This window comes from Diprion similis, chromosome 6, assembly GCF_021155765.1.
Source record: "Diprion similis isolate iyDipSimi1 chromosome 6, iyDipSimi1.1, whole genome shotgun sequence".
Classification (NCBI taxonomy): Eukaryota; Metazoa; Arthropoda; class Insecta; order Hymenoptera; family Diprionidae; genus Diprion; species Diprion similis.
The window spans coordinates 1,789,040-1,907,262 of record NC_060110.1 but is presented as its reverse complement, the minus strand read 5'-3'; the positions used below and the strand labels follow the sequence as shown (position 1 = coordinate 1,907,262).

Below are 118,223 nucleotides of genomic sequence, written 5' to 3'. Positions count from 1 at the left end.
AACCCAATTTGTAACGATACCCACTTTACCATGATTTCGTATCGATTACAGCAAAATGAATTTACTCCGAGAGAATACACAACAATGAAGCAAGCAAACTTGATTCCGAGTATCCGAATCAGGATTTCCAGTTTTCGAAAACATCTTCAAACATCCTCATCGTGTTATCTCAAATCCCGATACTAATTGCAATATACCAAAACAAGGTTGGCCCGGATGGAATCGGCACGGAATGGTCCATATGTACCTACAGGTAGGTAGGCGGGGTGCATGCATATTTTGCGGTATCAGTCGGAAAGTGAGCGCGGATAGAGGCGCGCGGAGAGCGGAGAGCGGAGAGCGGAAAGCGGAAGGAGGAAAGAGGGCCGAGGAGGCCCGTGGCGCGACGCATCGATCCCTCCTCCGTCTCTCTCGCTCTCCCTGCCGCAACGAGGGAGGCTAAACTGCACGTATAGAAGCCGAGCAGGGTGGCCGTGGACGAGCACGTGAAAGTATGGCGCTCACGCATGGAAGCGACGCGTGTGTATTCGTGAAGAAAAACCTACACGTGTGCGCACATCCCAGCCGCGGTGCGATATACACGAGGGTTGCCTCTGCGCGTCGGGGGCGCGGCCGACGCCGTTTTAATGAAGATGTAATTACGCGGCGTTTTGGTCCCCGCGCCGACGCGGAGGAAAACCGGAACGAGGACGCCGCGTCGCGACGCCTCGCGTCGCTAGGCAAACCGGGGCGGAAGTAGGTGGAGGTGTCGGCGGGAAGCCGCGGCGATTGGCAACCGAAATTGCGAGATCGAGAGCTGCCAATTAACCGGATACCCGTCAGGCGACTGGGAATTTTGCGCGGTTCGTAATCGAGGCACGCTTATACTCGCCAGGCGCGTTCAGACACTCAAGGCCTCATGTCTATGGCACTCGGGGCATATAGGGATATACCGGTGCATGACTCTTTGTGCGACAGGGATGGTCAGGAGAGGAAAAATAATGCCGCCTTTGATGTTCGCAACAGTTTTTAATCCACCGGTGGTACTACCGTGTGAAATTTTTGTGGAATTTCAAGATGCGTGGGAGATTGACGAAGGACAATCTTATAATCAAAATCACATTGAGATACATCCATCGTATCAGTATGAACGTAGTTCATTCTTGACACGATCTTCGTTTGTACTGATAATAAAATGCCATTTCCATTCAGGCCAAAATTCAATAATGAAAATATACAAATGACTCACAATCATCAAAATGTTCGTCAAGACGTCATTTGAATTGAGCGAAACGGTGACGGAATGACAGAATTCGATGGTTAACCGTTGGAATAATAGATGCTGCTCCTTGTTTTCAGTTTAAGATGCAAAAAGATTTATTGAGTTGTGTTCAGTGGCTCTTGAGGTAGACAGCGGAATGCGACGCTGGGTGTAATAATGTCTGTCTGCAGAACTGCACTGCACTCTGTAACGGATTCAGAGGCCAAAGTCATTGCATAAATTCAATGGAAGTCTGGTATACGAGCGAAAGATTTGATAAAAATCAAAACCATAGTTTGAAAAAGCGTGATGTGAAATGGAAAAACAATATTGGTAATTGAGCATTAGTAATGAATACGAATTTCTTGGTTTGGTATACAATGAATAATAACACCAATATGGACCAGATGCTTGTAGGTCATGACATAAAATTCTTTCTGAACAAATTTATGCCGATGATTAGCCTGAAACTCTACAAATGCTCAACCAATTCGCGAAGAGAAATATTGTTGTAGCGAATCAATTTCAGACGACGACAAAACCTACCACTGAAATCGTACATTCAAAAATGTTGCTGCAAGAAAGTCTTCACTTTTTTTTTAAGTTCTCTACTTGAAATATTAATTTATGCGAATAGAAGTGCAACCAGATTTTACTAGGCAACGATTCTCAGTTTTGCGAACGTAGTTGATTGTGAGCTGCATAATCTCCTCTCTCGAGAAACCAGAAAATCTCTGAATACCCTCAATTAAAAGCAAAACTTCATTTCTGAGCCTCTTTCGGTCAAATGAGTTACACAATTGATATGAGAAGCTATAATGTAGACGTGATTTCTTATTCTTAAATATTTTAGCCTCTTCAGAGATTCGGACATGCTACTGTAAGATTTCCACATCAATACCTACCACGTGACTGCTGTACTATAAATCCAAGTTCGTCTTGTCAGATTAGATGGTGTTAAACGCGGTTATGTTGGACCGTCACGAATGCCTCAAATTCAAGTAAGCGTTCTCTGGCAATAAGTGACTACATAATTTAGTTCCTTGGGAACCCCGAATCTCGGGCTGCCACCATTCAAGCACCGCAAATGTCGTAATTGCCCGTAATATCGCGGGTTAACTGTAAGCGGGCTTAAAACCGTATATATTCTATAGTTTATATTTTAAAGATATTTGTTGCACAACAACCACTAATTTTTATAGCCAGTCATTGCAGAAGCGATGTATGTAGCACGTCAAGGAATCCCGTAAAATATTATTTTTGTAGATACTCGTCATTGGCGTGTTAACAACGGTATTTACGTACAACACGCATGTAACAGATAAATTGTCGGTTTTGAATAAACATGGCTCTCTTGTTTCCACCGAACAACAGTGAAATAGAGTAAAAAACGAGAGAAAAGTGTTGTTGGTGTCCCGGGACAGACCCTCGAGTCATCGGTGGCTAACCCATGCGATAAAGAGTACTAGGATCTTATCAGAAGCATAATGATCCGAAATCTAAATGAGGAAATTTATACACCCTAGGCGTTAAAGGACACGAGTGGATTAACGGTGAAGCGAGTAGGGCTCAACATAACTGGAATTTAAAAATTGAGGTATAGAAGCTGTGCTGTTTAGTTTCTAAGGCAACGGTTCAAAACCGTTAAACCTTGCTTCTAACTGAGCACGAGATTGAGTCGTTCTAAGATTAGCCAAAGCAATTTTACGAGTGGTTTTCCGTCCTTGTCACGCCCTTCCAGGTTCTTCAGGAGTTTCGATCTCTCTTCCGCGAAATTTTTCACCGTCGGTAGGTCATCTTGAAGAGCGCCTCAAGTATCGTAAAAAGTAAGATAATCAAAGCCCTCCAGTATCCTTGGAGTACTGTTTGACACAGGTGCTTAAAATGCAGCGTATTCGAATGAAGAAGGATTTGAAATGAGAAGGATTTATGATTTGAATAGGTACTGCAGTAGGATGGAAATAAATCTGTTGCATGAAACTACACGTAACAGGCTCTCTACTTGATGTGCGCGAAATTGTCAGTTTCTTACCCACTTCTTGCGAATTCTAAATAAAATTTATCATCTATCGAATCTTTAATTAGTAAATGACAGTCGTCATCTTGACAAGTCTAATACTGCTCGGGTATGTATATTACATTAAGAATTTGGATCTAGTCTTCATATACATCTTATTGTCAAGGGGGGAACCTGCTTTAGAAAGCTTAGAAGAAGTGTGATTTGTTTTTTTTCTTCTTTTAACGAAACAAAACGAATCTTTCTCAAACTGTTGGGGTATGTTTTATTAAATATCTTAACATCACAAAACATTGTTTTTAATACAAAAATCTTGAATTTTCATGCGAAATCTCCCCTTAATGTTACGAGCATACATCAGTGATGCTTTTCAAGTGAAAAAGACGAGACACATCAGGGTGTGACGATGCTCCAATGGGCCTCTGCCATCACAATCGAACGGAAATCGGCCCGGCCCATGCGGGTACCATTAGGCCCACGGGCCTCGGGCCCTTGCTAGTATTACGCCATTGGCGTACAACATCGAGGAGTGAGCGAAGTCCGATCATGCAGCGCGCTTCCACACCTACAGACACACGCACGAAGCCCGCACACCGAGAGTCGGGTAACCCGGTATTAAATTCCTCGATCACTACACCGACAGACTCAGGCGGCGATGTATACAGGCAACCTCGTCGATAACCCGTACGCGGAAGCGGCGAGGCGTGCGGAGGTGGGGACGATGTACATAGGAAGGGGTGGAGGGACGCGCGCCATCCGCCACCCCATATAAAACGCGTAAAGCCTCAGCACCCCCTTCGACCTCCCCGACCCCCTCTCACGCTCTCGACACCGCTTTGCATTCGACCTTGCACGCCCAGGACGAAGACCCGTCTCTACACATTTTTCTCGTCAACGGTTGATGGTGTTGACTGTTGAGAAACTCCCGAAATCGGTAAGATTTCTTTAGCATTTTGTATTAATAGATTTATATACCGTACACCTTGGTTTGCAGGGTTGTTTTGTTCGAGTTCGTGATTAAGGAAAATTCGCGATCTCGGTACATCAGATTGAACTTTAATTACTCTATTAATACGAGAAATTCCGATCGCACAAAGATTCGCACGTCAATTGGTGCACTTCTTTTGCAAGAACCGTGATAGATCCACAACATCTCTGCATGACTTTCTCTCGAACCCGATCTACGTGTCGGAATCGCCTTGGGCTCTAAACCTCTAGTGCCATACGTCGTTGAAAAATTTCCAAAAGGAGCATCGCACGCAACGTGTCTTCCCCATTCCATTTTCGCAAGGAAGCTGGGACAGCCAGGACTCGAAGAGGAGACCCTTTTGATGAAACTTTCAATAGAAACCAAAGCCCCCCTCAGACTTTTCGGACCTCGCACCCTTATACGCGGGCTACGTCTTGGGGCTCAGCACCCCTAAACTCCTCGATTGCACTGGTCCAGTGATCCAGCAGGAGCAGCATCCGGTTCCGAGGCGCTGTGTGCTCCTTCTGATACTATGGCGCAGTAAAATATGCAACATATTCAAGAACCCCGTTTGCTGGGGGGGGGGGGGGGGGGCACGGGGTTACCAACGAACGTCCGCAGCCGTTATCAATTTTTGCTCTTCCATCCCCGTCGTTGTCAAGCTTTAAAGGAGAAGGAATCAGGTATCTTATTATTGGACGCTATCACCTAACGGTCAAACAGCATCCACTTGTTTTATACGTTATAATCCGTTGGACCACCAGCAGGTAAGTTTACACATCCTGCACATCCTGGATGACTTTATATATTTAGAGGCCACTTATTGCGAAAGCAATGCAAGGTCGTATAAATATCTGTTAAAGTATAAGCAGTGGGTCCTGAGAATATATTACCAGCACCGAATATTTTATGCCATGCGTGTGGTATGAATATATTATATTGTATGTGCATTGCACCTGATGCTGCCAAGACATTGATTAATATCCATATGAAAAGTGGGTCGGACATGATCGGATTTTGGGTAAAAGATTCAACAATATATCGGCAAAATATGGTGTTCCTTTAAGTCTAACGGTCGTTAAAGTTTAATTATCAAAACAGGTCTACTTCTTGAATAGATAATCAGATACCACGAAAATCACGATGTTTGAAATCATACTTTATTGGTGAGAGCGTTTCACGATTTAGAAAAACATGACACTCCTTTCTCAAATCCATTGAAAAATACCGATTTTCACAAAGGACTTCGCTGTAATACCCGTTTCCATGTTTTATATATTTCCTGAAATCTGTAATCTTCAATTTTGACCCTCGTTAAATCCATGTCTGCTATTATTGTTAATAATGGTACAATGATCTCGTTTCTTGCTTATATATCATGCTCATTCGTAGTAAATCTAACCCATCTATGCACAGTTGGAATCAGAAATCTTCGAATCCCATTCTACTTACAATTTGATGTTGAATTGAAAAATACTTCGGACTTAATGAAAATTCGTTCATTCAAACTTCGAAGATTTTTATCCAACTCACCGCCACAGCATCGATTTTATTTCAACGCAATGTTGAATAAACCCGTTTAATTCAACTGTGAATGAAACAACTAATTCGAAGCAATTTTCTGTTCATATTCTATCCATCTATACCGATATACATGTACATGTATATGTATAGCGACTCCGACCGACAACTTTGTACCGGGATGAGGCTGTCGGGAACAGGGTTCGATCCGAGCGGATTAGAGCAGGGAAGAGAATCCCGTTCACACATCCCTTTGCGCTATCGGGGCAGCCGTCAAGAATATCCCGAGGGAAAACTCCGACGCGGCTCTTTTCATTGGTAACTTTTATTTATTCAACTAATTGCGACGAGCCAGCCGGGAGTGCCGGAATGGGACGGTACGGTGGAAATATTTGCGTGGAACGTAGGTATGACGTAGGTATAAGCACATGTATGTACGTGTATAATCTATAGCGAGATCATCGAACTGGTGTGAATTGAGCGCAAACAGTACCGAGACGGTAAGGCAGAACTAGAAAGCTGCGGGAGCAGCGTGCTACTGTAGAAACAGACAGAGGATAGCTAATATTCTTTCCTCGCATATTTTCTTTCGAGAGGGTTGGTCACCCTGTCGCGTTTGGTTTTCAAATTAACTCTGAATACCGATTATTGATAGGGAAAGTTTCGGTCTAATGACCAACGATCGTACGGCTAAAAGATATAGTTTTATCTATACTTCGAGTTCGAAATTTCAAAAATGGCGTGTAACTGTTTAACTTCGAAAACAACGTTTCTCAACAGTTGCCACAAGATAACCTTCAAGCCGTGAGTAAGATTTTAATGAAATTGGGTACACAGTATATATCCTGGTACGTTGTTTTCGTCAGAGCTAGAATCATTCGTGTCCGGACCAAAGTTTGTGACTTACAGATTAAAAATGAGCTCGAATTCATTAAAATTACGAAAATTGTAGTGAATTTTATTACGTTAGCACATCTTTTGGAATCAATAGTAGCTATTCAAAGTTGATAAAAAAATTAAACGGAAAATGTGACCTGGACCTGGAAAGATGATCAGATTAGAGCTCGGCAACGAAAGAGCTGCCTTTTAACGAGCGGCCTGATAACACGATGCAAGGTTCGTTCCGGGGTAGCTTTATACCTGGGTCAAAATCAATCAGCTCTCAAACTTCCCCATCGTCGTCGTCGTCGTCGTCGTCGTCGTCGTCGTCGAATAATAATTGGCGAGGAAATGCGCTCGGTGGGGCTTGAATCGCTCACGATCAGCGGTAACGGACCGCACCGACGGGCGCCGCGATGGGGTGACTTGAAAACGTTAGGAAAAATCGATATAATCGTCCATCTGCTAATAATAGAGGCTTAGCTTCGTCCGTTCCGCCGTCCCGCCGTCCGGCGGTCCGTTCTTGCAGCTCTGCGATTCCGCTTCGCTCGCTGGTAGCGATCCGCAGCCGTGTTTGCGTTAAACTCGTAGCGAGAGCGCAACGCACCGTATTCCGTGCCATATTCATCCATCACATTACCCTTTCCCGCATCCACAGACGGCGGGAAGGGAGAAAGGAGAGAAAAAAAAGTGAAGGAGAGAAACGCGGCACACCAAGCTCACATGTAGGTACTCACTGATGCAGGGATCCCTTGTACACTTATACACGGTGTCTCGTAACTTGCGGTGTGAGGAATTAGAATGGCGAAATATAAGTGAAATTTCTCTATCACGCATATATTAACGAAATTAAGATGTGGCGATTTATTTGAAACATAGCTTTTTCTTTTTACCCGCTTAGACTTAGGCAAGATTTAGATGTCAGGGGTTTAAAGACGTTGATTGTGGATTTGAACTCTAGATTCGAAAATTCTTAAGAGCGGATCGAATAAGGTGGTCGAAAATTTATATTATTTAATCGCGACGAAACTCGGTATCCGGAGATCTGTGAGGACGATGATTACGTGTCTGAAGTCGAAATTAAAGAATTAAAAATAGTGGGTTCGGAGAGTCAGCTATTCTGAATTTATGAATTATGACATCAAATTCGTAGACAGCGATCTCAGAAACTTCCGGCTCAGTAGTTTCATCCATGTCAAATAACTCCTGGCATTTTCATCGGCTATGTTGGATCCACCATTTCGAATTCCCAAATTTTGAGTTTAAAAACTCCAATATTCGCATTAAAATGTATGCTCCATTATGGGTAAATAGACAGCATTGTTACATCATACGCTATAAACAATAGTAAAGCCGAAATTTACCAAAATCAGGCTACTGTAAAACAATTTTTGTGGTCTTTTCACATATTCAACATCACGTGGACCTGAAGTTGCGATCGATTAATCTTGATCAAAGATTCAAACAGCCATCAATACTGATTGTGTGTTTCAACCGTAGCTCCGGAAATAGAGGAACAGATCATTATGCCGAAGTTCGCCATTTCCATACCCACCAGATTTCAATGACCCCTTAAATACTGATTATAAAAACTCGGTATCAGTGATAATTTGAATTTTCGATCAAACTTGACGGATCGAAGAATCTGGTACATAACACCAGATAGTGTCAGATTAACACCAGATTATAATTTATAGAATAGTCCTTCAGACCGCATTATTCTTACAGTGTAGTTTCGTGAGTAGTTCCAGTAATCAAATTTCACTTATACCTTACTATTCTAATTTTTCATGGACAGCACCGTAACTGGCTTTCCATCCGCAAGTTAAGACATACCCTGCGTATGGTGTGGCTAATGTTTGCCTCCTATGGTGGGGTATTATTTTACCTTGGTAACTTGGTGGTAACCCATAAATATGTTTCTTTTAATTACTAATAGAGAGGATTTGATTGAACTACTATCACCTTATTGAACTTAGCGCTTAGAATTTTTAAATAAGAAGTTAAGACTCTCTCTTAAACTTGTTTTTAAACAATTCCTCACAATTTTTCATCCCAAAGTTACACAGATGGGAAAGAGAAACGATTTCATCTCACTTGTTGTTTAAGCCCGTGAGTAGTTCTTCCTTGCACGGCACATTTTTAGAAGGTTCAATCCCACGCGAACATTCACGATTGGTGGTCGTAGTACGCTGATTTAAAAATATCCAAAATAGTATCGTTAGAATTTCAATTTATCAGAAAATGACAGAATGAAAAATATCTACAACCGGATTCGTGTTTGTTAGTCAGACTCCAATACATCATTTAACCGTAAAAATTTACAATGGTGAAAACAATCGTTCTTATTCGCAGATATAATCGGCTTATGTTCAAAAAACGTTCTCTGAAGCATTAATCGCGTTCTATAATTTGCTTAGATTTGACGATATGATTGGTACGAAACGACGATCAGTGACCAGTTTCGGTAAATCATTCGGAGTCAAGTTCCATCGGCAGTAATAGCGAGGGGAATAAGTTTCGGCTTTAGTTTCGTCGAAAGGGCCTGCAGCGTTCGATCCGGGCTAGGACGAGGCCTGGCTTCGAAGGCCGGGTAGCGCGAATTAATTCAGGTTGTGCGGGGACTCGCGAGGGTCGGAGAACCGCGGAGGGACAGAGGGACGAGCCTTTGGCCTCCCGGGGAGGGCGGGAACCTGCAGAAGCGATGGGGTGGCGCCGAGGATAGGCATCGCGTATACGATGGGCACACACAGGCGCGAAGCACATACATACGAAAATGCCTGCGTGTAGAGAATCATGAACGAGCGCGAAGCAGAAGGAAATAGGAAACCCTGGGTGAACGAGAGGAGAGGAGAGGAGAGAGGAGCAGAGAGTGAGAGACGGAGAGACGGAGCTGCGTTAACGGTCCCCTCGCGTGCAGGTGTACCAGAAAGAGAAGCGCTACTTGGCGCTCCACACGGGCGCCAGTAGGCACTCCGAAGTTATTACCGGGGCTGTTTGGTACTGGTCGAGTGACCGGAGCGAGCGAGATAGAAAATCATCGACGTCGCGGTAGGTTGTGCTCTTCCCGCTCCTTGTTTGCTTTGATTTTTCTTTTTACTTTCTCTTTGAGTGGGGCCAGCAAGCAGAAGCGATATCCTTCGTTGATCGAAAACATGGAGTAGACGGAGAGATATCTTGAGAATAAAATCGGGTCCGCGGATATTGTCGTGAGTGTGGAACCGCTCTTGCTACCTAGAGAAATTGGCTGACTAACTAAATATGTGTCTAAGTGTTAGGCAGATCTATTTCTTGTCTACCTGCATTGATGAATTTTATGAATTTGGTTCTACTCATGTGACCCTTTAAAATATAAGGCAATTGAAATTTGCCTGAAACAACATATCCCTCGTTCAGTAACACGGGAGATTCGTTTCCTGCTTGATAGATGATAATCCGGAAGCTGGGCTGTTTCGACGATGAACCAAAGCGGGTCGTCGTAGCATTGACATCGCCGTACTTCTTCTACACATTATTCGAGTGCTCTAGGCGCCGAGCATCCGAAGTGCCAGCCATACAGTTTCTTCGATTCGATTTGCCCACTTAACGCGCATCGTTCTTCCCGCCCTCTCACTCTTGCCCTTCTAGTCGAGAGCCGCTGCTTAGTTCGTGACCAACAGACTCACACACAGACACACGCATTATACGAACACACGGAACGAAGCGCCGACACGCAAACACGTGCGCGTGCTTCATCCGCTTACACTCGAGGAAGCATTTCCACCCTCGCGAACGACAGAGAGACGGGGGTGGGGTGGCTCTGGCTCTGGTTCTGGCTCTGGCTCTGGCTCTGGCGCTGGCAGCGGCACTGGTGGGAGGCGTAGGCTCCCTTAACAAGCAACAAGGGTGGAGAATTAATGAGAGAGGGCGCTCGGGCGGACACTTGTGGCTACCGCCGCTGCCACCCCGGTTCGGCCTCGACCTCGCGCAACCCTCACCCAAGATACGCACCGTGGACCCCGTTCTCTCTTGGTCCTGATCCAGCCGTCTATAACACCGCGCCCGCTGGGTCCCAGCCCTTTCCTCTCTTCTCCGACTTCTCGAGAGTCGGTCGGGACAAACCATAAGCCAGGTAAACTTTTCTCCTACGTTTCTACGTTCGATTCTTCACCTATATACCTACATCGTCGCCATCTCTATCCGTTCGATGCAGTTGTAGAATCGAGAGTTTGACCTTAGATTTTATACCGCGGTTTGGTACAGTGGGTGGATCAAAAAAAAAGGAGGAATACAGGTAAGTACGTGCGTATACCGTCCATAGGAAGGCACCACTGCACCCTTCGTATTCCCATAACCTTACACGCCTACCACTGGCGCGATGACTCGATGACAATAGCCGGAGGTCGGAGTCTGGCGGGACGGCGCCGTAGCAACGACCAGCGGACGCGCGTTCCGTCGCCTAGCGTGAATTTTAATTAAAGCAATTAAGAACGCGTCTGTCGCGTGTGTTAATTTGTAATGTATTCATGGCTGCAGGACAGTTCGAGTGCGGCGAGGCTGCGATGTGTCACACAATCTTCGGGGTGCGGGGGAAGGCAGGCCGTGTCCCGTGCGGGGGAGAAACATTTGTGCATCTGTCCCTCCGGGTATATTGGCCGCCCTGCAGCCGCCCGCGTTATGGCTCCTCGTCATCATCCCCCTGCAGCGGCGCATCGCTTCGTTGACTGGCGTCACTACTTTTTTAATTAACAGCTCCGGGATTAGTCACCCCAAGCCTGGAGCTCGGATGGTTGACGAGGGATGGATTGGCGGGTAGACGCCCCCGCTAAAACACTTTTTGACGGTAACCACCGGGCTGTAAGTACCGGTTAGCAAACGGGGTGAAATACCGGAGGCAGGGAGGTTTTAAGGGTGTGAAGGTGAAGCCGTCTTCGTACCATTGCCGCATGAGTACGGTTTCCACATCGCTTATATGACGCTGTACACACGCGAACGATAGCTGTTGAAATCGTGAGGATTTCTCACATCATATGAATACGTGCGGGTTTAAGTCGCTGCCATGACATACATACGACCTTCTTTGCATTGGTATATTGGTACAGGTATTGCAGGAATACTGGGTAGGAGCTCCCGGCTGACAACTTAAACAACAAATATACACAGGCCGATAGAACGATCTTCACCTCAGCAGGTATACCTATGGCGATGCTGTACTGTACTGCATGAAACGAACGGCAGCTGAAACGCGGTTTTCCAATACGTACCACTACAGGTACGTGCGGCTCAACGGTCTACCTCCATTCTTGATACCTACAGGACGGATTATCGATCCGCATTGAAATGAATTTAAAATTTCAGCTACTACAGTTTAACAGAAAAAGGATAGTGTCATTAGAGTACAATTTATATCATATAACATTATAGTTTCTTATGGAAATAAGATCATCGTTATGACATCGACTAAGAGTATATTGTATCAACGGAATCGTTCATTATGTTCGAACATCACAACTGTAAAATCTGCATACGTTTATAATTGTTTTTAATCGCTAGACGAAGATTTTACAAAGCATGTTGAGATAATTTTCAGATGTGAGGAATCCCACAGCCTCACTTCCGATCTCATCCATTCCATGATTTGAAAAAAAATTCTATAATTCTATTTATCAAGAAACGCATTGATTGGAAAATGCCGTGATTGTAACTCCACCAAAAGTGAAATTTTATGCATCTGGTCATTCTTGTGCTAATTCTATGCTGTGATAATGATACTATGTATACGCTCTCTGACTAGACGTCGATGAAGTTCGGCGATACCTTTGGTAAAAAACTGACATGATACGGAGCAGTAAGAAAAAGAAACGAAATTGAAACGTCCCATCCGCATTTTAAACTCTGGCGAGTTATTTTTGCCCCGACTATGAATTGATAATTTACGAAGTGAAAGTTTAGGTTCCAATGCAAGCTTGCACGTCTACTCGACAAAGTAGATTGACCAGGAAAAGTCTGTGATCTATTGATGAATGACATCAAAGACTAAGATGTGAAAGCAAGAAGCCACGGTTTCATTATCGTCGTTTTGACAAAGGTCGATAAAAACTGCATTTGGCCCTTTGTACCCGTAACCATGAGGCGAGGTGTTAACTAGTTGGAGAAACGTGGCATGGCGGAGAGTTTAGAGGCAGTTTTCAGTGGTCTCAAAACCATGGAAAAAAAACGAAGTAGAGAAAAGAGAAAAAGGAGGTCAGCGGCACATGCAAATAACACTACGAGGGTTACGGGTAAGAGTTCGGCAGCCAGGGTCGCCGGATCTAACAAGGTTGCCGGGTCCCATTGGTCAACAGGCAAGAGTTGATTCTCACGTTTCTTGACTTTCATGTTTACAAAATACTTGGGCACCTACAGCTAACGACGTTACAGGTAAGGGTTGATACCCGTGCATATTGATGTGCGCAGCCTCAGAACGCACGCTCCCGTGCTAGCTACACGAATATATAAAACCGCTGGGTACTTGGAACCGTAGAACAATTGAACACCGACTTCCTGTTTCCACACGTACTCTTGTCGCCTCGTGGCTGCTCGACGGTTCGAGGGTGGAACCGTGGATCGTGAAAGTGTTGCCTCGAACTAAACTTTTCACGCCTCCATGGTTTCCTAAATTTGTCTGGCGTCCGCACAAAATTCGCAAGGAACGTGAACTAAATATTTTTTACCCCAAATGCGGTGAATTAGATTCAAGTCGAGCTTCGATGCGTACGGCGTTACTAAAAGTACCGTCAAATTTCAGTATAACAACGCTTCGTCTGAAATATACTTTTCTATTATGGAACAGGATTAGATTTCGGACTAGACATTTTGAAAAAAAATACTGCACCCGATTCCATTATTACATATTCTAGATTGCTCTCTGTCTAGAATATCTAAACTTTGAAGTGTAAAAATTATACAAATGTAACTCAGGTTATAATTTTATATTAAATAACTACAATAAAATGCGACTAGTTAGCATGGGCATGGTCTGCCTGTAGTATTCAACCCAGACCGTAGTTGAAATCCCGCTGCAGGACTATTTAATTCTCAACAAAGGACGCGCGATATAGCTATAAAATGTGCATGTGATGTCCTTCCGGACCAGAATGCATCAGGGCATCCGTTGGTCACGACATTCCGAACATTTTTATGATGTACGAGTAATGGGCTTGCACTATTATACTCCGATCATAGTGCTCGTTGCGTGATACTTTGCTATATAAGGATTGCTGCTAAGCGTAATAATATCGTGAAAGAAGAAACGCAGTGATCTTCGAAAGTTGGAAATCAGCCAGAGCCCATTCACGGGTTGTGTCTGGATGGTTGTCAACTCACTAATTTCCTCAATCCACTATCCACCCACTTGAATGTATAGGTATATGCACATGTCTTGTCAGGTTCAAAAAATCCAATCAAGTACAAAGTCTTATAGTCACTGTTTCCCTGCTTCTATCTTTTGTTATCCTTTCGCACAAATTTACAGTGATTTTGACAAAAATGCAATTTCCCCTGGAATCCTTGCGCAAACGTAAATACATTCTGCGTCTAGACCACTCCAACAATTGACAGTGGAAACAGTGTACTCATACCAATGAAGGTTAGCCAACCAAATTATAATTATGTTGGAGATTCTGATTCATTTGTCTACAGTTGATCTGTGCGATATCAATCTCGTTCATTAAAATCAAATGAATACAAGTGTTTGGATTCGTTTCGAATTAAACGTGAATTAATTAACCCTTAGCGGCATAGTGGCAATCCAGAAAGCCACCTGTTTTAAAACACGTTTTTACGATTTTAGAGTAGTTTTATTCGATTTAACCGGGTTTTTTTTGTAATTCTATGATTTTGATATGTTAGAGGATCAAAGTTTATGTTTAAATTGTTTTTATGTTTCGTTAATTTGTTTATATAAATTACCAAATTCTGAAAAATAGCACTTTTTTTTAGAAAAAATGTATTATTGAAGATAGTTTTAAGAGTATCCTCACGATTTTTGGTAGGCGGAGGTTTTTAGGGTCGCTGATTACGAACCCGTTTTCAGATTTGCAAAATTCAAAATGGCGGACACAATATGGCGGCTGTACACTTCAAATGACGGATTTCATGACCGCAAAACGATTGCAATTGATTTGAAAGTATGGAAAAGATCTTGGGTTTTATGATTTGCGAAGGTCAAACGACTTTTTGGGTTTTAGTCCGCCATATTGGATCCACCATCTTAAATTTCCAAATTTTGAGTGCAGATTCGTAATCAGCGACCCCAAAAACCCTCGAGTACAAAATTTCAAGTCGATAATAAGTAAGGAAAAATATGTGCCGCTAAGGGTTAAGCAGTTCAGTCTTGTCTATTCGGTTTGTCAAAGGTGAAATGAAGCATCACGGGTAATTTCAAATTATCAATGTGATACTGAAAACATTAGTCTTGATTCTCTTGTTATTACACCGCCATTTTTGGTACAGATCTTCCCGTGATTTTGAAACTTAGTCATAAAATTAAATTTATGAGCGAAATATATGTATGCATATCAAAAATCAGTTTTGTATAGCATCCAACTCTATATTTATCCACATTCAAAATTTAAAACAACTGTTCTTTATCGGAACGCAATTTGATTTAATCCCTTCTTCATTCTCATACACAACTATCAGAAACGATATGCTTACTTTGAGTGATCTATACACTGAGCATGATCCCTTGCAATTCTTTCCTGCGACAAATTTTGGCATTTCCATACACCAATATGAATATCACTGATTTTATCGCTAGTTTAATTACACCATCAAACGATTATCTCAAAATAGTGAAATTATAATTTTGCCACTTGTCAAAGTAAATTAATATCGGTTCCCTTGAATAGTGAGCTAGAGTACTTTACTTTTATTTTCGTTAAGTTTTTCTTGTTTTTTATAGCCAATTAAGTGTCGGAGATTCTATCGAGATAAAAAAAATTAAATAAACTGATAAATGATAAATCAAAGGTCCATACACTTTCACAACGTTGTTTTCAATTTCATTAAGCTAATCGACAGATTAGCGACACCTCTAGTTTTGGCGGGTAACATAAAGCTCGCAATCCAAAGAGAAGCCCGCTCACGTTTCCCGTGTTCCCGAATTCGTAGCGCCCTCTGACACGAAATAAGTGTTTCGAACTAATTTTCGAGATTGCATGGTCGGTAAATGCATGTCGGTTACCGATCAATACTCGGCCAGATTTCACATCACGGAGCCAATGAATTGTCATTTGTTTGGCTTCGACTACTGATCTCCATAAACTGCATTCCTGATGCTAAATACGGCAGCGTATCGGTCAGTTACCGACATGCGCTTCCCGATAATGCACTCCGAAAATTAATCCCAATAACCTATTTCGTGTCAAAGGGCGGTATGAAATCGAAAACACGAGCGTGTGAGTTCTATCAGGCATCGCTCTGTGCAATCATCATTTTCTGAATTGGTTGTCAGTAAAATAGATTTTAGGTAGAGAGTGCATCGATCAAATCACGTGATTCGTGACCATTACTCAATGGGGTTACGTCACAAATCACAATCTGAAAGCCCAAACAAATCATTCGACTTACGTGATTTGGGTAGAAACTAATGGGAATTCGACTTGAAGAAAAGTGTGCCTCGAGTATAGAATCCCTAGTTTTTAACCAATGGAAAGACAGGAAAACTAGGGAGATTACACTGAATGCGCATTGAGTGCACACTTTTGCTGTAAGTCAAATTTGCCATAACCTGTTGCATTGGAAATCTGAAAATGAATTAAATTTAAGAAAATTTGTATCCGATGTTGATCATCGCACGATTATAAGGATAAATCGTCAGGTCGAGCAGTTGATTCCAAACACAATAGCTTTAAAAAATATACTTTGCATCTATTTTTGAGATGCATGCAATGTGTTAATCAGTTATTTATATCACTTGTGTGCCGTATCTTTCGCTGGTTATTTTCTGGCTTGAGCCTCCTCAGCTTCAAACGCGATTCTTGATCTCGACAATGTTTTGAATTAAAATCAGAATTTTACTCGATATTAACAATGGACGAAATTCGTTTTCGACTATCTAATCAACTCGAGACACTACAGGTATTTGTTCCGTTCGAATTTTCATTGATCATTCATTTAAAGCGTCAGTTATGAAATAGAAACGCATACAATGACACTTTACATATCTTCCTACCATTTCTGCCCACAATTTATTATGTTTTTCTAAATTTCTTTCGATCATTCAGTCATAGGTATAACCTGCCATAATTCCAATAATATAGTAAGAGAAGCAGTATAAGTTACAGATTTCAATCAAGTCATATTTATTTATAACTTTGCCAAGCACGGGTATACAAATACATCCATTTAGAATAAATTCCAATCCTAATCAAGCAAAATCTTGATTTCATCAATTTCCTCTACATGTTTGAAGGAAACGAAAAACATTTTTTCACATATTTTACCTAAGAAAGTCTCACGTCGAACATTCTTCCAACAAAAAAATCTTATATTTCCACAAAATCTGATTTTCGCAGGTTCAAGCATCAGTGATAGTACAGCAAGGTCAACAAGTGCTTGCGAGATGGATAACACAGGTTCGACAACTGCTGGAGGAATTTTACCAGGGAGAATATGGCCAACGACTAAAAGACTTTGGCCAACAACTGTTGACCTGGGCTCATACCGGGTGGGAACAACTCCAGTTTCAGTATTATTCACTGCAATTCAACCCGCGTGAATTTTATCAACAACTAGCCAACTTGTTTACTGGTGGAGGTATTCTTCCAGGTGTGCATTATCCAACTCTTCCAATAATCAACCTGGTCCTGAGAATCTGCATCTTTATAGTGCGATGCACTCACAGACCGTACGCTTCCCAATTTAGGCTAATGTAATATCATTCTGATCTCTCTTTTGCATATAATCATAATTGAATTTCAACTTATCATTCACATGTCTTTGTTCGAATGCTAGCATTGTTTCAGACTCCTGAAACTTGTGACCAAAGCTTATTCTGCAAAATTGACGAGGCTTATTTAGATGCAAGAACAGTGGGATGATTCAAAGCTGTGTATTTCTAAAAAGTGCCCATTGACATGATTAATGTACCAACCCATTTTTATCTATTCTCTTAATTTCATATGTTCTCAAACTTTTAATTCGCCATTATAGTGATAAAACACTGTACGATTTGGGTTGTTTTGTAACAAGATAAGCAACAGTAATAAATAAGCATAAACTTTTCTGTTCCAGTCCCTGTTTTTTTAATGCAGGTTTGTTATATTTCAGTGTCAAGACGAGAACTAGCCTTTTGTGTTATTGGTCTAACTGCTGGAGGTCTTATAGGGTTTACCACTGGCTTAACTTGTCACCATCCACCACGGCACATGCATCACATGAAAGCCATTATATGTCATCATTATATTGGTATTGAGGTTTGTATTATGAGTACCATTTGGCAAATTTCCAAATTACATTTGGTATGTAATGGTGTCAGAGGTTCTGGTTTAAATGAAAGAAAAGTGATCAAACTTATATTTAGTATTTCGACCAGTAGAAAAATGAAGTAGGTCAAGCATGCGTAAACGGTAGTAGATTGTTACATATCTGGGTTTTCATTTTATGACATGTTTCTCATGCCAATACTTAATTATTATAAAATGACGTTGGAGTCTGGTAAGTCAGAAAGTGAAATCTTGCAACCCCGTACATACTTTTGGTTTTACAATGTTTCTTACATTCTTATGGTTCAACAGGGTGTCACTACGATAGATGACGTGGAAATGCCAGCTATTCAAAAACCTGACGATTTATTAATCCAAGTAAAATCTGCATCTGTGAATGTCGTAGATGCAAAAATATGTTCCGGCTATGCAAGGACGTACAGACAGCATCTTAACTCTGGTGTAAATATACGAGCACTTAACACTGATTTGCATTGTTCAATAAATATGTATTTACAAACTCATTAGAGAATCACAAAAAGACCATTGTTTATCCCATTACTCCGTTGCAGAAACAGAGAGATTTGCCAGTGATAATAGGAAGAGATTGTGCCGGAATAGTGGTTGATATTGGTCCAAGTGTCATAGATTTTGACATTGGTGACGAGGTGTATCTGGCCGTTCCTTCATGGGCGCAAGGTACCATGGCAGAATATTTGGTAGTTTCAGAAACTGTAGTAGCCAGAAGGCCAAAACTTGTAAACTTTGATGCAGCAGCCAGCTTACCGTACAGTGGATGTTTGGCGTGGGATGCCATTGTCAATGAATCTGTGATCGACGAAGGCAATGCTCGAGGAAAGAGGTAATTCTTCAAGGATTTAGTGCAAAAACAAAGTCGAACTATTGTGGAATTTTGAATTTGTCGCTAAAGATAGATAAATGTTAATAACAAAACCGTAATATTATATAAATAAAAACTACCAAACAACTGCTAAATGTGAAGTAACTTGCTGTATTGTTGTAATCGATATAAACATTTCCACAGAATTCTAGTGTATGGTGGGACGACCCCAGTTGGCTGTGTTCTAATTCAGCTAACTAAACTGTGGGGTGGTTACGTTGTTGCGGCTTGTAAACAGCAAGCAATACCTGTTGCTAAAGCTCTGGGAGCCGACGAAGTTATCCCCTTTAACGAATCGAATATAGAAAAGGAATTAGAACTACAAGATAAGTGAGTAAATATGTTATCTTTCAGGCACATTGTCCAGATTCCATGTAAATATGTTGCATAGAATGTTTTGAAAAAGTAACTATTTCAAGAAAATATTATACATTAATAGTTTTTTGAGAGAAAGAAACGCTGACGTGTTTTGTTCAATCTCTATTCGAAAAGTGATTTGTTTCCAGCTTTGGCTGGAAGAAGCAAGCGAAATCAAGAAAAAATTAATCCTTCACTCAGTTCTTCATTTTAAATTCATTATTGCAGATTCGATGCAATCTTTTACACCGGTGGTCCAGAAATTGAAGACTGTATACTGAGAAATCATTTACTACCGCATGGTTCTTACGTATCCACAGTACCAGAACATTTGACATCCGATACGTTAGGATTTGTTTTTGGAAGTATATTTTCCGGATATATCAGAATCAATCTGTTGATACGAGTATGTATTTTATTTATAATATATTCTGCTCTCACGATACATAATACTTCGTGTAATTTGATAGTATTGACAGTGAATAAAATCAAAATATTATTACAAGTGCAGACTAACATAACTTTTTACTGTATGATTACAGTACTTGTTTGGTTTGAAACCAAACCAATGGAACGATGGTTCAAAAATAAACACTGCCAATCTGGATGCATTGCGTCAACTTGTCGATGCAGATCAACTGCAGGCCGTCGTTCATAAAGCTTATGCACCACACAATATTGAACAAGCCTTACATGAAGCATTGAATCCGAACGCTGTCGGTAGCACTATAATTAGATTTCACTGACGCTTACATTATTTACAGGATATACTAATTCATGCCTAGGTGATCCGATAATGGTGTTAAAACTATTGCATACCTTGATAATACAAATATTTTAATGAATTGCCAAACCAGACATTTATAAATTGGACACTATAGAATTCAGGTAATATTTTAATTACCAAGAATCGACGTGGGCGCTGCAAAGCAAATGTTTGGTTTCAGTCCGTCCAATTTTCATTTCAAATTTGCGAGTGTGTCTTCCACGTGACTTCAAAATTGCAATAAACTCCACTTGTAACTAGCTCAATAATGAAAACGGAACTGTTACTGATAACTTTTTTTTATCCTTAACAAAGTTTTTTCTCACAATTACAACACCCAACTGAAATCACTTCATTCAATTACATCTCATTATTATTAACAACGCTCATCTGCCATCACTATTGCGTGATTACGCGGTTCTTCATAATTCGCCAATCATAATGAAAGTAAAAATCAAGCATCAGTGACAATAATATTTCGCAGAAATAATGTTGTGTTATGAAAGTAATAACTGATTATCCCGATCAAATTAAGGACATATTTACAAAAAATGGCTCCTGAAATTCAGGATATAAAAACGGGGGACTGTAATACAAAGTTAAGTTTGTAAATGTTTATAGCATGTTTTATTATGAAATATTTATACATATAAGTAGATATGAAGGAAAGTTTAAGAACTAATCATGAGTCGCCTTAACAAATTATAAACTGTGAATTATTTGAAATTTTGTGCAAACAAAATATATATACATAATGTTTAATATGAAAATATGATGAATTTTTATTTAATTGAAGTTATAGCGGCAGATTTACTGAAATTTTTCGGCACAACATAAATGGCCAACAGCAAACGTACAGACTTCATAATAAATCAAAGGATTCAATTCAGCTAGTAATTCATATCTATAACGGATCATTGTGCATTAGAAAAACTTGTTACTTGGCATAATTATAGTTCGAAATTTAACTTGAATTAGTTTTTCGTGAAAATTGAGAAACACAGGACACGAGTCTTAACAGAGGAATTTATAGTCCTTCTCAGCTGCACGACAAAATTTTGAGATAATGTTCAATTTATTTGGCTTTTCCTCGAAATTTACCTCTTCCAGCAGGTTTGCCTTTTTTTGCTGGCGTCTTTTTGTCATCGGCCTGTTGTGTTAAACAAAAAATGAATCAATTAATACGTCATGTTAAATCTGAATGTTAGATTCTTAAATAAGGAAAGGCAGTATAATCTCGTTAGTGTCAACTCCTAGGGAAAAATGTTGATGCGGTTAATAGTTCCACATCAAACATGAGACGAACGAATCATCAAACATCTAATAAAAATGACTTGTCTTTGTTTATTCAAAAAATTTAACAAACGTTACGAAATTAATATGAAAATTTTGCATAACTTTTATTACATTTTTCATTCTCTAAAGTCTTTCGAAAATAATGTCTCAAGTTTTTTGGCACTAGGATAATATTAACCGCTCTCAAAAGATGGGACGAGAATTTCTCAACGTTATTTTTATTGGTCTCAAATTTCGACTTGTCTTGAAAATTGTGTGACATGAAAGTGTTCGTTTGTTGCGAACCGTACCATAATCTAATAGTTTCCAACTATAATCATTATTTTCATCAAGCTATAAAGATGCATCATATGAAGAACTACTGCAACCCGAAATTTGATTCTTCAGTGATATTTCAGCAAGATAGTTTCCTACTGAAGTATTATTCGTTGGACTGGCATTATCTGGTTGGTCAACTATACTGAGTTGCTTCTGTGCTTTTCACACACAAGAATCACGCATGGAATTCCACGAAGTGGTAATTACATGAACAGCAGTCTAGAAATGTGAGTTTTTCTATAAAATAAATAGTACTGGATGCTCCTATCTTGAAGGAACGATCTTTACAAGACAGACTTTTTTTGAGGCCAGTGTACGCCTTCAATTACATGATGACTCATTAGTTGCAATAGAGTTACATCATTTCGTGGTAGATGCATTACTTCAAAATTGATGTTCAATGCACACTGTGACGTCACACATCAATTTCAAACTGCTATATCTTTGCTAATAAACATCGAATTGAAAAAAGAAAAAATACGTGTCAGTTATTTTTCGACGTTTTATCTGACGGACCTAATGGAATTTTTTATTCAACGACTTAATTATACAAAGTTAGTATGATGTTGACTTGATACATGAAATTCCAAACTTTATACAAATGTTATCCACTTTTACTTGTGCCTGTATCTGTTCTTGTGTATGAAATGACGAGCAATCAAGAGTTTTTTCTGCACCCACCCAAAATTTCAACAGTGAGGAAATGAAGTTACAGTTGAGCAGTAAAATCTGCAAAATGTTCCCGTATTGTTTTTCCTGTCACAAATAATTGCCAGCTCACTACAGAAAACTGTCATGTGCCTGTGCTGTTGAATTGTCACTTTCCACAGACCGAATCAGCCACAGTAGGAAAGCAGATTTGTCCAAACAAGAGTGATGGAATATTTGTTGACACTAAGGTGGTTTTACCGTGTTATGGAAATCCAAGAGATACGTAACAGATTAATGTCTTACCTTTCGCTTGACTGGAGTTGTACTAGGCAATACTTTGAAGAACGAGTCAAGCCGAACCTGAGTAGAAGTACCACGAGCTTTCAATAATTTTTTTGAACCAGATCGAACTCTGTCTTCATTAAACTGCTTATCACCACACAAAAACTTGACCAAGCCTTCCTCGTCTGGGTCTGACCACTTCAGCTGCAAAATAAACAAGTTTTAATCAAGACTTGAAAATTTGTCAGAACCCAAAACTAATTTATAATTTTTCCTACATCTAATTATCTGAAGATTATTGCATAACATAACTACCACTACATACCTCAATATCATTTGCATCCGTAACTTCAGGTTCTTGAAATAATATTCTGGCTTGTTTATAGTTCCAATCAGTTGGTACATGATACTTATTGGTGTCTAAGTTTTCCAAAATCTTCTCAAGAGATCTGTGCGTTTTAATTAGCTCGATAGCTCTCTTTGGACCAATACCTCTGATGCTGTCAGTATAATCACAGCCCAACATTATGCATAGATCAATGAACTGTAAATAACATTTGAAATGGAATTGTCAGGTTGAGATAAACTATATTGCTGTATACACAGCGGTAAGTACCAATCACTGATACTAGCGACATTGTAAATGGCCCTTTCTTCATAGAAAACTGTGTCACCAGAAGAATTGAATTTTCAATTTGTTCTTTTCATGTCAGTCTTATAGTTACCTCGTCTTTATTCAATTCCAGACCCTCCAATACCTTATCATAATAAATCTCTTGTATAGGCATTTTTCTGGCCTCGCTAAACGTCATACGCCGAAGTAGTACATTACATCCAAATGTCAATGCATCCATATCCTCTGTTGCTGTGGCAAAAACTTTACCAGATTTAACCAGAGCGGCACACTGAGCCTCAGCTTCACACGGAGCCTGTATCAATTTGATTATTAATTTCTAAGGTTTAAGACAAATATACATATATACGTTTGTTATTATGTAGTGCCAAAAGCAAAGAAAATACCAAATTTTTTTAGGTAATTCTTACTGCGATACTTAAATTCTACTGCTATCGATTCGTCATGATTTTCTGTAATTAGTGTGATGGAATGTTTTGTACAACACCACTGATGCATACTACTAAAAACGTGAAAATCTTTAAAAACCATAATACTCATAGTAACTTTGAACTTTACACGGCTCTTGAGAAGTATAAAAGTTGCCAAACCCCTCTTTAAAAATTGAATGATTTCTGAGATTGTTATATTTGTGAGAATCTTACATCAATATATGGAACACCCATCAGCGTTAAGAGTTGTTTAGCTTCTTCGGCATGTTGCTTTGTAACTTTAACCAGCCTTCTGTTAAATTTTTGGATGTCCTCGGCATTTCCTAAATGAAAAGATGAATGACATGAGATATGGCAGCCTAGTATACAAATAAATCATTTTTTAAAGCACAGAAAACGTCAAAGGATCGAATCTATTCAGATTACCCGCTGCCTCTGCAACTTCTAAGGCTTTCTGCGCCTCATCTCTCTTTTCCGCACGTTTCGCCAATTCTCCACCTTTTAAGTTTGGTGGTTTACCATCAAATACATAAATGGGCTTTATACCCTGTTCTATAAAGCGCAACGTTCTGTAGAATGTACCCATCAAGTGACTGTAAATACCGTTTAAATTGTTTAATTAATGTTGTTGGACTACATGCTCAAGTTTAAAAGTACTTTAATAATTAATATACAATATTAATTTTCAGTAGCTACGAACATTAGCCAATTAGCTGAATTTTTATCCTGCAATAGTAATTCAAATAACAATATTTCTAATGAAGATAACATTGCAACTATTGTGTCGATAATAATTACAAATATCTACTTCAACAAAAAGTAGCGGGTCCAGAATTTGTGACTGTAGTTTCAATAAGTTTGACCTGATATATACCATTGTTACAGTTTTTTCATAAATTATTGTATTTTACTTCTATCCAAAATCACAACGTACGTATGATTAACGAGCCAAATTGCCAGTATCTATTGCCTTACAAGAATCATGGAAAAAGACATAGAATGAGAGATGAAAAGAAAGACTGAAAAATATATGGAGTAGTGCAAAACAATATGGTCTTCAAAAGACATTGTTAAATGAAATCTAAATACAAACATTTATATATAAATTATGAAAAAAACCTAGTTTGGTATTAATGTATGTATGGAACGAAGTTCCCATTGACAAAATCACTATTTTTGTGAAGGTTTACGGTATTTTAAGTCTTCTGTAAAAATAAAATCCAGCACTTCTAGTCTACCTTGTAGTTTCGCCATCAATAGACGTAAGCTGAGCCCCTTCGCTGCGCACCGCAATGAGAAACTGATAAAGACACATTGATGCATCGATGGCAATCTTACGACCTGCAAAAGTATATGAATAATAGTTAAAAACACACTTGCAACTTGGACCATTCAACAAATTTAAGTGATAATATCAAAAGCTGTAAACGATACACCAAAACTGGTTTTAAAAGAGAATTTCGTATGAGTATAACAATAGGATTCAAAGTTGATTGAAGATATATTTCTGAAACAAGGTGAACTTTGTTATTAATATTAATATTAATATCACATACCAAAATAGTGCTTTATATCTTTTTCCTTCACAGCCGACGGTGCGACGTCTGCGATTAGTTTAGATAATCCCAAAATACCCATGGCTATTGACAATATTGATTCAACTTCAAGAAAGTTGAATATTCTAAAGCAAACGCTAAATTAAACGGACAGAACTCCACAATCAGGTGGCTCTAAACAACATCTGATTATTCACACAATATACACAATATATTCTTCAATTCACGACACAGTGCAAGTAACCGATCACGGCTTCGCTAACCACACTAGCTAACCATTTACCCGCCATTTCAGAAGTCAAGGCTACCAACCGCGCAGCTGTGCATATACAAATTACCTCCCAGTACTGTCAACAATCTTTTATCTCTTTTGCGCTGCTGAGTTTGTCACTAGCACTACCTGTACTCCATCTGTACTCTAGGAAGTTTTGAGGGCTACTAGGTATTTTCGGAACGCGCTTAGAGGATACAGATTCCATCTTGGACACTTATTAAGAATTTGATATATAGGGTGAGTTCCGAAATTAGCTAGCAGCACTAAAATTCCCTAGGACAGAGACAGAGCTAGTCACGAACTGGCTGGCGCAAAAGAGATACGAGATTGTTCACAGCACTGGGAGCTATATATTGTCGGAACGGACTCTCTGTATTCCTACCATATTCCTACTTATAAGTTTCCATAGCCACTGTAAAACGCGTGTGCGGTATCATAACCAAAAAACGTCACCAGCATTGTTTAAGAATACGATACATTCAAAGCATGTGTAGAGTTGCTAAAACGTTAATATTTGAATGAAAAAATTTCAAAAATGGCAAAAGACTACGATTTGATAAAAACGATCGTAGACGATCAAGAGGTTCCCGATTTTTCGGACAAATCGGACGAAGAAGAAGACGTAAGTTGAAAATGCTTTTCGCTATAACCTGATCTCGCACATGATATTAGCAAAACTAAATTTGATTTACTGATATGGTTACATTTTATATACCTATTTCTTTATTACAACAGTTTCTAACCATTATTTCACAAAATAATTTTCCTCGCCGGATTATAATAATGTTTTCGTTATTCGCACTACGGAGTGAACCTGTACAGGTCCCTGTACATGCCTAATGTTTACGTATACCAAATTTTGAGAACTATTATATCGCCACTGGCATTTTCATGAAGTACTGTAGACTTTTGATATTCGAAACCACACAAACACATGAGGTAGGAATCGCGCTGTTGGTATTTGGCTTCATTAAAAGGCTAGAAATGAAACTCTGTTAAAGTGTAGGTAATTTTTTCCCAATCCATGCTTATTTGGGTAGTTTTGGAATGCACCCACTGGTGCTACGACCCTACGCAGATCATGTAAAATCATACAATATTTCAACAAAGTTGCCATTTACAGGTATTCTGTAACCCTGTGACGCCATTAGACAATGGTAACGTAGTTTGTACTTCGTGTGTGTATGCAATATCGTGGGTCGTATGAACTCATAATTCATGTCAAAGATCAGTGAGACGCAAGTATTTGCAGTGCCTGAAGTGATGGATCTAAGTTGACTCTGTGGTATGAATAGCATACCGTTGTGATAAACACTCTTTATTACTAATTCATATTCTGCAGTATCAACCACGTAAGCAAAAGAAACAGGAGAAGAAAGATTTTGACAGTGATTTCCAGTTCATCAGCAATGCCTCTGAATATAATCAAGACACTTGGGATGATCTTAGCAAATACATCAAGCGAAAGGCAAAGACAAAACTTGATGATAAAATACAGAAAGTACGAAAAGAACACGAAGAAGAGGTACGCATCTGGTTATCAATCAAACAATTTAACTTTAGTTCCAACATGCTTGAAAAGGATACAATGGTTTCAAATGCTTTAACCCTCCACAGAACCCAGAACGTCTTTTATGTCCTGTCTTTTATTTCTTATGTTGTCGGTTTTTTTTAAATCTGAAAAAATTGACGTATACTCCTAGGGTCTTTACTGCATGCTCCAATCGTTTTTAGAATGAAATCTATTAAGACTTTTGCAATAGTGATCGGAATTCACACAGTAATTTGCAAGAAAATAATTGACTTTCGTTAAAAAAATGTATCTATGGATTAAATAAATATTAAGAAGAAACATTGTAGAGTTTTAAAGTTCAGACAATGAGCTTTCAGAAAAATATCGTTCATTTACCGCAGCTCAAAAAGTATATGTATTGAAAACAATCAAAAGTGTAATTTTCATCAACATTCTGACTGTTGAAAATATGCTCTTCAACTTCCTTTGCATCCTTTTCATCCTCAGAAGCCTGATAAAAATTTGGAGGCTCTCGTTCACATAAATAATAATAGTAATCAAGTGATGAGCACTTGAAAATAGACAAAAAAAACGGAACAAATAAAATTTACGTACTGTTGCAAAGCGCTAACGCCACGAAACTTCTGGGTCTTTCAGGGCATACAATCAATTTGCATTCTCTACTATTTACCAACAAACTGCCAGACTTCGTCATCTTTTGACTTGAGTCTCCACTACCAATAACTTTTTCTAGAGAGTAGAGCCAGGTTCAGCCCTTCTTGCATTTCAGAGATATTTAATGAGAAAATTAGGTTTGTGTTTCAAAAGACCCAGCGGTACCATGGAGGGTTAACTAATCCTCACTCTCAACAGAATCGAAAACAATAACAGATCATTTCTTCTTCTCCAAGCATTATTTTTTTGAAAACCCTACTATAATTTCAAGTGTCTCATATACGTATACATACTCTTAAATTATTCTTCTATTGTGCAAGCATTGGAAGGTCAGCAAATACATCACAATCCATCGATTTGTTTATTTAGAATGGAACTGAAGACAACCCAATTAAACTAGAACAAGAAGCTGTTGATGAGGAAGGGATTTATCTTTCTGACGATGAGCTTCAAAGAGGTATTTTAAAGGAACAATTTATGTATCACATATTTATCTTGATACACATTAAAGCTTGTGGTACTCAACACAAATTGAGAAGTTCTAACTCGGATTTTGTTTGTATCACTTCCAAGAATTGCTGTAACATTCATCTGTGTTCTAGAATAAGCCATGATTTTCATCTAAACAAGATAATTTCAAAATGCGAAATAAATGGAGAAACAAAAAGTGAGCCAATTGGCTTTCAAATGGCAAATGACGATATTAATTGTACACTATAAATCATTACAGACAACTTCAGAGTGAAAGAAAGAAAGGGTAAAATGAGAAAACAATCTTCCTTAAACAATGATTTGGATTTAATGGACTTTGAAGAGGCTTCAGGTTTTGACGAGCATGCCTCATTCTATCAAATGAATTTATCCAGACCATTACTCAAGGTAAAGACGATTGTAATAATTGATAATACAGTGTTTACCTGCTTGCTAGTGCTGGAATAAGTCGTCTAATCTTGTATTCAACTTGCAGATTGGAAATCGTAAAGATTGATAAGAATTTAAGTCTGATTGTTTCAATGTTAGTTACTTGTTATTTACAGGCTATATCAGCTATGGGTTTTGTGCACCCAACACCAATTCAAGCGGCAACCATTCCTATTGCTTTGATGGGTCGAGATATATGTGGGTGCGCAGCTACTGGCACAGGAAAAACTGCTGCATACATGCTTCCCACTTTGGAAAGATTAATATACAAACCTGCCGAAGGTACAGCAGTATCCAGAGTTCTGGTACTTGTACCAACCAGAGAACTAGGTGTGCAAGTATACCAAGTAACAAAACAATTGGCCCAGTTCACTACTGTTGAAGTTGGATTATCTGTTGGAGGATTAGATGTTAAAGTGCAAGTAAGAGAATCAAATTGGATTGAATAAAACTCAAACTTTCAGCGTAAGCATATTTAGGTATTTACTTATAACGTTGACTTGTTTTTTGATGACTTTTGCTATAGGAATCAGTTTTACGAAAAAGTCCCGACATTGTCATAGCTACCCCTGGACGTTTGATTGATCATTTAACAAATACACCGACATTTGCTCTGGACAGTATTGAAGTGCTCATTTTAGATGAAGCTGATAGGTAAGGAAAAAAAATTCTAATATCAAAAAATGGATATGATAATACTATTTTCAAAGAATATCGTCACAATCTTGGTGTTTATAATCAGCCTACAGATCTGAAACTACTGTCTTCTATGTTATTAAAAATCATTATTTTCCTAGAATGCTTGACGAATATTTTGCTGAGCAAATGAAACATATTGTGAGACAATGCTCGAGAAGTAGGCAGACGATATTATTCTCTGCTACTATGACAGAAGAAGTGAAAGACTTGGCTGCAGTATCTTTGGATAAACCTGTCAAAGTATTTGTCGATAGCAATCAAGATGTTGCGTTTAACTTGAGACAAGAATTTGTTAGGTAAGCTTAAGAATCATTTTTCTAGACAAATCAATTTCTTTTCTTGTTATCTCGTAAAGAATAAAATATTATGATAAGAAACACATTTAGGTATGTATAGTTTTTGGAAACAAAATAGTCCGTAATGTCAATGCTATGTTTATTTTTTCGAATTACATTCCAGGATTCGCAAGGAGAGAGAAGGTGACCGTGAATCTGTTTTAGCCGCTTTGATCTGCAGAACGTTCCATGACCATACTATGGTTTTCGTTCAAACTAAAAAACAAGCACACAGACTTCATATTTTGCTTGGTTTGTTAGGTGTAAAGGTACGTAAAGTATTCAAATTCCAAAGTTAATCAGTTTTTGCCTTACAATGTTGACACATTCTCTTCTATTCATTACTATTAGAAAGCTATCTAATAAATAAATAAGGTGCCCCATGTTTCAATCAAGCATTGTAATTGATTAATGATTATATTGTTTACAAATTGTCTAGGTAGGTGAGCTACACGGTAATTTAACACAACCTCAACGTTTGGAAAATTTAAGGAAATTCAAAGATGAAGAAATTGACGTTCTTTTAGCCACCGATGTTGCAGCGCGTGGTTTAGACATCAGTGGTGTAAAAACAGTTATAAATTTTGTCATGCCTGCTACTATTCAACATTATATTCACAGGTCAGATTACAAATAATATTTATATTTGGTCGGAAATTTTTATCCTATAATGTATGGTATGTCAATTAATATTTTTGCAGAGTCGGACGAACTGCTCGAGCAGGTCGTGCGGGTGTTTCGGTTTCATTGGCTGGTGAGCAGGAACGTTTATTAGTAAAAGAAGTAATCAAACAAGCTAGAAATCCTGTTAAGAATCGAATAATTCCTCCGGATATAATAGAAAAATATAACAAAAGATTGGAAGCACTTGAAAAAAATATCGAAGCCATACTTCAGGAAGAACGTGAAGAGAAAGAATTAGCCAAGATTGAAAATCAAGCCAAAAGAGCAGAAAATATGTTGAAAGGTGACGATAGCAAAGGTCAAAGAGCATGGTTTCAGAATGACAAGGAGAGAAAACTGGAAAAGGGTAAGTAGGAATATTGATCAAATTTTCTGACTGGTAGCCAAATGATCCTATCATTCAATATCCTTGAAGCAATGGATAACACTCCTAACAGATTTATGAACTGTAAGTTGTACCAATTTTTTTTACGAAATAGATAAATTGTTATTAACTGAAAAGAAAGATAAAGGAAAGGGGAAAAAGAAACAGGAAAAAGAACCATCAAACGCAGTTAACGAAAAAGCAAAACAAGCAAAGAGAAAAAATCCTCAAAAAGAAACCGCAGAAGACAGAGCGAACAAAGAAATGGATAAAGTTGCCGCATTTCAGGCAAGATTAGCTAAACGGAATAATAAACAAAAGAAAATCAGATCTGTCGTTGATGACGATATGTATGCGTCTTCTAAAAAACAAGGTGAGTTTACATATAGCTCAATGTACAAAATTATCGTACATGTATTTGACAATAAAAGGTATTTTAATATCGAATGATTATTCTACAGGGTCGTTGAAAAGGTCAAGATCTTCATTCGCTGAAGATTTGACTGACACAAGTAAGAAGGGAGTCAAGAAAATGCGTTACGAGTGAGTTCAATGTTCAAATGAATGCAATTATATTCGTATAAAAACGTTCGATTAGGTCAAGTTGTACTTCACAAAAATTTAACTATAATTCAAAAATCATGTTTTCAGTTTATGCACACTTATCAAATTCGACTTAGTCTAGACTTACAAATATTGGTTTCAAATTAATTAGTATAGAAATAATCATGAAACCTGTTTTTCAGAGCAAATGATAAGAAAAAACAGAAGAAAGGAAAAGCTTTCGGGAATGACAAATCGAAACAGAAACCAGGGAAGCTTTTTGGGAAGCCAGCGGCAGCTAAATCCAAAGGTCAAAAAAGATTCAGAAAGCGTAGATAAAATGTAAGCTGTCTGTGTTATCATAATAATAAAACGATAATCTACAACTATCTTCTACTTTCAATGAGATCGTTCGATAGTGATATGCGACAGGCTTAGTTTCGTAATTTGTTTTATTATAGAACCAATACAATACCTTATTATGTCACAGACCGACAGATAATACGGAATATTTTCAATCTGCCTCTCGATTGAAATATGTACCATCGAGTTCTTTGTTCTATTCGCAGAAGTTACAGTATTGCTTATAAATCGGACGAATATTACTCATTCAATGGTTAATGTAAATAAAATGTTCATCCATTTATGGATGTAAACAATTTTTGATAGAATAGAATATAAAAAATTACTCGTTGAGTGTTTATTCATGAAAATAGAATAATAAAGTTATTCATCTTGCTGTTTTGATATTATTTTTAGTTTTTTATTGAATTTTTCTAAGGTACAAGGTGCAAATTTGGACTTGGAAAAATAGATAATTGATTGTGATAATGATCGATTGAAGATTATTGGCAAGCACGATGGTAAGTACTTTTTCTATATTATTATAATGGGTCTAAAAGTTATATGACGACTATGAGGTCTATGAAAAAGCAAAATACTGTAAAATCTGTCAATAGATACTAAGTTTTTATCTTGTTTTTTATTTTGTAGGTTGCGTAAATACAATAAACACATTCATCCATCATTGTTCACAATTAATACATTTCATTCATACTTACATTCAAGTTAATTTAATGTTCTTTAATACAATAATAGTTCTACCGTTCAGGTAAGAAGAAAAAAAAAAAAAAAAAAAATGTCATCAGAACTAGGCCTGTGCAAAACTTTTATTCTCTCAAAATTTTTACGAAAATACGTTTACGATATCGAAATTTGAAAATACTTAAATAAAAATGGATAAGATTTTTTTTTTATAAACATTGAATATACTTGCAATGTTGGTAAAGAATGTTCACAACAATGCTGCAGCTCATATGATCACTCATAAATATCTACAATTTGCAATTAGCTGGGCAATGATTATATAAAAACTAAAAATAATGCATTATCTTATCGTAAAAGACGTAAATGTAATTTTCAGCAAGAAAGAACCATACATGTAGGATGATAAAAATTGGCGACAAAGCATTCTTTTCAACATTAATTTACAACCAAACTCAACTCTAATCAAATTCGCAAAGGTTGACATATTTTTCAGGAATGGGATTGGCTAATTCTCAGCAAACGGTTAGCTAGAATTTATAAATTACTTAGGGTATTATTAGCAAATAAAATACAGAAACTATTATGTATATCACGTTTCATACAAATAAGACTACCAACCAAGAAAAAGTTCTATTGTCTATCGATTATACATCATCATTATACCAATGAATATATGAGGCAAAACTTAATTAAAGTTAGGCATAAACAAAACCGATTACCTAAGAATCATCAAACATAAAAGCAATAACTTAGCACTCGCTGTTAGCTATGAGACAAAAATATGTAATAATACAAACATGAAGAGCTATCAGTGTACAGTATAACAAGCGTTGGATACCATCTGGAATGGTAATGAATATATGAAAATGCAAAATAATATTATGTCCAATTATTGATATGTGATCAAATTGGGAATCTCTTGGGAAGTCTTGCTTGGACCCTTACTATGGTACGAAACAAGTATGCAGCATGAATCTTGTGACGAATAGTTTCTTCTAAATTATAGTTAAATTTTTATGAACCACTTTTAATACGTGAAATGCGTTTTTTTTCATCTTGTACAACTCATTATTCTATACTTATATTGAATGTGAATGTATCCGAGCACGATTAAAATCCATTACTTGTAAAGTAGGAGTTATTATCATGTAGCACTGTCCTGTGAACTTTTGTACCTACACGTCATTAATAATAATTATTAGCAAAAACAATCCAACCACAAAACTACTCCAATCTAGCCATTTATTAGCAGAAAAGAAACTCTTAAATCACTAATGTAAAATAGTTACTGAAATCTTGCAAGCATTTATTGGTAAACAAGACTTGTAGACAAAAACTTCCAGCAAATGTCATCGCACAGGACTTTCATTACATAATAATAGAAGTAATAGTAATCATAATATTGATAGAAATTAACAACTTTGGATCACTCAGCTGACTCGAACATGTCAGTTAGCTGAGAAATGATTATAAGTAAGCCAACCAAGCTGTGTCACTTCTTTTAAAGCTCGCATTTGCATTGGACGTGGTTGAAAAATTGGTAATTGATATTCTTTTCAAATATCATCGAGAAATATCCAATCTAAGTACTAGAGATTTGCCTAAATTATCAGCTTAAATCTTTGCCATACTTGAATAAGTAAAAAAGTAGAGCTAACGGTAAACAAGGAACGTCCCAAAATATAAATTAATTTCTTTCCAGTATAACTCAAGATGACTTTAAAATTATTCGAATCTCTGGTGATCCAACTTTAGCTTACATAAAGCGCGACTACCAATAGATACTGACTGAATGGCGAATTTCTTTCATTCAAGATTAATATAAAATTAAATAAACTTATCCAATGAGAACTATCAAATTTGTATAATGTAAAACAACAGATTCTCGTGAGCTCAATACTGTGCAAGCTTTAATCGACAGCAATTTGGCTGTTATCATACTAGCTTAATGTAGAAAAAAGTTGACTCTTGACAGAAGAAAAAATAAACGTAAAATAGATCATTTATATGCAGGGATTCTGTTATCAAGACACCTAGCCTAATGTGTTAAGGAAATGAAACACCCTCAAAAGTTGACAGATATCAGTATATAATTCATAAAATATTACAAACTGAACATTTAATACGATGGTCGACTATGAAATGTAAAGTGTGTTATCCTCAACTCTATTAATCTTAAAACAGTTACTTTTTTAGGTATGTGACAATTTTTAACAGAAGATTAAACCAACTGAAAGAATCTAAACGAGACCAGTTCAAAAATCCTACCTAAACCTTGTTTCAGTCTTAAATTCATGCTTAAGTTATGATAGGATCCAATCAACTAATGAATTTGATGATGTCAACTCATATATTCATAACACAGCCAGAGGGTACCACGAATAATACCTAAACACGTATTCGCATGTACAAAACTTTTTAAGATATATTTAAAAAAACGGAACGTACCCTAATACGTTGGGGTTAAATTAAATTTCATATGTCTGACGCAAATGCAAAATTATTTATTAAAGGAATCTCTGCGATATTGTCCTACAAGTTTTCCCAAGAATGAGTTTTATGAATTATAAACAAATATGTGTCAGCCATCAAGTGTAGTGCGTCATAACATCAACGGGTAAACTTCTAGAAATACGCGAACGACTTAGGTGTAATAATTGTTGTGTATAACCAAAATATTCTGTTTCCTAATTTGTAAACTGTTTTTTTCTTCAGATTTTTTTTTCTCATATATTTACTGTATTATATCGATCCCCGTACCCCCCTCTCCTCTCCCACGACGCAACCGCACACATTCTTGATTCACTTCAAATTAATTTTATCAGAATCTCTGAGCATTCTTTTGGCCGGTGGTTCTTCGATCTGAAATTATTAAAAAATCCAAAAATATAACACTTAATTCGTTCAACATTTCATTTTGATATAAACGATGTGTAGTTGGAGACTTGCTGTCTTTATCACATCTTTTAGCATACCTCGTCATCCAATCCAGGAAGTTGGATTCTGGTCTCTGATGCTTCTGCAGGCTGTAAGTAATAAATAGTACCGTTGGTTTACAAAATAAATACTGATAAGCGACAATTAAGCCATGCTGCATGTTATCTGGAGTAAATGACACACTGGGTGTACAGATCCATTCGCAATAATATAATTCAACGTTTTACATACAAAGGGATATTAGATATTTTTTCATGTTCAATTGACTTATCTTCGAATACCTATATTTCATCCACAAAATACATTAAAGCCCCACCTCAAGCAAGTAGAATAAAAAATTCGAGGAAAGATAAAAAATTTACTGCAAATTGCATCATTACCTGTGCATCAATACATTCCATTTCTCCGATTTGCAGCTTGAAACGCAGATTAACATTGTGTATATAACATGTTATATGTAGGATGCACAGAATTGAAAAAAAATTAACTACATTGTAGCAATACTAAATAGTACTTATTGCTTCAATATTAATGAAAAATGCTGACACTCTTATGAAATACTAGATGATAGCGTTCAAATAACGTCGATCAAGAAACAAATATAATATCTACGATATCTTAGATTAGATCCAATTTGTTTTTGTTTTTTTTACACAAAACTATCTGTTGAAACAAAGTCCTGATTTATCTTTCAATTTTTTCGAGAATGAACATCTCAAATATGATTTAGACTTGCTCAAAAGAGACCCACATCTTTTGAATTAACCGGTGGACATTGAAATGTAATGAAATGCCTCAAATATTACAATTGGTCTTAAATACAGCGATTTGATTTCAACATTCATACTATTGGGCAATGTAACTATTATAATAACTATATCGATTTAAAAAAATGACTTACTCTAGCGTCTGTCTCATTCGGTCCAATGCCTACTTCCTTTTGCTGTTTTGATTTCGTCCTACGTTGAGGTCTGTCACTACCGATGTGTGTATTGTGAAGTAGACCTTTCGCTTTGGGACTGGACATATTTACTTGCATTTCAGCAGGCAGGTAATTTTTAGAATTTGCCAAGAGTTCATCAGCTTTCTTGAAATACATTGTAGGAATGCGGGTTTCACTCGGGAACTCTTTCAAATCAAAGTTTGTTGTCTTCGAAAATATAACATTCATAGCTAAATCACACACGGCCCATAATTTCTGGAAAAAAAAATAAAGATTATAGTTCATCCATTAATTACTAGGCAAGGCTACAGAAGCCAAGTTCTCTGATCACACGCGAAACAATTTCAAACAAACGTGACTCTTTGCTCACATAGTTGACATTGTCATCCTCTGGTTTCAACGCATCCTTGTGACTTTTCATTCGCTCGATCAGGTTTTTGTAAAATCCGTAACAGTAGAATTCATTTTTGGTTATCAACGGCTCCAGAATGTACCAAAGACACTGCTGAATGACCTTAAGTTGGCTCGTGTCATTATAGTTTGTGAACTCGGGATCGTGTGCCAGAATTGGGACCGCAAATACCAGCATGTAGTCAGGTAGAATATGGGGTAATTGACCTGGAGGCAAGTAATAAATACATTAAGGTAGGGTAATGATCAGTACCAAAGAGTATCCCTGTTTAAGTGGGGCCAAATTTTTAAACTATCTGTTCAGAAATGTTTTTCAGGTCACAACAACATGTGGTGGGTGACTCATTTGTTGTTCAAATTTTACTGCGTTAACATTCCAAACTTCCGTTTTATACTTCCAACACCTCTCATGAAATCAATTTTTTTTTTTCAGAACTTTGTCTCTACTTTTAGATGCAACAAAAACATTCTTATAGCCTCTGAATATCTCTTAAAGAATTAATAAATTGTTCTCCTTACCCATCGCTTTGTCCACAGTTCCCAGTGATAATGTTTTTACATAGTCTCTTCTTTTGTTAATATCTGTTTGCATGTATGTTTTCAAAAGATATTTCAGCCTCTTATCTTGCTCTTTACCAGCGAGTGCATAATACCCCATAAAATCAAGGGGTAAGCATTTATTTGGTATCCCTCTGCCCAGACCTTTGTGAAGTTTACCTCCGAAAGCTTCTCTGACCTGTGGGACTTCATCCTGAAAATAACGTATTTAATTTTAACAATTCAGTGTCAGAGCTGCTCCTTTGTTTTATTATAGCTTTTGATTAATGCTGCTGCTCCATGAACTTACAACCATGAGTTGGGATAGATTGTAGAATTGCTCCGCTGTAAATTGATCTCCTACTCCCTTCTGCTCGCATATCTTAAGCATCGAGCACCCAGCCTGCAATCTGAGCCAGCTCATCTCTGCTCTACTTAATCTGCCTTGTTGCAATAGGTCACCTTTATTTACTACAAATGCGTTAAGCATTCTGAATGTTTTTTGGGCGGAAAGAACGTCACTCTTAAGTCCCAACAGCCACCTGGCCATACATTTCAATGCTTCTAAACGGCAACGCGTTTCTTCAGGTAATTGATCTTCTCGACACCAATCACCTTCTATAACATCTGTAGTTTGTTCACTGTTTTCCTTCACCAGGAGTTCTTTGACGATCTGAAATGTTAAAATGATCACCATCAAATCTTGTTACTCGAAACGCTCGAAATAAGTATGAAATGTTGAACGCACAAGGTTCTATTGCTTTAAATAATGTCACTTCGTTCTGATTGATTTCATGTAACGACGTAAGTATTTGCATTAAGTTTTTAATCAACTTACCTTTCTGGAGACCATGTTTTTTATTTGTATTTGATACTTGTCAGGCAAATTGTAGGCGATATGTCCCAATGTAACAATTGACGTTCGGTAATGTTCTGAAGTTGGTGAGAGTGTGTTTTTGATCCTTTCAATGATTTCGGGGAAAATGGAATCGTGAATGTTCGCCATGTTAACAAACAAGCACCTGATTGCCTGTTTGGCTTGTTTCGGAGTGCCAGTTTCAGCGAATGTTTTACACAAAGGGACCATGAGGTTCATTATGTCAGGAGCCACCTCAGACAGTGATTTATATTTTCCCAAAAACGTGAATATAGAAAGAACCAATGGTGCGACCATTTCATCATCAAGCTCCAACAAGTTGACCAAACGCATTAGTATATCGGCGTGAAGGAAATGTGGGCCAAAAACGAATGATAACATCTAAAAGGTGACAGAGAATTTTTGATTTTGTATGTACATGATACGATAAGTTAGATCTACGATCATGCGAAAAATATGGTATAAATAATAATTCTGATTTTAGCTGAGAAGATGAAAACTATTTAGATTTTCGTAATTAATCAAATTTATTTACCACAAGCAATCTCAATCCCTTTTCACCAGCGTTGTTTGGATTTAATCCGACTTCTTCAATGACATTACCTCCTTTTAAACAGTCCAAGACATATCCAATTAATACCTAAAAAAGAAAAAAATTTGAAATTCAGGATATTCGTTACACGATTCAGGTCATATACATTTACATGCAATGATTTTCATTCTTGTAATATTGCTTTCCAAATTTTCAATATATTTACCCGAATTGCTTCTTCATCTATCATGACTGAGCTCACTCTCTCTAACAACATTTTAATTGTGTTGTAGTATAGATTAGTCATAACCGGTTGACCCAGCTTCTTTAGAACTAAACTGGTAGTTTCTGCACATTCTTTACAGGTAACATTAGGTTGTACAATGGTTTCCATTCCTTGAAGCAATGTCGGGTCTTTCTTCATATGAAGGCTAAATTTCTGTAAGAATTCTTGTGCCTTCATTGGATCTGGTAGGAAACGTGATATCTGTGAAACTTTGGCCAACAAGTCTCGGTCACGACTGGGAGATTCTGGCTTCTTTGTAATCTCTACCCATTCGACAACAGATCTTCTCACCCTATTGCGAAAGAATATCGGATGAAATATATATCGCTTTGTCCTAGAGTTTAAAAGTGGAATTTGAACAAATCTACTTACGCTAATTGATGCTTTTGCAGCTCAACAAATGCTTTTGATGCATGATCATCGATAGTTCCCAACAAGTGATACAGTTTTTTCATTCTCTCTTCTGGGCTTAGTTGGTACGGTACTAAACATGTATTAAGTAGCCTTTCGACAAGTAATCTATCTTCCATTCCAGCCATGTAATATCCATGCAAAATTTTATCTTTAATCCAAGTCACTGCCTTTTTTGTAGCTTGAGGTACGTCAGCGTCGTTGAGATGCTTTTTGTAAATCATTGCCAACCCCGACATAGCTTCCTTCCGAATTTTAAACTGCAAATTAAGTGTAATTTATTAAGAATTCAAACTTGACACATGTCCTTGACCAAAATGCCTTAAAAAAAACTGTTTGTATAATAAATCTTACTTTTTTGTCCAGTGTTCTTTCCTTCACAAATTCCAGCAGATCTTCACTGTCTGACACAACTTCAAAATCTCTTCGTGCGGTGGTAACAATTGCCATGACGACTTCGTACCTTACGCTTTCGTCTGCGTCATGTTGCCTCAATTTCAATGTATCGGTAATGTCTTTTCTGAGCTCCGAATGATTCAGTAAGAAATGCATTGAATACTGAACACACTTTATGCGAATTGATACGCTTATGTCGTTAAATCTACCTAGAAACGCTCGCCACAGCTGGGTATGCTGTATGGCTAGCTGCGATCCTTTTTCTGAAAACATTCTAGCAAGTAAAGCTACGGCACCCAGCCTCTCGTTCTCCAAAGATGATTTCAGTTTACATTCCAACTGTGGAAGGACGGATAGCAGAACGCTGGGACAAATGTGATTCAATTCATATATTAAGTCATACACTTTTTTACATATCTGTAGACCTTTCTCTTCCTTTCCAAGAATCAGCACGTGATTAAAAAACTGGAAAATTATTGAATTTTCACATAATTATTAATGACATTTGAAATTTGTCAAACTTGAAAAAATCTTTCGCTGTTTCTCTGTCTACTCACCGCTTGAATATATGGTTCCAGAGTGTCACTGCACTTAATCACAAGTTCTTTTGCTAACAGGTAAGCATTCTTTTTCTGAGTCTTATTTGGCTCTACAATATTCATCAGAATTATGTCCAATAACTCGTTTCCAACTATATCCGATTCCGTTATAAGTGGACATAAGACATCCAGCATAAAACTTTTTACTTTTCCAGAGTGCTCGTCGCTGTAACGGTAATGACGTGAATATTTTAGTACAATTTTTTTTTAATGCAATCGTCATTTGGAGCTGTTTTATATTAAATGTGTTCCAAACAACATACTGAATATTTAAACATATAATCCGCTAACTCGATTCGTAAAATCTGTTGATTCACATAGAAACTAAGAAAAATTTAATTGATCTAGTTTCTTGCAGTAAGTAAAACTCGCTATATAAAATTTTCCGATGTATTAGGAAAGTGCAAGTTTGATCCTGAAATGTAATCAAATTTACCTAATTAAATACTACTTACTTGACTATTTTAAACATGAGTGAAAATAACGCGCAGAATATTTCTTGACAATCTTCCAGTTCGAAGCACATGTTGAAAGATTTCACGTATGCCAAATTTTCAAGCAAGTAAAAGTACCGCTTGAATGCCGGATCTTTTGGATCCTTTAGACCTGACAGTTGTTTGATGAGAAATAAAAATATTGTCTTCACCTATTGAATGAAAAAACAATAATAGCCCAATATTAGGTAAGTGGATTACAAGTCGATAAAATGATTACACGTCCAATTGTCCATTGTATGAGACATTGATTGCCAAGTGTTACACCCAAGAAATATGAATAATATATTCAATGCTATTTAAATATCTATAACTACGAAATAATGCTAATCTATTGTTAATCTTTTTGTAAATGTGTTGTGGAAAAACAAAACACATGTTGCATAAAATAATGATCTGTCAGAGACAGATCAGATGACACAATTACCAGCATAATTTAAAATCCATACATATTTTTACGTGTTTCCCTATAATTCACAATGAACAGAAAACATTCATGAAATTTTCAGTTTAGCTGATATACTTGACTTTTAATAAGCTTGTCGACATTTGTCACAACTATTCTTATTTAGATTCAATATTATTTGATTCTTGCATCTTCCGTTCAATATAATAAGATATTTGAACCAAAATAAATTTTTATTATGTTAATATTTTCTATTAGAATTATGTTATTTATTTACCTGGTCGGCGTCTTTGTACGGAGCCTCAGGTGCATAAACTCTGAGAACATCAGCAATGCAACATGCAATTAATAACTGTACATCTTTACTTTGGTGCATGAGGAAATGATCTTCGGCCAAGTGTAAAGCCAATGGAATGTACTGCTGGTACATTCCCTCATCCTGACCCATAGCTTGCAGGGTATGTGCCAATGTCTGTTCAAAGTTTGAAAAATTTCATTGGTAAATCAACAGAAAGTTGATTATCTTTGTGCAGAAATAATTTTACACTTAAATTGAATATCGCCAAAGCCATGGAAAATGTTATTTACCTTTAGACGTCTGATTAATTCATCCGGACCGAGATCTTCCGTAACGGATCTGCACCCTTGGGGGTAAACTATTTCTGACATTTTATCAGCTATGTTCCTTGAGGGTTTTGAGAAAAAATTTCTTCGTAATTAGTAGCCTAAAACACCGTCCAAACTCTGCAAAATATGAAGTAAACAAATATTTAGAAAAGTTCATCGATCGGGATAGTGTAATTGTAGGAACTATAAACTGTATGATAATATGACGTAGATACCATTTAAATAGCAATAAATGCTGTTTTCAAAAACACATTTATGATCTATTTAACAGTCATGGAAGGGAGCATGTGGAAAACAAATTGCTCTTAGAATTTCTTTTTCATGGAAAAAGCTTTATTCTTCCTCCTTTTACCACACCGCCATAAAATTTCTTAACTAATTCCTGGACTTCCCCGGTTTCCCTGATCAATAGCAACTATGAATTATGATGACCCTTTCTAGCTGGAAAGCTAGCTACCTTTCTTCAATAAAAAAGTATGCTTTGTTCAAAAATTAAAATATCAATATACATTTATCACATCTGCTTCACAGAAAATTTATGAAAATTTCATTTCGGTACAGTCAGATAGACAATTGATGTGATTATTCAAGCAGATCAATTGCTAAAGTGGTTGCAATTATCAATTTCACATTGGATTATAAATATTTCTAAAACTTCGACAATTTTATTGAAATTGAAAAAAACTGAAGCAATAAGATAAGTACAATGCCTAAAGAATAGATCCTGATGACTGGATATGCGCAAGTAAGAAGGAAGCTTGAATTTTCCTTTAGCGACCAGACGTTAGTGATGAATTTAAGTGAGACATTTGATCGTTCCTGAATTCAGTCTAGCCCAAAATTGGACTAGTTTATCGATTTTGTTTTTAATTGTGTCATTGGACCGTGGAATTATATTCGCGACAATAAATCGCATTTATTCACGTACATTTGATTGATGAATAAGTGAACCAAATGCTGTAGTAAAATAAAAAAATATGCGAATGACGGTACACTTTGTTTACCTGTCTATTCCATCCAAAATTTAAATAATTACTATGAGGCATGATCCAATATTTCAAAAGCTAATACAATTCAATTAATAAAAAGTAAATTAAAAAAAGATATCGTGTTGGATTGTATTCAGGATCACATTATATTGGAATTTACATTATACAAGTTGTATGTGTAATTTCTATTGCAAGCATTATTTGAACCTATGAAATCACGTTATAAAAGTCAAGTGTTCATTGAACAATTATTGATGTGTATTACTTGTCAAATACTTTGTTGCTGGACAAAGAAATAATCAGTGTTTGAATACGTCTGGTGGATGGATAAAATGTAAACAGTACGCTGAGATATTTTATAAAAATTGAAATTTTTTGTAGGATATCTTTTCAACGGATTAACTAAAGGTATGAATTGAATATAACGACTAATTGTAGAAGTATTAAGGAATCTGAATGCAATCGCCATTATTAGTTTCCCTAGTATAAATACTTACAAGACATAAGGTAGGGAACAAAACTAAAATGAATTCAATTATGCAAGGATAGTTGATCTAAGAAAACATCCTAAGCCATAAAACAAAGAAGAAAAATTCAATAAGTATTCATCAGGCACATCATTCCTTTTAGTATGATTTTTGTAATATTTGATCAACTGAAAATCATACAAGGCTGAAGCTGACAGCTGAAATTAGCAGCCGAACGTTCTAATATTCACTGAAATAAGATAGTGAAGTCCGAAAATCAAAATTTTGTAAAATACCTTGAACTTCCAATATTTCCATAGAATTACGAGGATAAGACCAAACTGCATTTTTCTATTTCAAAAAAGTTTAACAAGTGTTGCTGCTAACTCTGGCTGCTAGTTTCATACAAGAAGTTACAGAAATGATTGACCAATGTTTTGCTACAATAGCAGTCCTGTATATCCATCGAAAACTATAAAATATTATGAATATTCAACAAGTATAAACGACAAGAGTGGGGAAAGTCTTCTTTTTTTTTTTTAAAAACTACTTCTGAAAAACTTCCCAGAAAGTCTCCAGAAATATTCACATGAGGCAGTTAGCATTTGATAAATATTGATTTTCAAACATATTTCGAACTGATTTAAAAGAAGTTTACAAAACAAATTTTTAATGTAACATATTCTTTTATAACCTGCTATAATTGCTAATACATTTTGAACCAGTAGGATAACCACAAGCGAGCTAAGCTTGAAAATATATCGACTTTTCTCAGACAACGGGCAATATCGTAAAAGCAGTAATGTAATAAGCAGCAATTGCAGTTATATTATGCTTCCGGACTACTGTTAGCGTGATTATTAAAAGAAAAAAGTTCTTTTCAAAGAATCATTTGTTTGCTGAAATGGTGCATAAACATTTGACCAGTAAAAGCAAAGGCTTCGCTTGAGTTGGGGATACTGAAGCGATGCTTGCTAGTGATTAAAGTAGTAAAGTAGAGTAATTTTGATTTTGTAACGAAGAGAAAATTAAATACATACGGTCGATTGTTTAGTTTAATTGTAGAGTAATTGGATATTTCCTACACGAAAGAAAATCTACTCACTTATGATGCGTGATCACTGCAATGTGATAGCAAACTTGTCAAGGGACACATATCGAGTGACTATTTAGAGGTTATGTCGGCAGCCCGTGAATGATTGCGGCAGGTACGTAAACAATAGTGCATTTTTTTAACGAGATAATGCCATTTTACGAAATCGAATCAGTCGAGTGCTCGATGTAATCGTACCAATAGTGCATATTAGAGTGGAAAATTTTACCTCAAGATATGCATAGACACCAAAACGCCTGACACTCAAAATATCAATAAAGCAAATATATCTGTCGGGCTACCACACGACACTGGCTCAGTTTTTGACGTGGTAAAAACAATGCGCTTCACATTCACCACTAAACTCGATTACCGAGGATTTGCCGAAATTTCACGGATTTTTCACACACGCTAGGCATGATAGAGTACCTGGTATATCACAAAAAACGTTGCAAAATCAGTTTTGTAAACGGTTAACCGTGTCAAAGGACGCGACAGAGCATTCAATGCCCTGAAGTTACCTATGCATGGCCACGTAAGGAAAGGCTTTCTTACACGAAAAGTCAAAATTGTCCAGGGACGAGTTATCAATCCTCGGCAATTTATATTATCGACTGCAAATCCGCCATCACTTTTCCTCTATTATTAAAAATACATGCTAGCGAAAAATCTCACGAATTTACAAATATAATTCATCGGATCAAAATACATTCGTTAAATACGGTCGTTGCAGTTTACGTGTATCAGTGGTAATATTTATTGCGGGATGTCAATAGCAAACCATACATAGGTTCGAATTCGATTGTAAATATTCGACCTCAGAGTTCTCCTAACGGGACAAGAAACTTTGTATATTTTTATAAAAAAACTACCAAGCAGGCTCGTCGGAATATTTCTGGATCGCTTCGGCGGCATTGAACCCCTTCAATATCTTGAAAATTCCATATTTCTTTCATAAATCGAAGTTGCACGGGCAGATAGGTAACGGCATCGAGATATCGGTCGATACTCCGCACACCAGCTTCCGGATCCCGATAAACGTCGGACTCTTTCTTGTTGGACACGTGCGACGTGTACGTAAACTGGTTCAGCGCTGATCAATTTTTCTCTATTTCAAATTGATCATCTCGACCGGGAATCAAACGCAGCAATGGTGAGCCAACGTTTTTTCACGGAGCATTCAAAAAGGTTGACTTTATTTCTCGAAACTCCCGACGACGCGCAATAAACTTCGCCAAACCAAAGTTGGGTTAGGCGGCGTCTCTAGCCATGTATGCCTCTTAGAACCTCAAATCGCTACACATATTCGACTGTCGTTAAACGACGATCCAGCTGAAGTTATTTTGTAAATTTATGAAATCCTAATCCATGCAACGAATTTTTTTGGATTTCGAAATATTGTCATTTTTTACGACTGTCTTGAGTTGAGCCCTGTTTCGTTGACTTCAGAATGCTGGGAATCTCTTTTAGTCCAAGACTAGGGTGAGAAAAAACCCGTTTCTCTCAAAAGCCCAATAACTCTGTTTTTTTTTTTTTTTTTCGTCCATCTCAATCCTGACCGCATTATCATTAATTTTGACTAAAAAATTGAATCTTGTACCTGTTGGTACCTAAAGCTAATCATCGGAGAAAGTAAATTTAGAAAAAAAGTAAATCGTAATTTTCTTAAATCCGTTAAATATTAAGATTTTTTTGTGATCTATCAATCTTAATATACTTAATAAAGTAAAGTTTCCGTCGCATTTTATTTTCTTGCATATGGATTGTTGCAAAAACAAAGTCACATTTCTACAGTAAAACGAAACCAGGTGTAATTTGAGAATTTTATAATAAGCCCACAACGTCTGAACACTTGAATTCTTTTATTTCAAAGTATAAAGATAATAAATTCAACAATATTGCCTTGTGTATTTAGTCACAATCAGTAGTACCTTGGAAAACTTTTTAAAACTATCATGATTTAACCATCTTACAAAAGTCAATCAAGATTATACAATAAAATGATTGTGAAATGTTTCAGGCAAGTCTTAAGACAGATAATCCAGAGAAACCTGGTCAGGAAACTGCACCGATCCATCGTATCCGTATTACGTTGACCTCGCGCAACGTCCGTTCCCTTGAGAAAGGTAAATGAGCAAATATAATTAATATTTATTTTTTTAATTACTCAAATTAAGTTGCACAGCCTAGACATTTTTCATTATTGCAATTCTTACATAAATTATATAGTACAGCAAGAGGTCTGTACAATTTATTCAAGTGTACTGTTTTTAAAACCATCAGATTTAAACTCATATTCAATTTGAAGTCTAATCCTTTTTAACTACCCAAAACTTGAAATGTGGTAAAGACAAATGATCAACTGAAAATATAAATATTATAAATTTAGACACAGACGTTTGCATAAAGTTTAAAAATTAGTATCGCATTTAAATCTAATATTCTTTGAAAATTCACAGTGTGTACGGAGCTTATCACTGGAGCTAAGAAACAGAAGCTGAAGGTGAAAGGACCTGTCCGTATGCCAACTAAGATTCTTAGAATTACGACGCGTAAAACACCTTGTGGTGAGGGTTCGAAGACTTGGGATCGCTTCCAGATGCGAATTCATAAGAGGGTAATTGACCTTTACTCTCCGTCTGAAATCGTGAAGCAAATAACCAGCATCTCAATTGAACCTGGTGTAGAAGTTGAGGTTACCATTGCTGACGAATAAACTATTGAAATAAAATTTCAAAAAAATGTTTGAATAAAAATGAAAAAAAGAAAACACGTGTATCTGTCTCACTATTCCCTGTACCTGTAAAATAAGACGTAGGAAGCTGAAAATTAGCAGCGTCGTAGGAGGGAACGATGGAGGTATTAGATAAATTGCATTCATTATATTCTTACAGTATTTTTCACTTTATTTGTAAAATCTTGTATCATAAAGTCAATGAAGGCTATTCTGTACTTGATAAAGTTATTTGCCAGACGTAGTCACGTAGGAAAGGATGAATGCAAATCCATTTGTTTCTCATGTTGATTAATCATCCTCCTGAGAATCGTTACCGCCCTTTTCCGCATCTTCACCTTCTTCGCCCCCACTGAAGTCACCCATTCCCTCAACTTCTTCTTCATCGTCATCACCTGCCACCTCTGCGTTTTCGAGTTCAGCACGTTCCATTTGTCTTGCCAACTCTGCTTCATCAGTTGCTGTCACGACTTTGGGCTGAAAATATGGTACAACAATTGTCAAGATCTACTTGTTGGAACTTTCAATGATTTGGTTATTTATTGTTGAAGGTAATAGAGCCAAATATTCTTAGACTTTGTCATGTATCGATACAACAGTGGTACGATTTATTTGAAATTGAATTTCTTCAAACTCACTATCTCCAATAAGCTTATAATTGAAAACTCACAGCCATTTGAATGTCGAATACACCTCCGAGGGATATAATTTTTTCCTTAATCACCTCGATGGCATCATTCAATGCCTTTAAACCGTCTTGTTTCTCAGGTGTTGAGGTTGTCATGACTGGAATGTAAGAAAATTAATATTGAATCGCCTAATGATATAAGGAGAATATTTGACGATATTTGAAGTAGCAATAATTCAGTATCTGTTCATCAAATCGGGTTGATTAATACTTGTAAGCATACATTCCATGCTTCGATTATTCAAAGTATTAACAGAAAATTCGAAATAAATTTCCATAATTCATTTGTATTCTTTACCTGAAGAAGTACAATTTTATAAAGAAGTTTTTCTGATTTTCAAACTTGCAATCAGTAAAAATCTTATTGCACTTCATTTTACTGCCAGTGTAAAATGATTTAATATGTTACTGGTTAACGATCATAATAATCAGATACGTACCATACAACGGAGGGGCTATTAGATTAATTTTTATGGGCAACTCTTCTGTCGTCAGAGCCAAGCCAGCTTTTAATGCAGTTTTGACAGCATCTATGCCTTCATAACCGTAGCAAGCAACTTCAACATCAGCACGAATCTTGACAGCTTGAGATGTGAGTTTCCGCTTGATATTGTTCAACAATACTTCTTTGGTGTGATCATCCAAGCCACACTCAGCCAAGATGGAAGGGTCCCTGAAATACACATTTTTTATTCACAGTCTTCAGTATTTCATTTTTTAATGCAATTTCCTCAAATTCGAAAAATAGTAACTGCAATCAAAGACGAGACTTACAATACTGATTGTTTGAAAAAATCGTAGGCTGACGCTTTCTGTTTTTTATATTTTTCTTCAAAGTACCAAGCTGTCTTCTGGTATAATTCCTCCAGTTGTTCGTCGCTATCGTAATTCAATAGCTCGGCAACATGTCGTAGAATCGAATTTACTGCCTTAGCTTTGGCAAATCGTTCCGTACATTTTTCTACATCTTCAGCAGATACTCGCCGCTTACTCAAGTCAATGTACCCTTGAAAAGAGGATCAAAATTAAAATTGATTACACGAAGAATCAGAATGGGTAAGCACATTGAATTTTCTACTTGAATGTATTGTTTAAGGTGTACCCTAAACTTCGGTGAGATTATGAATAATTCTGAGATTCTATAAGGTTTTTTGAACATAGTAATCACTGAAAGATGCCGAACTGGCATTATGAGTATGGATTGGTATCAATTACAATCAGTCATAAATTATAAATACCTTTATCTTTGTCAACTCTGATGACAACAACAGGTTCCGTTTTACCAACTCTGATGAGTTTATTAATGGAACGAATACGTCGCCTTGACAATTCAGAAAGAAGAATCATGCCTTCGATATTGTTATACTCCAATAAGTGAACATAGGCTCCCATTTCAGCTATGCTACGTACATTGACCATAACCACATCTTCAACTTCAGGATATTTCTCCTTGTAAAACCGACAGGACAACACCATATTGGCTGGAAGAGAAGAATTAAATTTTTTTATCACAGAATGTAGCAGCAATAATTCTTTCAAAAAAATTGGTGGCTAGACATTTTACGGAAAGTTGTCATATACAACACGAACACGGTAAGGTGAGGTTATATTAACATCACGCAAACATTCCACATGAAATGGGTGAGAGACGTAATATGGAAGCGGTTCGCCAAATTTAAAGGTTATCTTTTAGGTTAGCCGTACGAAATATGTATTATCTATATAAATACTAATCTGAGATTACCTAGATTTTATCGAGCCTATAAAAATAAAAGTAGGATTAACTAAGCCGTGGAAATTCACTCGAAACTGTAAGGTCTATTCAAATATGCTTATAATCCATGTGGAATCGGGAGCTTGCAACAGAAGGGCTATAGACAGGCTGATGAAAGTGGCAAACAGCAACTCTCAACCAAAGCAAACACTGAGCTCTGTGCTCTCAACCTGTAGGGTAAAAAATTTCAGTAACCCCAATCGCAAATTTTTTTTTCGTGTGAAATCTGATTCGGTAGTATACTTTCTACCGTGAACATTAGATAATAATTGTGTCTATATGCATAGTGAAAATCTCTCTTTTCGTTATGTTTAATACGAATGAAAAAATCGAAATTTTGGGACATTTAAATCGAGCGTGGGTCGCGCGTTTCACGAACGAAAGGCTAATCTTCCATTTAATGCTGTTCTTTGATTGGTCCAGCGGCGTTTATCATATGTTGAGCGTATTCTGAAATTGCTGAGGCCTGATTCTGTTTTTCTTTTCAACGGCAAAGAGAAGATTCTCGAAAATTTTCGATTAAAAAAAAAATATACCAATATTTTTAAATTGTAACTTATATACCTTTTTCATTTTATCCTAACTAATCCTCGACGTCTACTAAAAACATTGAGCTTCCATGCAAATTTGAAGTGTAAAAATTTTGAAACTTACAAAAATTAATGTGTTGAAAAAAAAAAAAAAAAACTAGCAATTGCGGTCGCAGGTCACAAAATTATTAATCGAGGATTCTGCCTCCATCAATATCGTCATCCGATTGCACGTATGATGATGTCGATGTTTTGATAAAGAAAGTTGTCGATCCTTGTCTGATGGCGAATTTCTCTTAACATTATCAAAAAATACATTACATACATTAACAAAAATTCCCATCACCTTCCGTTCGTGGTTTTCAAATCTACGACTGCCGCTGCGAAATGCAAAATCTGATTGTCTTGTGCGCAACTGCCGTGCGCAGCGTAGACAGACCGGTCAAAAAGGCGAGCAAGCGTCGCGCAGCGCTCTAAGATTTCTAATCTAGGCAGCGCTCATTCGGGTCCAGTCAGTGTTCGCGGGCAGTCGCCAGCAATTGCGTCGGAAGAGCAAAGTTTGCTGCGATTCAAATAGCTCGAAGAGAGCTGCGCACTTCAGTGTTCAGAATCCAAATCGCAGTGTTATAATAATCAGTGCATATTTCTAGTAATTTACACTCTGTAATTACTACGCAACATGCTGAAAAGTGACTCAGAGAATCAAAGTGTTAGTAACAACAAAACAGCCTGCAATCGTTGAAGGTGAGTTACATTTGTCGCATTTAAACATTGTACGTGTAACTTGAAATTGCCTCAGCTGCAGGGTGTTGTGTTTTGTTTTTTTGACTGTACATTTTTGGTAACTATTCGATGTTGACTGTTGAAAAAACTTTCAATATGAAATCAGCAATTTGAAGTTGGGTACATATTACGAATTATTCATGTAGATTCTAACGGTCACCGGCTGCGCCGATACCGAATTTACGAAACTGTCAGCGAGTTAAACAGTCAGTAGAGATTGGTTTTTCCACAGTAATCTCGATCATTCTTCAGAATAATCTAACTTGCGCATTACTTTTTTTATTGCAATCAGGAGATAGATAGTATAGTGAATTGGGTTGATAAAATGGACCTTGCGCGAGGCATGACCTTCGATTGAATCATTGTTTCTGATTTCTGAAGGATGCATTGTTTACATATAGTGTTTTATCTGATTACAGAAATAAGCTGCAGCAAGACTAATCGAGGTTCGCGATTATTTGAATTGCGGCCAGCAATAAACATCGAAAAATAAAACGCAACTTCTGACCAGGCCTCAGTACTGCTGAAAAATAAAAAACAGGTACATGATCAAGATGATTTTCAATTACACTATTACGCTAAATTCACTCCAAGAAAGTTGACCTTTTTAGTTGAAATTCAATATTATTCACTCATTAATTACGTTTCGTAAAAATGATAGTAAATTTTCAATGCTTTCCATTATTGATTTTGTGGTTCATGTATCGGTGCATCAAAAATTACTGAATTTTATGGAAAAAAATTGTTTGAAATGGACACTTTCTAATGAAACGAAATCTGACCAAAGTATGTTGCATGAATATTATTCTGTTATATTCTTATTGCAGTGTTAAAAGTGCGTCACTTCACGATTCAACCTGAGATCTACCAGAACTACTGCATTTAAGGTGTGGAGCAGCCCGGAGGAGGTGAAAATTAGTGAGTTTGCATGTGTTTAGGTTACGGGTATTTCCCTGGTATTCCCTGTCACGTGGCGTGGCGGTAACAATAATATTACATCAATCTTCGATTTCTTAGCTGCATGAGTAGGCTCATTCGCAATCGCAACGGTGCATGACTTTCAGTTGAATCGAGTTTTTCTGCACTTTGATTTACTGTAGCTTACTTAAAGGTAGTAATTTTGCACGTTGCTAAATGTGGAATGAGCATCGCGACAGGTAACCATCACTCATTCGCAAATCACAAGATCGAATCGTGTTTCGCTCCTGATGTAATAATCTAGAGTTGAATTGAACAATTATGTCGTTTAAGTGGTGGTTTCACCTGAGGTCTGAATGTATTCAGTTATTCACACTGTTGTTGAATCGATGAATCTACAAAGTCTAGCATAAAGTAACGTAATGAAATTTCATCTTATATTATGAATCATTTTCAATTTTTTTAACAAGCAACAAGTATCTGCAGTCAACTGTAAGCTTAGCTCGTTTAGAAAAATGCTGATTGGCATACAGGATGTTTTTTAAATCCATTTTACAAAAGGTTGGTGTACCGATAGTCAGCCAGTATTTTATAAAATAATGCATACAATATTAGGGTGGACGTGATATAACTGCGATACTGTATTTTGAGAAGGCGGACTATGGTACAAAAACATTTTGATCCCTACAGGTTATAAACGAAAAAGTAAGTGACAGTGACCACGGCGCGAATGAGGAAGAGTGATGTGTGTTGGAAAAAATGGAGAATCGTTTAGATCGAATATAGGTAACCGGGGAGGTAGGTGGTCGTTTTGGGATTCGTCGCGGGATTTGATGTGGATGTGCGTGTGAATTTTGTTTTACGATTTCCGTTGGGTGGTTCTGTTGGGAATCAGGCGAGGGTAGGAAGGTCGCGATGTACCGTGATGTTACTAACTTTTGTAATCCACAGCGTCAAATTATCACAGAGATTTTTCTCCTCAAACACTTGAAAGACTCTGTGTACGAGTCTAGGTCATTTATCACTATTTGAATATTAAGGAGGTTGAATTTTCCATTTATTGTCGCTGCAATTATTTACCAGCTATTATTCAATTCAATTAATCAGTCATTATCCATCATTATTTCATTCAATTAATCTCTGTGATAGTCTGAATGGGCAAAACTCATCTCTGGACTATCTATCGCGTTCCGTGGTACGCTAGATAGGGAGAGATGCTGAGCTCGAAGACTTCGCGTCGAAGAGGACCGCCGACCGTCACGCCACACAATAATGCATGCTTTCCAACCTCCCTCCCGGACTTGATTCGTATCTGAGAACAACAATCCGCATCGCAGTGTATCTGATTTGAAAACACTTAGATGTGGATTGGGTTTCTACAGTGTTTTTACGACAAGTCCTAAATACTAGAAACTTTTTGACAATTCATTCGATTGCGCCTTTTTGTGCGCCGAATAATCTCTGAAACCGGACGCGCTTTTAGTGAGACAATTGATGATGCGAATCGATTGCTCGTGCCTTTTGCGCATCGATTTCGCTAATAGTACGTGGGAAAGTGAAGCAATCTTGATATGCTTAGCTTTCAGCTGTTGAGTCAATTTAGTTGTAAACAAACAAGTTTTAAAGTTTGACTGCGCCTTTTGCGCGTCTACTTGATACCTTGTGGTTATGAGAGAAAGCGCGGCATAAGTAAGCCGGTGCTCAACGCGCGGGGATAAAAATCGCAGAGTGTATACTGATAGCGCGAAGAACCTTGGCCTAAGTATTTATGAAATATTTATGAGGCATACAAAATTATTTGTTTTTTCACCATGGTATTACTTTTTCTTCCAGGGCAACAAAGCAATTTTTTTTACAAGTACACTGATACCTATAAATTCCAGCCGAACAAAATATTCACTTCAATAACTCTTAGAGGGAAATAGACATCGATTACAAAAATTTGCAATTTGTTGTTATTATTAAAAATAATCGAGTCAAATTTTGTTGCCGCGAATATCATGTTTGGACTCAACATAGATTTTATCAGTGTACTTGTAACAACTTTCTCTGTTTCAGCTAATCAAATCTTTCCTCTGTTTCAGCTTATTAAACCTTTTGTATGTGTCGGCTAATCAAACCTTTCCTCTGTTTCAGCTAATTAAACTTTTGGTCTGTTTCGGCTAATCAAGCTTTTCCTCTGTTTCAGCTAATTAAACTTTTTGTCTGTTTCAGCCAATTGAACCTTTTGTCTGTTTCAGCTAATCAAACCTTTTATCTGTTACAGCTAATCAAACTTTTCCTATGTTCCCGCTAATTTAACCTTTGTCTGTTTCAGCTAATCAAACTTTTCCTCTGTTTCAGCTAATTAAACCTTTTATCTGTTTCAGCTAATTAAACCTTCTATCTGTTTTAGCTAATCAAAGCTTTCATCTGTTTTAGCTAATCAAAGCTTTCATCTGTTTTAGCTAATCAAAGCTTTCATCTGTTTCAGCTAATTAAACCTTTTATCTGTTACAGCTAATCAAACTTTTCCTCTGTTCCAGCTAATTAAACCTTTGTTTGTTTCAGCTAATCAAACTTTTCCTCTGTTTCAGCTAATGAAACCTTTTGTCTGTTTCAGCTAATTAAACCTTCTATCTGTTTTAGCTAATCAAAGCTTTCATCTGTTTCAGCTAATCAAACCTTTTATCTGTTACAGCTTATCAAACTTTTCCTCTGTTTCAGCTAATCAAATCTTTTGTCTGTTTCAGCTAATTAAACCTTCTATCTTTTTCAGCTAATCAAACCTTTCATCTGTTTCAGCTAATCAAACCTTTCATCTGTTTCAGCTAATCAAACCTTTTATCTGTTACAGCTAATTGAACCTTTGTTTCAGCTAATCAAACTTTTTCTCTGTTTCAGTTAATTAAACCTGTTGTATGTTACAGCTAATCAAACCCTTCCTCTGTTTCAGCTAATTAACCGTTTTTTCTGTGTCACCTAGTTAAACATTTCTTCTGTTTCAAGCTAATGAAAACCTTTTGTCTATTTCAGCTAATCAAGCTTTACCTCTGTTTCAGCTAATCAATTTCACATTTTATCACCAATCATAATTCTTTGTTATGCAAGCTAATTTCATTTTTGTCTATTTCAATATTAGTTATATTCTCATTTGTTCCGTGTCACTGAGTTCAATTGGCTCCACTATAAAGTCAACATTCAATTGTTTAGGTCTGGTTTAGGTATATTGGCTGTAAACTTGTATTGAAATTATCTCATACGTGTATAGTTTATTAGTATGTAGGTAGTATAACTGTATATTAGTATACACTAACATTTAGAATATCATTGATTACTACGTGAAAATTAAATGCCAACGACTTAAACTAATAATCAAAGCATTTTTCTGTCATCAATTGTCTCAATTTTAAGTGTCAAATCGTAATATTTGACAGCTATTTGGTTGCCGCATTTTGGAGAGCAAAAAATTAATATGAAACTGTCTAGTTGAGTCAGTTACATTTTTCGTTTTCACGGTGTAGAATTTGTGAAATATTGTTCTATTTGCAAATTCTGGGCTCAGTTGTTTGTCATCGATTTTATTGATAATCCTTCATGAATTTTTCGCTTTTGAATTGTAGAATTCTGAAGATCTTATGTTTTGTGATGATTGGGAGTCTTATTCCTCCTTTTCTCCTCTCATTACTTGGATTGCATACAAAAATAAATTTACCTATGTCGTTGAGATCAATTTTACGTATCTTCTTCGTGGAATAGGCCTATTGGGGATACCACGTTTAAAAAAAAACGCACTGAATGCTCTACCCCTCGTGGTGGTGTGGAAACGAGCTATCATGATATTGATATGAAATTTTAACAGATGTATTATTATAGTAATAGTTGTCTTCATCTTCTTATGTATATACACAAGATTGAAAGAGATTTCAATGGAATTATATTATTACAATTTATTGTTACAATTGTTATGTAGATCTTAAACTCTTTTGAGTAACTGTACTTTTTTAGAATAATCATCTTTTATATTATGTCAACGAAATGCTGTTTTATTTCAAATATAAATCACTCAACGGTTGACCATAAATCTAATTAAAACCTTAAATATGTATTCATATTTACTATTGCAACTGACGGTGGTCAGAGCATATTTTGAATCTGCAGGGCTGCGCGCAAACGGGAATATGAAGATAGCTAATCAAACGCGGTATGATTCCCTTTATGTCTGGATTTCAGTTCTCGACCAATAGAAATGTCAATAACATTTGTGATTCTACTATTATCGGCATTCCTATTGGTCAAGACTCTGTATCGTGAAAATTCAGCTTATGCGGTTATGCTCACATTCTATGTGTACTGGATTAGGTTAGGTTAAGTGAAGTTTGAATTCTGGGCGGTTTCAGACATAGGCTTGGAGAGCGCGATCCCAAGATAAAGGACTCCGAAAAGTGTTCACTAGAGTTAGACAAAGAGGGAACGAGGTGGAGGTCAAAAAACATCAAATTCGCGCTAGGTTTTTTGAACGAAGGAGAAGAAAAGTGAAATTCATAGCTACAAAGTTTTTGTTTCAATCCAGTTACAGTTTATTCAATATGCCTTAATTCTTGTATAATTGTTCGGGAGTCTATAGGGTCTATAGGTATGTATATCTTCAGTCAACGAATCCTGTCATAGCGCATGCGTTACTTTATTGGGCGTTGATCGTGCAGGTTGAAATTGAAATAAAAACTCTAGTTAGCTGTACCGATTCTGCGCATGCGTACCTGGAGTTAAATAGCAATTATACCTTAGATCGGAGCTCTACAGAACTTACAATCATTTATGGCACGCGAAGCTCTGTAGTAAGGGAATAGGAGTGCCCAGACCTGTCTATTGGAAAATGTCTTCATGACGTAAGAGCCTGGTTTTCGGCTCCATTTTAACACTACGTAACCTAACTTTTTGAATTGAATGGAGGCAAACTGTAAGTCTTTGGGTTTCCAAGTACTCATGTCACATAAATTAATGGAATCTAATCAATGATATACCTGTTCCACCATCTAAGCGCGAAAAAACACGGTCAACGGTCAGCTAACAGCCTGGTTGTATCAGTTTGATTTTTTTCCACCAGATGACGCATTGCAAAATCAGATTCCCAACAAGACCATGATACACATCTAACGTGTACAGGGAGGTTGCGCGAAAGTATCTTTGTCATGCATTGTAAACCGGCCTTTATCCTCCTCAGGGTTCATAGTTCAGCAGCTTTAGCATTATAGCGCTGCACTCGACGAATTGTAAAACAACCAAAAAACAAGGTTTGTGGTTCACATTATAGAACTACTTATCTCGAATGACAATCATTTTCGTGGTCTATTATCGGAAGACTCGCGATGGATTATGCAGGTTAGAAAACGGCGAAAAATGTCAACATGAACCGTCTCAGTGTAAATTAGTAACGAATCTGATATAACAGCTCGGAAAAAACTTAGAGACAACTCACGGAAATCTATTAAAAATTTTCTTTTCCCATTTAAAACTCCGGGAATATCGCAAATGCCTCTTGTCGCAAGAAATTGTCCGCACATACCCAAGCATGGGGATCTGTCAGTCCTCGAATCGTTGGCCACACAAAAGGAGAAATTCTTCAAGTGTAACGATTGTGATAATGACGGGCCAAATTTGTGGTTCTGTCTGTTCCCCGATTGCAAGTGGATCGGTTGTTCGACGACCCATTTAGACCACAGTACGATCCATAATAAAAAATTTCCAAGTCACTGCGCCCATATGAACTTGTCAACCGAGAGGATATGGTGTTACTATTGCGAGCACGAGGTCATAGCAATGCACATACCGTCTCCTCTGCAGTCCCCAAATCTGAGAGAGCCAAAATCAAGCGGTAACAAATTCTCTGGAGATGCCTCTGCCGGTGTGACATTGAAATCGGATAACTCTGAGCTGCAACAGTCCTTAATGAACAAATTTGGCAGGCCTGGAGCAAACAGGATAGACTGGGAAAAGGGTGTTCTCACTTATGAAAAATCTGGCGATTCTCCGGACAGCACGGACTCCGATGACAGCAAAGACCTCACAGGAAAACCAAAGGGCCTTGTCGGCCTGCAGAACATTGGCAACACGTGTTACATGAATGCCGCGCTCCAGGCCTTGTCCAATGTTCCGCCGTTGACTCAATTTTTTTTGGAATGTGGTCTGATTGTCAACTGCATACTCAAAGATCGCAAGCCCGGGCTGAGCCTGAGCTACCTTAATCTGATTAGTGAAATGTGGAACCAAAAGACACGAGGATATGTTGTTCCTCATGGTATTTTATATTGGATAAGAACAGTTCATCCGATGTTCAGAGGCTACCATCAACACGATACACAGGAATTCTTAAGGTGCTTTATGGACCAGCTGCACGAAGAACTAAAAGAACACATAGAGGATGACAGAGATCATTTATTGAGACTAAAAGGGTTTGGAGAACATTCTTCCGACGAAGAAGACACAGAGATTGATGGAACTGGTTTGTAACAATTTCTATATGCTATTCATTACAGAGTAGTGACAAATTAGCTGAAAGTAAATTCTCAGTGATTGCAATTGGGAAACCCTTACAATATCAGTCAGCTCTGCATTGTTAGATTACTTATGCTCTTACTGAAAGTTGAGTACCTTTAACGCCTATCATAATTTCTAATATACGATCAAATATTATTTCAAATTTCTCATTTTTCATTCAAAATTATAGCCGTAGTTGAAAAAGAAGAAGATTGACTGAAAAATATGTATTTTACTCAATAAGGAATTTTATTCTTGAGTGTTCCTAGGTTTTCCTATGTTTCGCATCCGTTGCTACTCTGTATCATTATTATTTCAACTTTAAGAAATAAATAAATACTTATGCAAGTAAATGTCAAAAAATAAATATTCCAAAGGAATATATACCTATAAAATTAATTTCAATGTAATTCAAAACTCTTCCATAATATGACGAATGACTATGAACCTAATGTGAAATAAGAGACATTTTTAATTTAATTTTCACTCCGCTTACAAATATGTATTGACCGATAGTAGTAATTTATTCACATATGTGTTCTCAATCTGGTACAGGTTCTAGTCAATCTGATGCTGAATACGAAACATGTGACTCTGGTGTCAGTGAGCAAAGCTCGTTGAGTGACGAGGGAGAACGCGGGACCAAAAGGCGATACTACAGGTTGTCCCAGTCGGAGAAATTGAGAAGCAAGTTCAGCAGTAGCAGGAGTATGAAGAAGTCGATTGCTGATGATTCCTTCTCTCAAAATCAAAGGTCGACCCCTAGCTCACCGACCAAACATCGTAACAAGAAACCAATGAAAACTAGAAGTATTATTAGCGACATATTCGACGGAAAACTTCTTAGTAATGTACAGTGCTTAACTTGTGACAGAGTTTCCAGAAGGGTGGAAACTTTTCAAGACCTCTCTCTGCCCATACCTAGCAGAGATCACATCGATATGTTGCATCAAGGATCGCTTACTCCACAAAAGGCTGGACCTTGCTCTGACGTAGTTTATGTAACCAATCAGTCGGGTTGGGTTTCCTGGTTCTGGCAATGGATGCGTTCCTGGTTTTGGGGGCCGGTTGTTAGCCTCCATGATTGCTTATCTGCATTTTTCAGTGCCGACGAATTAAAGGGTGATAATATGTACAGCTGTGAAAAGTGCAATAAACTTCGTAACGGTATAAAATTCTCAAAGGTCTTGGAACTTCCTGAGGTTCTCTGTATTCATTTGAAAAGATTTCGGCACGAATTAATGTTTAGCTCAAAGATTGCCAATTACGTCTCGTTTCCGTTGGATGGTTTAGATATGAGACCATATATGCACAAGGAATGCGTGTCAAAAGTCACTACCTACGATTTGATATCTGTAATTTGTCATCACGGAACTGCCGGAGGTGGTCATTACACATGCTACGCTTTGAATACCGTTGTAAATCAATGGTTTGAATTTGACGATCAATGCGTTACTCAAGTCTTGCCGGAGACAGTAAAAAATTGTGAGGCTTATGTGTTGTTTTATAAAAAATCATCGCCTGAAATGAATCAGTTTAGAGAAAAAACTGTAGAATTGATAGGGGCATCAGCCCTGGAGCTGTCTCATTTGAATTTTTTCGTATCTCGTCAATGGATAAACAGGTTCAATACATTCTCGGAACCAGGACCCATAGATAATTCTGATTTCCTGTGTGCTCACGGAGGAGTAATTCCTGCAAGAGCACAATTTGTCGAGAAAATCTGTACGCCAATCCCACAAGATGTGTGGGAATATCTCTACGACAAGTGAGTATTCGCCCCCTCCTGGCTATGTGTGAAATGTACACTGATAATTTCTGATACAGATCAAAAAAATTCATTGTGTTTTCTTTACAGATTTGGTGGTGGGCCAGCCTGCACGCATCTTTACGAGTGCCCGATTTGTGAGGAGAAACATGAATCATTGCAAAAACGGATGCGGTATGAAATGGAGGTGTTTCAACGATTAAATCATGGAGTCGATAACCCACCAGCAATATATGCATTAGCCATGGCCTGGTTACGCCAATGGCAAAGCTTTGTTAGGGGAAAAGAGACACAGCCGCCAGGACCCATTGACAACACCTCCATTATCATAAATAAAAATGGTCAAAACCTCTTGAAAGCTGGTAAGATTTCTAATTAATGATTTTCCAAAATCAAATTGATTCTACGTCTCCCTCAATTTTTGCATATAATGTACAGACTGCAGATTATGTTTACTGTATTGATCTAAAATACTTTAATATGAAAAGAAATTACCCTTATTACAACTATGCTGTTGAAACATGGAATCCATCAATATTGAATGTTTTGTCTTATGCAAACCGCCTGAAATCAAACTTGAGTATGTGGTTATAGAGCTAAAATTATTCTTTAATCCGTAACAGGTTCAGACTACGCTCAGATATCAGAAGAACTCTGGCAATTCTTCTTAAATACTTATGGCGGTGGTCCTGAATTAATGTTGCACTCGTGTCAACGGCCAGTACCGACACAATCAAATGCCTCCCAACATTCCTCCTCTAATCCAAACTTGATCGACCAAAATTCCAAAGCCAATCGACAAGATGTCAAGACAATTAAAGTGAGTACGACCAGAAGTTCGGAAGTTGTGGCACTCCAAGGAAATGCCGGAGATTGTTTGATGGCCGAGTCTGATACCCATCAAATGCAAGGTGACGCAAATTTTTAAAAATTTAGTGAAAGATTTCCAGAATTATTGTTTTCCAATAAATTGTGAAATTAGAAATATTTTTCATACGAGTGATTGTTCAAAAATACAGTCAGTATAATAAACACCAACCAACAAACGTTACTTATTTATCTATTTCATTAAAGATATATTGTACAGCAAATTTCTTTGAAATCAAAGTATTCTATTGAACTGCAGATTCAATTGTTTTATTCTTATTTAAACGAAATACTTGAATGTGATTTTCTCAGATTTCGTTTTTAAATTTCCTTTTAGATTTAATATTATTTTATGTTTCCAAAATCTGGAAACTATTCACCAAGCATTACCAATGATACTAAGTACACAAAACGTTAGTAAATAAATAATAAAAACAATCAATGAAAAATTGTAGTTACAATGTATATATACTTTAATTTAAGAGTACCACACTTCAATCGCTACACGAGTGTAATATGTTGATGATGAAAATAAATCATATTTTTTGTTCTGCTCGAAAATAAGCTAATTACCAAAATGTGTAATATTGTTATACGTACAGAGGTACAGGCTGTTACGGCTATAAGTATTTTCACTGTACCTCATCTGTCATTGATTGCCTGTAGTAAAAATCTACATTTGATCAATTTATGTTTTTCTTTCTATTCCACATGTATCTAACTCATGAAGAACAGCAAATTTTTCAAAAAACGCAAAGTCATTCCTGGTTTGTCTGAAGTTCTGAATGAATTTTTATTGAAAATAAAATCATAATTATGCCTCGACGACGTCTCGAGACGCAAGTGATAATCAGTAAGGCTGATCAATGGAGGGAAGACATTTTATAAGAAGAAAAAAGATGGAGCTGACATCAGCCGATTTTCAAAATTCGTAGAAATGTTATGTTTTACTTAAATTTAAAGCTCCTTCTCATATTTTTCCAAAACCGAAGTTTCGTAATCGTAAGTAGAAAGTGTCAGAAATTTTAGTCTAATGTATCTTGCAAAATTTTATTTGACTCTGTGTAGTAAATAAATTATTGTTATCTCGAGAATACGAATATTAATTAATAAATACAATCAATAATAATAGGGTTATGAAGTGCTAAATTTACAACAAGAAAAAATGTATTATATGAACTAAACAATTGTTGTCGTACAAATTAATTTATCCACTTACACCAGTAACATAGAATTTGAAAAATCACTATGCATCGTGACCGTGTGACATTTTTATTTAAAACGATTCTGAATGGTTATTGATTATTATGTTACTATTGTTCTTGTTGTTGTTGTTATTATTATTATAAATAGATATTGTATGTAATTAATAAATAGCGATGTGGTATTTTTTAAATATATATACGTTAAGTAGTGGGGTGGTTGGGATCTCACTATTACGACATATTAAGATTGTAAATTTCTTATTAATTAATAATAAAAATTATAAATCACTTGTACCATATACAAAATAAATTATGAAGTTGGTTATATATTTATTCAAATACTTTTTAGATACTTCAATGTCTTGAGATTTAACTACATGAACAGAAATCATCTCCCTCGACAATAAAATCTTGCATCCAATTCGGGAAAAAAGAGTTCACTCAGACGTCACTGACTTTACGTGTTTGTGAAACTGGTTAAAAAATGATTAAAAAACTGAATTGTACACGTACTCTTGGCAAAAGTAGAATCGTGCTCAATTCGATTTTGAAGTTTTTTTTTCATTCTTTGCCTTCTACCTCTTAAAATGGGAAAGTGAGAGTAGATTTGGAGGCTTTCGATTTCTAAGTTAAAGTGAGCTAGGAGCTGAAGTTTTAACTGAAAATGAGCTGGGAAATTTTCACACAATAATATATCTAACGCTAATTTTCTCATGTTGTATATCATTTGATGTAATGAGATCAATTAAATCCCGTTTAAAAATTCTTTACATATTACCCTGCGTGATTAGATTTTTTTTAAACGAATGAATTTGAACAGGAAACTTGTTGAAACCTACATAATTATATAATGATCTGTAGTTTGCGGAGCAATTATATCGTACATATGTTATCTTCACTACGCCAAAAGAGCTTCAACGCGTGACGTAATTAATACAATTCTCAAAGAAGCAACTTTATATAATACGGACGTATATAGTGTTGAAATGGAAAAATAATGTCGGCGAGAAATAATCTCGGTTTCGAAGGATCTACGCGATTTCACGATTAGTTAAATCATAGTAAAACCCCACGCTTGCGTTCCTTGATGCAGGCGATCCAGACTTGCGCGAAAGATGCGCAGCATGCGTCTGAAAAGAAGCACATTGATCGAGCCATCAAGGGATGCTGACACTCCGATCCCAATCCCCAAACACCGACAAACCACCCCCAGTCAATGCCGCGGTTCAAACTACGAGATTAAAGACTTCTAACTCGTAATAGAAAACGCAGCTAGCCATGCGGTATCGCACCAGTACATAGCTAGGCGTTAATTTATTAAAATAAACTTTTTTTCAAAGTGCCTATGATAATTCATTTAGTTTAGTGGTATAGAAGTCACGTACAGTCGAGGCTGGAAAAACTATCGTAGACGGTTCAACGTGCTTCGAGTTTTTATTCTTTCCCACAAAAGAAAAACTCTGATAAGTAAGCCACACGTTTAATATTATAATTATATATTTTAATACGGGAATTGTGTGAACAAATTTAACGAAACCATATTCGATTTGCTTTCTCACAACCAATGACAGGAATGTGAACGTCTAAATGTTTCGAATCTTAATATAGTTGCAAGTTTTTCACCTTTCTTATCGTTATAGTGTCGTTTAGAATTTCCATTCGAATTTCGTTGTAGGCAAGATTACATGTAGTAGCATTTACACCTGAAGTAATGCTTGTAGGTCATGTACAATATCGCATATTCATCTTGGACGAATTTCTATCCAAACCTTGATATTATACTAATTTCGAACGACTTTGCATTCCAACAATGTGTCGTGTTCTAAATTCTTTTCCGTACGAATTGCAAGTAAGATTAATTCCTAAACACGATAAACTACAGCTGCAGCGTTCGTTTCTATTACATAGCTTTAAATTTTGTTAAAGCTAGGCGATAAAAAGTGACTCTAAGCCCACGGTGATTTGCCATTCACATTAAGCATTAACAAATTTATGACAAGGTGAAATTACGAATAACGATTTGTTACCGTTTTGGTAAGTGAAGTTTTCGTTACGTAAAGATCATGTCGATCGTAAGTTCAGAAAAGATGCTATCTGTTGCGATATGTAATCATTGATCTTTCGGTGCCGGGACCGACCTATATATAAACAGACGGATTTTTTGAGGGTGAATTCTTCGAGCAACAATAATAATAATAGCCAATAAATGTAGAAATTTATCGAAACGGCGAAACATGAGAGGAAGAAAATTGATTCGAACGAATATTTCTGAAATCTTATGATCACTATATTTAGCTTCAAACGATACTAATCATCTTTCACGGTAAAAGCTTCTCGTACTTTTCCGAGTTATAATTATTGTCGTTTTTATATACTCTGGTATAAATATTATAAAAAATAACTATACAATAAGAATTATACATACATGCAACATACGATAATGGATTTGAAAATAATTAACTCTTTTAAGATGACCGTACCCAAGTAATATCGTAATAATTGTTGAATTCTACAGGAATACTCAAGATACGAGGGGAAAGAAATGGCAAATTTTCGGGGATTTTATATACCACCAATTGGTGCAACCATAAACGTCGCCTGGGAGACTCTGAAGGCGAAATGGCCGGAAAACAGCCCATGCATGGAACTGATACGTGGCACTGGCGGGGGTCAGTCGCAAGGTCAACAAAAGCAATTCGAACAGTTTAACGAGGGTCGTGACAACACTGAAATGACGGCAATGAATGGTGAACATCCTTACGCGGAACAAAGTATCGGCGGGATTGCGGAAGACTCTTTCAGCTACCAGCGCAGCAAGTGAGTTAAAAACAGTAATTTTCTGCTCACATCGATGACTCGATCGTTATTCGCCCATCTGTATTGAAAAATTTTGAATCACCATTATTCAAGTCCATAGGCGAATTCGAATCCATGTAATATCAATATTTCGTAAACATGCTGCGCCTGAATGGTAATTTTTTTAATTTGTCGTATGCAGCGATAAACCGAGAGGCGGAAGTACGAGCAGCGGTGGCTTCAGCGAATATGATGATGGCGGGGAATTCGGGGCTCCTGGAGTCAAAATCAACGAATGGCAGGCAGCTTGGAACATCACAAACGCGATCCAGGTAAGAATATTCCTGAATTTGGTTCTTATTTCTTACACTTATTCAGAAACGAAGTTGGAAAATGCTACAAAATGATAAACAAAAAAAAAAAAAACTATTTGAATCGGATCACATTTAATTGCGTCAATCTCTCGTACAGCTGCGCGATTAACCCTCGCATTGGCGTTGAAAAATCAATAATAATTTGTTAACTTTTTTCGCATCGAATTGTTTTGGTGAATATTTGTATACACAAAAATCGACAGTATCAGATAGAAATGTGCAATTCCAGTATAAGTTAATCGTGGTCCACATTCAGTACAATTAAGGAATGTATGTACGCTCAACAAAACTCTAATCATAATCAACAGAAAATATTTATTGATTTCAATTTTTTTTTTTAACTGTTTGAGGTAAACTGATTATTAGAAATGTAGCAAACCAGTCACTAAAGAAAAAAACAACTCCGATGATTATACATATAAAAACTTATTGTTATTAGGTTGCCTAGGGTTTTTTATTTCTATAATTCTAACGAAACTGGGGCGTGCAGAAAACGAAAAGAACCGTCATTTACGCAATTTCACATTTCATGCAATTACCTCGACACTTGATTTTCTCCGAGAAATGAATGTTCCTATATACTTTCAATACCATGTTGTTCAGCGATTATTTTGAAACCGTAGAAAAATTTGGCATGATTATTAAACAATAAATACTGTATCCAACTTGAAAAAAAAACTCTCACAAACCCTCAAACGCAAAGGTTGATAATAACAATTAAAATACTACCAATTCTTAGGGGATGTTTATCGTGAACCTGCCGTTCGCCGTGCTCCGCGGCGGTTACTGGGCAATAGCCGCGATGATTGGAATCGCCCATATTTGCTGCTACACCGGCAAGATACTGGTGGAATGTCTCTACGAATTGGACCCCGCAACGGGGCAGCGTGTCAGAGTGCGAGATTCGTACGTGGCAATTGCCAAGGAATGCTTTGGTCCTACGTGGGGAGCGAGAGCAGTGAATATAGCTCAGATAATCGAGCTACTGATGACGTGCATCCTTTACGTCGTAGTATGCGGGGATTTGATGATCGGTTCATTTCCCGAGGGAGCAATCGACACCAGAAGTTGGATGATGCTCATCGGTATATTCCTCATTCCGTTGGGATTCCTGAAATCATTGCAGCACGTTTCGGTCCTGAGTTTCTGGTGCACCATGGCCCACTTGCTGATAAACGCGATAATCGTCGGATACTGCATCCTCGAGATCGGCGACTGGGGATGGTCGAAGGTCAAGTGGGACATCGATATGAAGAACTTCCCAATTTCTCTGGGCGTAATAGTCTTCAGCTACACCTCTCAAATATTTCTTCCAACCTTGGAAGGAAACATGATCGACAGATCGAAGTTCGACTGGATGATCAACTGGAGTCACATAGCGGCAGCAGCGTTTAAATCTCTCTTCGGATGGATATGCTTCCTCACGTTTCAGACGGACACGCAACAAGTGATCACCAACAACCTTCACTCCCCAAGTTTCAAAGGTCTGGTCAATTTCTGCCTGGTCATCAAAGCCGTCCTCTCTTATCCTTTGCCGTATTACGCCGCCTGCGAACTCCTCGAGCGTGCATTCTTCAGGGGTCGACCGAAGACACCTTTCCCAACCATCTGGACCGTCGATCGCGAGCTCAAGGTTTGGGGATTGGCCTGGCGCGTGGGCGTCATAGTCTTTACGATTCTGATGGCGATTTTTATCCCGCATTTTGGAATATTGATGGGATTCATCGGGTCCTTTACTGGCACCATGTTGTCGTTCATTTGGCCTTGCTATTTTCATTTGAAGCTGAAAAGAAACTCCATGGAGTGGGGCACGGTCGCTTATGACTGCTTCATCATTTTTCTAGGCATTTTATTCGGCGTTATCGGCGTTTACGATTCCGGGTCGGCTCTCATTGAAGCCTTCGAAATTGGCCTGCCGTTTTAGATATAATTTTAATGCGTAGCTACATAAATTATCTTTTTATTATTATAAGGAGATACCCTTGACTTACACGCACATATTCTAGTCACATTTATAGGCTACGTGAATGTCGATCACGGACAAACATGATATAACGTACATATCGATTATACCGTACTAGATCCAGAAGCAATGTTCTACGGAACCATATCAAAGTGATTTTTGAAACTCACCATTTCATTGATATTAAGTCCTACCTATACCTTGGCTGACCTAATTTACAGCTTCTAGATCTTACGATTAGCTTACCCTTGTACACTTATTAAACATACAGTGATCGTGACAATATTCCAGAACGTATGTACCTATATGTATACATATGTATTATATATGAATTAATGTCTTCCAATGTTAAAACTGTACAAGTATATATATGTTATCCATTGTTGAGTAGGTTTCTGTATTTTATAATAACGATTAGGAAACATAATTTTTACGCACATTTTATAATTACTCATACGAGGTGAGACAAAACAAACCCCTGGTGCATATACATATAGATTGGGTTTTTATTCCGATTCGGTAGTGAAATCCGGCTATGCGGTTCCGTGTTCAAAATTAAGCGTAGGATTTGATATTAGATCAAAGAACAACAATTTTCAACGTCGTATGCAAATTTGAAGTAGTCAATCTGTTTCCTAACGTTGCTTTGCCAATCGAGTTTCGTGCATCTTACATCAAAGTCTATAATACCTGAAATTCAAAGTAGAAGTTTAATGGTAAAGCAAAAATTAAAATATTTCATCTGCAAGTAACAACTTCCCTTAGTTCACCTCGTAACCGAGTAAGAGTAAATAGAGTAGGTGCAGTAAGATATTTATACTCAAGTGATCCAATGTCTTCCAAAGGTTTGAGAAATCAAAGTTAGATTTTATTTACACTGTGAATCGTAACTGTATCAATTATATACTTATAACATTTTTAAACCAACAGGTAATTATTTACTTTCGAATAATCTATATCCATACGGTAAATGCAACAATGTCATATGTTATATTATTCTACTTTCATTGTTATTGTTCTTGTTATTATTAGGTACAATAACGATTCTACTTTTTCTTAACACCGAGGAGTTATTTTAAATATACGATATACACATAGATGTAATATACAGTAGGCTGATCAAGCTAATGATCATACTGACAAAAACCATATAAGAGTTTGTGTCTCTAAATATATGGATATATATATATATATATATATATATATATATATTGACAATTAATCGTAAACCAAGTCTTCCAACGATGTCTTCCAGAATGACGAATAATTGTATATCATACAATATACTTTGTTCATAATAAGAATAATAATAATAATAATAATATTAAAATGAGCCCTGTAAACGTATCTAAAAAGTAGGATGATATAAAAAATGCAATCGTACTTCACTGAGCAATTTCACTACGCGTTTATAAAAAAATACGTTCGCCTGAATACGAAATAAAAATGGGTAGAAAATAAAGCGTTATATAAAATTTTATGGTCGTACAGATATCGCGATAAATATACAACAATTCAAACCGGTGAATGCAAAAACCTGCATAATGAGTGTGATTACAAGATTTTACTAAATTCAATCAAATAAAAAGTAAATAAAATCTTAAAATTTATATCCAATTAGATTAAATGAAAAAATATTTTAAATAATTTGAAAAATCGAAGTCGTGCCATTCTTTCATTCATTTCTAAAATCAAAATTTTAAATCAAATCGAAAACGGAACACAGAATTCTGAATTTTGTGAAATTCAAGAAAAAAAAATGATTTATGTTGCTTTGTTTCTTGTTTCGAATTTGAACCTAAAGTAAAATGTTCCGATGGATTGTGAACCGTGTGTTTTTATAGTTGGAAATTTTTTTTAATACGATTACACTGCGTGATTTAATTCGCTCTCTGGAATATCGATTGGCCAATACTATCGTATCATATACGTATTTAAGTGTAAAATATGATAAGATTTAAAAACTGAGAAAAAGATTATAATGCGAAATGATTATTGATAATGTAACGAAAAAGTTACATTTCAGAGCGTGAGCGATTAGAAAATTAATCGAAAAATTTTATTTATAGATTTTGTTAACGTTCGCAGGTGAGATTTATTGTAGATATCATTCCATGACAGTCTGCCCTCTGGACTCAACGAGCCAAAAAATTGAATAGGTATTTTTTTTACGGCACTACTATTATTTTTCTCTTTCTTTTTACGAATATCTGACCATACCACAGATTCCCGCTGCGTTTTGAAATGAAATTCATAAGTGTTATAGCTACATAGTTGTATAAAAAAAAAATGATGGTGTAAAGGGCTTCCATATTACAAAAAATATACGGATGAAATTTTATTGTGGGGATTTGAACAACTTTATTGATCATATAACGTATACTGTATACAATTATATACACTTTTAGTGTTCAAAGCAACAAACCTAAGTATACAAATTGTATGTGCGTTGATATTAATTTTTAAAACATCGACAATAATGAAAAGTATACAACATACATGATATAGTAAGATGTTAGCTCCTGCTGTTATATAATGTCTTTATCGAAACAGTCAATATGTAATATGTATATGTGCAGTGTATCACGCGCAAATTATCGATACTGGTGTAAATGAGCATTAATATAAGTCTAGATAAATTAATCGCGCATCTATATGTGAAGGAAAAAATTATACAAAATGTATGCGTATGCAGATAATGCTTTACTTTTTAATGTGTTTGATCCTGAAATCATATACAAACATTTGAATTGTACGATGCGATTTATCACAGCTAAATTATAAACCTGAGGTAATTAAAAAACCGTATTGCATGGATTAAACTTTAACATTCAGCATGTTTCTTCGGAATTAAATTATGAGAAGCTACGCAAGTAATAGTTGCTTTGTGTTATAAGGAAATAAATATGGTCAATGAAGCGGTTAAATGATGAACTTAGTCAGCTAGGCAGATAAAAGTTTCATACCTTTCTCCGTACACGGTAAAAACATGGAATTTTTGATTTTAGTCATAACTTAAACGCTACACGAATCACATTACAAGGATTGCTGTGTAACCATTTCAGTGGTAAAGAAAAAAACTTTCACTCGAGCGAGAATAATAAACACCAGATGAAAAAGAAGTCGATATTTTTTCACAGTTAGACACTTACGAATAAACAGTAGGTGAGGTATTTCGTAGAAACTAGTCATGCTCCAGAAACGAGCGATAGTTCTATAAAACACGTTTAAACGGCGAATTATTCAGTTCACCGAATACTCTCAGGATGAAGATACTACAGGTACGTGTCAATGTTTTAAACAAGAAGTAGTTATAATATTACTAAATTATTAAGTTGTATCATACAAATTGCGTTTAAATTAAAAACTCTGCGAAGATTATAAAACGTATTTTTAATATTGTTACAGAATATGATGATATACGTATTGCTGTTATGCTGCAGTTTCGCTGCCTTATCTGTAGTGGAAGGAAGTTCAGGCGATGGTCAAAGAGAGAAAACAGGTATGTGAAATTAGTTGAAAAAATCTCGATGTGTCACAAAGAATTTTCTAATTTTTATACAGTTCTATGATAATTATATGAAGCGAAGAACGTGTAATTGAATTCTAACATCAGGGATGAATGAGCCGTAAAGTGTGAATAAAAATTTGAGAAAAAAATAATCTCTCTATCTATTTAAAAGATCTTGATCGCCTGAAGTTAGCGTTTTTAAGATCAAAAAATTATTATAAATTTTAAGACGAATGAAGTCAACGTTTTTAAGACGCATGAAGTTGGCGTCATTAAGACCGAAAAATTAAGATGCATGAAGTTAGCAGTTTATAGCTGTGTATCCTTGTATGGATTTCTAATACGTCAATGAACGTTAATTAAAACTAATCCGCAATCAGGACTATACCGTTTAAAAATCTTCAGTAAAGTTATTTACGCCAATGAAGGTTGAAATACAAATGAAACAATATCCGTACACTGCAAAAGATATCAATCCGAACAAATTCGAATATCTAGAGGGTTTGTAACTAGAACATTCAAAATGATCAAACTTTTGTGCTGTTGAATCGTGTTCACCATAAAGATCTCCAGAAATCACGTGCGAAAAATTTACAAAATAATTATCTCCAGAGGATGAAACTAGATTTGTAAAAGTGTGATATAACACTTATCAAAAATTACATTTACGCGTTACAACTGCGCTTAATAATAAAATTTACTGAACGTTTTTCCAGAAAATGTATGAGAATCTGGTCAGCGAGTAAAATGAGCCCAAAAATATTAAAATGGGATAAATAAACAACGAAGTTTGAACGATCTGAACATAAAATCGTTCCTCAAATTTTTGATATCGGCTTACGTTATTCGAATCCGCTTAGATCCTTTTTTACTACGAATATAATTGTACGGTATTTTTTTCATTTCAAACCGGTTCAGATTACGGATAAAATCCCAGTTTCAAATACCTCATTACGTATAGATAAAGAGTGATTAGAATGGCAATATGGTATGTAGAATATATAGCCGAAGCGATTTGGCCATATGTGAAGAAATATGGTTGCTGGGTAGATTGATAAATTGAAATAACAATCTGTTAAAAATTATGCTTTATTTTGTTTACAGACATTTCTCGGGTAAAAATCAAAGTATTTCGAGGACCAAATCAAGAAGAGATGGGTAAAAAATTCGCCTCATGGGGATTTTGGGTGAAGCAGCCTAGTGGTAATTAGAAAAAAAGGACCGAAAATTTCAATCAATTCCTCGTAGTATGTTTGAAAGGTGTATTATAGATTGTATTTTTCTTACGATATCTGTTACCATTGGTATTGTTGTACTCCATTGTTTCAAAGTTTTTAAAATATAGAATAGAATTATCAGTTTTAATCATATATATTTATTCTCTAGCCATAAGTGCATGATGACAAGTAATTATAAAGGTTTCCTTTGCAACGCATTTACATGAGGAATGTTAGACTATATATATAGAGCTGATATCTGTTTGGTAAAAATTTATTGCAGGATTTGCTCACCGACTTTCCATTACTACTAGAAATAAAAAAACGACTTCCATTTCACTTAGTTGAAATATTTATTTTATAATTACATGAATTAACTTATAGTTTATAATAGTCCATACTTTGTACAGCTTGATTAAGCAGCACCCATAATTTCCATTACAGCTGTGTCAAACGCTCTAAAAAATTCCGCTCAGTAATTATTGATAAATAAATATTCTTATTTACTACATGCATATCTGATAAACTTACTTGGATTGGATTTGATCCCCTGGTACATAGAATGGATTACACACTGCGTTAGCGTAGGCAGAGTGTAATTTTCTAAAGATCTAATTGAGAATAAAAACATGATTATTTACTTTTGATGCAAGTTCGGAATTAGCTAATGTAAGATAAACTTTTAGTCTGTTTCATACCATTCGTACTTCATTGTCTCTTAGAGATGCATTTGTAGATTGCAGTACAACGATGAATTTGATTTTGGTATTTGTAGCATAACCAAATCTGAAAATCATTGAATATTTTTAATTACCTATATTACCGCCACGAGAGAAGAGTTAGTATATCTAAAATTCTCCATTCTAATTCAAAAACCATCAACTAAAAAATCAGTGGCTTACAAGGGTCCATTGAAAAACGAGATGTAAATGAAAAGAACTTTTGGCAAAAGCATTCAATACATATCAATCAAAGATAATCAAAATGCCAGCTGCAAAGTATATACAAATATTGAGTGGTTTGAATTTCATGATCAATTACATTTTGTGCTCCTCGGTTGAAAATAACAATCCTAAAAAGAGCTCCCTAACATCAGCTGCCATCTTATTTCCAGTGTTCAATTTTTCTTCTATAATATCAATTGATGTGTGCACTTTGTAGTGGAATTGTAAAGCCGCTGTTTCATCAGAGCAGCGAATATACTTCGGAGAATTCTGTAACAAAACTCACAATGTGACTATTGACAAGATGACGTTTCCCAAAGTCAAATATGAAATCTTGCATAAACCGTTAGGGGCTGTCTATAAACCATGTAGCTAGTTTAAGGGGAGAAGCGGGGGTTAATAAAAAACTATGCTAGGCTACATGGTAAGGGGGTCGTAATCTGCGATTTGTGGTTTGATAATTGATGCACTCTAATTCATTTTCCCGCCCGCAATATCATCTTTTTCGCAGTCACAGGTTTCAGCGACATATCTTTGTAATAGATACACTTGAAACTCAGTTTTATTATCAATAAAAAGCTGAGAAAAGTTCTTTTCCTATAAGTAATGAATTGCATGCGTGGCTAGTTTTGCTATTTGTTCCTTGGAATGTCTTAGCGTAATAAAAATGAAAGAAAACTTCTTCTTTATCAATATTGTTTAAACCATATGCTTTTCTCCGGTAGGGAGTTCTGGGAAATATCTGCGATCAGACGATACGGGAGAAGGTGTTCAAAAGTGCCAATAATAGAGCTACGTAGTTTACAGAGAGACCCTTATTCGTATTTCCGATACGGCCAATTATGATATATATTTGAGACGACAGGCTTGGCCACGGAGGCCGAAGACAAGGAAATGTGTATATAAAGCTACGTTTGGTCAAGGAATTGAAACTGAAAATGTTATTAAGGAATATTTTTACAAGTTTCAATATCCTGCTTTGAATTGAGTTTTTATCCAGGCTTATATCAGATTCGACAAGTTTTGAAAAATTGTTTGCAGTCGAAAGTATTTTGACAGATTTTGTAACCTAAGAAAATGGTTTACTCACGTCTTTCCCGATCACTGCGACACACACAGCCATCTTAGTACATCTTAGGAATGCGAGGACCTATTATAGTTTTCACCTAATTTTAATACCACGATACTTTTCAGCGAAACTATCGAAAACACGGTCTTATCATGGTTTTATCAAAGAATATAGTTTTATACACTTTAAAGTCCGAAGTGAGTTCATTACTTGCAGCACGCATATACCAATACTACCAACGAACAACCGAGACAACAAAATTCCCTAGAGATTTTCTTTAAGTTTTTTCAATTAATGCATTAATAGTTTACTGACACCTGTATTGTCCGCACTCTATGTCAAAAATCGACTAAAAATATCAGTAATGAATGATTAATGTTTATATTGCATATCAAAACTTAATTGAGTCTTCATGTCGAATGGCAGGGGGCTGGATCCAAGTGGTAAACAAATTCGTCTAGGGAATTTTGAGTGATGGTAGGCCCTGATTGACCGTCCTTCTGACCAAATACTATGTTATATACCTCGATTGTTGGTCCATTGCCGGTTGTAATCCTGAAATTTTGCATCTTTAATAGTGAACCGTGTATTTATGTAAAGATTAAATAAATTTGGATCATGAAAGCAGTGATCACGATCGTTTTCTCCGTATTTTGTTCACATCTTCTCAGCTATTCATCCAACTATGCTTAAACTGCCTTTTTTTGCAAACCGTGGGGTCTAATTATTCTACACAGGGCCGTTTAAAAGTATCATCATCAGCTCATTTTCGGTGGATTTTGAATAATGCTGGAATCTATTTATTCAGACTCTATATCGACGTATTTCACAAAAAGAATCTATTGAGCACAGTTTTAAATTACTGCAAAGAATAGATCAAAAGTTACCGCCGAAGAATATGAAATTTCTCTCTTATTATCTTTGTATTTTCTCAGTTGTTAATCCTATGAAGCTGAACATGCATTTTTTGCAATCCTTGGGATTGAATAAGTATAGAAGGGGTTGTTTGAATAAATTCTAAGAGGAAGAGTTTGTTACAGTTTTATTATGAAATATAGATTGTCGATCATTTGGTAAATTGTGACTTTTCAACTTATCCGTAATTCATTGTACAAACCCTTACTATTATTACCGATAAGACAATTATATCAACCAGAAATTTAATGAAGATTAAACAGTTAATGCTTGTTTACAGGTAAAACTTGGAATTTTCCTTATTTTATACGCTGCCAATTGCAGTAATAATAGAAGTAATATACATATATGATTCACAACACGTTATATACATATATACACTATAGAAAACAGGATTGCTACAATTGTCAGTCCTTATCAATTTTACTTGACAGTCTTCTTACAATTAGCTAGGTTATCTGGATAATGTATAAACTATCGTTAGCTGTAATATCTTTTCTTTAGGATTCGATACTTCCGAAGCATATAAAGAGCCTCTAATTCTTTGATCACGTACTGTCCATGATCCAACATTTTTTCAATTTTTTGTGGGTCGTTTTCATCTTTGTTTTTCATAAATATTTTTTTCAGGTTTGTACGAAAGTAGGTGTATCCCTTTGGATAATCTTTCCCCAAATGCAGCAGCTAAAACAATATACATAGGTTCAATGGTATAATTTACACTAAGAAAACGTAATATGCTGTATGATCAAGCAATGATTGATGAAGAAACAAGATGAGATAATAAAAACAAAAAACGTCATATTTATACGCACCGTTTTGTACAACTCGATCACTTTTGTTCGCTGTGCCATTGTTCACAGCTTTTCTTTAAACATTGTCCGTAGGATACACTGAAATATGTAGGATCTGTATCAATAATAGCTCTCAACTAGGCCTTGCGATATGTCTAGACTCTTGATTTTCTGCTACTACGCGACAATTCAGCGCGTAGTGTGATTATACAATTCAACGTCAACCCGCTGATCTTTGGTTGATTGGTTCAGAGCAGTTCAGAGTGCAATTGCTTCGATAAAGCTCGGAAGTTCTCGGATTTGTTCGGACATTTGGAAGCAGCGACACTAGCGAAAACTGGTCGAAAGTCGAAATTATGCTAAAATCTCTTGACACTTCTAGCAGAAAGGCGTAGTATTTTCGGCTGTCAAAATTTCCACGTTTTCCCGTTTCGCGTATATTTAGGTTAAAAGATGAACAGATTATTCGGTCGGGCTAAGCCCAAGGAACCGCCACCAAGTATAACCGACTGCATCGCCGGGGTAAGAAATGGTTATTCTTAATCTATAAATCAGGATGTACATAGGTTATACTCGACCTTGTAGTGAATCATCAAATACCTATGGAATTGCAGAAAATGGATGGCTTATTTACTATTTCGAAGGATTGTTTGTTTCTAGTTACATGCGTTATTATGTTTGCTATACATGTTTATATTTCGTATTTTTAATACAGCTTCCTTATATGTACATACAAACCCAAATTCAAGTTTAAAAGTTCGTAAATATATCAGATTGGATTTTTTCATTATACTATAGATATGCCTGAATTGAATTATTGAGCAGAAAATTTGTTCATGGAATATGTTCCTTAAACTTGGGACGAAATTAAAACATTATCTTTTCATGATTTGGACCTCTCTGGCGAAAAATTTGTTAGAAATTACCAAATAACTGCTCAAAACAGATACATAATGCGTGCTCAAATCAATTGAGTATACCGTAATCCCTGAAATAGTTAAAAGGATTTGTAAGGATTTTAAGATTTGTTATTAAAAATAGGTGGACAGTAGAGCTGATTCAGCAGAGAAGAAAATAGCACGCTTAGATGCAGAATTAAAGAAGTACAAAGATCAAATGGCAAAGATGAGAGAAGGGCCGGCTAAAAATGCTGTGAAAGCAAAAGCTCTGAGAGTTTTGAAACAGCGTAAAATGTATGAATCCCAAGTAGACAATCTAAGACAGCAGGCATTTAACATGGAACAGGCCAATTATGCCACTCAAACTCTTAAAGACACACAATCAACTGTCGTAGCTATGAAACAAGGCGTTAAACAAATGCAGAAGGAGTTCAAGAACATCAATATCGATGATATCGAGGTATTTAACATTTCCTTGTTCATCTTGATGAATTTTTTACAATCCGCATTCCATGATAATCATTTTTATACATCGTGTCATTGTAATTACTTTGTGCTAATAAGTGATTTTCAATCTATAACTTGCATGACCCACATTCTACTGGATACATCTTGACAGTCTTTTTGATATTTCTCATATTTTTGTAATGAAACTTGAAATATGATGTCTCATTTTTACTAATTCTTTTTACAAAATTGCTATCACAAATTCACAGGACATGCAAGACGATCTGGCTGATATGCTATCACAAGCTGATGAAGTCCACGAAGCGATGGGCCGAAGTTATGGAATGCCAGAAATTGACGACGATGAATTAGCAGCTGAATTGGATGCTCTTGGTGATGAAATAGCCTTGGATGATGATACATCGTACCTGGATGACGCTATTAAAGCACCTAACGCTCCCATCAAAGAACCTGGGACAGACTCTGTCAGAAACAAGGTATGTCAAGCATTCTTCAAATTCAATATCTCATTATTATCAACGGAGTGTTCAAATTCATTGTTAATATTCATTTTACAGGATGGAGTTCTTGTGGATGAATTCGGACTCCCTCAGATTCCAGCTAGCTAAGTTTATGCCTAACATTAAGTTTCACAATAATACATACTTAAGTTAATCATTCTTACAGGGACACTTGCAGGCACAGCACGCTGACCCATCTGGGTTTAGAGTATAAAAAGCTGCAAAGAAAGTCACCAAGAATTTTGCTTAGAAAATACAATTGTTTATTGTTAGTGTTTGTATCTCTTAACATATGCAATATCTTTGCCTGTACAATTTCTGTCCGCTTAACATGAAAAGTTTTTTTTTTATTTCTGTATAGAATTAATTTAACTGTATCATAATCTACGAGTAAGCAACAAAATATAACAGCTAATAAAGTGCTTATAATTGCCGATATGGTTGTTCCAGATCAATTGGAAATTCTATCTGGCGAATCGAACGAAATTTATGTTTATGTTATCACTATCATCTGCATCTGTTTACAATAAATGTAGTCGTGGGATTTTCATTGGTTGTTGGATTTGGAGTTCTTTGTATTGCTTTGATAGACTCAGAATGGATTCTCGGCTTTCATGGAAGTGGTTTTCCTCAAAACCACTCACCTCTAGGTAATGGTGGGCATGAGCCTGCAACACGTAATTGCACAGTTAATGTTTGACAGATTCGTAACGTTACAAATGACAACATAGTGTCTATCAACTCTTATGATAATGATAATCAATGACTAAATTGTTGATTTACCTTTCGGCTATAAAGTTTGTCGAATTGTTGCACTATAGTTTCAAGCATGTTAGACATAGCTGTAGAGTTTAGAAGACACAGAAGCGACGCAGGGTGTCCGAAAGGTGGCACGGAACACAATCCAACTTTCATTGCCTCTTTGCTCCATGTTGTAAACCTAGCTTTACTCTGGAATCTACAAAGCAATACGATCTCATCCAATATCCTTAGATAAATTTCAATTCAAAAGTTTTATGTTAGTATTGAAAGTTACTTTTTAATATTTCGTCTCATGTCCGTCAAAGAAGTGGTGCCTCTGGCAACATGAGCTGTGCCTAAAATCACCGATCCAGGGCTCAAGGGATCTGTTTTTAATAATTGATTGCTTCTAGACCAAGCATCTGTGAATAGCTGATCTTGCATCCTAGAAAAGTAATTAAATGGCTATACAATGATACGATTTGTTGATATATTGAATATTAATCAAGTATAACGCACTTGGTACCCGGAATTGTAGGCATTGTTGAAGCAGTTAAAGCAATAGGACTAACACTGCTGAATATGTAATTTAATTTCGGATATGCAACAAGGTTCGTTGCCAATTCATTCATATCCATATTCAAGCTGCCAGGAAATCGCGAACCGCTATAATATGCATGGGTTAATTGTTTGAGTATATTGGAAATTGCTGAAGATCTACCAAGTTGATTACACTTGTATACAACTCACCTGATATAATAAACCTAACACGAATAGTTGGAGATGTAAGAATGGTAGTATCCTGAAAAAATTACCTTGTCAAATGTAAAAGCATATTAACAATAATACTATTCATGTCTTGGAAAGGTAGGCAACTACCATTGTAAGAAGCTTGATCAATATTTTCCCTCTTAGACATTTGAGCATTACAGATTTCCAAGAGTGCTTTGTTTTCAACTGGAAACACGCATGTCGCATGTTCTAAAAGCTCCCTTGAAGCCAGCAACACGTTATATGGAGCCGTTACAACATCCTCAGTGCCTGATGGAAACACACACGACACAAATCTGAAAATAAATCTGATTTATTAGGACAAGGAGCTAATCAATGGCGATGTTTTTTGGGTTACACTGACTGTATTAGGTAAATCTTTATCTTTCTTCACCTAAAAGATGTGTTGAAAAAAGATTAAAATGGAGTTAATAAAGTCAGTGTGGTCTAATTAAAAACACCATTGCTATGAAGAGGTTCACACACACTTTCAGAGTCCAAACGGAAGCATTCAATACTAATTACCTGTCAACATGAGGGTGACTATCTTCCAAGAAAGACAAAACAGCAGTACCCAGGCCGGAACCTGTACCGCCACCGACAGAATTTGTTATCAAAAATCCGTGAAGACAATCGCATTTTTCTGCTACTCGCCTCACGGTTTCATCTATTCGATCATGATACTCTGTGCCATGAGTATAATGCCCAACTGCCCTAAGATAGTTCATGCAAGATTTGTATTCTTAAAAGTCTTTTGTGTAATATATATTGGAGAAATTATTGCGCTCGCGAAAGAATTTATTGGAAAAAAATCTAGAGCTCTTTAATGCCGCTTTTAAACATCTTTATAATTCATTTGAAAGTAGCAAATTTAGGGAAAAAATAATCTCAAGTAATACTGATTATCATTTTTGCTTCTGGGTACGACAGACTGAACTAAATCGATTTTGCATATTACCAGTTATTTCCAGATCCTGGATAATTTGTAACGCTACACGTTTGATCGAAGAGACCTCTTAAAGGTCCTTGTCTGAATCGAGACACAACGCTATCCTCCATGTCGATGAGAACAGTCTGCAGAAAACTATAATAATCACGACGAGATAAAAAGAAGGTACAAGTTTTGGGTGGCAAGACTTTGCGAGAAGGTATGATGAACATTACCCTGGCTTTGACGTTAGCAGCATTAAGATCTGCTATCGTTTTAAACGACAGGTCTCCTTTGTTTCCAGGGACATGGAAAAAACTGTGAAATGCTTCCGATAGCTCTCTTGTGTTTTTAACATGATCCTTTTGTGTTTTCAATAACTGTACACTGTTATTACATGTTTGAATTCCATACTCGTTTAACACCAGTGGCCAAAAAGCTGAGCCTATTTGATTTCCGCATTGACCAACTGAAACGAAGCCATTGTGAAAGATTAATAACTGAAATCTATATTTATCGAAATCATTTTTATTGTACTCTTTGGTGGATGCTTCCTAAACAGATCTAAACTAAATCAAAAGAATCATAGCACGTGTTTGCGAGTAAAGCAAACAAAATTCAGTACGTTACTTAAAATTTTCTCAAAATATTTGATCTACATTGTATAATTGTTTGAACTAAATTTAAACTTTAATATCTTGTGTCGATGTATTTTACATACCTTGGACAGATATAAACTGACTCATTATTTATTTTCGTTGAATCATTTACACGGAATGCTTTTTCCAGTGAATAAACCGCAACCTACTTTGTGCATATTATTTTTCCTTTTTTCCTGTCAGAAGTAGTGAACGAAGATAGAAAAGTGCAAAAGTGATGAAACCAAAATACTACTACTAATAATAATGGATAAATTTGAGTTTCAAGGAAAAAATTCGAAACTCGTAACCGAAAATGATACCATTTCTAAATGTGCTTGATATTCATATTGTATGCATGCAAAAATGACAGTTGAAAAATAATAGGTGTCATCTGTGTCATGACTCATGCCACATGGCCGCATGCGTGAAATTATTTGAAGATTCGGTATATAGAAAGGTAACAAAACCTGCAGTAAATGGCAAACGGCCACAATCAACGTTTTGTGGTTGATAGCGCGATAAAATTAAAATCAGTCTTGTAGTTGATATGATAAGTTAATTAATTCACGCATGGAAAAATATTTTCGTGCTGACGAGTGACGTTGAATAAAATTTTCTGTCGATCAATATCACTGAATAAAATGTGAGTAAGAATTAAAGAACTGTTGTTCAGGCGGTTTAGACGCCCGGAGACTAATAACGGATCCTTGCCTAATAGCTACCGATTGTTGTCCATTTCTGGGCCTGATTCCAGTGAATACTAGAAGTTGCTAGATTCTTGAACAACAGACCTAACACCTGACTTGCGAGGTAGCCTAACCTCGAATATACACATGTATACCTGATACATATAGGACTAAACGAAAGTTTTGTGTTATTTCATTGCAACGAAGAAGTTGGTACAAAATTTTGCGTCAACACATTCAGAGCGAATAACCTGAGCATAACAAATTGTCAATCACGTCATTACGTCAAATTTTTTGGAGAATTCATTATCATTGAAATATTTTAGTCTGTTAAGGTATTGTTAGCGAAATTTCGTCCCGCGTATGAAAATAAAGTATTACAAGCAAACTCATCAATCATTTCGACACATCGCATAATCTGCTGAGTAATTTAATATCAATTGTAGAAAAATTTACATCGTATCCCATTAGATGACGGGAGTATTTTCTGTCCAATCATTCAGTTATCTGAATCACATTACGACAGCTGAGAGGTGATAACGTAGCTTTTTACAACAGCGAGAAACTGCGATTACGAAAATTCCATGTATTTTGATGCTCTCAAGATATTTAACCTAAAAATTCTCCATGGTTAGTATATCCATTTACGGTGTTGTCTATCATCTAATTTATTTAAGGATGTTACAAAATTTTATTCAAAACCTACTGTGCAATGTCTATGTGCATGGCTAGTGACTTAGGGTGACGATACCGTAATTATGAGAAAAAAAATAAAGATACTGTAACCACGATAAGCTGGAAATTTTTATGCACGGTGTCAGCATATCCTGGTAATATACCGTAAATCATGGATTATCTGTAGATAAATGGAGATGGACGATAGACTCGTCAAACTTGACTTACGTTATGAGAATTACCCGGCCCTTTTCTTAATCATCAGATTTGTAAAACCTTCAATTTTATAGTTTGTTTATTGTTAGTTTGTATTCACAGATTCTAAATTATATTCTTAGGCTTGTTACAAACCTGGAACACTATTAAACCCTGTAGAATTTTCAATCACCTTACAAAACGAGGGATTACTCAGGAATATTATTTAGAATTTGAAATTTTAGTGGAATAATCACAAAAACTTGAATAATTCATACTATGAACAGTGTAAAAACTATTTTTTTTTTTGTATTCCAATGCTCAGTGCTCAACTGCACTTATATTTTGGTTTTTAGGTCATTTTTTAACAAAGTACAAATGCAATATTTAAATCTTGGTATTTGATGGGTTCATTACCTTAATTTTTTGACCATACACGGAGAGAAAAATCAAGCTTTGAAACGATGGAAACATCTCAAGCTTTGAAGGCTTGGAAAGACCATCCTTTTAAAGGATGAATTCAACCTTTTAAAGCTTGGAAGGTCTTCTGCTCGAAACGCATGAAACTCATACTTTTGCAGCAAGAACCTCGTCGTTTAGGACCATGAATACCGCCGGGTAGAAGCTTGCAGTAGCTCACGGTCCGAAAGCAAGACTTTCACGGTTCTAAACTGTGAATCTCTTGGTCTCGAGTGTTAATAAGCCGCTAGAGCAGGGAGGGGGAACGCTCGAGATTCATAGTTTCAAGCGGTGGAGTTCATGGTTTGGAGGCTTGAATCATTCCGAGCGTTCAAACGATAGACTCCATGCTTTCGGACCACGAAGTCCATGCGGCTAAAGCATGGATCTCCTCCTTCTAGCCCGTGAATAGAGTCTTGCTTTTAAACGATGAATTCACCGGTTAAACTCGTGAAATTCATGCTTTGAAAGCATGTAAAAATTACAAGGTCCGAAAGCATGAAGGTTCATAGTTTCAAAGCTTGATTTTTCTCTCCGTGTAGGTATATCATTATCAAGAAATCAATTCTGAAAAATGTAGGCTTCACTACAGTAATTGTATAAAGGAAGTCATTTTTACTAATTAACATGTGTGAATGAACGAAAATTTTGAATATAAAAATTCATAAGAACTCTAATTTTATCTAATTTTTTCAAAGAATTTATAAAATTACGCGTATGGTGTATTTTTTTAATAAATTTTGGTTGTTTCTTCGTTTTTAATTCTGTTACTGTTATTCAGTCACAAATTGAATATGTTTTGCCAGGGTAGTTTAGAAAAAAAACTCTTGACATTCTTTAGAACTCCTTCGTACGAAAATTTTTTTGGACACTCTGTTAAATTCATTTAATTCGAAAGTAAACAGCTTCAGTTGCTACTCTCTGTGATTTGATTCGGATTATGAGTGGTATATTCAAAACTTTTTATTTCTGTGGCAGGCAAGTTGGAAAAAAAAACGGCGCCTGGAAAGTGATCCGGAAGTCATAGTCAGTACGTCTCGACTAGTAACAGATAAAGACATGTTTTGCTGGGGTAGTACTGTTCATGGCGAACTTGGCCTTGGAGGTATAGAAGATGAGAATATTCTTGTTCCTCGCGAATTGGAATTCAAAAAGTCTACCCAAGTAGAGCATAGTAAGTTTGAAACTTATTCAAATTAACTCAACTATTACTTTATATAGTTTTTAAGGATATTCCAAAATAACATCTGAGAACTATACTCTCGTGATAATTAAACCTCGACAATTAGCCAATTGAAATTTTGATTTCAAATACTGTTCCACAATTGCAATCTGATTCTGGATATCTGCAATGTAGTATGAAAGTAGAAATTCTTGAATTCCCAGAGAAAACATCTTATCTTCATAGTGTTAAAGTGGTAAAAACACCATGAAGGCGTTTGTTTATATTTAATAAGAGAATAATTCACTCTACATATCACTGTATATACATTTAAAATTAGTGAGAACACTTCTTGTTATTGAATACAACACTTTTACTTCATGTATTCATGATTTCACCGGTAACAATTATTGTTTTCTTTTTTATATGTAAATTGACCAGTTGCCTGTGGTGAAAACTACACTGTTGTTATAACTAGAGATGGTCAGCTCTATTCGTGCGGTAACAACGATCATGGACAACTTGGTCACGAAAAACCGAGGAAAAGGTTACGTAAGTGCTGACATGATAATTGCTCACAATGTTAATCAACGGAAGCTGAGCAAGCAGAGAATAGTAAATAAAATATTGTCAGGAGTCAAAATTATTCTATTGTTGTACTGTTGAAGCATTCATTATAGTAATCAGTTCAATCCTTAAATTTTTAAGATAGAATAGATGTAAGCCATGAAATGCTCTTATAGTTTATTTAATTAAGCTACTTATCGCGCATCATGTTGTGTTTCTACAAAACTACATTTTTTTTATTCAGATCTCATACCAGGTCTGGATGCATTTATATTCAAAAGAGCTGCCTGCGGTGCAAGTCACACAATGGCTGTCAACGAGTGGGGCCAACTTTTTAGTTGGGGTTCGAATGCTGATGGCCAGCTAGGTTTGTATTGAATTCATGAAACGATACAGCGAGACAGTAACGATGAAGTTATCGATAGGATTTGATAGGTGCTGCTAACACTAATATTTCTCAACATCTAGACTGACTCAACCTTTTGTATCTTTAGACCTGACCGAAAAACCTTCGAAACATTATCATACAACAAACGATTAAAATCATTCATTCTGTAGAATTGTTGAAAAATGTATCTTTACTCATTTTGTAGGATTGAATTTGAACAATTTCGATGAACACACTCCACGGATGGTGAAAACGTTAGGCACAAGTGTTGTTGTGCAAATAGCTTGTGGACTGAAGCACACACTTGCGCTAACAAACAATGGAGAACTATATGCTTGGGGATGCAATGAAGAAGGACAGCTTGGTATTGGTGGCGAGTCGATTAAAGAATTGAAACCAAAGCTGGTGACCAGCTTAGCTTCTGTTCCTATGTCTCATATTGCGTGTGGCGGCCACCACAGCATTGCAGTCTCAAAATCTGGTAGTTTTTCAACAAAAGACTGGTTCTGTATGAAATTTATTTCAATTGACAACAATTTTAAATATTTTTATGGGTACAGGTGCTGTTTTTGGTTGGGGCAGAAATACATATGGTCAATTAGGATTAAATGACACTCGTGGTCGCGGTTTACCTTGTCAACTAAGAACGCTTCGTAATATCAAAGTACGCTACGTCAGCTGTGGAGAGGACTTTTCTATATTTTTAACAATGGTACGTAAAAATATTTTTAGTACATTGGTTAATAAATTGATTAAGGTGAATTGAAATTCACTTAGAAAAATGAGGGTCAAGCATGGAACTAGGATTATATCGAATTATGTTTTTTTTTGTAGATAAGGGGAGCCTATACCCCTGAAACCAGCCTTATAAAGGAATTATGTGACATGGTTGTTGATTTTTTTTCACATACTATTTTCATGAAAGATAAACGTCTCAGAGTCTCAAGATTTTTCGAGTACATCTTCGTTGTTTTTGAAAATTAAAATTTTTTTGGGCACCTAGTTTGAATTGAAGCATTAATGAACCTTTACCGTTTAAATTCCTGAATTAATGAATAAATTTAAAGTTTACAAGATTATAATCAATGCGTCTTATTACTATTGAAGCATTTTGGCATTTGAAAGATATAAAAATCGACGAATTATTTTCTCACGAATGCATCATAAGTTATAACTCATTTTTTCGATATATATTTATTTAGAACCAGCTTACTCTTCTGAGTTTCACCTCAACTAATGGTGGGTATTCAAAACAATTAGCCAAAAGTGTAAAGACGGTTTTATATTTCATTGCAGGATGGTGGAGTTTTTTCTTGCGGTGCAGGCATGTACGGACAGTTAGGCCATGGTAATAATAATAATGACATTTTACCCCGCCAAGTCATGGAACTTATGGGCAGTACAGTTACACAGGTAAATGATACATAAAATATTGAAACTAATTTTTAATGCTGTAAAGATAAAACAGGCAATTTTGCATGGATTTTAAGTTTGTAACGTTAATGTAACAAAACGTTATCGGGAAATCATTTTTTTGCGCCATTCAGAATAATTTTACAGAAATCTCAGATATGAAACGAGGGTTTTCAAGACTCTATTTCTTGTTGCACAATCTACACTCTTAATCTTCTGTTCAAGGTGTCCTGCGGACGCCGGCACACACTTGCTCTCGTTCCATCCAGAGGTCGCGTTTATGCTTGGGGTCTTGGTGGAGCTGGACAATTGGGCGCTCGAGTTTCCCAAAGTGTTACCACTCCACAGGTGGTACTTGGCCCTTGGGTTTCTCCTAACGGAGCCACCATGGTTCAACCTGATATCCCAGCTACTCCACATTCTGTGGATTGTATTGTTCGACATGTTTTTACTGGCGGTGATCATTGCTTTGCCACTGTAACTCATAGAAAGGTAATTTGGTAGCTGGAATCAGGTAGTTCAAAAGTATCTAAATCGAACTATATTTGAGTTTTTTTTAAATCAGAATCAATCAATGAAAAGTATTGTTATCAACAATATCGTCAACCACTCCACTGGTAGTATGTTTTACGGTATTCACAATATCTTAAGGAGAGCGCAACCCATTTACTTCAAATTTGATGACAATATTCTTCAATAGTTTATTCTCTTTGCCACAATCCAGTTTTTTCGTTAGCTATAAAATTTTTTGTTGAATAAATAAAAATGGACTTTTGGGTACTTTTGAATAAAACAAATCCCAATCGTATTGAACAATTAGTTGTAGAAATATAAACTCCCGCAATTCACCCACTGTTTTAGCCATCTACTCGTATAAAGGTAATGCCTCTCATATGCTAATTTTACTTTACACAGGATAACATTCAACCAGATGACTGCAGAATATTACCACCATCAACACAAGTACTCACAGTTACTGAGGAACAATTGGGAGCTTGCCAAAGAGTGCCGAAAGATGCTTCTGTCGATCATGACCTTCTCACGTGAGTACAATTTCGGTGCATAAGCTTGTCGGCGTTGTAATCAATTATAAATATTCGAAACGTATCAATTATCTTCAAATTTTTTTGCTTACATTCGCTGAAAATTGGTTATTCGAGATTAGGTGAAATGAATCTAATAAACTTGGCATTTTACTTCAGAGCTTAGTATTTCAAGCAATATCTTATAATTTTCTTTCAAAAAGTTTTTGATGCCTAAATAGCATATTAACGATGATACGCAATTCAATATATCCCATACATCGGGTATTATTCGTCAACTCTATACACTCAGTTACATAATGCAGAACTAATTGATTCTAATTTAAATCTAATAAAGTTGACTGTAATCTTTTGAGTTTTTGTTTTATTATTTATCGAGTATATTTTCACGAATAATTTTCGAAACTCTTCGAATAAATGGTCGAAAAACCTGATTGAACTGATCTGATTAATTGTTGAGTACAGATATCTAGAGACTGTATTCAGTAGTCAGGCATGTCTAAATGCATCATTCTTGCTCGATGACGATGCTCATTATGGCTGTTCAAGCAAACATCACGGTGTGGATCTTGATAATGCAACAAAATTATTTACAACCATTGCTGATCTAGACAACAATACTATCAAAGAACTGGTGAGCTTTATAACGAGTAAGAGAGGTAATAACTAAATTTTTAGAAAGCAAACAGTGACGAAAGTGAGTTAAATTTAGTTAGGAGAAGCTGAAAAATTACCGTCAGGTTTCTGGGCTATATAAATCGTTTTGATAACATTTTCTTTTATCAATTCTGTTTTCTTATTTGGGAATTTAATTCAATGAGTTTCTTTTAAAATATTATCCTCATGTGAAATTTTTTTCTACTCTGATTACCAATAAATTAATATAATATAACTATTCAATTATTCTTCAACCAATACTTTTTTTTTAGATCTCTACATGTTTGACGGAAAGTCTGATACCAACCCTAATGCCATCACCCCCTGATGTTGAATCATTACGAATATATTTGGCGCTGCCTCTCTACCGTGGGTTTGACGATCCTAAACTTTGTAATAGCTTACACAAACCGTTCTCTAGAGCAGTCTTACAGCTAAAACCTGAGGCCTTAAAAGTTATAAGCTTATGGTGGAGTCAGGCACCCAAGGATTACTTTGAAAGATTAGTTCGGAGTTATAAATCTGTCATTTCACACTTCTTAGAGCAGCCAAAAGTTGCGGAAAACAAGGTCTGTAATTCGATTACAATTAGTACCTTGTACAAAATTTGCATCACTGAAAATATTTCTTGTTATCATATAGAGCGTGGTATGGGATGCAACACTTCAGCTTGCCTTGGACTTTTTGAGATTACTGAACAAACTAAATCACGCAACATCTAATGGCTTACGAGTACCGTACACATCGTTTCATTTACCAGAGCTATCTGAGTGCATCGACGTTAGAGCTGATTATGTGAAATGGCTCACTGAAAAAGACCCGTATGCAGTACGTATCTCATAAAATTTGACCAATTTTGTAACAATTTCAAAGTCTTTGAGTAATGTTGTGACGATAATCATATTTGATTAGCATTTAACATTATAATTCAAACAAATACAACTGTTGAATTCACTCATGGCCCAGAATTACGTCAGTCAAACGCTGGATACCCGACACGATTCTATGCTTGTGTCAAACTAATATTTACTGATACATTAGTACTAATAATTACTCATGATAATGCACTCGGATTGTACTGACAAATATCTTCGTTTTTTGATTACAGTACCATAAAATATTTTTCTGCAACTATCCATTTCTGTTCGATGCTCAAGCTAAGACAATGTTACTAGAAACAGATCAAGCAATACAGGTAAGAAAGTTATGCTTATAATTAAGCATTTCGTCTGAGCAATTAAATTTATAAATAAAATTGTTACGAATAGTACTATAAAATTAATTGTAACATATAAATTTACATTAATGTTATCAGATGCGATCAGCAATGAATGAAGCAGCGACTAGAGCAATAACTCAAATGTTATTTGCACCTTTTCCTGCTGGGAATATTAGTGCATATGTGACATTGAATGTATCTCGCGAAAATTTAGTCGCTGATGCACTGAGAGAATTGTCTCAATATGACTCAAGTGATCTTAAAAAGCCCCTCAAGGTGAGCTTTATCCATATTCAAGTAATCATATTAATAGTATAGATCTGATTACTTTGTTCAATTAAAGAATGCGGACTAGTCAAACAATCTTTTATGTGATTTCATGTTAGTTATTACTTGTTCAGGTGAAATTTCATAACGAAGAAGCCGAAGATGCGGGCGGTGTTAAAAAAGAGTTTTTCATGCTTCTACTCAGAGAAATTTTAGATCCAAAATATGGTATGTTCAAACAATACGAGGAAACGAGAACTATTTGGTTTAGTGAAGATTCCCTCGAGGATGAAGTGATGTACTTTTTGATTGGCCTTCTCTGTGGGCTGGTCATTTACAATTTTATCATCATCGATTTACCATTTCCACTCGCTTTGTACAAAAAGTTGTTAAAAGAACCTGTTGGGCTTGCCGATGTCAAAGATATGTCTCCTGTCCTGGCTAAGTAAGCACGCAGTTCTTTGTTTTTATCGTGTTGTATTCACATGTTATTTTATTATAATTTTAAATTGAAACATGTTCGGTTTATTCCTCACATATAGGAGTAAAACGTTCAAAATTCAATGTATAACGACTACAATATTTGTATTTTTCAAAATATGGAAGTTGTAAAGTTGCGGCTTGGATTTTGTATCGAAAAATCGAAGTGTTTCATTATATAATCTAATATAATATATAAATTATATTTATAGGAGTTTACAAGATGTCCTGGATTACAATGAACCAGATTTAGAAGAGGTATTTTGTTTGCATTTTGAAGTGACGAGAGAAGTGTTTGGTGAACAAAGAATTTATGAACTAATTACGAATGGTAGTAAAGTTCCTGTTACATTAGAAAACAAGTAAGTTGTATTTCGTCTTACACTCAAAACATTAGGAAAGAATATTCCAATCAACTTGCTTTTTTTTTCAGGCAAGAGTTTGTCAATTTGTATGTAGACTACCTGTTGAACAAATCAGTAGATTCGCATTTCCAAGCATTTTATCAAGGGTTTCACAAAGTGTGCGGCGGACGTGTTCTAGAATTATTCCACAGCCACGAATTAATGGCCGTCGTTGTTGGTAATGAAAATTACGATTGGGACGAATTGGAAAAAAATGCAGTTTACAAAAATGGCTACACTAAGGATGATCCTACAATTGAAATGTTCTGGAAAGTCTTTCACGAGCTTTCTTTAGAAGAGAAAAAGAAATTCCTATTATTTTTAACGGGCAGTGACAGGATACCCATACAAGGCATGAAAGCTATCAAAGTAAGTTCAGCATGCATTACGTATACTTTCAGAACTTGTGCTGCAAGTTCTGCTCTGATCTGTTACTTCGTTTCAGATAACAATTCAGCCGATGTCAGATGACCGATTTTTACCAGTAGCCCATACGTGTTTTGATCTGTTAGATTTACCTCGATACCAAACGCGAGAAAGATTACGTTACAAACTTCTCCAGGCTATCCAGCAGACCCAGGGATTCTCATTGGTCTAGAACTCCATGTAACAGTTGTGACTAACGGTAACGAACATCTACAGATATAGTCATGATGGTCGTTAGCTTGCAGAAATTTGAGTCGTTAACAATTGAAAAATTACGTTTCTGAGAGAAAGATGCGGGCAGAGCTTGTAAGTCGTTTTGTAGCTATTATTGATTGCGGTTTTACGTCAAAGGTTGTCTGGTACTCGCTTATAAGCATATATGCATAAAGGAATTTTGTCAAATTTCTGCAGCAAAATATTTCAAATAAAACAGCCTTAACTCGGGAGTTGATTTTTCAGTAACAGGATCGATCAATATACAATGAAAGTAAATGGTCACATCGATTCCTTTTTTCAATCCGAATTTGTTCCTTCGTAGTACCTGAGTCTTTCAGACAGTTATTGTTAATCAGAAATCGTATTTACACAGCACGAAAATGATCTTTTCGCTGTTCGAGTTATGCAGAATAAAAATAAAAAGTAAATAAAATAAAACAAACGAAATTCAAAAAAAGTGGCTGCGCTATCGAAATTATAACTATTCGTCTGTAAAGTTTGTTTTCTTCACATCTTCATATGTTTTAATAAGGCCGAATTACTGTCGAACATATACCTAGGTGATGGCCTGGAGAATATCCATCAGTAACTAACATTACACATTCAAATTAGATGGTAATACTGCAATGCCGTTATTACTCGTATTGCCTACTTCTAGCCTCTCTTTGAAGCAACGATTTTATGCTTCTCGAAGACTTATTTATATTGAGAGATTATTTGGTATCCATCATTACCTCATAAAAACTCGTGATGTGTATTCATCAACACAGATTTCATGTTACAATCACGAGGTAGTAATAGTAACAATTTCTATTTTTCTATAAAACGATAATATTGGTGGTTTATCATGATTTTCAGCTTAATATTACTAAATATATTTATTTTTAGAGCAATTTTATATTTGATAAAAACATGTTAAAAGGGTATACAGATTTAAATACTCCCTGTACAGCCGTTTGTCCACTGACTTGTGTGTTTGAATTCAATTTTCTCGTACTACAATTTAACATTCACATGCTTTTCCATACGTAGGTAAATATCGATATTTGCCGTAGATACTTGATGGCAGCTGCTGTAATGCATCGATAGATCGTTTAGTACAATTTTATTGAAAGAGTGAATAATAAACCATAAGTAATTCTTTATGTCCATTTTTGCTAACACATGTACTATGTAAATTTTGGGGCATAAATTCTCGAAAATGGCAAGGTATTTTTTGCCATCTAATTGTTTTTGGCATGAAAAATTATTCAGCGTAAAGTGACAAGCTTGTAACGAATTATCAAATGAACTGAAAATTCTGAAATAGCGTTTTCAAGATACTTGGCGCAAAGTCAACATAGCCGCTGTAATTTCATTCTAGCTCAATGACCATTGGGAGTATTTGGCAATTACTAAACTATTAATGGGTATTTCATGCAAAATAAAATGATTGCAAGAGTTCAATTGAAATATGATATTGTGATCAACCGAATTCTACAAGCTGAGCATTTATATCGCGACATTCACCTGTATAATGTGTACAAATGGTAGTGTCATGCAGAATAAAAAATTGCCGGTCACTCTTACGTTGATTGTACCCCCTTAATGTATGTAACTCAGGTTACAGCGACGGCACATGGATTTTTGTAGAGCATGCGATCAATGATTCGACTCTTTTGTAGTGACAATTTCAATTGATATGAATAATTACAATTTGCTAAGTTCACATGTATATTCATATACCGGGTGATAAAAAGATTCGTTGTGAGGGCTATATTATTTCTGTGGAATGCGCAGGATTTTTTTAATGCCTTTTGATGCATTGAAATAAATTCAACAAAAACATAATATTATGAAATTTTGAATTAATGATTGAATAAATGTTATTGTTGATTTATAGCATTGATGTGCTACGATTGATTTTATCTAAACTTATATTCCAACTCAGCCTTAATATTTATTATTCGAAATAGAGAAATTAATATATGTAAAAGTGCGTGCTGATTATGAACAATAGAAAACCTCGAAATTTCTGATTTTTATCGAAATCGACGATTTATGGGGTTTGAATTACCTGAAAAATTATTTCACTGACATGATAAAAAAATTGGGATGATGCATCTTCGGTTTGTTTAAATTTCCATAGACAGGGTTATTTGCAATTATAATGTACAAATGTTTTGACGCTAATTCCATGGACAATAACAATATCTGAGATGTCGTGAAAAATTTTTTAGACGAGTTTAGACTGCTTGGTTATTAAATTAATTATTAATATTATCATTATTTATATACTTTATTAATGCATTTACATCTTGCTGCTGCGAAGATATGTTTATTTCTTAATAAATACGCAGTCAAAGCGCCTTACATTTAACAACATTGTTGGTGATATTAATTAATCACAAAAAATTCTAAACATTGTTATATATCTTGCATCATGACGAATAAAAATAAATGATTTAATCAACTTTAGGGCTACGAATATTATAATAAGGAATTTATTAATACAGGATATTACTGTCGTCTATTCGTTCGTAAAAAATACACACGGAGTCAAAGGATTATTTGAGTCAACTGATATTCATTCGATTTAACTAAACGCTATAGTCAAATGCGGCGAACACATTACTTACTTAATTCAACAAAATACTTTTGCCGGTGAAATACTTATGACAACCTAACATAGAATTGAATCAAGCCTTTGATGTTATGCCGGCTATCAATTTATTCACGATAACACGGCGGAAGTTCCTTGCAATAATATGAATTTTGTATCAAGAAAATGTCTCATTGAAATGACAAAAAATTTAATTGAACGCAACTCAATCGTTTTGTTTTAAAAATATGAAATTGTCCTATCCAAACAAATTAAGTTTGTTTAATTCATGTTTTGTTGAGTCAAGAGTTCAATAGTTGTAGCAGATAATGAAAGTTTTTTGTTACAAAAATCTTTTGCATTGACTGAACATTAAAGGTATTTCAAGCGCAAAAATATATTCTTCGAACGATATCATTAATAATTCTGCTGATTCAAAATTTTTCTGCGATTTATCCGATATTTCAAGGGTACAATCCGAAAACTTATTGCTATGTATACTGTGTGCACGTGCATAAGGTGCACACTTTCCTCATAATTTGTTAATAGTTTTGTTCCTGTGTCGTAAACATCAATTTCGATGATTTGAAACTTAGTATTATGCTTTCTTCGTTTATAATAGGTCTGATGACAAGTTTGTCTTATTTTATCTGAATCTGACGTCCTAGGAGACTACTCGGTTTTATAACTATCTCCGAAGCTATTTCCGTAGCGAGAGAACTCACCGCCAAGTGGCCGTTTATAGTTAGATCAACAAAGTATGGTATTCGATCGATGTGAATTTTTTATTGGCTAGATTCATGTACTTATTTTATTTGAAGAATCTATTTTTTCTGTAGAACATGCGACTTAGAGGAACAACACATAAACTTGAAATGAAATCATATTCACTTGACTCAATTTCGGAAACACGCGAAAAAGTTCACTTGAATCAATACTTCACTCAATCGCGATAAGAAAGGCTTTTATTGAATCAAGGAATTCGCTTGACTAAATCATTTTCCCAAACTAACCAACTTGAAATTGTTGTATTGAAGTTATCGTATTTCGAATAAATAAGGGATACTAGATTGAAGTGAACGGACTCTGACAAAATCTATTTTGTTGGTTCAAGAATTCTGTTCCCTACGTGCATTGTGTGCGCGCGTGTGTGAATGAGTAAAGGGTTTTAAACTTATTTTAACAATTTATTTATTCATCTGTTCACGTTAATATATTACATCGTTATAAAGTTTTCATTAGTTTAATAATTCATATGATTCGTTGTTTAATTACGCTATATAAAATACGCCCACCTTCAAAATGATTTTCGTTTAAGTTTTGTACATTAGAGAAGCGCATGCAATTTTTTTTCTTTTATATTTCAATTATAATTATTCTTCTTGCACCTTTTTCATGTCCTTTAACACAGTTATATAAATTAGTTATTATTCGCCAGATCTTGTGCGTTGCGCTTATATGAATACGTATAGTTATCTTTGAATATATACAACGCTTGCACACACGAATCTTTGCGACAAGAATAAATAGCTCAACATTGCGATGCCTGAAACACATCGAAGATACAATAACTATAATTCGATAATAACTTCTTCACGAGGTATTATTGTTTATTTATTATAATGATCGGTTGAAGATGGTTTAATCTAAAGCAGTGCTTTTCGAAAATTTTACATTTGTCCTATATAAAGCGTTAGTTTTTACATAACTGGGTCTTAAGCCGATTAGAAACAATTTAAGTATGCCTATTAAAAACCTGACATTTGTTTATATAATGTTTATTAAATGACGCCGGATGACGGAGAGAGAATAACATATGAAGAAAAGCAGCTTGGTGAAAGGAAAAGAAATCAAAGTAAAAGCCGAACCTTTCGGAGGTATATAGTGCGTATATCCGATCAGTCCTTACTAACTTGCCACTCCAAATATAGCAACTATGTTACATTTATCCACTCTGATTATAGCAAAACTAGCGACGAAAAAAAATGTGAACTAAAAAAAATTATTTCTCTTCCCAACTAACTTGGAGCGCGAGGCAACCGCAGTGAAAAATGGATTCCGAGGGTAAAAAAGCGACAGCGAAGGCCCGTGCCTCTTGGCCTCCGCAAGGCCTCGGGCCCAAGAAACTAAACGTCCCTATATACTCTCCATGATTTTTCTGATTATTAATTTCATAACACCTTATTTAAGTAAACCGAAAATTAGTCATGTAATCAAAAGCCGAAGCTCTCTCCTAATTTCTGTTCTTGACTGCATGCGTACTATTTTGTATGGCATTTTTAAGCTGATTCGAAAATCGGCTAATCGTTTCGATCTCCGTAATGAAAAAAAAAAAAAAAAATTAAAAAAAAAACAGTCACGGCGTTAGACACGTATAAAAATATTATCTATACGGATCATGATATTATTACTTGGTGAAATTCATGTGCAGAATTGATTCATACGCTGACCGAAGATTGTTAAAGACGGTTACCCTAATGGGGTTTTGTGTGTCTTATGGGATCGTGTGTTAATTCTTCCGTCAACGATTCATACTTTCACGGTATGATCGCGTGAAATTTGCTGCACGTTTCGGAGTCGGAGGTAATTCGGGGGTCGGATATCGCGGAAACGCGAAGGAAATTAAAGGGGGAGGCCAGGAAGGTGGGGAAGATTCTCGCAGAATTTCGATCGTCGCGGTGAGAACTAGTGCTGGTATCCGGGGGCAAAGTACTGGGTTCCCGGGGGTGCCCGGTACCCGGGATACGTGCTGTTCAAGGCGTGTTGGGCGAAGAAACGGCTGTAGTCCTTGTTGACACGACGCGGCCTCACCGCTGGGCCCTTTGCAAGTTCGAGTCTCGCCCTGTTTTCCGCCTCCGTCTGAGCCTTGACCGACTCTGGAGGCCACTTCTGGTCACCCCTCATGTTTCCGTGAACCGTTCCTTTCGTCGCTGCCGGTTGTGCTTGATAGACCGGAGCTGGTATCTGGAAGCATGAGCATGCAACTTGTTCAGACCGTACCAATCCTTATATTTCCTATTTTCGCGCGTACTTCCACCCCTCTGATACCCGAAATCTCTATCGCTCGTACCGCTACCAACAAGTCGCGGTAAGTTTAGGCGCAATCGCGGAGGTACGCGATTGGGTGGATCGTCGTTAACCGCAAAGATGGCGCTGATCGTTGGAAGAATAAATAACTGACCGGGAATCGACGCTCGGTTAGTCAATCTGATTCGAGTCTCCGGCCATTCCAGTCGCGCTCGGAACTCTCTTGTTCTCTTCCTCTCCTCTCTAATTTAGACAGTAAGTTCTCCCCAGCCGATCGAACCACCGTAGATTCACGTCTTTGGCCTCTGAATCTCACGGCAGCTCTCCACTTGCGAGACACAACCATTAATCGTACACTAACACCTCATACACTCTTGACACAACTTTACTACTGTAATAATAAGGGGTTTTATGCCTCAGCGGCTTTTCCCCTGTGAGCTAATAAATTGCAACAATTTCTCTTGGCTCAATTGAGTATTTAGACAAATTTATTTCGTTCCATATTTCATCCTCTAATACTTATTTCTTTTCATATGGAATCACAGAAGCCTTTCATGTAGGAAAGTTTTCCGACGCTACACAACTGTTGGGATTGTCACTTTGCAATGCGTCATCTGGTGGAAAAAAATGTTACTAATGCAACCAGGCCGACATCTGGTCCGGTGACCGTGTTTTTTCCGTGTGTGAATGGTAGAACAGGTATATTATTGATCATGTTTAATTAATTTATGTGACACGAGTAATTTAAAACCCCAATAATTACAATTGGCCTCCATTAAAATTGAAATCTTAGGTTATGTGGTGATAAAATGGCGCCGACAACCAGGCTCTGACGTCATGAGGACATTTTTTAACAGGTGCGCCAGATTTGATGTTGCATTAGTTACTGAATGTAGTATAGGTAGCTACAATCGCAGTAAATTATTATACAACAGATGACATTTTTCTCGATGTGTTCAATTAGAATTTATCATAACTCAACATTGAAAATGAAACAGTTCTGCAAAGTTACCATGCATTCGAATAGATTGAAAAACACCTTTTCGGGACAACGTTATACGAAAAAGTTGTTTACAGAATTTGGGTTCTACTTCGAGAAAACTCACCATGTGTAAATATAGTTTGAAAAGTTGACAAGAGAAGAAAATTCTATCACTATTGATATTCTCGTCCCTGACGTCTTGGTGAATCAATACCTAGTGTTTTCCTCTGTAATTTCCGTATTCGAGTATTGAAAACATTAATTTTACCCACCATTGACGAATAATAGGCTAATTTATTCCCTCTTAAAAAGCTTAATTGTTTTGCACCGTAGAGGAAGTGAAATCATTTTGACAGGATTTTTCATCCTTGATCTAAATCCAGTCATAGAATTTATCTAAATATAACGATTAGCATATTGCTCATTCAAAGACATAATTACAGGACAGCGTTGAAATTGTTTTATGACGAATGATCACAGTCGCATCGTGTTTCAAAATTGACGAACCTAAATCTGCAAGTTGCAGGATAGAACTTTTTTTTTTTAATTTGTTGATTCTTTACCGGCGGAAAGTACAGTCGCACTTTAAAATCTGACAATTTACCTGAGAAATTGGTGGCTCAGGTCTGAGTGTTATAGTAGATGGTGGTGGTGAGAAGGTGGAGCGTGCAGGTGCCGGTGAGAATTGACTCTGCGGGGGTGGTTGTGAAGGAAGAACCCGCACGCCCTGACTCGGAATCTGGTTTTGCTGAAATTCAATTGAACATGGTGCATTCATATTTGCAACTGTTAGTGATGGTGTTATCTTCGACACAAAATCCATTTCTGCACAGTCACGCGAAATGTCGCACAATAAAATCAATTTCCGTTTTACGCTCAATATTAAACGGTAAATGGTGTATATCGTATAATTCCCCAGATTTTTGAAATGCACGGTTTTATACTCAAAGTATTTGCCAAAAAACAATTAATGATCCTCAGTCTTGTGACATAAAACATGTTTTCAAAATCAACAACATCCAGAAAATATAGAAACTTTTGCAGAATAATGACAGTGAACCCGACTGATATGAGTGATCACGTTCGACCCCCTTTTGAATTTGAAGTATGGATTTTGGTTCCCACCATTGCAAAGTTTCACGTAAATCGAGACACATTTTTGCTACGACACAATTTTGGACACCTGTAGCGTATATTTATTATAGGATGATACGTCATGTTCTTGAAGCAATTCAGTTACACATCGTCATTCAACACCTTCCAGCTGACCAATTCACCGAAGGTAGTGTACCTACAATTCTTCAGAATTGATGCTAGTGAATAAATATTTTTTCCAAATGAGCATTTTTCATGTCTACTGTGCGATCAAATTTGAAAATATTGTTATGTAGGTTTCAGCACAATAATGGTGCTGGCCAGAGAAGAGATAATTGGTCAATTGGAATATTTTTAACACAGAAAGCGTTTTTCTGAGAGTCTATAAGTAACTGCAGTAAAGAGGCTGAAATTTTGAAGATTGAAAACTGACTGACGGAAAACATGTCTCTGGGTTTGTAATATACAAGGGTCAGAATTGAAAAAAATTACAAAAATCTGAAGAGCCAACAATACCTTTTTCGCCTTGCAATCAATATGTACATTGTACACACGTACAAAAGTGACTTTCATGGGTTAATTTTGGATCATTAAAATTTAGTCAACATTTGATATCAAACGAGCTTCAAAACTGAGTACATAGGCGAAATAAAATTGTCAGTGTGTCTAACAGGAGCTAATTTTGATTTTGGATTCAAGTTCGAATCCGCCGTTACTTTAGATCATAAGATTCTAAGGAATAATAATTTTTCCACCAAATTTTTGGCAATCATTTTTTCACTCCTACGAATTTATCCCACGATAATGACTTGCACATGTGTTGCGGCAAGAAGAAAAGGGTACCGGTTGAGTCTTAAAACCGACAGCCAGTAATTTCGGTCGCCTGGACGGCCCGTAATGTGAGCAGACGAACCTGTTGAGGAGTAACAGGTTGTTGCCACGGTGCCTGGACCGGCTGTGATTGCCAAATTGGTGGCTGCTGGTTACGGATTGGCAAGGGTGATGTAGCCGGGGGTGTGACGGGTGCCCAACCCTTGGGTGCTGCTGACTGGAAGTTCAAGGGTTGACGAAACGTGCCCCCGGGGCTTGCGGGTGACGGAGAAGAAGGAAAGTTCGCGACTTGCACTAGTCCCTGGGGGACCTGAGAACTAGGGGGTTGTGGAGAAGGACCGGAAGCCGGGCTACTTCCATACGACGCAAAGTCTCCCACGCCTCGTGTCTGGGGCAAAAAACAAAGAAAAAAATCAAAGGGGGTGCAGTGAACAAGTTACATAGCCAATTGTGCAGTTCTCGCGATAATTGTCGAGCCGCGCTAATTGCATGAATTAATTGTACCCCCTTGTCATCGCTCACCGCCGTCCATGAATAATTACATGCAGCTGCGGGATTCGGGGGAATTTATTTGTAATTGTAGGTTGTTGCAACGATTGGCAACGGTTACTGTCATTAATGTTGGGGGGCTCTACCTTTGATTGGACTGGCTCTTGTTCCACGTAAGTGAATTGTTGTTCTTCCGGCGGTGGAGGCCAAGCCACTCGTTTTAAACCTGCAACAAGTGCTCCGGTTAATCAAGTACAGCAATGGATAATCTAGTAAGGGCGGTTTTGAGGTTAGAAAAAAACATGCGGCTCGCAGTTTAAGGCCATGTAGTACTCCAACCAGCTCATGTGGTGCCAATCAAGGAACGTTTGGCTGTGCATCTAGCTGATCGCGAGAGCATCTTTAATTTACAAAATTATTGTCATTTCTAGCTCTCGTCTAGTGACCATAATATTACATGAAAACAGTCTTACGATGACTGATTTTACTCCTCATTTTTTCCGAAATTGCGCAAAATATCTCAATTTAACTATGTACTTTTTGCCCCCTAAAATGCGGGAAATGTGGGATTAGTAACATGTGTCACAAAGCCACATATTTTATTGATGATTTTCGGGATATGAGTAAATTTACTGAATTTTGCTACAAAATAACGATGCATCGTCAAAATTTTAACCCTTTCCGTTCGTTTGTTCATTTAATAGAGGAAGAAATCGGGTGAGTTTACTCGGTCGGTAAGGGTAGGAGTGATACATGACCTTAAGGAATGCCATCTGCATGAAATTAGTGACTTGCAACGAGGTGTGAGAATAGGTGAATTCTAGACACTCAAAAACGGATCAATCGATTTATTTCGAAGAAGACAGTATTCTTTATACACTTTCATTCATAACACATTTTTTTAGTAAACAGATAAAAAAAGTCGCATAACTTTTAGATAAAAATCGAAATTCAACTAAAAACGGCCTCATTTTGTGAAAGAAATTGGATCATGCAGGCAAGGAAGATAAAGTATTCGAAAAATCTGTCTTTAAATTTGAAGTACATCGATTGAGCCGTTATTAAATTTCGTTGGTACCGCGAAAACATGTAACTGAGTTGATGTTGTTGTCAATAACAATATTCCAGGTTCATTGCTTCTGACAGAAAGTATGCGAATGAAGTTCGATTGCCATACGTTTGAACAAAAAAAAACCCCAATCACATTGAATAATTGGCTGTTGAGTTATAAATTTTCAAGATTCACCCACTTATTTTCACCTACTCGTATGTAGGGTATACCTCCTCTCAAAAAACGTTGTTCATACATTTGTCTCTCCCCTTTTCCCACCGTCCTTGTCCGTTTTACACAAGGAGAACATTCACTAATTTTTCAGTGGAATTTTGTAAATATCCGACAAGTGTGACTCGTGACTTGTATAGGTATTTGGCTTGTCCCTGCAGCGTCGTGCGTCAAGCATTAGTGAGTCAAGCTCGTTTATTTATATCGAGCAACAAGAAAGATTGTAGAACAGTCTACGTTAACACAGGACAACGTAACGTTCTTCAATTAGCAACTTTATTTTTAAAATTGTAATCGAGAATCTCTTACTCAGTCCTCTCTTCAAAGATGCGAAAATATATGCAAGTAAACGTGAGATGCGGAATTTTCTTCAGGCAGAAGAAGAGGGGCCGAATTTTCGAATGATTCAAAATTTAGTTTGGTAAAAAACCTAATCCCTCAACGTAGGACCAACAGCTGAGTCGTGCGGATGTTTTACAGAATTAGGCAGATTGCATCAGTGCATGATTGATCTTTGAACGCTTAGCCAGAACTTGCAAACATGATTGTCCAACGGATTATGATCACAGTAGCGGCCAAGTTTATATTTGAAAATTGCCACATTGTCGCACGTGAGAACGCAAAGAATCGGCCTTGTATCGCGTCTATTTTTGGAAATTAACAATTTACATGGGTCCTCCGATTCCGTGAAAATATTTTTGATGGGCGCCCAGCTCCGTTGAAAGATACACGATCATTTTCATCTATTTTTCTACTTTGCTCTGGAGCACATATCGTTTAATTTAAAATTTCCGACAACTTTATGGCCTTCATTCACAGACACAGTCATGAGCTATATTGGAGTTCGTATTTTAAGAAGCATAAATCATTGTGAAAAATTTATTTAGCGCGTCGAGCATTGAGTAAGTCGATTGCCAGAGTCGTTGTCCCTTATTTCATGAATTTGCTTGCAAAAATTTTTCAGTTATTTTTCACAATTTCTTAATCTCTGCATACTTTCTTTCATATATTTTCTACTACCATCTGTCTCTTTGCATCTTTCAACTTGCCCAACATTGTTCTAACGGTAAATGATAAACTCTATTCTATATTTCATGTCTGAAGTACCCATCATAAATAAACTATAAGCACATACTTTATTATTTCTATTTAAATTTTTCATAGCAGTGTGAAGCCAGTAACGAGGACATTGCTGCCAATAAGTGGAAAATTGGCGACTAAAATATCTGACAGATTGCAATAGAACACAATTACATCCATTTTATTTAATTTGATTTTAACAAGCAGGTAAATAAAATAGCTGCCTATACACTATATCGTGACAACACTTTATTTCTTAAAAAATTCCTCAACAGGTGCTCAGCGGTCCGATTAATTAGTAGATTGCCTCGTTTCTTCCGACGAACGAACCACTGCAGGGATTATGTAAGCTTACAGAAATAAGTTACAAGATGTGGAAGCACCTGGACTTGACGAAATGTCGACAAATTAATCCAAACTTATTTCCGAGCTGGGTTCAAGCGAATGGACCAATTATTGGTATAAAAAAAAATGGATACCTGATGAACTACCAGAAATTGCACAAAGAATATTGATTATTTCCTTACTTATTATCGTACCGATAAAAAAGTAAATAAATAGATCGATAAAAGTAAATAAATAGATCGATAAAATTAAAACTGGCTCCATGCCTTGAATTTTGAAGCATATTTTTCTTTATATAATTTTGGCATCCGCACGATGTCGTTACGGCACGGGTTGCGGACTTGTCGAACAGCAGACAAAACGGTCGCGTGTAAAAATCGAAGGGTAACTAAAACACTCGTAGGAAAATATTCTTGACAGGTGTCACCTGTCGAGCTAGTCTAATTACCGTTGAAGAACACTATAAGTTGATCGATACAATATTTCCGCGACTATATACATATAATTTGACACAAAACCACAAGATTTGCTATTAAAATAAATAATTTTCACACCCAAACACAAGCATGTTAATCTTCGCAGTCGTAGAAAGTAATGCAAAAAAGTCACAGAATTATTTTATAAAACGCAATGAACGCAAATGATTGGAAGCGAAGAATAAAGGCGATCGTGATATGGAAAAATGTAAATAAATAACAAATCAACAGAGCACACGCCATACTTGTGTTCTCCAAACTGTCTTCTACTTTAGCCCGCGGTGTCTCCGGTGGTTTGCCACGTCCGACTATTAATCGTCGTCGAACTTGACTATACTTTTGACTATATGTATTCGGAACCAGTGGTTATGCGAAAGCTCGATTTCGAGCTTTCGAGTCTTGATGAAGCGGTCGGTAGTGGGGCGAAACTAGGTGAGCGTGCGCGTCTAGCGATGAATTTTGTATATTATATGGAAACCGCTTAGCGGTTTGTGACATACAAGGAGAGGCTGGTTGCAAAACGGGCTGATTTTACCTCGGGCCGGGCGCAAAAGTAGGCGACAGTAGCGGCCGTCGCGGGGGCAAAAGGGGGGCCAGCAACCGCGGTAGCGGCTACGAGGACGCAGCAGGCGGCGGGCCTCTGCTGTCGTCAGGATCAATGGCGTCTCGTCGTCTCCAGGGTGAATTGGCCGGGAGGGAAAGCATGAGGAAACAAGCGAAGCGTATACACGAAATTCAAACGAATTCAGTAGAAAAAATAACCCATAAAAACGATAAAACACGATTTTTCTGTGAAATTCACCGCTTAACGCCAGCGGATAGGCAACCAGAGTTACGCACTTAGTCCTCTAATTGTAAGTATTCAATGTGCGGATGGCTGCTTAGTGGTTGCCTATTTACTGGCGTCAGGTAGGGTATCTCACGGAAAACTAACACACTGCTTGATGCTGGTTTGTTAATCGTTGAGTCATAGACGTGCAAGAAAAACATTATTTTGCAAACTGTCGTGTATCGGCCTACACGGTCACGTTCAACAAGCCGATTCTTCGTCATTTTGACCTTGTAATTAAGTACTTTGTATTTTTAAACTGGTTATTTTGAATATCAGTAAAGGCTGGCAGCGATCAGATTATATTAGGGTCGGGTGGTCCGTGAATATATGACCGTGCAAAATTAGCTCGGATTAATATGTATTTGAACACGACGCTCGTTCGTCGTTCAGCTTTGGTCCTCAATCAAGTCGAAGCTTCCTCCCATCCTTAATTTTTCTCCGCGTCTCGAGAGGATCGTCGTGAAAAATTGTGAAGATAAATTTATTGTATCCAATGAACCAGGTTTTAATTTTTCATCGTTTAGCTTCTATTTAGATTCCCATGCTGATGCAGAAACTAATTTCAAAACTCACTCGGTTGTCCACCGTTGCGTTGTCTGGCTTCCTCTTCTTCGAGCATGCGAAGAACGGCGCTGTTCTGCAGATTTGCCGGCTTGGCCAACTGGTTGAAGTCGATACTGGAAAACAGATTTATAAGCTCAGTACAGCAAGTTCCATTGATTCGAGTTATATACCGTAGATTTTCGAAAATTTGTAATTTATGCGATACGTCATGGGTTGTTTGATAATCGAACTATGTGAATGAACACAACGAATGTAAAACCGCACGTCAGAAAACAGTCAGCAAATAATCTAGAACACGTATATGCTGGATACGGGAATTTATTTTTTAGCAAACAATAGCTCTAATTTTTTATTGAATAAACCTTCTGCGAATCAGAAAAACACGGAAAAATCCTCTATTCGCGATTTATTAATAAAATTCCACTGTCACGTGACCACTGTACTTTGCAATGAATTCTATAATTTATTATTTTTCCGCTAAGTAAACACGTTACCGGCGGTTTCCGCTTGCCTGTAAATTTCTCACGAATAGTGCGACTTTTTATTTGGCTATTAAAAGCGATAGCGATTCGAATGACCAAAATTAGGTCGAAATTTATACACAGTATAAAAATAGAAAGCGCGAATAATTTGATTTGTATGTAAAATGAGATAGCACCTTTTTTGGGCGATCATTTTGCAGCTAAGCTCCTGTGGTCGCACGAAACCAGACGCACGTCCGCGACCCGACAACTTTGGTCTGCCAAATGCTAAACTAATGTAAGTCAAGTACACAATGGCTTGCGCAAGGAGCTGAAGAGATGACGGGGTTTTTGCTATATCAGTCACTGAGTTGGAGAGCGAGGAGGGCGCGGAACTCCCTAGGGAGGGAAGCGGATCACCAGGCGAAAAGTACACAGACACACGAGTTTATTTGTGGCATTTAGGAATCACTTACTTACTAAAAATACCCCGATTGCTAACGGAACCGACTCAACGTTATAGGCACACGGACGAAAAGCTTATGAATCCGAGCTTCGGGCATTTCGCGAGTGAATCACCGCCGTCGCCTCTAGACGCCTGGCGTCGGTTTAGCTGCGTCTCGCGAATAAACGTCATCGACTGTCAATCGCCCGGCCAATAACCGCTGACACCTCGCGTTTACTCCGAGTAAATATCTTTCAATGTATTTCACCGTCTTTTGGCGTCTACCAGATCAAGATGCTGCCACGCTGTCTGTTTATTTGTCTGTCTTTCCTCGTTGCAACTTGCCGTCCGCGTCGCTGCCAAGAGGAACGGGTTTTATATTTCAATGCCAAAAACGGCTGATAATTACTAGTTATTTTAGTTAAATAGTCGTAATTATCGCTATACTCGTTCCTTTGCGAAATACAAATGTAAACATTGGCATGAAATTTAAAAAAAAGCTACATTTCAATCGACAAATTTACCACTGCAGACTTCAGTAATAGAATTCACGTATACAGAAATTGAATTGAACCACTCACGCGTTCCGTTTGGCAGGAATTCAATTGATTCTCTAACAAGGCTAATGCCGTTGTGTTAACACGAATAGGTGATGCAGTGCAACGCAGCTGTCATTTGTATTTATATAATTTGAATTGAAATTCCTTGTCACAAATGAATCCTTGCACCATGATTTTCGCGTGTAATTCCTACTTCATGCATATTTTATGCAGATCCGAATTCTAAGGCCTTTGAGAAGAATGGCAATTAGATTTAATGGACACGTAATTTCTGTGTTTGGGTTTGTGAGTCACAATTCTTTCTAGAATTATTTTACGAGAAATGTAACTAATTGTAAGCGTATTTCGTATGGGAAAGAAATGTGATTTTCTTACCCGACAGCACCGTTGGATAGAACTTGAGTCTGGCGTTCGAGTGTCTCTTGCACCGACTGCGGAGAGTAGAGTTTGATGGGTGAGTTGAACTGCTTGTTCACGAACTTTGGCCCCTGGCCCGCCATCGTTCACTTCCTTTATAATTTCTTGTTACTACTGTAAAATAAATATTTCCGCGACTTACGAGACCATTCAGCATACTAAACAACTCTTGCGGCATTATCAACAATTATGCTGGAGTCATTACACCTGTCGGTTACGTAAACTAAGCACATAGGAATGTCTTCGGTAATTTTAAAATTAACATTTTTCGTTCAATAGAGTACACAGAGAGAAAAATATGGTTAAGTAGAGTCTCGATCTTGACTTATGTCTCATTTTCTACTTACTCTGTAAAATATGCTAGTTTTATCCATTTTTATGCTCACGATAATAATTTTGCTGGCTTATCTTGACCTTAAATAAGGGCTGAGGACAATTTTCATCATATTTTTCTTTCAATATGTCTTGTTACAGGAAAAAATGCATTTTAACGAAGCTATTTATAGCCTCTTTCGTAAAAAGTATTCCTAAAAGAAAATGTTCATTTCTACTAAATAATCAAATGGAGGGTTTGGAACTTGACAAGGTTGTTTATGAATTCCCTTCGAAACAGAACATTGGTGAAACTGAAGTGTGGGTGAGAAATTCTTGTGATAACAAGGGCTCGTTATAGGCAGCCGATCTAGTCTTGTATACACTGTTGTTCCGAGTCACTGGTGAAGTTTGCTTTGGGCTATAAGCGTCGCCGTGACAAGATCAGGCCTAAAAATACGACAAGTGCTCTCGAGAGATCGTAATATTGACCTTGACTAAAGGTGTGAAAGGTTTCCCGAAACAAACCACCTAGACCTCGATGAGATGGAGGTACTCAATCAAATAAGGGCTGGACGCAACTTAAGGGCTTACATACGTCTAGCAGCGCGAAAAATGCGCTACAAGAAAAATTTTTATTACGATAGAAATCAATGAAAATAAATAGTACACATTGTTTATTGGTATTTAAACTTTATAAAAAATTGTATTTTATTTTATTCTTACAAAAATTGCTGTGTAAAAAATCACACGATCCACAACTCTAAGAAAAAAAAGTTGCTCCACGGTCGACATCATATCTCCGGTGAATGGTGATCGATCTGCAAAATTTTTAAAAGATTTTGTAAAACAAAGTTGTAGTTACAGTCTGTCGAGCCGGAATTTGGAATTTCGAAAAATTTAGCAATTTGTGGCAGTTTAAAAAAAAGTATTCGTTTTACATTTTAAATATTTTTATAAAATTTTTAAATCAAAATATCAAAAATCCTGCTCGACAGATGATAGAGAAAGCTATTTCGAATATTTAAAAAAATCGAATCAAAAAATATTAAAAACTATACGAGTTATCATGTCGACCGTGTAGGAAAAAGGAGTTTCGAGAAAAACGCGTCTAAAGTTTTAAGTGCGCTTTGCTGGAAGTCGCGTGCAGCTAAGGCGAGAACTTTATGAATTCTTTTATTTGTTTTGTAAACTTACGTTTAATCTCCCATTACGGCTTCGTATTGTATGCCTTCCTTGTCGGTAGTTAATTGTTTTTGTTTATTTTTTTACAGTCGACGAGCTGTTCTGGCCTCTTTCGTCGGACAGTCACATTTTATACCATAACTTTGAATCTGTGGGGAATTTTTGCAATCGACTTTCACAGAAATAAGCCTCAATCTATAGAGAACAACAATCCGTTGAAAAAAATCCATTTTTTTTTAAATTTATACGTATGTAAGGCCTTAACGCGACACATATAAAATCATATTGTTATTTTCATAGTGAATTTCGATTTTTGTAAATTATAGGTGCCCGACGTAAGGCTATAAACTGGGATATTGAAGCTACTGATTTTTCATACACGTACAATAAATTTTGGCCGTTAATCTTCGACGCTCCGTCCTCGCCGAAGAACGTTAGGAAACAGCTGTGCCGACATGTTGCATACATATGCACACATTCTTCATTGCAGCATGTGCCAAGTGAAGTGATATTTTGATTAGAGTATCTCTCTTTTTTATTATATATTATCAAAGTTTTTAGTGCCGATATTCGATTACGGCTTAATAAGGTTTGTGACAATGTACCCTCGATGTATCCTTTGAACGGTGGGATAATTGATTTGCTGGAACATTCGTTTCTTCATTAGGTACATCGTGTTTTTCTCACTCCTTCTTTTCTTCCCGCAACAGCTGAGACTTCAATTATCTCGGTTGTAAAGAGTGTTTACCTTGGCTGAAATACATTTTCTTTTGCGTCGTGGGTTGTTTTCACTTAATCATCCATTGTAATGGTTCAAAAAGCATTAACTTGCACATTCGAGCTTCTCGATACGAACAAATTAGCGTTTGTATCAGAAATTCACAACATGCACTGACGTATTTTTAGCAGTAATTTCGCGACGTTGGTGAACGAGTCCGGTATGATTACTTCTGATTGCAAAATTCCTCGCAAATTACGATGCCAATATACATATGTAACTATATTCAGGGATGGAAAGCTTCGTAGCTGAAAAATTTTACAAGGTAAACTTCGGGCAAGATCAATGACGATGCATGTGTTTACATTGGAGAAGAATTTCGAAGCTATATTATACCCTGGGCGTCAAAGTGGATACATAAAACCAAAACATTTCGTAGCTGGATTAATAAATAGAAAGAAGATAAAGCTTGGAAGATCACTGACCCTGAACTCGATCAAATAAATCTTGTGCTTGATTAAAAGTTAGTAAGAAATAAGAATAATCATGCGGATAATTTCACAATTACAATAATCTTTGCAATATTCTTACTTTTTCCTTAATTATCAACTCATCTATTTTTATTTTTGACCACCTGCCACCTTTACTCATCGTCACCTAGATCCTTCCATCTCTGTTTTTGACGGGTTCTACGCGTGATCTATGACTAGAAGACAACAGTTTCCCAGAAAGATGCGATCTCGAGCTGAAGTTATTCTCGATTGACCAAATGATGTGAAATATAGTCAAGTACAGCATGATTAAAACCTTTGTGATCAGGGTTCGTACGTTGAGGCACGGTTGAGTCACCTGTTGACGGACGTTACCGATTTAGCTCAGTCGGGTGATGGCGAAGACACAAAAGCCAAATACCGCGACTGCTGAGAAATTCTGGCGCCCGCGACCTCTTTACGACCCTCAAAGTTCCTCCTCCGCGTTCCCTTTCACCGAGGTCAAGCCCTCGAAGCCCCTCTGTCATTCGGTCAAGCGTTCAAGGGTATTTCTTGACCAAATATTCACACCGTGAATTCTGTAGTTTTCTTGATGGAAGGTGAAAAATTTTTCGATGCTATTCAATGTCATAATTAAATAGTAAACTAAGCCAACACCTCTAAATTTGAGGGGCTCTTGAGTTTTTATAACGTGCTTACACTCTATCAAATCTTATACGACTTAATCCTGGAATAAAGTGTTTGGAATGTAAAAGTACCACAAGTTACATACACACGGAAGGGGATAATTCTGCAGAGCAGCCATACAGTGAAGTAGGAAGAAGCTGTGAACGAGATACCATGTAGAAGGAGGGAGAAATAGATGAGTCGGCTGAGTATTCTGGAATCTGTGCCAGAAAAACAGGGCCGAAGAGAAGACCCCGGACGTGAAAAACGAGCGAAACTCACTATTATAGAACAGTACTTAAATCATCGCTTCGTTATGTATATGCATACTGACAAGAGTTCACGAGGGTGCGTTGACATGCTTTCAAACTCCATGTCTCGGTGCTTGTCACTTGACAGATATTCGGAAGCAAAATTAATTATGCCATGCTTTGAGGGATCCTTAAAGTGTTACAGCATATATGGTGTGAAAACAGATGAACTGATTACTTATTTCAATTACTACTCATGAAGATCGAGTTCAGTTACTGATTGACTTAAAAACTTGACTTTGTCGATAATGTATTGGCTGGCTGCGATAGAGTGCTGGACTAATCCGACTATAACGGATTTGAAAAAAGAATGCTTCTATTCTTGAGCGTCAATTATCGCTAGCGTTCTTCTTTATCGTCAAAAGATCCAGACTCTATCGATAAACATTATAAGTTCTTATGAAACGGTTTGACATCGCACTTGAAAAATTATTGTGTGACCCAATTACATGGAAACCCAACCGAATTATCGTCGAACGCGTATAAATCAGATCTTCGTGCGTCAGAGACGGTTTTAAGGTGAACGCGTGTCCTCAGAGAAGAGAATTATAGGTGCGTCCCTGCGGTTTTGGCCGTACTCACACCTATGCGGTTTAAATTTAGCGCGGATTCCTCCGAATATATGTGTATATCGACTTTGCATACTTATACGCAAAAAGTTCGCCGCGAGACGTGTATAATATGCGGGTTCGTGAAATTTCGGGAAAACTCGTATGGCCTCGGAAAATCTCGATACGCTGGTCGGGTTGGATTACCAGCGGGGGTGGAAAACGCCGAATGAAATGAAGGTGGTATTTACCGTTGACGAAAGTCGCGGAAGGCCCGTGAAAGCCGACGACTAATGACCGACCGTTCACCACGAACGTATTCATAAGTATCGGGCATTGCCACGCTGGAATAATAAATATCGCTCATCCTGACTTTTTCGAAAGCCAGCGTTTTATACTTATATTCTTAAGAGTATTTTTATAATATTATATTTTCGCACCTGTTACGTAATACAAATTGGGACGCCTGACTACGAGATGTATCATCACTGACCACTGAGTCTTCCTTATTGTAATTTGCTTTGAAGAGGTTCTTTGAGCAGAGAATTGCAGTGGATTTCAGGGAAATCTTATCGGAACTTTATCTATGCAAACTTTTTCAGGCAAACGGTAATCGAAATGTGCAAAATCAACGCGTTACTATTATACGCTATACCGCCAAATATTGTAGAGCAATTTTCGATGTTTTCATTCGGTAAAGTAGAAATTTTGCATACTCTAAAAATCTTTACGTTTCGATAATTTCATGCAGCCTAAACTGTTGTTACAACGTTTCGATTTTCGGAAAGAAATTTGATTGAAGTTTTTGCATTTAAAACTGACAGGTGAAATTCAATACTTAATTTCACTTAACTTATGTAGTATTCTACAAGATTCATAACTTCCAATACGGCTCCCTTAATTTTTTTCTATCACATTTCCAGAGACTTCCGAATGCGGATCATGTATTCGATATGGATAGTTTGAGGAAATTTTGAACATTCTGAGCATACAAGTATCAACAAGTATTATTCATGAAAGTTCTGTGATCGAATTTTCTCAAATTGATGAAATTACACGGTCTTCACAGGATTGTACTTCCGTGATCACAGTTCAGCAGTTCGATATTTCACAACAATTGATCAAATTCCTCAGATTTTTTCTGATCCTCAGGTAAAACACGAAAGAAATAAAACACCTCGTATCTATTCCACGTACAAAAAATAAGCCTTTTTGAAAAATGACCTTATATTTAGTAGACGAATCAGCGTTGTTAACCGTAACAACTGAAATCACTAGTTTAACTTTGTTCGATATGAAAGTGTAAGTCTTATCAAAACAACCTTGCAGAACACGGAGTTCGCTTCAAACAATTGTTACCAACGAATAACGTTTACACAAATCACGAGGATTCGATTGTCGCAAAGAATATAACTGGCTATAGGCTGAACCACTTTTAATTTTGATGAGAACGAATAATTATACGACTATTAAATGAGAAAAAAAAAAAAAAAAAAAAAAAAAACTTGACGTATCATAAATTAAACAGTGGTCTGCGAAAAGAGGAAATTTTGCATATTTAGCATGGTGTAATTTCTATGGTTTAGTTGCAAACAGCTCGAAGGGTAGAAATGATTTTCCCTGTAGCTAATGAATCGTTTCCAGTCTTATGATGAGTAAGTTACTGCAAATATTTATCCAAGCACATCGTAATGATAATGTGGATAGGTGGACGTATGGTCGCGAAGTGAGTGACACATTATACTAAACGGAGGGACTATGTCACGTTGACGGTTGACAGTAATTAAACTCCGGCGACCCTGGCACCCTTCGAGCCGGTAAGAGGCACTTTTTTTAGCACCTTACAATAAGGCAATGATCCCCGCAGCTGTGCAGGGGGAGTGGCAACAAGTCTCAAATATACAGTGAATCACGTTTGGAGTTATAACTTACCTTAAGTGTAACTTGCGTTACGAGCCGGTCTCCCGAAGGTGGAACACACTGAACTCGAGTAAGCTCAAATGCTGAAAAGCAACCAAGACCCTCTTCCAGCCACCGTTGCCCACCGCGCTATGCTATTTTCGTACATCCACCTAGCGTCTTTGCGAGCAAAAGTCTTGAATTTCTTGAGATTTTCTAAAAATTCATTGGTCAACACCTCCGTCATACAGTGGTGCCGCGGTCCGGCTTTACGTAGTTTAGATTATACAATTTATAATTCGAATTATCGTAGTTACTAAACCCGTACAAATTTCGTCCCAAGCATGCGCGTGCCCCCGCGATTTTAGCGCTCAAAATTTTTTTTTCATGTTTATTTTAGTTTTTCACGGTTTCAAGTACATGCAGGTTTCTCATCTTGGATCGTTCCCTAGCCAATTATTTGAAACAGGAATAACGTTTAGTCAGACTATTATCGTAGTATACTTGGCTCGATATACCTGCACTATATGCCAAATTAGATTGTAAACATTTTCGAAGCAGCGAAACGTATTAATTTATTTCCGAAACTAGCGTGGCACGCTGTGAACAAGGCGAAGAAAGCTCAATTGTCAGAAGCTTTTGGAGAAGATTATTGGGAAAAATTATTAGCCACTTATTGTCTTCAAATATCTGCAGTGAAGAATAATAAACAATTCGCAAAATCCTGTGAATGATAAAATACTGTTGGCTCGGGAATCGAGAAAAAAGTCACCGCAAACTTTCGAATAAAGCGTGAAAAGCAGTTTAACGTTTAAAGCAGTTCGCTTAACTGTTTGTTTATCTTATTTTCAATGGCAATTTTTTCGTAACCGATTTTTATGAACGTGTAATTTTAAGGTGCCTGAAGCTACATTTTTTTTCCTGTACGATTGCATGAAATATGTAACAATGCTTTCAGAATCTTCAATCGCATAATGTTCCCATTTCAAAATTCTTATAATGCACGAGAGTCTACACTCTTAACGTAAGGAAATAAATTTGTTAAAATCAAAAGTGTATATAAACGCTAGACAAAGTTTATTCATTCTTCATTCAAGGTCTAGTCTGCTTTCACATCTGTACGTAGAAAATGGCCGATGTATTTATGTGAAATTGATTTAGAACTTAGAATAAAGTTATGTGTATCATCTGAAAGAAGATATGGGTACAAAAATATATTCGATGTTGGTTGGTACTCGTAAATGTATTTTTCCTCCTTAAATATCAAAAACAAATGTACAAATTATACATATAATTGTTCATGCGAGCGTACACACTCGTATCATATTAAATTAAATTATATTCTTTGACTTACATGTATAATGTATAGAATTGATGATTACATTTGAAGTAAATGGTTTCCAATCAAAACGCATTGAATTTTCTTACTTCCATGGTTGCTCATCTGAAGTCTATAAATTTCGTACGTCATGCCATTTGAAAGCCAGAACGAATTAATTAGTTCCAAGTCTTAAAAAATCGCAGGACGCGAAAATCATTCATAATGAAGGGAAGTTAGTTGAATTTTTCAGTGATTGAGTATCTGAAAATTTTCGAATCACCATTTGATCAATTGATCGTTTGAAATAACTGAAACATCTCCTGAGAAAGCCCATCGCATCGTACTAGCTATAGGTTATCATCCTTATGTTTTCCGCGACTGCACTGCAGTTCAAACAGGAATTTACTCTTCCAACAAGGTGGAGCGGTGGATATCTACTTTTCTATACACGTAGTAAAGGTGGTGCCCTGGTCGATTTCGACGTTGACGTATATATCTAAAATGCGAAAAGAGGCCTCAAAGCCCCATTCTATACACAATTCTGATCAAAAAACGCTCTAATACATTTTCATTTCACGCAGATATAAAGAAATGAGATGGAATCTACGAAATTGCAATAGTAAATTCGTAGAATTCATGCCCCAGCACTTATTGTTAGCCGTAACGTAGTTGCAGAACCTATAACGCGTGTAGAGCGTGATGCTAGCGGTACATGATGTGAAATGGTCATAATTAGTGGCGTATCGATGCAGGCAAACGCTTTGCGCTTGGTGTTGGGGTGCATCAGACCCTCTTCGTGTGCGGCAATTATCATACGTTGTCTCAGATGGGTCGCGGGATGATCGATTCACGGCATGGTGCAGTTTCCTGCAATTGGGAAGATAATGAGCAACCAAAGAGGGGCTTAAGAGCTGCATAGACTCAGGAGAACCCTGCACGCTCGCGTTTTTCATGTCCCTGATTTAGTACCGCTCTCTGATACGAAGTAGCTAGGTTTTTTGAAGTAATTTTTCAGGTATCTGGACGGTAAGTGCATGTCGGTTACTCTTTTGTATTCTGTCGTACTGCGTCACGCAAACAGTGGATAATGCAGAGCATCTTTACAACAGCGAAGTGCCACTGTGGTGGTCCAAACTGTACAAACATGGAAATGAAAATTCTAATGAAAGAAACGAATTATGGTTCTCCCTGGCGTCTTCCTACGAGCAGCAATAAATAATTGATATTGAAAGAGAATGGTTATTTTGTTTTAAATGGTACCCCCTCTGCCGCCTACTCTTTATAATTCGTTTTTACTCCTTTTTCCCTTATTTTTTGAAAAAAAGATCAAAATTCGTCGTTATTAACAAGCTAATTGATTAGGCTTCGACTTTATTTCATAGCACTTATAGCGTAGCATCTATGACGGTTTAAGCAATTATTGCTTAGCAAGGTACGCACATTTATCAATTTCAAAAAACAGTTTCTTTTGTGTTACACAATCAAATAGCCTTATCATTCAAGAATTCTTTGATCTAACAACTGTTGAGATATTCCCAAAATTTAAAAAAGGATATCACTTTGAATATATTGCCATCCGAGTTGAAAAAAATCAAAAGAAGTTACGATTGCCAAGGAAATGTGGAAAAAATGGAGAAGATTTTGCTAATGTCGAAAAAGAATTCTTACACGGTGGAAGATTATTATTCCTACTGAAGTAGATCACTCGAAAGATATTTCAGAAAGCGGATAATTTCAATTACAAACTTTGAGCAGTGTTTCCGTGAATCACATTTTTCTGATATTTTCTAGACGATAACTCAAGAATTGCAGTTCAGACCACTTTGAAATTCATACAGTTCGTTTGTAATACGTTTGTTCGTTTGTATTGGTTCATTTTTTTTGTTTGTTCAGTATTGGGTCTTACTTTTCGATAAGCTTGATTTTATGTCAATGAACGAAAAATATCCTAATTTCGAACTTACTACTATGTGGGTTAATCAAAACTCGGTAAAAAATTTATTTTCAAAATTGAATCAACGGGGTGGGTCCGCAATCTTAGACGGCTGGAATGAACTTTATTGAATAACGATACGTCACACCAAGTGGATATGTTTACACAATAAACTCTGGGAATGTAAATTGTCCTGCTGCCAGTAATTTGATTAATGAACCTGGTAAGTGCACAAAAAAAATCATTGAAGTTTCCCATCACGATCAGAGTCCAGTAATTAAAACGATGATGACTTAGACTATGCAGCAGCCATTAGTTCATTAACGATGGCACTGGACGTATGTCGACATTCGATTCCTGCAGGCACTTCTCGGTTGTTGTTCATGATTTAAAGACATATAATGTGATTGAAATCTAATCACATAGGTATTCCAGTGGTTCCGTTGCATTTCGGACTTAATAAAAACATAACAGTGATTGTGTATATGGTTGATCGACTTTACTAGCACTCATACTCGTTAGGGAAAGGTGCGACGAGGATTTACCTAAAAATACATTTTGTATTCAGAAAGATCAGATCTTTTTCTAGAAGTGGTTCTATTCGAATAAAATGGATCAACGTTAAACGTGTCAGAATTCGTCTATTCCATTCACATAATGTCAACGATTTATTCCGCCGATCGGTAAAGAAATGAGTGCGCGGGGCAAAACAGCGCTCTACAATCTTTGCCGGACCATGGCTTGTAGCAGCGCCGAGCTTCTTTCGATCTGCTGCGCGATACCGACTCCCTCGCTATTTTTCCTTTAAGCAAAAATATTAGCCTTTAATATATAATCATAAATAAATTCAGCTCGATTTATGTGTCCAATTAGCAAATCGGATCCAATTTCACACATTGGGATGACGCGGCGCAGATCTTAGTAAGGTTTCTCTGCCCGTCAATTTGGATAACGGACCTGTTTTCGATATTCGAAAACAAGTTCCAGCATCACGGATCGTACTTCGGTCTTTCTGTTTGTCTCCGGATTGAGATAGAAAGTTATTTTAGAATCCTTGCGAGTAAAATTAAATTTTATATCTTCTCGTAATTTTCGTTGGCGACGTATCGCAGATTGCAGTTCGGTCCTTCTGCCTGTCAATATCGATTTGAGTATGCTCGTAACGTTGTAAATTGAATTACAGAACTCTTCTGGGAAAGTATCGTGGATCGCACTTCGGACTTTTTGTCTGTTGGAGCTTTTGATTATTACGAGTTAAATCAGCAGTGGTGTCCTTCTTGCTGGCTAAACTGTTTGATTTTTGAAAGTAGCAAATCTTATAGTATTCAAATTCATGGTTTAGCTTCCTACCCTCTATTCACGTAGAGTCATCATGTAATTTCCAAGAGTTGATATAAACGTCATTTTTCCTGCGAGTCTTTAAAACAACACTTACCGTTCGTTGGGAGGTCTTATTTGTGCAAAATAATAGGAATATCTCATGAGCGGGGGTTTACTATCTTTGGATGTCTGTGTGTAACCATCTGATAGTGGAAGTTTACAATTACAATAACCATGCGATAATGGAGGTTTATTATTTAGTCTTATATGACTGTGCAATTCCTCAACAGGGGAGATTTACAGTTAATTATCCTTGCATTAATAACCATCCGATAGGGGGTTTGTTTTTTAGTCTAGTATGTATGAGTACAACCATCCGGAAGTGTAGGTTCACTATTATTAATCCTCGTGCTACTATCCGACAGCGGAAGTTTATTAATTATCTTTATAATTTTCCGATATGGGAAGTGACTTTATTTCAAACACTCTCCTATTTCAAATATGTATACTTAAAATTATGCTAGCTCCTAAACATCCAACATCCTCACTCGGACCATAAGCATTCCTTGTTATCCTGTTAATTTCCTGAATAAACAAATATTCATTTTTCGTAACATATAAATTCTCAGTCTTGTTTCGTCGATTCATTGCTTATTCACAGCCCATGGTACAGTCCAAACGTCCTGAGAACCATCTCATTGCTCTATGCTTCTACATATATCTCCGTTTCGTTCTTTTAATTATCATTGCATAAAGCAATGGGCGCTCAACATTAATGTTATTTAATAAAATGCGCGTGGCCAGAGTGTCACAACGTGTCTCTCGTAAAGGCTAAGGCCTAAGGGCTTATAAATTAAAGGGTTGTCATAACTTAGTGTAAGCTCTAAAATATCCAAACTGCAATCAAATCGAAATGTCAAATCAGCGACGAACTATTAGATAGATTATAATAAAAGTAATGACAGTCTCTTTGGTCGAAAATTAAACAAATTCAACTGTAATTTCATGCCGTAATTTTTCGCTGAATTAAGTACGTGATTAATTAAGATAATACTTTATTTTTCGGGAATAAAAAGATATATCAGCGACTCTATTTTTAGTCATATTACAACGTGATTAATAATTCTGATCAATTGATTACTAGACCAATAAACG

General features: G+C 36.5%; 14 protein-coding genes and 2 long non-coding RNA genes across 31 annotated transcripts; 9 read left to right on the top strand and 7 right to left on the bottom strand.

Annotated features, from left to right (window-relative positions):
• The first annotated feature begins 16,371 nt into the window (after nucleotides 1–16,371).
• On the top strand, nucleotides 16,372–20,613 carry LOC124407570 (reticulon-4-interacting protein 1 homolog, mitochondrial-like). Of its 4 annotated transcripts, XM_046883832.1 has the most exons (9): nucleotides 16,372–16,728; nucleotides 17,166–17,418; nucleotides 17,920–18,065; nucleotides 18,387–18,536; nucleotides 18,647–18,773; nucleotides 18,849–18,936; nucleotides 19,120–19,305; nucleotides 19,561–19,738; nucleotides 19,875–20,612. In XM_046883832.1, the coding sequence occupies exons 1-9, from the start codon at nucleotides 16,681–16,683 to the stop codon at nucleotides 20,076–20,078; spliced, it is 1,380 nt and encodes a 459-aa protein (XP_046739788.1). In that variant the 5' UTR covers nucleotides 16,372–16,680; the 3' UTR covers nucleotides 20,079–20,612. The 4 variants fall into 4 exon arrangements, with proteins under 4 accessions (XP_046739788.1, XP_046739787.1, XP_046739786.1 ...); XM_046883831.1 differs by having other exon boundaries at nucleotides 17,166–17,406; nucleotides 18,647–18,936; nucleotides 19,875–20,613; XM_046883830.1 differs by having other exon boundaries at nucleotides 18,653–18,936; nucleotides 19,875–20,613.
• An 11-nt stretch (nucleotides 20,614–20,624) lies between these two features.
• Nucleotides 20,625–25,474, bottom strand: LOC124407571 (flap endonuclease 1). The gene is made up of 8 exons (XM_046883833.1): nucleotides 25,267–25,474; nucleotides 24,949–25,051; nucleotides 24,137–24,303; nucleotides 23,924–24,033; nucleotides 23,371–23,574; nucleotides 22,971–23,189; nucleotides 22,667–22,849; nucleotides 20,625–21,248 (listed from the first exon to the last, which is right to left on the bottom strand). Exons 1-8 carry the CDS (start codon nucleotides 25,346–25,348, stop codon nucleotides 21,174–21,176), a joined length of 1,143 nt encoding a protein of 380 aa, XP_046739789.1. The 5' UTR covers nucleotides 25,349–25,474; the 3' UTR covers nucleotides 20,625–21,173.
• A 475-nt stretch (nucleotides 25,475–25,949) lies between these two features.
• Nucleotides 25,950–31,648, top strand: LOC124407569 (probable ATP-dependent RNA helicase DDX27). The gene is made up of 13 exons (XM_046883828.1): nucleotides 25,950–26,162; nucleotides 26,883–27,065; nucleotides 28,098–28,185; nucleotides 28,459–28,607; nucleotides 28,766–29,071; nucleotides 29,176–29,303; nucleotides 29,447–29,644; nucleotides 29,808–29,952; nucleotides 30,123–30,304; nucleotides 30,385–30,713; nucleotides 30,847–31,104; nucleotides 31,193–31,274; nucleotides 31,478–31,648. Exons 1-13 carry the CDS (start codon nucleotides 26,076–26,078, stop codon nucleotides 31,611–31,613), a joined length of 2,271 nt encoding a protein of 756 aa, XP_046739784.1. The 5' UTR covers nucleotides 25,950–26,075; the 3' UTR covers nucleotides 31,614–31,648.
• A 1,789-nt stretch (nucleotides 31,649–33,437) lies between these two features.
• Nucleotides 33,438–45,016, bottom strand: LOC124407568 (sister chromatid cohesion protein PDS5 homolog B-B). 5 transcript variants are annotated; one of them, XM_046883824.1, is made up of 17 exons: nucleotides 44,882–45,016; nucleotides 41,739–41,894; nucleotides 41,428–41,622; nucleotides 40,706–40,896; nucleotides 40,209–40,416; nucleotides 39,610–40,116; nucleotides 39,217–39,515; nucleotides 38,785–39,136; nucleotides 38,562–38,666; nucleotides 37,988–38,407; nucleotides 37,460–37,822; nucleotides 37,132–37,363; nucleotides 36,572–36,819; nucleotides 36,160–36,456; nucleotides 35,639–35,674; nucleotides 35,297–35,347; nucleotides 34,518–35,183 (listed from the first exon to the last, which is right to left on the bottom strand). In XM_046883824.1, exons 2-17 carry the CDS (start codon nucleotides 41,817–41,819, stop codon nucleotides 35,124–35,126), a joined length of 3,645 nt encoding a protein of 1,214 aa, XP_046739780.1. In that variant the 5' UTR covers nucleotides 41,820–41,894; nucleotides 44,882–45,016; the 3' UTR covers nucleotides 34,518–35,123. The 5 variants fall into 5 exon arrangements, with proteins under 5 accessions (XP_046739783.1, XP_046739780.1, XP_046739778.1 ...); XM_046883822.1 differs by lacking the exon at nucleotides 44,882–45,016 and adding an exon at nucleotides 44,556–44,875; XM_046883823.1 differs by lacking the exon at nucleotides 44,882–45,016 and adding an exon at nucleotides 44,339–44,544.
• A 306-nt stretch (nucleotides 45,017–45,322) lies between these two features.
• LOC124407572 (40S ribosomal protein S20) lies at nucleotides 45,323–47,096 on the top strand. 2 transcript variants are annotated; one of them, XM_046883835.1, is made up of 3 exons: nucleotides 45,323–45,479; nucleotides 46,347–46,452; nucleotides 46,786–47,096. In XM_046883835.1, the coding sequence occupies exons 1-3, from the start codon at nucleotides 45,477–45,479 to the stop codon at nucleotides 47,040–47,042; spliced, it is 366 nt and encodes a 121-aa protein (XP_046739791.1). In that variant the 5' UTR covers nucleotides 45,323–45,476; the 3' UTR covers nucleotides 47,043–47,096. The 2 variants fall into 2 exon arrangements, with proteins under 2 accessions (XP_046739791.1, XP_046739790.1); XM_046883834.1 differs by lacking the exon at nucleotides 45,323–45,479 and having other exon boundaries at nucleotides 46,338–46,452.
• Nucleotides 47,097–47,211: 115 nt separating this feature from the next.
• Nucleotides 47,212–49,663, bottom strand: LOC124407081 (eukaryotic translation initiation factor 2 subunit 1). Its single transcript, XM_046882900.1, has 6 exons — nucleotides 49,493–49,663; nucleotides 48,987–49,229; nucleotides 48,523–48,754; nucleotides 48,189–48,421; nucleotides 47,731–47,846; nucleotides 47,212–47,537 (listed from the first exon to the last, which is right to left on the bottom strand). The coding sequence occupies exons 2-6, from the start codon at nucleotides 49,222–49,224 to the stop codon at nucleotides 47,352–47,354; spliced, it is 1,005 nt and encodes a 334-aa protein (XP_046738856.1). The 5' UTR covers nucleotides 49,225–49,229; nucleotides 49,493–49,663; the 3' UTR covers nucleotides 47,212–47,351.
• Nucleotides 49,664–57,045: 7,382 nt separating this feature from the next.
• LOC124406564 (ubiquitin carboxyl-terminal hydrolase 20) lies at nucleotides 57,046–62,448 on the top strand. The gene is made up of 4 exons (XM_046881998.1): nucleotides 57,046–58,234; nucleotides 58,825–60,037; nucleotides 60,128–60,399; nucleotides 60,661–62,448. The coding sequence occupies exons 1-4, from the start codon at nucleotides 57,265–57,267 to the stop codon at nucleotides 60,963–60,965; spliced, it is 2,760 nt and encodes a 919-aa protein (XP_046737954.1). The 5' UTR covers nucleotides 57,046–57,264; the 3' UTR covers nucleotides 60,966–62,448.
• A 1,614-nt stretch (nucleotides 62,449–64,062) lies between these two features.
• On the top strand, nucleotides 64,063–67,444 carry LOC124406566 (vesicular inhibitory amino acid transporter). Of its 2 annotated transcripts, XM_046882000.1 has the most exons (4): nucleotides 64,063–64,143; nucleotides 64,625–64,926; nucleotides 65,108–65,237; nucleotides 66,019–67,444. In XM_046882000.1, exons 2-4 carry the CDS (start codon nucleotides 64,652–64,654, stop codon nucleotides 67,201–67,203), a joined length of 1,590 nt encoding a protein of 529 aa, XP_046737956.1. In that variant the 5' UTR covers nucleotides 64,063–64,143; nucleotides 64,625–64,651; the 3' UTR covers nucleotides 67,204–67,444. The 2 variants fall into 2 exon arrangements, with proteins under 2 accessions (XP_046737956.1, XP_046737955.1); XM_046881999.1 differs by having other exon boundaries at nucleotides 64,063–64,926.
• A 9-nt stretch (nucleotides 67,445–67,453) lies between these two features.
• Nucleotides 67,454–67,979, top strand: LOC124406569. The gene is made up of 2 exons (XR_006929246.1): nucleotides 67,454–67,761; nucleotides 67,808–67,979. It is a non-coding gene; the product is annotated as an uncharacterized LOC124406569 (long non-coding RNA).
• Nucleotides 67,980–70,089: 2,110 nt separating this feature from the next.
• LOC124406568 lies at nucleotides 70,090–72,123 on the top strand. 2 transcript variants are annotated; one of them, XR_006929245.1, is made up of 4 exons: nucleotides 70,090–70,309; nucleotides 70,383–70,523; nucleotides 70,651–70,744; nucleotides 71,858–72,123. It is a non-coding gene; the product is annotated as an uncharacterized LOC124406568 (long non-coding RNA). The 2 variants fall into 2 exon arrangements; XR_006929244.1 differs by having other exon boundaries at nucleotides 70,366–70,523.
• Nucleotides 72,124–72,302: 179 nt separating this feature from the next.
• Nucleotides 72,303–74,261, bottom strand: LOC124406567 (trafficking protein particle complex subunit 2-like protein). The gene is made up of 5 exons (XM_046882001.1): nucleotides 74,005–74,261; nucleotides 73,012–73,184; nucleotides 72,669–72,756; nucleotides 72,502–72,581; nucleotides 72,303–72,428 (listed from the first exon to the last, which is right to left on the bottom strand). Exons 1-5 carry the CDS (start codon nucleotides 74,035–74,037, stop codon nucleotides 72,386–72,388), a joined length of 417 nt encoding a protein of 138 aa, XP_046737957.1. The 5' UTR covers nucleotides 74,038–74,261; the 3' UTR covers nucleotides 72,303–72,385.
• Nucleotides 74,262–75,179: 918 nt separating this feature from the next.
• On the bottom strand, nucleotides 75,180–75,881 carry LOC124406510 (electron transfer flavoprotein regulatory factor 1). Its single transcript, XM_046881948.1, has 2 exons — nucleotides 75,714–75,881; nucleotides 75,180–75,582 (listed from the first exon to the last, which is right to left on the bottom strand). Exons 1-2 carry the CDS (start codon nucleotides 75,750–75,752, stop codon nucleotides 75,379–75,381), a joined length of 243 nt encoding a protein of 80 aa, XP_046737904.1. The 5' UTR covers nucleotides 75,753–75,881; the 3' UTR covers nucleotides 75,180–75,378.
• A 158-nt stretch (nucleotides 75,882–76,039) lies between these two features.
• On the top strand, nucleotides 76,040–78,047 carry LOC124406509 (charged multivesicular body protein 5). The gene is made up of 4 exons (XM_046881947.1): nucleotides 76,040–76,214; nucleotides 76,734–77,051; nucleotides 77,308–77,535; nucleotides 77,617–78,047. Exons 1-4 carry the CDS (start codon nucleotides 76,146–76,148, stop codon nucleotides 77,665–77,667), a joined length of 666 nt encoding a protein of 221 aa, XP_046737903.1. The 5' UTR covers nucleotides 76,040–76,145; the 3' UTR covers nucleotides 77,668–78,047.
• LOC124406508 (tubulin epsilon chain-like) lies at nucleotides 77,800–80,925 on the bottom strand. 2 transcript variants are annotated; one of them, XM_046881945.1, is made up of 9 exons: nucleotides 80,721–80,925; nucleotides 80,236–80,468; nucleotides 80,030–80,145; nucleotides 79,597–79,785; nucleotides 79,116–79,367; nucleotides 78,820–78,966; nucleotides 78,596–78,745; nucleotides 78,343–78,517; nucleotides 77,800–78,227 (listed from the first exon to the last, which is right to left on the bottom strand). In XM_046881945.1, the coding sequence occupies exons 1-9, from the start codon at nucleotides 80,743–80,745 to the stop codon at nucleotides 78,081–78,083; spliced, it is 1,434 nt and encodes a 477-aa protein (XP_046737901.1). In that variant the 5' UTR covers nucleotides 80,746–80,925; the 3' UTR covers nucleotides 77,800–78,080. The 2 variants fall into 2 exon arrangements, with proteins under 2 accessions (XP_046737901.1, XP_046737902.1); XM_046881946.1 differs by lacking the exon at nucleotides 80,721–80,925 and having other exon boundaries at nucleotides 80,030–80,141; nucleotides 80,236–80,666.
• Nucleotides 80,926–81,154: 229 nt separating this feature from the next.
• Nucleotides 81,155–91,875, top strand: LOC124406507 (probable E3 ubiquitin-protein ligase HERC4). 4 transcript variants are annotated; one of them, XM_046881941.1, is made up of 19 exons: nucleotides 81,364–81,751; nucleotides 81,830–81,956; nucleotides 83,634–83,829; nucleotides 84,259–84,369; nucleotides 84,629–84,751; nucleotides 84,978–85,253; nucleotides 85,333–85,484; nucleotides 86,069–86,185; nucleotides 86,411–86,677; nucleotides 87,101–87,228; nucleotides 87,694–87,862; nucleotides 88,158–88,454; nucleotides 88,528–88,713; nucleotides 88,994–89,080; nucleotides 89,201–89,380; nucleotides 89,506–89,816; nucleotides 90,064–90,213; nucleotides 90,285–90,624; nucleotides 90,701–91,875. In XM_046881941.1, exons 2-19 carry the CDS (start codon nucleotides 81,954–81,956, stop codon nucleotides 90,851–90,853), a joined length of 3,246 nt encoding a protein of 1,081 aa, XP_046737897.1. In that variant the 5' UTR covers nucleotides 81,364–81,751; nucleotides 81,830–81,953; the 3' UTR covers nucleotides 90,854–91,875. The 4 variants fall into 4 exon arrangements, with proteins under 4 accessions (XP_046737898.1, XP_046737897.1, XP_046737896.1 ...); XM_046881942.1 differs by lacking the exons at nucleotides 81,364–81,751; nucleotides 81,830–81,956 and adding an exon at nucleotides 81,155–81,283; XM_046881940.1 differs by having other exon boundaries at nucleotides 81,364–81,956.
• A 4,134-nt stretch (nucleotides 91,876–96,009) lies between these two features.
• Nucleotides 96,010–112,670, bottom strand: LOC124406622 (extensin-like). Of its 2 annotated transcripts, XM_046882092.1 has the most exons (7): nucleotides 112,528–112,670; nucleotides 106,323–106,478; nucleotides 104,491–104,594; nucleotides 100,049–100,128; nucleotides 99,496–99,801; nucleotides 98,092–98,235; nucleotides 96,010–96,442 (listed from the first exon to the last, which is right to left on the bottom strand). In XM_046882092.1, exons 2-7 carry the CDS (start codon nucleotides 106,445–106,447, stop codon nucleotides 96,164–96,166), a joined length of 1,038 nt encoding a protein of 345 aa, XP_046738048.1. In that variant the 5' UTR covers nucleotides 106,448–106,478; nucleotides 112,528–112,670; the 3' UTR covers nucleotides 96,010–96,163. The 2 variants fall into 2 exon arrangements, with proteins under 2 accessions (XP_046738048.1, XP_046738049.1); XM_046882093.1 differs by lacking the exons at nucleotides 106,323–106,478; nucleotides 112,528–112,670 and adding an exon at nucleotides 105,140–105,375.
• Nucleotides 112,671–118,223: the final 5,553 nt, after the last annotated feature.

Excerpts from the sequence above, each read along its gene's own strand:
- LOC124407570 (XM_046883829.1), top strand. The coding sequence starts at position 16,681 with ATGGACGAAATTCGTTTTCGACTATCTAATCAACTCGAGACACTACAG. Across the intron at positions 16,729-17,165 it reads ATCAACTCGAGACACTACAG|GTTCAAGCATCAGTGATAGT; the intron begins GTATTTGTTCCG and ends TGATTTTCGCAG. Across the intron at positions 18,937-19,119 it reads GGCAATGCTCGAGGAAAGAG|AATTCTAGTGTATGGTGGGA; the intron begins GTAATTCTTCAA and ends ACATTTCCACAG.
- LOC124406509 (XM_046881947.1), top strand. The coding sequence starts at position 76,146 with ATGAACAGATTATTCGGTCGGGCTAAGCCCAAGGAACCGCCACCAAGT. Across the intron at positions 76,215-76,733 it reads TAACCGACTGCATCGCCGGG|GTGGACAGTAGAGCTGATTC; the intron begins GTAAGAAATGGT and ends TATTAAAAATAG. Across the intron at positions 77,052-77,307 it reads TCAATATCGATGATATCGAG|GACATGCAAGACGATCTGGC; the intron begins GTATTTAACATT and ends ACAAATTCACAG.
- LOC124406622 (XM_046882092.1), bottom strand. The coding sequence starts at position 106,447 with ATGGCGGGCCAGGGGCCAAAGTTCGTGAACAAGCAGTTCAACTCACCC. Across the intron at positions 100,129-104,490 it reads ACGCAACGGTGGACAACCGA|GTTTAAAACGAGTGGCTTGG; the intron begins GTGAGTTTTGAA and ends CACTTGTTGCAG. Across the intron at positions 98,236-99,495 it reads AACCTGTTACTCCTCAACAG|CAAAACCAGATTCCGAGTCA; the intron begins GTTCGTCTGCTC and ends ATTGAATTTCAG.
- LOC124406564 (XM_046881998.1), top strand. The coding sequence starts at position 57,265 with ATGCCTCTTGTCGCAAGAAATTGTCCGCACATACCCAAGCATGGGGAT. Across the intron at positions 60,038-60,127 it reads TGGGAATATCTCTACGACAA|ATTTGGTGGTGGGCCAGCCT; the intron begins GTGAGTATTCGC and ends TTTTCTTTACAG. Across the intron at positions 60,400-60,660 it reads TCAAAACCTCTTGAAAGCTG|GTTCAGACTACGCTCAGATA; the intron begins GTAAGATTTCTA and ends AATCCGTAACAG.
- LOC124407569 (XM_046883828.1), top strand. The coding sequence starts at position 26,076 with ATGGCAAAAGACTACGATTTGATAAAAACGATCGTAGACGATCAAGAG. Across the intron at positions 27,066-28,097 it reads GAAAAGAACACGAAGAAGAG|AATGGAACTGAAGACAACCC; the intron begins GTACGCATCTGG and ends TTGTTTATTTAG. Across the intron at positions 29,953-30,122 it reads TTGGTTTGTTAGGTGTAAAG|GTAGGTGAGCTACACGGTAA; the intron begins GTACGTAAAGTA and ends CAAATTGTCTAG.
- LOC124407572 (XM_046883834.1), top strand. The coding sequence starts at position 46,338 with ATGTTTCAGGCAAGTCTTAAGACAGATAATCCAGAGAAACCTGGTCAG. Across the intron at positions 46,453-46,785 it reads CGTCCGTTCCCTTGAGAAAG|TGTGTACGGAGCTTATCACT; the intron begins GTAAATGAGCAA and ends GAAAATTCACAG.
- LOC124406566 (XM_046882000.1), top strand. The coding sequence starts at position 64,652 with ATGGCAAATTTTCGGGGATTTTATATACCACCAATTGGTGCAACCATA. Across the intron at positions 64,927-65,107 it reads TTCAGCTACCAGCGCAGCAA|CGATAAACCGAGAGGCGGAA; the intron begins GTGAGTTAAAAA and ends TGTCGTATGCAG. Across the intron at positions 65,238-66,018 it reads ACATCACAAACGCGATCCAG|GGGATGTTTATCGTGAACCT; the intron begins GTAAGAATATTC and ends ACCAATTCTTAG.
- LOC124407081 (XM_046882900.1), bottom strand. The coding sequence starts at position 49,224 with ATGGTGTTGTCCTGTCGGTTTTACAAGGAGAAATATCCTGAAGTTGAA. Across the intron at positions 48,422-48,522 it reads TTTTTCAAACAATCAGTATT|GGACCCTTCCATCTTGGCTG; the intron begins GTAAGTCTCGTC and ends TGTGTATTTCAG. Across the intron at positions 47,538-47,730 it reads TATTCGACATTCAAATGGCT|CCCAAAGTCGTGACAGCAAC; the intron begins GTGAGTTTTCAA and ends CCATATTTTCAG.
- LOC124406507 (XM_046881941.1), top strand. Across the intron at positions 84,370-84,628 it reads AAAACCGAGGAAAAGGTTAC|ATCTCATACCAGGTCTGGAT; the intron begins GTAAGTGCTGAC and ends TTTTTTATTCAG. Across the intron at positions 89,817-90,063 it reads ATGTCTCCTGTCCTGGCTAA|GAGTTTACAAGATGTCCTGG; the intron begins GTAAGCACGCAG and ends TTATATTTATAG.
- LOC124406567 (XM_046882001.1), bottom strand. The coding sequence starts at position 74,037 with ATGGCTGTGTGTGTCGCAGTGATCGGGAAAGAC. Across the intron at positions 73,185-74,004 it reads TCGCAGTGATCGGGAAAGAC|AATTCTCCGAAGTATATTCG; the intron begins GTGAGTAAACCA and ends GTTTTGTTACAG. Across the intron at positions 72,757-73,011 it reads TCAACCGAGGAGCACAAAAT|ATTTGGTTATGCTACAAATA; the intron begins GTAATTGATCAT and ends AATGATTTTCAG.
- LOC124406510 (XM_046881948.1), bottom strand. The coding sequence starts at position 75,752 with ATGGCACAGCGAACAAAAGTGATCGAGTTGTACAAAACG. Across the intron at positions 75,583-75,713 it reads TGATCGAGTTGTACAAAACG|CTGCTGCATTTGGGGAAAGA; the intron begins GTGCGTATAAAT and ends ATATTGTTTTAG.
- LOC124407571 (XM_046883833.1), bottom strand. The coding sequence starts at position 25,348 with ATGGGTATTTTGGGATTATCTAAACTAATCGCAGACGTCGCACCGTCG. Across the intron at positions 23,575-23,923 it reads TGGGTGTTCCATATATTGAT|GCTCCGTGTGAAGCTGAGGC; the intron begins GTAAGATTCTCA and ends AAATTGATACAG. Across the intron at positions 22,850-22,970 it reads CGGATGCAAATGATATTGAG|CTGAAGTGGTCAGACCCAGA; the intron begins GTATGTAGTGGT and ends TTTATTTTGCAG.
- LOC124407568 (XM_046883824.1), bottom strand. The coding sequence starts at position 41,819 with ATGTCAGAAATAGTTTACCCCCAAGGGTGCAGATCCGTTACGGAAGAT. Across the intron at positions 37,823-37,987 it reads AAAACATGGTCTCCAGAAAG|ATCGTCAAAGAACTCCTGGT; the intron begins GTAAGTTGATTA and ends TTAACATTTCAG. Across the intron at positions 35,184-35,296 it reads TTCCTGGATTGGATGACGAG|ATCGAAGAACCACCGGCCAA; the intron begins GTATGCTAAAAG and ends TAATAATTTCAG.
- LOC124406508 (XM_046881945.1), bottom strand. The coding sequence starts at position 80,745 with ATGAGTCAGTTTATATCTGTCCAAG. Across the intron at positions 78,967-79,115 it reads ATGCTTTTACATTTGACAAG|CGGTTCGCGATTTCCTGGCA; the intron begins GTAATTTTTTCA and ends TGCATATTATAG. Across the intron at positions 78,746-78,819 it reads CCTACAATTCCGGGTACCAA|GATGCAAGATCAGCTATTCA; the intron begins GTGCGTTATACT and ends TTACTTTTCTAG.